At 46.9% G+C, this 142,795-nt stretch overlaps 3 protein-coding genes across 19 annotated transcripts; 1 reads left to right on the top strand and 2 right to left on the bottom strand.

The window, feature by feature from the left end:
• The first annotated feature begins 29,885 nt into the window (after nt 1–29,885).
• Nucleotides 29,886–67,090, top strand: MFSD4A (major facilitator superfamily domain containing 4A). 9 transcript variants are annotated; one of them, XM_082392389.1, is made up of 10 exons: nt 29,889–30,211; nt 39,864–40,062; nt 40,730–40,990; nt 44,041–44,203; nt 44,649–44,764; nt 45,835–46,008; nt 48,748–48,895; nt 52,286–52,356; nt 53,755–53,777; nt 54,925–67,090. In XM_082392389.1, exons 1-10 carry the CDS (start codon nt 29,982–29,984, stop codon nt 55,019–55,021), a joined length of 1,482 nt encoding a protein of 493 aa, XP_082248515.1. In that variant the 5' UTR covers nt 29,889–29,981; the 3' UTR covers nt 55,022–67,090. The 9 variants fall into 9 exon arrangements, 4 of the variants coding, with proteins under 4 accessions (XP_082248516.1, XP_082248517.1, XP_082248515.1 ...); XM_082392388.1 differs by having other exon boundaries at nt 29,893–30,211; nt 53,657–53,777; XR_014244762.1 differs by lacking the exon at nt 54,925–67,090 and having other exon boundaries at nt 29,886–30,211; nt 48,748–49,125; nt 53,755–53,773.
• On the bottom strand, nt 60,171–78,863 carry ELK4 (ETS transcription factor ELK4). Of its 2 annotated transcripts, none has more exons than XM_082392436.1 (5): nt 78,623–78,863; nt 72,792–73,064; nt 70,824–71,699; nt 69,942–70,058; nt 60,171–68,206 (listed from the first exon to the last, which is right to left on the bottom strand). In XM_082392436.1, the coding sequence occupies exons 2-5, from the start codon at nt 73,053–73,055 to the stop codon at nt 68,108–68,110; spliced, it is 1,356 nt and encodes a 451-aa protein (XP_082248562.1). In that variant the 5' UTR covers nt 73,056–73,064; nt 78,623–78,863; the 3' UTR covers nt 60,171–68,107. The 2 variants fall into 2 exon arrangements, with proteins under 2 accessions (XP_082248562.1, XP_082248563.1); XM_082392437.1 differs by having other exon boundaries at nt 72,849–73,064; nt 78,623–78,862.
• A 26,008-nt stretch (nt 78,864–104,871) lies between these two features.
• On the bottom strand, nt 104,872–124,295 carry SLC45A3 (solute carrier family 45 member 3). 8 transcript variants are annotated; one of them, XM_082396751.1, is made up of 7 exons: nt 123,864–123,978; nt 122,253–122,329; nt 120,954–121,015; nt 111,373–111,783; nt 109,771–110,556; nt 108,798–109,063; nt 104,872–106,653 (listed from the first exon to the last, which is right to left on the bottom strand). In XM_082396751.1, the coding sequence occupies exons 4-7, from the start codon at nt 111,542–111,544 to the stop codon at nt 106,216–106,218; spliced, it is 1,662 nt and encodes a 553-aa protein (XP_082252877.1). In that variant the 5' UTR covers nt 111,545–111,783; nt 120,954–121,015; nt 122,253–122,329; nt 123,864–123,978; the 3' UTR covers nt 104,872–106,215. The 8 variants fall into 8 exon arrangements, with proteins under 8 accessions (XP_082252877.1, XP_082252876.1, XP_082252881.1 ...); XM_082396750.1 differs by lacking the exon at nt 120,954–121,015; XM_082396755.1 differs by lacking the exons at nt 120,954–121,015; nt 122,253–122,329; nt 123,864–123,978 and adding an exon at nt 124,271–124,295.
• Nucleotides 124,296–142,795: the final 18,500 nt, after the last annotated feature.

Here is a 142,795-nt window from a genome sequence, read left to right as displayed (position 1 = left end):
AAATTATTTACAACATAATTATGTTATGACATAGGTGAAATACACTGGTTGTAAAAATACACAGTATGTAAAAGTATGTAAAATATATAGTCCTAATTTTGTAGTTATACAAATATTCATGACAAAACAACTAGAAGTATGTATACAGATGAGTGATTATCACTTTCTCCGTCATGAATTTCTCCATTTTCTCAATTTTTCACAATGAACATGGGTTATCTTTATGGTCAATGAAAAGGACAACAGAAGCCATTACTATGATTATATTGTCGCTATCAGTTGGGTTTCCATGGCTCTAGAGTTTTTACTCCCATTTCCCCTGATGTACATGTCTGGAGAGATGCTCACAGAGAGGATGGCTCTGTGTTCCCATGACCAGGGCTGGTCCCTCCTGGTCACTGCCCACTGCGAGGAGGATCCATGGGGACCACATTGGCTCTGGGCTTGGAGGGGCCCCTAACAGACATTTATTAAAAATCTCCTTGGTCCAAATCACTCTGTGAAGCACTAAAGATTCAGAATTAAGTAAACAGTTCTCTTTCCTCAAGGAACTCACCGGCTGGTCAGGGAGAGAGAAGCCGATTGCAGAAATGTTGACAGCAATGGGCTGTTATGTGCATCTGCATCTGGGAGATGCAGATAATCCCAGAGGGTGTGAGCGGCCTGCCCAGGGGGCTTGTCACTTGCCTGCCTCCCCTTCCCTTCCTCAACCTCTGCCTACCTATCAGTCCTGCAAGCCTCAGAAAGTGAGTTGGACCTCTAGGCCTCATAGTTCATAGTAGTGAATGAAAATGAATTAACATAGAAATGAAACCTCTGATACGTTAGGAACCTGCTGGAACCCACCTCTGCAAGTCCTTCCCTTCCTTGCCTGCATCAGTGAGCACCCCCAGGTGACACTCTACTTTGAGCTTAGACCTCTCTAGACACAGTGCCATTTAGTCACATGGTAAAGCCAGTCTTGTTTCTAGGTGTTTCCATGCTCCTCCAACCCCCATTCCCACCCCCAGAATACTCAAAAGAATGTGGCCCTGGGCTGCAGAGGAGCTCCTAGAGGCCTCAAGACATCCTGTTGACTGTCCCACTGTCATCTCTAAGGGGCTGTGCCCACCCCCAGCAAGTGCCCCAGCCCTCTGTGTCCCAGCCCTGACCCTCCTCTCTCTCCGGTCCCGTATCTGACCACCCGCTGCACACTCCTCGCTCCTGCTAGCAGACCAAGGACCACCTTTCCCCGAAGGTGCCTCTTCCTTCAAGCCTTCGTACCTCTGCCCGGACATCCCCTCCCACCTCCTGCAGCAGCTCAGTCAGACTCCGGGCCTCGGGCAGGTGGTGGGACTCACTGCTCCTGTCCCTACAGTGATGGGGTTGTGGAGTGCAGATGCCCTCAGAGTGTCCTCCCTGCTCCCAATTTTACATCAACCTGTCTGTTCTCACTTTAGAGTTTTTGTGGGAGCCATTTTCCTCTCTCCTCCTTTCAAGCATGCCTCAAACCCTCCTCCAGGAAGCCTTTCCTGATCAACTCCTGAGCACTATGTGCTCGGTTCTGTTGGCGCCAAATAGGCGTACACCAATGCTGATGCAAGGGCTTCATGGGGGCCTTAGCCCCTCATAACCTCCATTTCCCAAAAGGCTACCCAAATATGCACAACCTAAGGAAAAACAGAGAGCCTAGTATGGAAGTGTGACCTCCGGGTAAGTTTTCCAATAACCACCCCCCTTCCACCCCACGCCCCCTGCCGCACTCCACCCCATCCTAGCCACCTCCACCACCCCCAGCCCGACTACCTAGAAATTCTCACAGCCTGTGGTCTGCGCTCATGTATCCAGGTTCCCAACGTGTCAGGTCTCTTCCCTGGGTTCAGGTTGCAAGCTGAATGCGTTGAAGAGGGCCATGTCCTCTTGAGTGTGCCTCCCCCAGGCATGCCATCCCACTCCCCAATTGCTTTGTTAGGATAATGACACCAGTTGGTGACCAAGTAATGTATTTATAGTTATTGAGGTGCTTTCATGCATGGTAGCCCATTTTGCTCTGAAAACACCTTGTGTGGTAGACAGAGCATGTGGGATGACCCCATTCAATGGATGTGGAAACTGAGGCCCTGAGAGGTTGAATACCTTGCACATAGTTAATTAAGTGACAAAGCAAGGCCTCCCACCAGGTATACCTACCTGCCTCACTGCCCTCTGAACTGCTTTGTTTGCCAGCTCAGGTTTTAGACTTCTTTTCTTTTTTTTTAAAGAATTTCACTTATTTATTTATTTTGGGTGTGTTGGGTCTTCGTTTCTGTGCGAGGGCTTTTCTCTAGTTGTGGCAAGCGGGGGCCACTCTTCATCACGGTGCGCGGGCCTCTCACTATCGCGGCCTCTCTTGTTGCGGAGCACAGACTCCAGACGCGCAGGCTCAGTAGTTGTGGCACACGGGCTTAGTTGCTCCGCGGCATGTGGGATCCTCCCAGACCAGGGCTCGAACCCGTGTCCCCTGCATTGGCAGGCGGATTCTCAACCACTGCGCCACCAGGGAAGCCCTGCCAGCTCCGGTTTTAATCTGTTCCAGTGTCAGGGCTGTTGAGCAGGGGCCCCCAGGGCTGATAGGGGAGCCAGAATAAGCAGATTTGACTTCTAATCTGACTCACCCAGATGGTTCAGAATGCAGCCAAAATGGGGAAATTTGGTCCTGCTTCCACTCCCCTTCCCTCTTCCACAGCTGCTTTGGCATCCTCTTGCCTCCCTCTGCACCCCTCCCTCCTCCCCCCCGCCACTTTGGGAGCCGTGGGGTGGGGTCCCAGGAGGATGTGAGCCTATGGACAGGCGGGATGTTTTTCCTACTCTGCATTGTTCTGCCCATGCCCATTGTGTGGGCTGAGAGCAGGACGTCACCAAGTCGCCTGGCAAACTTTCAGCAGAGCTGGGGAACATTTCCGGAGGGAACTGACCCATTATGAATGGCTGAAGCTTTTTACAAGCTTTGGCACTTCTTTGGATCGGCGGACTGGGGCAGCCAGGGAAAGGAAGGACTTGAAGACTTCCGGTTCCTGGCAGCCAACTGCAAGGCTGAAGGTCCCAGGGACCTTGGCAGACCTGAGGTTTGCCAACACCTAACCCCAACTTGGGATGGCTCACACCTGAGGGTGGGAATGGACCTAGTCACCTTGAAAAGCTTCACTGTGCTCACCCAAGGGGAAATGCAAGGTCAGAATTGTTTTAAAGCTGCTCCATGTTTGCTGTGGGGTGAGTAATGCTCAGTGTTCTTAACTCACAGCTCTTCCTTCCCAGGGGAGGCATTTATTTATGCATCTCTCTTTACCACTAGACTGGGTGTGCCTTCAGAGAGGTTCCTGGATGCCAGGTGCTTTGCATCAGTTTTCTTATGGTTTGATTGAATCCTGGCAGCAAGAGGATTATAGGCAGGTATAGTACGCCGTTTCTTACAGATGCGGAAACTGAGTCTCACAAAGGTTAGGAATTAGTTCCAGCCCACACAGCTACTTCATGGCAGAGCTGGGATTTGAACCCAGGTCTGTGACACTCCGCAGTCCATGATCTGCAGCAGGATTTCTCAAACATTCACTTACTTGCATAAGAGTTGACTGGGGTGCTAGCTAAGAATGCAGATTTTGGGGCCCTGCATTCTCCCCAATTCTAATTCAATAAATCAGGTGGGGCAGGAAATCTGCATTTTTGCCAAATAACAGGGGATTCTGAAGCACTTGAGCCACAGGTTGAGAAACACTGCCTTGGGGGTTGGGCTCTGTTTTATGATTTTAGCCAAGAGAGCAGCATCCTGGACTAAAAACAGAGGCGCAGCCCCAGGCCCCTGCTGAGACCTCAAGAGGTGGCCCTGTCCCCTCACTTGTCCCTGCCTATGTGTGAAACCCAGGAGAAGCAGCCTGGAGCCTCAGAAGACAAGGGGAACCCGTCTGCAGCATAGAAAATTCTCCCATCACCCTTTATAGTATTTGAAACACACAAGATAGGAAAGTGAGCAACAAAGTCAGAATAAGGGGGCCCTCGTTCACCCCTCAGACGTTTATGGAGCCCTGCTATGGGAAAGGGCCTGGGACAGACTCCTCTGAAATTCTGAGATGGCAAGTACAGCTGGATGCATCAGGAACCTCCTGCTTCAGAGTTACCTGGGGGTTTGCTAAGATGCAGAGTCATGGGGCCCATTCCAGACTTCCATAGCCAGAATCCCTGGGGGGTAAACTCTAGGTGAACTCATTTTGTTTTAAATATGTTCCCCAGACAATTCTGAAGCAAATAGAGGTTTGAGAACTGGTGGCCAGAGGGCCTGGGAAGGAAAGGAACTCCCGAAGCTGAGGACCCCAGGAGGGCCCCAAAGCTACAGCCTGGGTGGGGATCCCTGGGGTGCAGCTGTGGACTAGTGAAAGGGGTGCCACATTTACTGTGTGGAATTCTGGGTTTGAGCCCTGGCTTGGCCACTCTGCACTCCTGGGCAAGTGACAACCTCCCTGAGCTCAACTCCTCACAGGTCAAATGAGGATAATCCGGTCCACCTCTGCGCATGGCTATGAAGACCCAGTGAGCACACAGTGGGCGCTGAATGGACAGCAGCAGGTGAGCGGTGGAAGAAGCTGATTCTAAGTTTTCAGGCAATGCTGACAGAGGGCTCCCAACAGCATCCAGCTGCCACAGACCCACTTCACTCTGTTGGAGAACCAAGGGCTGGGTTGGGCGATGGGGGTTAGAATTCAGAATCATGACTTGTGGACGCTGATGGAGTGGCCTGGGACACCCTCAGAGGGTCAGAAACCCTGAAGCCCTGAAGCCCTGAAGCCCTGTGGTCTGAAGGACCCTGAAGCCCAGGTCGTGTCTGGAGGGCTGTTTCCACCACTCCACTCCCCAGTCCGTCCACTCCCCAAACCCTCAATTTCACACCAAGTATCACACCATAAGCATGGGCTCTGAGAGGTCAGCCCAGGGGCCCTTGCCCGTATGACCCTCTCTGCTACTCAGTCTTGTTTCCCTGGAGTTGTCTCTGTTGAGCTGGGGGACCTAACTGTTCCTCTCCTCCTCCCCATCACCCTTGGGTGCCTCCAAGGACCCCTATCCCCTCTTCCTTGACCATTATGCCCTCTTTAGAGGCTCCTTTTCCCCCTCTCCCTCTCAGGAAGCCCAGGGCTCATCCTCAGGCCAACTGCTAACTCCCTGCGGGGAAAAGATCTGAGAAACCAATTCATACCCAGTGGGTGGACTAGGCAGGCCTGAGGCGCTCCCCTGGAATAGGTGCACTTTACAAGCAGCTGTAAGAAAGCAGTCCAGGGGGACTTGAAGAGGGCCTCTGCCCTGGCAGCACAGCCTTGAGGTTAAGAGTACAAGCTCTGGAGGCAGAGGGTTCTTCCTGGCTAGACCATTCGTTAGCTGAGTGACCTCGCGCCACCTGCTTCAGTTTCCTTATGTATCAAACAGAGAAATAACAAACGTATCCACTTCTTTTATGCAGGCACATATTAAGTCTCAACATGTCTGGCACGTATTAAGTACTCAATAAATGTTAGTCATTATTGCTCATTAATGGAAGGATTTGGGACATTTACTAGTCTGGATTTCATAGGTAAATGCCTGTGTCCATCCAGGGCTGTGTGCCCGCCAAGTCCAAGCTTAGCCCTAGCTGTCATCTAAAGGGAATGCTGCAAATGGGGCCAAGTGTCTGAGTTCTTGGGCTGGGATTCATCCTCTTGGTAAATCTCCTTGGGAATAAGGATAAGGATGAGAACAACAGCGGCTGGATTAGGAGAGAGTCTCTGTTAGTATCTCTCAAGCCAGGGCTTAAGGGAAAGCATAGGTGGATATGAAGGGAATTTGACATCTGCTTCTCTCTTAAGGTTCAGTTGCCTGTGAACTGGGGGTAAGGCTTGGTAAATCACTGGGTTTCTGCACTCTGAGATCCTGGGAAGGAGTGGGATTCTCTGACAGCTTTGTTCTTCTGTACCAGTCTGTGAGTCTGAGAAAAGGCAAATAGCAGGCTCAAATCCTCCAAGAAAGGGGATGGATGATGGGGCCTGTTCTTCCTGCTCCTATCATCTCCTTCCCTTCTGGCTAATTTCCCTCTGGATAGGAGCAGGCAAGAAGACTCAGAAGGCTTCTGGAAGAGATTGGAAGTCTTCAGGGCAAATGTCACCTCATCTCCCAGACCCACTTTTTCCAACAGACATGAGAAAATACCTCCTCTCCCTTGGGCAGACCAGCCACCCTGGGGAGAGCCCTTTCCCCTCAAACTGGACCACTGGAGACTGATCCTTGCCCACCATTGGTTTGGAAGATGCAGCTCTCTGTGAAGAATGCCGCTAGGTAGAGGGCCCCAACAGGATGGGAACAAAGACTGCGGCCAGGTCAGGCAGGACACCAAGATCACGCCCCAGAAACCCACAAACAGAAAGGAGACACCAAAGTGAAGTGAGCACTGCAGCCAACGGTAACTCTCTTAGCACCTCCATCTCACAGAAGGTGGAGGAAACCACAAGAGAGCCATTGGGCCCACACTCTCCCGACGTTCATCCTGAGTCAGCGCCTGGGCTGCTCCCGGAGGCTCAGTGACTCATAAGACAAGGGCCACACGCATGAGGAATCCAGTCCAGAGGGAGACAGGGGGTCACCTGGGCACGGAGGAGGGCGCCACTGATTCTCTCTAGGCGGGAGAATATTGAAGCTGGACACTGAAGGCTAGGTTGCTTTTCTACAGGACAGTGGGGAACAGCAAAGGGGACTTGTTCAGGGGTCACAAAGCCTCCTGTGGGGGCAGGGGGAGGGGTGATAGAGGATGGAAATGTAGGCAGGGCCTCGAAAGGCATATTGAAGGCACCGAGCTTTACCCTGTGGACTGAGGGGAGTGGGAACACACATGATTTTTTTCCTGATTATTAGGAGCAATATACCTTTGGCATAAAAACCAGAGAAACAGAAAAAGTATAAAGAAGAAAATTAAAACCACTCATATGTCAACTACCCAGAAATAACCACTGAGGTTTTCCTTTCAGACTGTTAGTTATAAAGAGACCTTTAAAAAGGGTATATGTAGGGTAGATACAACATGTAATATATAGTCATATTAATATAGCAAAATGCATATTTCGTATTAAAAGATTATGTTATGTTAGAACATAATCTGAATTCAGAGAATATATAAATTAACATACAAGTTATTATATAATAATTTAGTGTAATATAGTTCATTTAAAAAAAAAACTAAATTGAGATGATATAAAGAGGGAGTTTTAATTTGTATTTGTTTATTTTTAATAGACAACACATTCGTGTGCTCCATGATTGAAAAGGCACAAGAGGTTATATAGTGAAAATGTCCCTATTGCTCCATCCCTTACTATCTAGCTCTCCTCCTTGGACTCAATAAATGTTGTTGTAACCTTCCAGGAGTTTTATGCATAGACAAGAAGATAAACACATATTATTTTCTACCCCTTTATACAAATGTTACACAAGTGTTAGCCACTTATTCTGCATCCTTCAGTTTTTACTTAATATACCTTGGATACCATTTCCTATTAATATATAAAAACTCTTCTCATTTTTTATGGCTACATACTTTTCCATCATATGAATGTATTCTAATTTATTCAGCAAGTCTCTACTAATAGTCATTTGGGTTTTCTCTAATCTTTTGCATTTGTAAACAGTGCTGTCATAAATAACTCTACATATGTCGTTTTGCACAAGTAAAACTCCATATGCAGCATAACTTCCTAGAAGTGCAGTTACAGGTCAAGGGTCAGGTGCAGTTATAATTTTGATGCATATTGCTTAACAGCCCTCTGTAGAGGTGATACTAATTGCTTTAAAATGTCCCTCTTTTGATGTAAATGAGGGATAAAATCAGGTCTGAGATTAGAGTGTAAGGAGGCTGGATTAGAGGTGGGCAGGCAGGGACCAGTTTGGAGGCCACTGCAATAGTGCAGGAGAAACCCACCTAGAACTGAACTATGGGTCAGGACCATTGGACAGTGGAGCTGGAGCAGTGAATTCAAGAAACATTCTGGACTTAGAACTGACAGGATAGAGACACAAATTGGCATTTGGATGTGAGGGTGCAAAGGTCTCTAACAGAGTGACTGGGTGGGTCTGGAAATGGCGTCTGAAGTAAAAAGGTGAAACAAAAGCAGCCAAACAAAGAAGGAAGGAGCCCCCTGGAGCCTCGTTTCTCAAAGTGTAGAGACATTTATTATAATGATAATGCTCTTACTTTGTTTCATTCTCCTATATCAAGGAAAATGACCTTCACTCTGGAAAAGGTAAAACAGACACATTAAGAGGGAATTGAAGATTCCCCTTTAAAGACAGATTATTGGTCACATGTGTTCGACACTTCTCCTTCCTGATCCCACGGAAATGATTATAAAGCAATGAGGAAATGTTACCCTCCCAGCGATGAAGAGAACAGGAGGGAGGCCACTGCAGATAAACATTCTCAGCAAATATATAGGAGCTGAGAAATGGGGAAGAGAGTGGTTACTGATGAAGTGGGTGGAAGACAGTGAGCCCAGAGGAGCAGGCAGCGAGAGAGAGAGAGACGGCTGCACGTTACCCCAGCAGAACCAGAGTGGGGCTCAGGCCTCCGAGACGCTATGAGGGTGGACGGCATAGAGGAAGCAGGAGACATAGCCACCGCTGAAGTGAGGAGGACTGGCCAGCGGTGCATGGAACAGTCAATTCCCAAGCCACACACAGGGATCCACAGCCAGGGATCCGTCCCCAGTCGGAGGGTTCAGTTCAATGGTCCCAAAGCAGGGGCTTCCACCTCTAATACTGGAGTCCTCGTGTGATGCAGGCTCACTGCCGAAATGAAATGAAATCTGCCACCTGACCAGCCCAGCCTCCCTCTTAAATATGAAAAGACAAAGATCATCAGACATTTGAAAAAAAGCCTCTGGCATGAAAAAAAATAAAGATAAATGGGGGAGGGGGGACATAATGTCCATAATGGACATATTCCATTATTTCTCTTTAGAGAAATAATTTAGGAAACAGAAGACTAAAGAAATTTTCAATAACTAACAGGTAATCAGGGAGATTTGAGGAGGTGTTGCATCCCTAAGCAAGTATAGGATGCTATGAAAGGAGGACCAGAAAATAAGTGTGAGCTCCTGGAAATAAAAGATAGGATTATGGAAACTGAAATTTCAATAGAAAGTGTTGGGAGGTAAGAGAATTAGAGAAGTAGTTTCATGTCTGGATAAGAGAAACATCCAGAAAAAAAGTAAAGAGAAAAACAGAAGAGAAGAAATTCTCAAATAAGAAAACAAAATAATTCCCCAAAGCTGAAGGACAACTTGTAAAGGGGACACCAAGAATACAGCACAGGGCTTCCCTGGTGGCGCAGTGGTTAAGAATCCACCTGCCAATGCAGGGGACACAGGTTCGAGCCCTGGTCCGGGAAGATCCCACATGCCGCGGAGCGACTAAGCCCGTGCGCCACAACTACTGAGCCTGAGCTCTAGACCCTGTGAGCCCCAGCTACCGAAGCCTGTGTGCCACAACTATTGAAGCCCGCGCGCCTAGAGCCTGTGCTCTGTAACAAGAGAAGCCACCGCAATGAAAAGCCCGCACACTGCAACAAAGAGTAGCCCCCGCTCTCAGCAACTAGAGAAAACCTGCGTGCAAGCAAAGACACAATGCAGCCAAAAAAAAATTAAATAAAATAAATAAATAAATTTATATATAAAAAAAAGAATACAGCACAATGAGTGAATAAGGGACCTACATATGAGCACCATCATGGTGAAATTTTAGAATAGCAGTGATAAAGACAGGATCCTAAAAATTTCCCTAGAGGAGAAGAAAATTTACCTCTAAAAATATAAGAATCAGACTGGTCTCAGGGCTCTCATTAGCAAAGGTTAGACTGATGCCTTCAACATTCTGTGAAAAAAGCAATTTTCAACGAAGAAGTCTACATCCACCCAAATTATCATTCAAGTGTGAGGGTGGAGCTATAACACTTTGAGAAGCTAGGGACTCAGAAAATCTATGACATACCGCACACTCCTTTTTTTCTTTCTTTCTTTTTTAATAACAATTTTTTAAATTGAAGTATAGTAAATTTACAATGTTGTGTTAGCTTCAGGTGTACCGCAAATTGATTCAGTTACATGCATACATATATATATATATATATATACATATATATATATATATATATATACATATATATATATATATATATATATGTATATATATATTCTTTTTCAGATTCTTTTCCATTATAGGTTATTACAAGACACTGAGTATAGTTCCCTGTGCTATATGGTAGGTCTTTGTTGTTTATTTCACACATAGTAGTATATATACACTAATTCCAAACTCCTAATTTATCTCTCCCCACACACATACACTCCTTTTTAAGAAATTACCTGAGATGTGGTGCAGCAAAATTATAGCCTAAACAAAATCAAAAACAAAAACAAAAGGAGGGAGGGAGGAAGAGAGGAAGGAAGGAAGGAAAGAAGGAAAGAAGGGAGGGAGGGAGGGAGGAAGGGAGGGAAGGAGGGAGGGAGGGGAGAGAAAACAGTGGGACCAGTCAAGGGCATCAGTGCAAAGAAGTCCCCGACCAACAGCTATGTAAGAGAAAAGCAACATGCCCAAATTAGAGCATATAATGGAGAGGGCCCCGTGTGAAGTCCCTGGGAAAAAGAGGAACCTCAGAAATAGAATACTTGATAAGCTGAAAAGTAGGAAACAAACATGAAGAAATAATCATGGCAAGTAAAGAGAAGAAGAGAAGGGGGAAGGGGAAGGAGAAGAAAGGCAATCTGAAACTATGAAAAACTAAAACAAATAAAAGAAAGAAACGTAATTATAGGACATTGCTGTCTCTGTAATAAACAATATTTACATTGTTACAAATGTAAACATTATTTATTGGTTTTAAACTTTCAGAACCAACTTATAGGCAAAGCACAGAAGACTTAATTATGGTTAGAAAATTATATATACAGGTAATCAACTTTGAGCATTTAAAGTAAATGTTCAGAAGACAGAAGCTGCGAAGGGGAGCTAAAAGGGAAAGGTAGGAGTGATATCCTTATCCTTCAAAATAGTGAGTCAAAGTTACTATCAATAGCTGATGGTATGAGAAATAAAGATATAAATATGTTACTTAAAGCAACATAGGTAATCAACAGATTTTATTTTATTTAGAGGAACTAAATAAAAACAGCTATACAACCATGTTGTGAGTAGGGTGGGAGAGGGTTATTTGGATGATATATATGAACTAAATCCTTATTTTTCATAGTTATAAATCAAGAAAGGATATTTTAAACTGAGAAATCCAGAAACGGCCACATGAGCACATTATTTAGAGATATAGAAGTCATTCCCAGAATAAAGAGCTAAAAGACTGAGAAGCAGTTGCCTCTGGGAGCAGGACTAGAGGGGAAGGAATGAGGTGGGACTGTTCCTTGCAGGCTCTTCTGTTCTACTTTATTTTTAACCATGTACATGAATTACTTGGATATAAAAATTTAAGTACATCACAAGATAGATGAGAGCTTACGCGGCTGCAGATGAATTCTGGGGGCCAGATTCAGATGAATTAGACACAGGGTCATGAAATACCTTGCACGTAGGACTGAAAAACAACCTGGGTATATGATGAGGACATTGGAGATATGAAAATGTTCTGATTTTCACAAAGAGACAGAAGGTATTTCTGGAAACTATATACCAAATGGCTCAATATAGAATCCTGGCAAAATTCTAGCACAGATTATTAAACAGATGGCTTGGGAGTGCTTTGTGATTTATTTATTTATTTATACTCTGCCTCCTTCCCAAAAGAAGGATTTGTAGTGGCTTACAGAGAGAGACGTACAATACAATAAGATTAAAAAAAATTTTTAATGAGAAAAGAGTCTCAAAAAGTTAAACATAAAAGTACTATATGAGCCAACAAATCCACTTGTAGGTATATACCCACAAGAACTGAAACATGTTCACATAAAAACTTGTAAATGAATGTTTGTAGCAACATTATTCATGATAGCCAAAAAGTGGAAATCCAAATGTCCATGGAAAAACAAAATGTGGTACATCCATTCTGAACAATGGAATATTATTAGGCTATGAAAAGGAATAAAGTATTGATACATGCTACAATGTGAGTGAACCTTGAAAACATTATGCTAAATTAATGAAGCCAGACATAAAGGGCCACATAATTATATGACTCCGTTTATACAAAATTTCCAGAATACACAAATCCATAGACAGAAAGTAGATCATTGATTGCCAAAGGTTAAGGGGAAGAGGGACTGAGGATGGGTAATGCGGTGATGAAAATGTTCTGGAATTAGGTAGTGGTGATGTGAATATACTAAAAACCACGAACTGTACACTTTAAAAGAGTGAATTTTATAGTATGTGAATTATATCTCAGTTAAAAAGCATTATTATGGGGAAGATTGAGGAAAGGAGGATGAAGAGAAAAGGACAGAAAATAAAGAGGAATCAAGTCAGTATACAACACATCCGTAAAATTCCATATAGGTGATAAAGGTGGATCATGACTTTGACCATGAGCTTTCCAGCAGCTCCTACAAGCTCGGAAAATAGTGTTAATTAAATGATTCCCAGCATCCATAAGATAAATATGAAAAGGTTGCTCAGGAGAATCACAGCTTTTCCTGGTGCAGATGCCCAATAGAAATTTCTGTGTGTCTTTGTATAGTGGTCCATTGGCAACAACATCCCTACCATAACTCCAGTCACATATCCTCAAGTTGCTCAAACTAGGCATAAAGTCCAAGGATAATTCAGTAAAGGCACTTTAATGAGGGGCCTAAATGGTGCGGGATATGCAAGCAGCTCCTGTTGATAAAATGTGGATTCTCTGGACCAGTGGTTTCCAACCTTGGCTGTGCATTAGAAAGCCCTGGGGAGGGCTTCCCTGGTGGCGCAGTGGTTGAGAATCTGCCTGCTAATGCAGCGGACACGGGTTCGAGCCCTGGTCTGGGAAGATCCCACATGCCGCGGAGCAACTAGGCCCGTGAGCCACAACTACTGAGCCTGCGCGTCTGGAGCCTGTGCTCCGCAACAAGAGAGGCCGCGATAGTGAGAGGCCCGCGCACCGCAATGAAGAGTGGTCCCTGCTTGCCACAACTAGAGAAAGCCCTCGCACAGAAACGAAGACCCAACACAGCCAAAAATAAATAAATAAATTAATTAATTAAAAAAAAAAAAAAAAAAGAAAGCCCTGGGGAGCTTTGGCAAACTACCAACGCAAGACTCCATCAACCAGAAAGTCTGACTTTTTTGAGATTCCAAGTGATTCTAACATACATACTGTCCCCAACTTATGATGGTTTGACTCCTGATATTTTGACTTTACAATGATGTGAAAGTGATATGCACTCAGTAGGAGCCATACCTGGAATTTCGAATTTTGATTTCTGGGCTATCAATATGCAGTACAATATTCTCTCATGATCCTGGGCAGTGGCAGTGAACCAAAGCTCCCAGTCAGCCAGGGGATCATAGAAGTAAACAACCAATACAGTTACAACCATTCCTTACCTGTAAGACCTTTTTGTTTTTCACTTTCAGTACAACTTTCAATTAATTACATGAGATATTCAACACTTAATTATAAAATAGGCTTTCTGTTAGATGATTTTGCCTAATGGCTAATGTAAGTGTTCTGAACACGTTTATGGTAGGCTAACTTAAGCTATGATGTTTGGTAGGTTAAGTGTATTAAATATATTATTGGGGGGGGGCACTTGCAGGACATCAGTTCCCCGACCAGGGATTGAACCTGGGCCATGGCAGTGAAAGCCCAGAATCCTAACCGCTAGGCCTCCAGGGATCTCCCTATTAAATGCATTTTTGACTTAAAGATATTTTCAACTTACAATGGGCTTATGGGGACGTAACTCCATGGTAAGTCAAGAAGCCAAGTCTGAGAACTACTGACTAAATACAATAGATGAGTTGTACATCCCTCATGGAATCCTCTATGAATATTATTTCTTCCTCAGTTTTTCATAAGTTCAAGGTTATGACAGTTAAACATATATTTGCATGGCTAATATTTTCTGAATGCCTGCTATGTGCCAGGCAGGTGCTATATAGTGCCCCTGAGAATTAATGTGTGACTCAACCTCCATCCTCAAGGAGCTGACATTTGATCCACATTATGAACACCCCAGCTGGTGACCACAAGAAAGGGAGGTAAGTGAGGAGATGGGGGGAACACAAGGCAGGCAAAAGAGGCAGCCCTGAGTTGGTTGGGAGCTCCCGGTAGAACATATAGCTCATCTGAGCCCTGAAGGAAAGATTCATCAGGAGAGAGGAGGGTGGAGAATGGTGCAGTGCATTCAATATTTTTCTCAGTGATTTGGGTGAGTACAGTCATCCCGTGGTATCGCAGAGGACTGGTTCCAGGACCCACCATGGATACCCAAATCTGTGGATGCGCAAGCCCCATAGTCAGCCCTCCATATCCCAGGTTCTACATCTGAGGATTCAACCAACCTCAATACTGTATTTACTGAAAAAAATCTGCCTATAAGTGTACCCACGCAATTCAAACCCATGTTGTTCAAGGGTGAATTGTATTAGTAAATATACATTATGAATGTGAGGTGCCATCCTTCTCTGGAACAGCTGGAGGAGTAGCTCTTCTGCTGCATGGCTGAATTGGAACCCCAAGCGTGCTGGCAGGGAAGAGGAACCCAAAGAAAAACTAAATGAGACACGGGAGCAGGGGAAGGCAACAGAGAAGTGTGAGCAGCACCGAAGAGTGTCTACCAGCGGCTTTGCATATGCTCTAATTTCATCCCACCATAACACTGTAAGAATTTGACATTTTACAATTGAAGAAAATTAAGTTTATCATGTCAAGCCCCGAGTTGTTATGGCCAAGTGTGGGCCCAGAACATAGTCCAGGCCTGACCCACTCCCAGGTCCAGATTCTTTCCATTATTCAATGTATACCAAGGCTTATACTTGGATTCAATACATTGACTGCTCATAAATGAGATGGGAAGACTTGGTTCAACAGTAGTTCCTGTGGGGGAAAATGTTAATAGCTATAAGCTCAAGCACAAGTCTTAGGTGTGTAAGTAGGAGTGTGAGAGGCAGATGGTGTCATGGGAAGGATCCAGTCTTTGGAATCGGGATGCCTGGGCTCAAAATTCAGCTTCAATACTTATAAGTGTGTGATTTGGGGCAACATACTGTGCATTCCTGAGTCTCTGTTTCCTAATCTATAAAAAGGGGAGGGCTTCCCTGGTGGCACAGTGGTTGAGAATCTGCCTGCCAATGCAGAGGACACGGGTTCGAGCCCTGGTCTGGGAGGATCCCACATGCCACGGAGCAACCAGGCCCATGAGCCACAACTACTGAGCCTGCGCGTCTGGAGCCTGTGCTCCGCAACGGGAGAGGCCGCGACAGTGAGAGGCCCACGCACCGCGATGAAGAGTGGCCCCCACTTGCCACAACTGGAGAAAACCCTCGCAAAGAAACGAAGACCCAACACAGCCAAAAATAAATAAATAAATAAATAAATTTATTAAAAAAAAGAAGAAAAAGAAGGAAGCCAAAGAGAAAGGTACTTGGGTTCAACTGAAGCTCCAGCCTACTCCACCCAAAGAAGCACACTTCGTGAGAACCAATGGAAAGGAGCCTGAACTGTTGCAGCCCATTCCCTATGAATTCATGGCATGATGGGTGTAAAGAAAATAAAAGACCTGGACTGTAAAACAAACAAACAAACAAAAAAAACCCCACTGAGATACTGGTATACTACCAACACAATGATTAAATGAACATGGCTGGCAATGCCAAATGTTGGCAAGGAAGTGGAGCAACTGGAACTCTAGTAAGTTTGTACTCTGATACAATCACTTTGGGTAACTGGCAGCATCTACTAAAGTTAAACCAACCCCACAACCTAGCAATTTCACTTCTGGGCACTATCTCAATAGAATGAGAGCTTATGTCCACCAAAAGGCAAGTACATGAATGTCCACAGCAGCTTTATTTATAATAGCTCCAAACTGGACACAACCTGAATGTCCATCAATAGTAGACAGGATAAATAAATTGTGGTGTATGCATATAATGTTCTCCTATATAACAATGAAAAATAATGAACTACTACTCTCATAGACATAACATTGAGCAAGTACAGTACTGTTTCTGGGGTGGGTGCTGGAAGTGTTCTATATTTTAATCTGAGTGGCAGTCACCTGGCTATGTAAATACATATGTAAAAATTCAGTGTGTTCACTTAAGGCTCATGCACTTTAATGTATGTAAGTTTAACCTCAATAAAAAAAAGTAAACAAAAAGTTATTGTATGTCATGTGCTTGGCACAGAGTGGGCACTCAATAAATAGCTGTCAAAACTCTCTTTTTCTAGAGAAGAGGAGGCAGCAAACTCATTGCACTGTGTGCTGATTTGGCCATTTGGGAGCCCTGGGTGTGGTGCTGGGAGCCTCCCTTTTTAAGAGGGTCACTGACAATCAGAGCATGATATGATGGGGAGATAAGGATGGCAAAGGGTCTGGAACACATAGTAAATGAGGAATGGTTGAAGGAAGTGGAGAGAATGTTGGGGACAATAAAACTTAGGAAGAACATGAAGAATGTCTTCAAGTAGTCAATGGCACTCTGTAGAATGGGAATTTCCTTTGTGGTTCTAGGGCAGTGATTCTCAAACTGCAGCTGCATCTGAATCCCCTGGAGGGCTTATTAAAACAGATTACTGAGCTGCACCCCCAGAATTTCTGATTCAGCAGGACCAAGAATCTGCTTTTCTAGCAAGTTCCCAGGCCAAGCTGCTGCTGGTCCAGGGACACGCTTTGCTAGTGTAACTGAGCAGGGCAGAACTCTCACAGCAAGTGTTTGCAGCAAAGTAAGGGTTTGTTGCAGGGCACCAAGCAAGGAAGTGGAAGACAAGCCTCAGATCCACTCCCACTTGGTCCTTGAGTTAGGGGTTTTAAAAGGGAAAGACAAAGAAGCTGGGGTTAATCACCATCTTGTGACAGTTCTTACTCATAGTTTTGGGAGTCAGGATGCCTAAGGCTTATGAATCTCTTGTCTGGTGGTCCATGACCCAGGGGTCTTTTAGCTCATCTTGCCCAGGAGAAACAATCTGAGTCTGAACATTAATGATGTTATAGACAACAGCAATTTTAGTCATCTGACTCTGGGTGATCAGTGTTCAGTTAGGACACAACTGAGGTCAGAGGGGACAAGACAGGGAATAAAGTTTTGGATAGAGAGGTTAATCATAAACTCAGCAGGGGAACTTGGTTTGAGGGGACTCAGTTTCAATCCCTACTCCTGTTTTGACTTTCTCCAAATCTTTGAGGGAATGGGGCAATGACTGCTCTGGCTACTTTCTGCTGAAAAGGGGCATAGTCCTGCCTCAATTTGGGCAATGGAAATATTGTACACCGAGTTGGAAATATTACCAAGTTCCAGGTTTTGGATCTAAATCTTGCATAATTAAATTCTTAGTGCCTTGGTCTACCCATTTTGGTGCAATAGTTTATAGCACATTTTATACTCAGGTACCCAATTAGAAGTAGGAGGAAGAGTGACAACCTGAACTTTTTTTCCCTTTTTGTAACTTGAACTTTAAGAAACCTTGGAAAATAGATCCCCTTCCCTGAGAAATTCAAGAAAATAAGCCTGAAAACCAGTCTGGACCTGGCACTTCTGGAGAGACTTACAGTAAACAGTTGCCTAATTTTATCTAAGTAGGTTTTAACTTCAGTTGTAGTATTAATATACAAATAACAGGAGTTATTGGACACTACACATATGACTCCCTTTTCTACTAAAATCGAATCTAAAGCAATTTTATTGTCTAGTACTATTCTGGCTAAAGAATCTAGTGCCTTCTGCTGGGAGGCTATGACTTGAACTGTTTCATTTGTTACTATTCCCAAAGTTATAAGAGGAGACTTTGAGACCATAAGATTGCAGTTGCAGTTGCTAGAAGATATTGTTTTTGAGAATAGCGGGTGATGTCCTTGAGTATGATACAGTTCAGAAAATTCAAGTTCTCAGTAATACAGGAATGTGTCTGAAACCATATCCACAATGGCCATCCTGCTCTATTTTGGATGCCTGAACCAATGTTAGTCTATTTTTGATTTCAAAATGCATTCTTTTCCTTAATGGTTAAAGCAGATGTACAATGCATGTTTGATAGGCCACAAAACAGGTGGTTCTAATTAGCATAAAGTTTAAGTTAAATCATGTATAAGCCAGAATGACTTCCCTATTCTTCAATATGTGAAAATTTCTTCTATCATTTCCCCTTTTGTTTGCAAATCTTTCAATAGAAAGCATTGATGATCAAAAATACTTGTCCCCCAATGCCAGGGTGGTTGTTGCCTGCCCTAGGTTCCCCATGTCCCTTGGTGCCTCCTTTTGTTTATATATATTTGCCTAGTTATACACGTTGAGAGAAAACTAATCAGACACAGTGAACAAGCTCAGAGGTATGCTAATGGGGAAACATTTTATAGACTATACATTTTTATCAATTATACCAAATTGTTGCACAAACATCGTACATGTGCTTCTAGCAGTAGACTTAAAGCAAGCAGTGATATATGTCATGGGTAGTTATACTCTGTGACAGCTTCACTAGAGAATTTTCTTTCTATCCTGAACAGGGGTCTCCAACCCACAGGCTGTGGACTGGTACCGGTTGGTGGCCTGTTAGGAACTGGGCTGCACAGCAGGAGGTGAGCAGTGGGCGAGCAAGCAAAGCTTCATCTGCCACTCCCCATCTTTCCCCATCATTCACATTACTGCCTGAACCATCCCCCACCCATCCACGGAAAAATTGTCTTCCATGAAACCAGTCCCTGGTGCCAAAATGTTTGGAGATCACTGATCCTGAACATTGGAGGCAATAGTATGGTTACAAGTAAAATAATAACTTCCAATTTTGATAAGGAGACATACATTTGGTAAAAAGTTCAATTGAACTAGTAGGATGGGTCTTACGGGTCTGGTCTGGATTCTTGGGTCAGCTGTCTACTATTGCTGTCATCATCATTTTATGCTGATGTCCATTGGGGTCATCAGCCCTTTCTATAGACCTGATCAGGGCAGAGGCCCTTCTTAAAGGAAATATGAAGTCAAGAGTCAATTCCCTTCAGTTTTACTGAGATTGAGCTACTTAAGACTACTTATTACGGGGCCTTTCTTCTAAGTTGGAGCAGTCCTTTCCCATATGCATAATCTCTTGGTTGCAAGTTCTGGGGTATCTGATCTACATTCAAAGATAGATTGCTGTGATAAGCTTCAGAAACAAACAGAGTATCCTTTTAATAATTCAATTAAACTTTACAATAATGTAACATACCAAGAAGGAGCTGTCTGGGAAGTGAGTCTTAAGCAGTAAACACAGACCTCAATGAACAAAACTAGAATTTAATATCCACTGAAACATAATCTTTTTTTCTAAAATTACCCTCATTTCTACCAAATATAGCCAAATTAAGACCAAGTTTTTTGCAACATAAGTCTGGTTTCAAGCTTGGCCTGATTATTTTCATACATGTAATTGATCACAAAGGCTATTTTATTTTATTTTATTTTTTTGCCCACACCACACAACTTGCAGGATCTTAGTTCCCTGACCAGGGATCGAACCCGGGTCCCTGCAGTGAAAGCACTGAGTTCTAACCACTGGACTGCCAGGGAATTCACAAAGGCTCTTTTAAATTAGCTGTGTTGGAACTTTTCATAAGAAATCTCAGATTGAACATTTAAGAAACCTCTCAAGACTGGAAAAGCCATGCCAAGGACTTGCCATCAGATTCTGCCTGTGATATCTACAGATTTGGGTGAATTCCTCTCTTCTCAGTTTCCCTAACATATCTTGAGATTCCTGCACCAGTAAGGAGATGGCCTTTCTTGTTCACCTGTTAAGGCTATTGGGAACTTAAGAGTTTCCAATTTCTAGAGGGATCAGGTAGAGAGAAAAGGTAAATGTTTCAATTCTGCTTACAAATGTATAATTTACCAAGCTGCTGTAAGTCATAATTAGCTTAAGGGGAATGGTTTCCTCACATTTGGAAAACATAGATTAAAAGCCAGCAGTATTTCAGACCAAAAAAACATTAAAAATTATAACCATATTAATCAGATCACTCAGTCCTATGTAACTAATCCTTTTTGTTAACAGTTTTATGAAGCCATCAGGTTTTCCATTAGAATTCTTTAATTTCTTACTCAGTTCAGCAGTATGATCTGAAAGTTATCAGAAATCTGGACTTGTCAGAAAGTCCTTTCTATGAATCTGCTTGAAGATGAAGCATTTTTGCAAAAGCACTAGTGTAAAACAATAACTGTCCATGAATGACAAAAGAATTAAAAAGGCACAAAGATCTGATTACATTGCAATGACAAAGAAATCTGATTATTTTTGTGACATATGATATTAAAGGAATATAACATTATATCAGGACATGTTCGAATCCTAGAAATTTCATATAATTTCTAGAAAATTTATATTAATGCCATTTTACCTATACAATATAACCTAAGAATGTTTATTACCACTCATTTGACAATGTTTCTCATGTAATTTAACATTCCAAGTAATCCTAAATTAGTTTAATATCTCTCTCAGATGCCTCAGATGTCCTTGGAAACATCCCAAAGTTAGCTGGAGGTCAAAGGAACTTCAATTAGAATTTGATATTTGGGAAGTTTGTCAAAAATATTTTTAAAAAAATTTAAAACACTGGGTGAAATAGAATCATGGGTCACTGTGAAACAATACTTATTCACTTAACCAAAGTGATAGTAAAAGATTTCAAAGGCAAATACAGAAAGTTACAACGGATGACTTAAAAGGTGAAGTAACTTACAGTCTGTTATCAAAAGCAGCTCAATATTCCAAGAAAACTTTGTACTCTTAACACAGGGGAAACAAATTCTAGTTGTGCACCATTTTATCTTTAATATTAGAATTCACTTAATCAATTAAATGTATTCTAATTTTAGTCAGTCCTGACCATACATGGAATTCCCTTCTAAGACTCTTTTTTTCTTATAAACCTTGTACACTTTCTATATTCATATTAATTTGTCCCTTATTTTCTTTCCCATTTAGAAATAATGAGGAACCTCCCTGGTAGCCCAGTGGTTAAGACTCCACGCTTCCACCACAGGGGGCACAGTTTTGATCCCTGGTCAGGGAACTAAGATCCCACATGCTGTATGACGTGGCCAAAAAAAACAAAGTAAAATAAATTTTAAAAATTAAAAAAAAAAGAAATAATCAGCTTTAGGACAAAGTTATTTTCTTTTCCCTTAATAAAATGCATTTCCATTCCTTATACCTTCTTTTCCCTCACATACAAAGATGTTTTCCTTATTAATTTGCAGTAGTTTTAATTACATACATTAATTAGAATTCTTAACATTTAAAAACCTTATTTTCTAGTGAAAACTTAAAAGGAAACAGTTATGAACTGTCTTTTACATTAGCATTCTATCCATACTCATGTTTCTCTTCAGGTCATATAAATCTTTTGCCTTTTACATTAGCATTCTGTAGATTGGCAAACATAAATAGTACTTATGGTTTCAAAAAGCACATGCTTTCTTGTAGAAAATATCTTGGTGTGGCACCAAAAATATTTATTAATAGTCCTAAATATCTTTAGCTTTCTGTAAAAAGAAGCCTACATTCAGTAATTAATGTTCCAGTATCTTATTTTATTTGGAAGTGACCTAGATATTTAATAAACTTCCATCATTTAACTTAATTTAGCAAAACTCTAAAGCTTCAAGCTATCAAAAATCTGGAGAGACTTTTTTTTTTTAACAAACACTGGTGAAGAAGGATAATATTTCAAGTCAGAAATATTTTCTCAAGGATATTTTATATAGAGATTTTTTTTCTTCATAAGTTTTCATTTTCTCTTAGATAATTCTATCATTTCAAGACTTAACACTTATTTTTTTTTGAATTTTATTTATTTTTTATACAGCAGGTTATTAGTTATCTATTTTGGAGAAATTATTTTTAAGTAGACATTCCTAAAATATAATTATTCCTAAAGAGTTTACCTAAAAACTCTCATTTCATTTACATTTAATTTACTTATAAAAATTTCATTATATCAAGTTATTTTTCTTTTTTCTTTTTTTAAATTAATAGTTACTCTATTTATTTATTTATTTTTAGCTGTGTTGGGTCTTCGTTTCGTGCAAGGGCTTTCTCTAGCTGTGGCAAGCGGGGGCCACTTTTCATCGTGGTGCGGGGGCCACTCTTCATCGCGGTGCGCGGGCCTCTCACTATCGCGGCCCCTCCCGTTGCGGGGCACAGGCTCCAGATGCGCAGGCTCAGCAGTTGTGGCTCACGGGCCCAGTTGCTCCGCGGCATGTGGGATCTTCCCAGACCAGGGCTCGAACCCGTGTCCCCTGCATTAGCAGGCAGATTCTCAACCACTGCGCCACCAGGGAAGCCCAAGTTATTCTTCTTGATGACAAATTTTTGTAACAGAAATAATAAGATCCCTCACAGATATAGAAAACAAACTAGTGGTTACCAACGGAGAGCGGGAAGGGGGAGGGGCAAGATGGGGTAAAGGGTTAAGAAGTACAAACTACTATGTACAAAATAAATAAGCTACAAGGATATATTGCACAGCACAGGGAATATAGTAAATATTTTATAATAACTATAAATGGAGTATATCCTTTAAAAATTGTGATTCACTATATTGTACACCTGAAACTTACATTATATTATAAATCAACAATACCTCAATAAAAAAAGAAAAAACAGAAAAGAAGAAATAAGATCTTTTTTGACTTTCAGTAAACCTAGGTATAATAAAAGTATTAATGTTGATGACTCTAAAGATATGTCTATATTAATTAAACCAACAAGCTTAAACTAACTTTTTTTATTTTTTTTAACATAAATCTATTTATTTATTTATTTATTTTTGGCTGCGTTGGGTCATTGTTGCTGCGCGCAGGCTTTCTCTAGTTGCAGTGAGCAGGGGTTACTCTTCATTGTGGTGCGTGGGCTTCTCATTGTGGTAGCTCCTCTTGTTGCCGGGTGTGGACCCTAGGTGTGCAGATTTCAGTAGTTGTGGCACGTGGGCTCAGTAGCTGTGGCTCGCGGGCTCTAGAGCACAGGCTCAGTAGTTGTGGCGCACGGGCTTAGTTGCTCCTTGGCATGTGGGATCTTCCTGGACCAGGGATCAAACCCATGTCCCCTGCGTTGACAGGCAGATTCTTAACTACTGCGCCACCAAGGGAGTCCCTTAAACTAACTTTAATACCAGATAATAATTTAATACTGAATATTTTGCAGATCACATGAACCTGAAATTAATTTGGGTTAGTTTCTTTTCTATTTCTTTATTTCTTTCTTTCTTTTTTTGATTTTTTTCATATTAGTTTTTAATTGAATCATATTAATGACAAAATAAATATGTGCTTGTTCTTTTTATTAGTTTATTTTATATCTTTTCTATTTCTGAGAATTTAAATAAGTGCTTAATTTCCTTTCAGCCAATTAAACAGAGTTCACTTACAAATTAATTTTGATAATACCATCCAAAGGAAAAGACATATATTTGTAATGCACACATAGACATACAGACAGACACAATCTCATAGCTTCACTTTAAAGCTTAGTCATGAATCAGGTATTATAATATAAAACTCACTAGTTTATAAATAACAGTTGGAATAAGTTAAGTTTAAAACCATCTCTTTTCTCTTTTTTTCCCTCAGTCTGAGGAATTGGAAATGGTCTAGATAAGAGGAAGATAAAATTTCCTGAGAGCCGTGGTAGAATAGTTACATCTCAAAGGCACAGGTAGAGAAAAGCAAGTTTTTCCTAGAAGCACTTGTTCCCTTAGGGTCAGTATTCTGAAAAGATGTTTTATCAAGTCGACAACCAGTTTTGGGGAACTATAACTAAAGGTGGTCTAATTTTGTAGTATCCTAAAAGGCTATTTTTAGGAACTGAACTTTTGTTTGTCATGTCTGCCAATTAAAATACTGCATCTTCTTTGACAGAAATATACTCTCTCTCTCTCTCTCTCTCTCTCTCACACACACACACACACACACACACACACGAAAGATGTCAAACCAATTCCAAAAGGTTTAAAGCCAAACCAATTCCAAAAGCAACCTTTGGCTCATACTTTTATCAAACCTACTCCCTCCCCCAATACCCAGCAATGGGCCTAGGAGGGCATCAATATACAAACCTAAAAGTTTTTGGCCTACACCATTGTGCTGGTTGTTTACCGGTAGATGTCTTCTAATCCAAAAACCATTCCTTCACCGCAAGCCTGGAATATTGCCTAGGGTTGCTGATGCTTGGTCAAAAAAGGAATTCCCCAGTTGGAGCTCCTGGCCAAAAGAGCCTCAGCTTCTGGATCTGCTAAGGGAAGACTGCACTGGCAGAGGGCCACAGACCACAGGCACTAACTTAAGAGGAATCTGAGAGGTCCCTTCATGGTCGCCAAATTATAACCTAGCAAAAGGGCTCATGAGCCCACCACGTAGAAAGCCAAACTCTGAAAGCAGGTGTTGCAGCAAAATAAGAGTTTATTGCAGGGCACCAAGCAAGGGAGTGGGAGACAAGCCTCAGATCCACTCCCACTTGGTCTTTGAGTGAGGGGTTATTAAAGGGGAAGGAAAAGAAGCTGGGATTAGTCATCTTATGACATTTCTTAATCATAATTTTGGGAGTCAGGATGCCAAAGGTTTATGTGTCTCTGGTCTGGTGGTCCATGACCCAGGGGTCTGTTACCTCATCTTGCCTTGGAGAAACAACCTGAGTCTGTACATTAATGATGTTATCGACAACAGCAATTTTAGTCGTCTGACTCTGGGTGATAAGTGTTTAGTTTGCACAGGATAGAGGCCAGAGGGGATAAGATGGGGAATAGTTTTGGATAGAGAGGTTAATCATAAACTCAGAAGGGGGACTCAGTTTTAGGGGGATTCAGTTTCATTAGCCACTGTTCTGGCGTACAAGACCAGGAGATCAGTTTGAGTTATTGTTGATGATAATAAATATAATAATAATAATATTAACAATAATTTATTGAGAACCTAGTGTACTAGCTCCTGTGTTATACACTCTGTCTACATTTTCTCTCAGTAAGGGAGGAATTATTCTCCCCATTTTATTTATTTATTTATTTAAAATAAATTTATTTATTTATTTTTGGCTGCGTTGGGTCTTAGTTTCTGTGCAAGGGCTTTCTCTAGTTGCGGCGAGCGGGGGCCACTCTTCATTGCGGTGCGCGGGCCTCTCACTATCGTGGCCTCTCTTGTTGCGGAGCACAGGCTCCAGACGCGCAGGCTCAGTAGTTGTGACTCACGGGCCCAGTTGCTCTGCGGCATGTGGGATCTTCCCAGACCAGGGCTCGAACCTGTGTCCCCTGCATTGGCAGGCGGATTCTCAACCACTGCACCACCAGGGAAGCGCCCTCCCCATTTTAGAGAGGAGAAAACTGAGGCTCAGTTTTTCACAGGTCTTATAGCTTACACTAGATTCTTCTGACTTCAAGCCTGAGCATGCTGAAGCTGTGGCTACCTGCCGAGATGCTGTAAATGGAATTCCGTTTCTGAGTGGGAGGTTGCACTAGATAATTTCAGAGAGTCCTTCTAACTCTCAAATTTAGACTAGCTTCAACTAGCACTTTTAAGCACCAACTAAATGCCAGGTGCTATACAACATTCTCTCCAGGATGCGTGTGGCCACTGGTCTAACTCTTAAGATGCTTCTGCGCCATTTCACCTGCTCCTATCCCTCTTGGCATCTGCAGCGACCACCCCCCTCACCCTCCATGCGGATGAGAACTCAGTTCATCTGGATATTTGTACACACACCCATCTCTACTGTTTGAGTTCACGTGGGGTAGGGTGGCTGGGTCATCTGGGTGCAGTCCTTGGCACCAAGCTGTCTGCAACCTACTCCATGCCACCCCCAGACAGAGCCTGCCAATTCACTCTCCACAGTCTGGCCAGCCAGGCAATGATATGGAGGAGAACACAAAATCCGGAAGTAAGGGAGGGGCAGCCTCATGCCCTAGAGAGGCCAGAGGAACTGCAGGATATGCTTAATGATCTTGAACTGGAGACTTCACTCTACTGCTCCTGCCTGGCCTCCTGAGAGTCTGGGAAGCAGAGATCAGAGGGCCCTGGGGACGAGGGCAGGTCCATGGTCACTTAGAGGATCCTGCCAAGCATGAAATCAGGCCCTAGTCCAAGTGACTCCCCTGTAAGCTGCTATAATCAGATCTTTTCTCTTTGTACATTTTCTTAACATTTAAGGTTTTCAATCCTAACAGAAACAGTAACAAAAACAAAATGCACATCATGTGCATTTCTACACTAAGGAATCTGGGCAGCCGTGATGAATGTAAAAGAATCACGGTGAGGGTACCTACTTCTTATTTCACTTTGTGTTACATTATCTTGTTTGCTTTCTCCTTGAGTATTTCCAGGATGTCCATCACCTATCCATAGTCCAAGACATGCAGTTGATTTGTTGCTTGTAAACTTCCAGGTGTTAGCAGGAGTCAGTGTAGTGCAAACATCTCTCACCAAGGAGTCAATCCCCACACCCAGTGAAGAACAAACCCCATAGCCCCTGCCTTGAAAAAGCAGCAGTAAACAGGTCATTAGCAATGGTTTACGTTGGGAGCCCCAAGGAGGGACTCTAGGAAGGTCAGGGAAAGCTTCCTGGAGGAGATGATGCTTGAAGCAAAAGAACAGATTTCAGGCAAGAGCTTGAGAACACTTCACTCCTTCAGATTCTTTCTGTCAGTCTATTCAGTCTTCCATATTTTGGGGTCTCAAACTGCTTTCCAGAGCTTGTGAGAGGGAAGGGTAATTTCCTTCCAGTTTAGAAGGAGGTAAATTAGAGAATGGCTAAGGAACTACCCAAGGTTTTCTTTCAAATTTAAGAATGACCAAAGGGTGCCCAGCTAGGGCTAGACATTTGAATACACAGCACAAAGGCAATATAGGATAGACTCTGCCCTTGGGAAACTTGTTATTACTGGGAGATATGGTATGTAAATGAAAATCAAAAATAATTGTAAAGGTGTTATGCAAATAATTCAGTTCCCAGCTACTTATCCAGGACTTGCTATCTGCAAGGTGTTCTGTGAGGCATTGGGTAAAGGAGAGGAGTTAGAAATATAGGTAAATATAGTCCCAGCCTTTAAGAACCCACAGTTTAATTGGCTGCAGGAGAGACAGGGTGGCAGGAACAGGAAGCTAACACTTGGTTAAATGTAATAGCTGACACTATGAAGACTGCAGGGTGAAAGGAGTGGAGGGGGCTTGCTGGAATTTGGGGGCTGGATAGAACTTTGCTGAGAAAGCTTCCTGGAGGAGGTGGACAATGTGATTCTGGAAAACAGAGGAGATAGAGAAAGAGAAGAAGAAAGAGCACATAAGCAAAACCTTTTCACATACTTGCCTTTCAGATCCATTACAGTAATCACCTCTTCCATGAAGCCTTCCCAGGCATAATTAGACACTGCCCCCGCCCCCCAGACTCTCAAAGCATGCCTATTACAAAATGTACCTTATTGCTTTTTTCCTTATCTGTTTTTCTCCGATCAAGGGCCCCACACCACCAAAGGAAGGAAGGAAGGAAGGAAGGAAGGAAGGAAGGAAGGAAAGAAAGAAGGAAGGAAGGAAGGAAGGGAGGGAGGGAGGGAGGGAGGAAGGGAAGAAGGGAAGGCCTTTCACTATAAGGTGACTGGGTACTGCATTCACAGTGGGGTGTCTCACTTTGTTTTTGTTTACTTATTTTTACTTTTTACTATTTTATTGAAGTATAACTCACATACGGTGAAAGGCACAAATCATAAGCATACAGCCCAATGAATATTTACATGTTTACAGCTGTGTAACCACCACCCAGATCAAGTTATAGAATGCTTTTAGCATTCCAGACATGGTGGGCTTCCTCACTGACCTGAGTCACTGCTACTGTGGCCGGAGGATCTGAACCAGTAGGGTGATGTAACCGGGAAGCACCATCCAAGAAAATTATGAAAGAATTTCAGGAATTTGGGCTGGAAAAGCCAAGTGTGCAGGGGGGAGTGGTGGGGGGTGAGATCACTATGTGTGTGAAGGGCTAACACGCACAAAGCAATAGTCTTGTCCTGTGGGTGGCAGTGGGGAGCCACAGGGAGAAGCATTTCAGTTCCACATAAAACCTTTCCTACAACCAGAGCTGAACCACATTGGAGGCAGCCCCCCAGGAAATGATAAGTAAGCTCCCCATCAGTAAGAGGTATCAGTCAAGAACAATACTGACAAGCATTTATCAGCAGTGATGGGGTGGGGATACGGGACTCAACTGGAGATGGCTCCTTCCAGCTCTGAAGCTTCTATGGTTCTGGAATTCTTTGAGAGTGGCAGAGAGGACTCAAACATTTGCAGTTATTATTTAGTTTTGCTTTTTCCCTGCAGAGGATAACTTTTTACTTAATTGCAAGTACTGTGCAGGCCCATCATTATCACCACTGAATAAGTAACTGTCATCACTTATAGGCCAACTGAGCCAGAGGGACCCTGGGGCTCCCCTCCCTGGTGCTCACAGCCTAGGGGAATGGAGCAGATGCTAGGGTGCCACTGTGAGGGGGGAGGGTACCTGCAAGAGAAGCTGGTTGCCCCGCCACATGCCAAGCTGTCATGGGGACACCCACCTACCTATCTCCTCAGCCCTTTCAGCCCTGGTCCCCTTGGTGGGCAAGTGGTCATGATGTCATGGCTCCTGCCACTACTAGGACACTTGGGCAGAGTGACCCTGAAGGACCTTTCTGCTCTGCTTCCAGGTGTCAGCACAGGAAAGGTGTCTGGCAGCCTCATGAGCAGGACCACACGGGACCCAACAGCCCCGTGGCCACTTGGGGGGAGTAACAGCCTGTGTCAGCTGCAGGATCCTGGAAGGACTCCCAGTCTGGAGTCTAACATCCTCCCACTCCACCCTCCATCCAGCTTTTTCCCGCAGCAAAAAAAAACAAAAAACAAAAAAAGCAATTTTCCTCAGAACTCTTTTTTTTTTCTTTTCCTAGAGGATTATTTCAGAATTCCTTCAAGTCACTGCCCTGCTCCTCCCGCCCTCTCCTCACCCCTCCCCCAACTAGGAAGAAGGGAGAGAGATGGAGTCTGGAAGAACGTCTACATCTTCCTCCATCCGGCACCTGTACAGGGCGCCAATGTCATGTGGCAGGTGAAGACCGGCTCTCAGGCCCTTCTGTGGAGCTTAGAGTGATTACCTTCCTGGTGAAAGCCATGAATACTCTACCAAGAAAAAAACGTATGTATGAAATTTTGCCTTCTATTCCAGGGTAAGATGGGATGCTATCAGACCCCCGAAGTCCATCAGTGACGCCCCTAGGTTTAAGGGGGGAGGGCTCGGTGTTTCCTTCACCGCCAAAGCACAGGCCAGATGGGTGTCTGGGGAGGGTTTGCAGCTGCCCCGAGGGAGAAGCTCTGGAAGATCCTGCTCCCCAGCCTCTTGGTGTACCTACAGGACGTCTCAGGCTCTCAGTTTGCCCAGCTCTAAAATGGGCGTCCAGGCCCTCCAACCTTGGGGGGCTGGATAAGAAGGCTGGAGAGACGCGGAGCTGGGTGGGAGCGGGGGTGGCGGTGAAGAGCGGCTCCCGGTTGGTCTCCCGAAGCCGGGGGAGGGTGGAAACGTGAGTTCAGGAAGGAGGGGAGGCCGGCGCCTGGCACCGCACGAGGAAGGCGCTGGCCAGGACGCGGTGCCCACGGGCGGCCCAGGCGCCCCCGGTGCTCCCTGGGCCCGAGGGCGGGGCCCCTCGCCGGGCGGCCCCTCCCCGCCCCTCCCGCCCCTCCCCCGGCCCCGGCCTCCCCAGCCCCGCTGGCCCTCCCGCGGGCGAAGCGGCACTCGGCACCGCGCGCGCCCGGACCAGCAGCCGCGAGCCGGCACCATGGGCTGCGACGTCCGCGTGTCAGGGCTGCTCCGCCGCAACCTGCAGCCCACGCTCACCTACTGGAGCGTCTTCTTCAGCTTCGGCCTGTGCATCGCCTTCCTGGGGCCCACGCTGCTGGACCTGCGCTGCCAGACGCACAGCTCGCTGCCCCAGATCTCCTGGGTCTTCTTCTCGCAGCAGCTCTGCCTCCTGCTGGGCAGCGCCCTCGGGGGCGTCTTCAAGAGGACGTGAGTGCCCGGTCCGCGCGCCCGAGCGCCGCAGCCCCCCGACCCTTCCGACCCTTCCCGCCACCCTCGTCTCTGCCCCCGCGGGGCTCGGGCCGCCGGTTGTACCTGCCTTCTGGAAGGCAGCGACCACCCCTCCCCGCTCCGCTAGCCATGCCCAGCCTTAGCTGGAGGGCTGCGTCCCTCCCCCACCCCAGCTCTCCCCGCAAAACTCTCTCTGGAGACTGAAGGTGACTTCTGGATTGTTTATTTGCCTTCGCTCACCCCGGTGAGGGCATAGACTCAGCTCTCACCCCTCTCTCCCACCCACACCCCGAGGGAGAGGGGTGAGGGAGTTTGCAGAGGTGGGAGGGTCGCCCTCTTGCACAGCAGACCTGAGGTTTGTCTGCAGCCCCTGCTGCCGGGGGTGGGGGGCGGAATTGGAAGTGAGGTGGAAGGAGAGGGAGTGTCACCTCAGGGGCCGTGCCCAGTGCCAGAGCTGGCTGCGGCTGGACAGAGTGCCCTGGGGCGTGCTCCACTCAGATCCTCAGCTCCAGATCAGCTGACACGGGGTGTCCCTTCCCCTGGGCGGCCACGGGGCAGGTGGGTCCTGTGTGGTCCTGCTCCTGAGGGAGCCAGGGTTCCTGCATTGGCCCCTGGAGGTGGCACCCTTCTGCCTCTGAGACAAACAGGACCTTAGCACTTGGGTCCACGTAGGGGAGGCACAGGGTGACTCACCCATAGCTTAGTGAGGTGACACTCCAGCTCTGGTGCCAGGATCCCCCTCCGCTTTCCCCCACCCCATGTTACTCCTCCCTTGCCTCTGCCTGGCATGGCCCCCAGAGATGCCCCTTTGGATACCATTGCAGAGCCTCAATCCCCCGGCTCAAATTCGACAGGGCCACCTCCACGGAGCCCTTTGGAAAGGCAGTAGGATTCACTCTCTTAGTGCAACTGGGAGAGCAGACCCAAAGCAGGGGCTAGATGACTTGCAAGTCAGAGGCTGCTGGAGGTTTCCCTAGTCCTGGCTTCTGGCTGGGTGGTTTCCTGGACTGCATGGACTCAGGCAAGCAGATGCCTGGGAACAAAACCACAGCTGACGCCTCTGGGGAGCCATTCTGCGCCAAGGGCGCTGCCCTTTGGCTCTCTGCTAGAGGTATCTGTGAGGTGGGTTTCCCCCTCCACCTCACTTCTAGAGCTGATGGAGAGGAGCACAGGTGTCTATACATACAGACCCCACATTAAGCCACCCAACTGACAAAGCATCAATTAGGGAGTGATTATCCCCACTACCAAAATCCTCTTGTAAACCAAAGTGTCCTCTTGAGAAGCAAGTCTCCTTGTGTACAATAGTGTTTCTGTGGGTTTTGTACAGGATTGCATGCATGGGGGACTCCGAAAATCTTAAGAAAAAGCTCCAGATCCTTTCTAATTCTGCCTAGAGGTTTAATTAGAAATCAGTCAGGGTATTTTTCTGGTTTTGTTTTTAAGTATTTTGACTTACAAAAGCTCCCTTACCTGGAACTTTTTAGGAACCCGTGTAGTGCAAAGAACAGGAAAGGGAATGAGGATCATTCTAAATGGCAGGTTGGCATGCCAGGCTTTGTGAAAACAGCAGAGGTACACAACAAGCTGGGCCAGCTCTTCCTTACTTGCTTTGTGCCTCCCTCAGGGCTCCTTACTCAACGAGGGGCTCTGAACAGGCAGTGGAAAGGGTCTTGCCTCAGGAAACTGGCTCACAGAAAAGAATGATCATGGTGGCAATAATAACTAGCTTTATTGAGTGTTTAGGCAATGCCAGGCACTGTTCTTACTTACTGATACTCACTGTATCAATTCATTTAACCTTCACAACAACCCTGTAGAGTAGTGCTATTATCTCCATTTTGTGCATAAGGAAGCTGAAGCACAGGGAGGTTAAGAAACTTGCCCCAGATCACACAGCTATTAAGCTAGTGAGGATATGAACCCGCACATTTGTGTCTAGAACAAGATACTTTGGAAATCCCTCTTGCTTTTTCATAAAAAAAGCAAGCTGACTCATAGTAGTCAGCTTCAGCTCTGAAGGGTACAAGTTATACCCTATACTCACCAGGCAAAGGCATGGCATGAGTATCCCTGTGTATACTCATGGGCTGAGTACTCCTGAGCTGACACTCCTGGGAAGGAAACTATGGGCCTCTGGGGCTTCCTGCTGGGATCTGAGGGGTGGGGGTAGGGTGGAGTAGGGGGAGTAGTCCCATCAGTGGTTCAGGTTTAAATTCTGAACCTCAGTCCTCCCACCCCAAGACAGAATGTCTTTTTTTTTTTTTTAAAGTTTATTGTATTTGTAGTTGATTTTACACTTTTAGTCTTTTAACTTTTTTTTTTTTTTTTAACTTTTGGGTTTAATTTTATTTATTTATTTATTTATGGCTGTGTTGGGTCTTCGTTTCTGTGCGAGGGCTTTCTCTAGTTGCGGCAAGTGGGGGCCACTCTTCATCGCGGTGCGCGGACCTCTCATTATCGCGGCCTCTCTTGCTGTGGACCACAGGCTCCAGACGCGCAGGCTCAGTAATTGTGGCTCACAGGCCCAGTTGCTCTGCGGCACGTGGGATCTTCTCAGACCAGGGCTCGAACCCGTGTCCCCTGCATTGGCAGGCAGATTCTCAACCACTGCGCCACCAGGGAAGCCCCGACAGAATGTCTTAAAGAACCTTTTCCCTTGGTTAGGAGCAAAGTAGACTTCAGTGGAAATAGAGGGCCATCACAGGGGTGGCCTGTGTGTAGACAGGAGTCATCACACAGCTAGGGCTGGACAGCTGAGCGCAATCCTCCATCTCCCAAAACAAACAGAACCTCCACCAGCCCTGAAACCAGCCTCTAAAGCTTGATTCCTTGGGGCTTCACCACAAGTTAAAACGCTAATACCACTGCTAGTGCTTTCAGCTTACGTGATTACTGCTGGTGCAGCTCGTCTGGTACTGCGAGAGGAGGGTTGGTTTAACAAATTGGGACGGGAGGGCCAGCTGTTGTGCGAGAGTGGGGAAAATTGCAGGATGACACACACCAGGGAGAGGAGAGTCAGGGCAGCACTCTTTCTCTAGGGTTCCTGCTCAAGTCCTGCCTACTCCTTGGCCCAGACTGAGTTCCAAGGCTGAATAGAGTTTCTGGATGCCTCCAAAGGGACATGCATTGGAGGGACTGGGTGTGGAGAGCCTTGATGTTAGAGTGGGTGCAGAGGAGGGCAGGAGCCCTCCACTCAGGATGGGACCAGCTCTCTCTCTCTCTCTTCTGACATTGACAGAGATCTTGAAGGAGGCCACCAAATGCAGACCAAGAGGGAGAAGGGTGCAATTAGGGCCAGAAAAACCTGGACTAGACCTTCCTTAGAAAAATCTTGCTTATCAAGAGCAGGAAGCCTTTCAGAGAAGAGAAAAACCCAAAGCCACCTGGTTGGCAGGGTATATAGATATGTGCTTTGTCAGATAGGAAAGAGGAGGGGTATTTAGACAAAAGGTTAGGGTTTTGTTCCTGGTTCCATGGGGACCTGTTTAACCACCCTGGGCAGTTTGGGAGACCCCTTTATCTCAAAGGCATCAGGGCAGATAAATGGCTTTCAGAGTTTCCCCAACCTTTTCCCAGCCTCACCTGGGCCTCTCCTCTGCACACATGCTCTTAAAGGAAGGCTTGAGTTCTTCTCTTTGCTATATTAACTATCTCTTTCTCTACCTTTCTTTTTTCCTCAATTTCCTGCAGCCCTGCCTTCCCAATACCCACCTCTGACTCTCTCCTGCGCACTGCCTGAAACCCAATCTCCATGCAATGTTCCCCAGGCCACTATCTGACCTACTTCCCCAGGATGCTGGCCCCCTGTGGTTCTGGGATCACAATACAAAAGCCAGTTCCCTTCTCTGAGCCAGACCCTGGTTAGTCTCCCATCTAGAAAGCCTCTGCCTCTCCCTCCAGCAGCTTGTCCACCTTTCAGCATGTAGCAAACGTGGGCTGAAGGTCTCCTAGGGGTCTGGCACCAGACATGGTTCTTGCTTAAAAATCCATCTCTACATGGGAGGTAGCATCTGACCCAGCAATTTCACTCCTAGGTATACTCCTCAACGAACTGAAAACATGTCCACACAAAAACTTATACATAAATGTTCATAGCAGCATTATTCATAATAGCCAAAAAGTGGGAACAAACCAAATGTTCATCAACGGATGGATGGGCAAACAAAATGTGGTCTCTCCACACAATGGAATATTATTCAGCCATAAAAACGAATGAAGTACTGACTCATGCTATAACATGGGTAAACCTTGACAATGTTATGCTAAGTGAAAGAAGCCAGTCACAAAATACCACATACTGTTATGGTGTCATTTATGTGAAAGTTCAGAGTAGGAAAATCTATAGAGGTAGAAAGTAGATGAGTAGTTTCCTAGGGCTGAGGGTGGGATGCAGAGGGGAATGGGGAGTGACTGCTAATGGGGAAGGGATTTCTTTTGGGGGTGATGTAAATGCTCTAAACTCAGATTGTGGTGATGAGTTCATAACTCTGAATATACTTAAAAAAAAAACCATTGAATTGTACACTTTGAATAGATTAATTTTTTGGTATATAAATTATATTTCATTTTTTTTAATTAAAAAAATCTCAAAACTCATCCCACCCTTTAATTCACTCATTTAACAAATATCTCTTGAGCCAGACCCTGTTTTGGGGGTGAATATGACACAGGTCCCTACTCTAATGGAGCTTACATTCTGGAGGATCATTTTAGTGAAATGAAGGAAATAAGGCAGGGTAAGGATGGAGAGCTACAGAGTTGGGGGTTACTTTAGCTCAGTGGTCAGGGAAGGCCTCTCTGAGCTGACACCTGAATGACAGGAGAGAGCCATGCAAGCAAAGAACGTGGGGAGAGGTGTTCCAGGCAGACAGAGCTGCAAGTTTAACCAGTGTGTAAGGAGCACTCCCTGCGGGTCCAGCACCCATTGAGCCAGGGAACGTCGTCATGCAAGGGTGCTCCCCTGATCTGAGTCTAACAGGGATCCCCCCAAAGACAGGCTTCCTTGCTCCTCCTTCTGGGTCCCCCAAGCCTTAACAAAGGGCGTCAAACAAGCTGGGGTGTCAGTGTGGGGGGCCCCAGTTAGAGGGGGACCTGTCCCCCTGCCCCTGCCTCAGTCTGTCACCCCTTCCCTCTCGCCCTGGCTTGCAGTCTCCAGCCTGCCCTCACTCCCAGGGGTGTCCTGTCCCCTGGTTCCTGTCCCAGGCCCCGCTCCTCTCTTGGGAGACTGCCGGCCCCTTTTGGGGTGGAGGGGAGCTGGGGATGCCTCTGACCCCTCCTGGTTCTGCATTCTGCCCCTTTCCCTGGTCCTTCAGGGAAGGAGATTATCCAGGGTGGACAGGGGGAGTCCCTTGAGGTAAAAATGTGAGGAGAATGTGAGTGCCGCCCTGGGGTCGCTCACCCCGGTGGCACGGGGCTGGCCCTCAGCAGCATTCTTCCCCACCCCTGGGCAGTGGAGGGCTAGACAGCTGGCTGACATCTTACTGTTTTGCTCAAGCCCTTCCCCTGCGTTGGAGCCTAGCAGCCCCTCCTCTTACGACAGAACCAGGAAGGCCAGAGCAGGCACCCATGGCAGGACAAGGTGATCACATGTGCCCTCTGGGTAAGGCAGAGCACCGGGGCTGACAGGCCCGCAGTGTGCTCAAGGTCACACAGCCAGCTGGCGGGGCAGGCACCTGGCTCCCTGCTCTCCCTTGCCCGTTTGCACCTTCCGTGTGGAGCCGTTAATAAGTAACCTGGACGTTTCTCAGGCTTCTTGAGGAAGGGTTCCCTAGACTGTCTTGGGGGAGTGGGGCCCTTCCTCTCATTGGCCTGAATAAACATCAGAGCCCAGGGCCAGGGGAGGGACGTTCCACGACACCACGCTGGCCTTTTCCTGGATGGGAGTCAGAAACCAGGTCCCCACTCAGCATTACTCGCTCTCTTCCCTGTCTGGGCCGGCTTCCTGATCTGTAAAATGGGGGGTAGGACTCTTTGGTCCTCAGTACCACTCTGGCAGTCAGAGGGCCTGGCAGCAGAAATGGGTGGGGCGGGGGTGTCGGGCAGGAGCTGGCTCCAGTTCTCTGACCCTTTCTGCCCAGCGAGCCTGCTTCTCTGGGCCTGATGGTGCTCTTTGGGGGCGGCCCAGGGCCTGCAGGGAGGGGGTGAGCTGCAGGTGGCCGGGAGGCAGCTTCCAGTGAGTGAGCACAGGAGGACCGACTGTAACGTCTCACTCCCTCTGCGCGGCAGTGCTTCATATCCCTGATTTATAGCGGAGCACCTGAGGCTCAGAAGGGCTAAGTGTGAGTGGCTTGCCGTGAGCCGCCCGCTGGGAAGTGGCAGAGGTGGGCCTAGGACCAGTCTTCTGATTACAAATCCCACCACATCCGTGCTGCCAAAGCTGCGATGACATTATTATTCTATAATTTTCAATTACCCACTTTCCTGGAAGGGGCCATTGACCAAACCATTAAGTGACCAAGACAATTAGTGTATTTCAGTCTGGCTCTGAGATGTGTCTAGGACTCCTTTTTTCTTGGCAACAACATACCATTCTAAAGAAACTTGTTCAGGCTGATTTTTGGAAGGACCAGGCACAGCCCTGCTGAAACAACTGGGGAGGGTGGGCAGCCTGGGCTCCAAACCCAGGGTTCGTTGTGGTGCGGCTGTCCCCATTTACTGGGAACAGGTCTCCATCTCCCCCGCCCCCCCGCCCGCTCACCCCGCCCGATACCCCAGGAACGCAGCTGGAAGGCTGCAAGGTCAAACCACGGCCCTGGGGTTGGCAGGAGTCACAGGGAGGGGACTTCCCAAGCCAGCCTCCCTCCAGCCTCTCCTTCCTCCTGTTCTCTTTTTATCCCTCCCTCCTGCCTGTCACTGGACCTGGGAACGAAAGAGCCCCCTTTGGGCACCGAGTGTCCTTCTCTGGAATAACAAGGTGAGAGGGTACCAGTTGGAGAGAGGAGAGGCCTGGACAGGGCTGCCCACTGGCCACCAGCCCTTCCCAAACCCCATCCCCGCCTCCTGGGCCTCCTGCTGTTCCAGTCAGCACCTTCCTGGCAACTTGACCCACTAGATTCTTTATCTCGTTACCTCTGTCTCTGGCTCTGGCTCTCTCTCTCTGTCACCCCCATACTATCCCACATCAGCCTCCTAACGGTCTCTAGTCCCTTTCTCCAGGCCATGCTGTGTGGGGTGATGACACAAGCCTTTCTCAAGCATTCCCATTTCACTAGCAACATCCAGCAACCCTGGATCAAACACCTCAGGGGCAAACACAGTCCAGACATGGGGGTCCCACAATGAACAGGATACAGCAGATGCCTTGGGAAGCTTGCAACGGAGCCAGCAGTTATCCGGAAGCAGTTGGAGTTTCCATAACACCAGCAGAGGGTCCACTGGGGGCTCGTGTTCTAGTGGCTACAGCTGTTTGCCATTGCTTCCTAAGACCAAGACGCTGAAGAATCTGGCCTCACGCTCCCTGGCCGCTCCCCTCTCCAGCTTGGCTGCGTCCGTGGCCCAGCATCAGCCTTTTTACACATGCACGCACGTGCACACTCCTCCATGGGAAAGCAGCATGGCATAGGGAACAGCAAGTCAGAAGCCCTGGGTTTGGGTCAAGGATCTGTCTGCTACTTTCTTAGCCCTTCTCAGCCTCAGTTTCCTCGTGGGTCACACGAGGCACAATTGCAAGGTCTACCTCACAGCGTTGTCACGTACACCAAATGTCTTGGACCCTGTAAACAAGTGTTCGTTGTTTTCATGTACCCTGTAATGTTAGTTCTCCTTTCTTTTCCCACACCTTCCCACAGCTCCTGCCTATCTCAGTTCACTGATCCCAGGTCCCGTGCCCGCAGGACGGTGCTACAGGACTGGTTAACCACTCTCATCCAGGGTTTTCAGGGCAATAATGATAATGTATTAATTCTTCAAGAGAGCATTTTTGTACTTGGGGTGTCGGTGCTGTACCGCAAAGTGGTGAGTGAGATTGTGGCAGTGTCAGGCCCACGTAGCAGCTCAGTGGGGGAAACACTTGAGGGGGAGATGGGGACCCTCTTGCTATCCCTGAAGTCAGGCCACCCAGGAAGCTGCCTAGTTGATCTTGTACGGGGAAAGGAAGGGGAAAGAGCTATTCTGAGAGGCCTGTGGATTGTATCAGCCTGCAGAGGTGTGGGCATCGCCTCTGTGCCAGTACCAATGAGACAGGCCACCAGGCAGCAGGAAGCAGAAACGCATGAAGCTTGGTGAGTGGCCCAGGCTGTCAGTGCTGGAGGCCGGCAGAGCAGGGATGCTTGGGGAGCGGGAAGGGGGTGCTGGGAGGGACCTGAACAGGCCTCTCCACAACACGACCCTCTTGTTCTCCTTCTAGTGGCCGGGGTGAAGTGAGTCTCCCCTGCCCCCTCACACACAGCTTTGAGCTGGGAACAGACAGGGGTCATGATTGGCAATCTCCAATCAGCAGATCAGCCTGGAAACAAGAAAATGAGAAAATAAAGAACTGCTGCTACCAGCAGAGCCCTTCTGATAAAGGATTTCATCAAAGATGGGGCGAGATGAAAAGCTGAGAGCCAACAGGGTCAGAGGCAAGAACCTCTGGGAAAAGACAGTCTGAGGGGTCTCTTGGGGCCTCCCCCTTTTCCTCGGTGAGCTGGAAACTCAGGTCTTCTTGTCACAGAAATACCAACACTCCCACCTCCACCCCTCCAGGTCCGGCAGCCAGACGAAGGCACCTGGGGCTCTCCACCTTCTCATAATCTGAGACACTTTCCTCTACAACCTCTCCCTTCCAGAGCCTGCTTGCTGCCCACTCTCCTTCCCCCCACGTTAGCCTTTCAGACTGGCCCCAGAAAATACGAGGCTTCCTTCCTTTCTCCGAGAGTCTGCTTACTGGGCGGAGTGTACCCGAAAGACCGGACAGAGCCTCAGGCCTCCACCCATGTGTTCACTCATCCTTTCACTCACTCAGCCTGCTGCTGTGGGCTCCTCTGGGGGAAGGTCACCACTCAGACACCTCTCAGTGGGGCCTCCCTTCTGGACACTTGCCAGGCACAGAGTCCAACAGCTCTGCCCATAGAGGGGTCACCAATTTCCCCAAATACCTCGGCTGTGGGCTTTGGTTCAGGCAGCTCAGGCCTGGTGCCTGCAGAGGGCCTGGCGTGTTCCGGTCCTGTGCGGGGAGGGCACTGCAGCCGGGCTCAGCCACCGTCCCCGGCCCCCCTCCAGGCTCACGCGTGTGGCACGGCTCCCTGGAGACGCTCAAAGCCACTCCCCTCACACCTTCCGTGAGAGACATGGAGATATCTTTGCATATAATTGTCTATAAGCAAACAATTTAAAGTTTAAGTAAATGATACAAAATCACTTCTAAGTCCAATAATAGCAGTTACGCTTTGTGAAGTGTCCATTACATAGCTCTCACAACCTCCCTGCGTGGTAGGGATCGTTATCTGGGCAGACCCAGTCCTCTTGCCCATGACCCATAGCTAACACGTGACAGAGCTTCTGCCACAGCTCCCTTTGCTCTTGGACCAGAGGCAGGGGGAAGCGTCTCGGCTTCCCCGGGGGGCCACCCAGTGAGTGGAGGACGGGGTGGGGGGTCTTCCTTCGAAGGGCTCCGGCCCCCCTCCACTGACCGCACCCTCCGCTACTGCAGCCTGGCCCAGTCGTTATGGGCCCTCTTCACCTCTTCTCTGGCCATCTCCCTGGTGTTCGCCGCCATCCCCTTCTGCCGAGACGTGAAGGTGCTGGCCTCAGTCATGGCGCTGGCGGGCCTGGCCATGGGCTGCATCGACACCGTGGCCAACATGCAGCTGGTGAGGATCTACCAGAAGGACTCAGCGGTCTTCCTCCAGGTGAGCCCCCAGCAGGCGTGGGGCTGGGGGCAGGCAGGGCACAGGGGAGCTCCCTCAGCCCTCTCCCCCCAGCCAGGCATCTCCTCCCCGAGACCAGGACGGTGACCCAGAAAGAGGAGCAGGGTCAAGTTCAGTGTGACCGTTTCCAGCTGGACTATACTGGGCCGTTATCTCTGGACTCAGGTCTCTTCATCTCTAAAATGGAGTGATGATCCTGGCCTGCAGGTGGTCAGAGGAATCTAAGTGCTAATGAGCAAAGGTTCTTTGTAAGTTGGAAAGGGCGTGATGGAAGGGCTTGGTGTTTTCTCTCATCTCCTCCTCTCTCTGTGTTTCTTCTTCCTTCCTTCTCCTCCCAGTTACCCAGGATTCCAGTCCAGCCCTTCCCTTTACTAAGCCCCCTCCCCTTTGGGGTGTTAACTGGTGGATGCTAACCTGGGAACAGCCCCCAGCTGGTGGTTAAGCTTTGGGAAAGAAGAGAGAGGGAGGAGTTGGCCACTGTCACCAAGTTATCCCAGGCAGGAAGGTCGTGACAGGAGCTTCGCTCCTCACCTCTCTTGCCTCCCACCCTACTGCTCCCAGGCAGGGGCTCCCCAGATGGGACACAAGGTGGGGGGCAGGCAAAGCCTGAGGCATGCCTCCACCCACCCCAATTCTCTTCTCTTCCCAGGTTCTCCATTTCTTTGTGGGCTTTGGTGCACTGCTGAGCCCCCTTATCGCTGACCCCTTTCTGTCTGAGGCCAGCTGCTTGCCCACCAACAGAACAGCCAACGCCACCTCCGGTGGCCACCTGCTCCATGCCTCCAGGGTCCTGGCCCACCACCATACTGGGGCCCAGCGTTGGTCCAACCAGACGCTCCCTGGGCTGACCCCACAGGACGGGGCAGGGGCCCGTGTGTCCTACGCCTTCTGGATCATGGCCCTGATCAATGTGAGTGCCACTGGGGCAGGGCTGGGTGGGCACTAGTGGACAGTCACCCATACCAGTCCATACCAGCTCCCAGTACAGATTCTTCTGTTTCTGAGAAACGTACTGGGGCTGAGATGTGCCTTCAGGAAGGCAAGAAGAGGGGAGAACTGACCCCTGGGGATTCATCTGAACACAGGGGGCTGCAGGAGATCACCTCTAAGGTCCTTCAGTTGTGACATCCTGGGATTGCGATTGTCAAGGGAGGTGAAACAGTGAGCAGGTTTAGTGCAATGAGATCAGGGTCAACTTCCAAGTCATCAGAGGTTCCCTGGGGAACCAGCTCTTTTCCTCCAAGGCCAGATGATGTAGACCCTGGGACAGAGCACTGCAGGACATACCAGGCTCTTCTCCAGGGTCCTCAATCACTAGTGGGATTCTCCTGTGCCTGCTGTGAGGTGGGCCCCTGTGGAGGCTGGAGGATAGACAAGATGACCTCCAAGGGACCCTGCCTGCCAAGGCTGCCCTGGTGGGAGCAGAACAGGGAGACCACGTCACTGTGTCTGGGTCAGATACCAAGGCCCTCTGCACCCCAGCTCTCATCCTCCCCTGCTAAGTCAGGACTGACTGTGGTCTCTGGCTGGAAACTTCCTCTGGTGCCCTGCAGCCCGAGTTAGCCCAGGCTGGGGCCAGAGGGAGAGGTGGGACACCCTCGCCGCCAGCTCCTCTCCAGCTTGGGAAGAATGGTCGTGAACACCAGGAGCACGCACTGGGGGGGGGAGTATTCCAGGTGGCCATCCACCTGGCTATGGGATGGAGGTGCCACATGGTTTGTCACCCCAACTTGGAGTCTGTCTTTGCTCTAGGCAGACTTGTTACCTACCCCTCCTGAGGCAGGCAGGCTGGGCCTCAGAGTGATGCTATACACGTAGCATTGAAAGAAGCCTTTGCGGGCACCCAGTCCCACTTAAACAGCAGGGCAGGGGTGTTATACCATCACTGGCTCAAGGGCCTGATAAGGGGCTAGGAAGAGGCTTGGCCAGGCTGGAACCCTGACCCCCAGCACAAGCCCCTACCAGCTGCCCTATAGTCGCTGCTCATTTTCCCTTCTCTTTTGTAACTTTCCCTGTACCAGATTCTTCACTGGGGCCTCTGAAAAACATACATACCCCTCTCCCTCTGCTCCTTTTCCTTTCTGCCCATGCCCATCATTGTTTTGGAAACAATGCAGCTTTGGGCCTGTGCCCTCCGCAGGGGACCTACGAAGGCACAGAGCACTGTCAGTACAATGTCAAGGCTGAGACTCTGGGACCAGGAAGCCGGAAGGTCCAGCCAGCTTAAGCCTGAGGTCTGTTTTCTCTTGCCCCATGAGGTGCAGACTGGAGGCACTTTGTTTGCTGCAGGATTTCCGGACTTTTTCCATTGGTTTGTGTCTGAAGATAAACAGCCCACCCCAGAAGAGAATGGGCTGTGCATGCATGTGGGCAAACACATTCACACAGGCCAGCCCACCTGGCATTCTCTGACTTTTAAGGCAGAGCCTACCTTCCCTGAATGGGCTTCTTATAAAGATCCGGTGTGTTCCTGCCAGCACTGTCAGCCAATCCTCTGTGAAGTCCTTCCCACCACCCACCTCCCTGGAGAGCCCAACCTGCGTGAGCACACCTCTTTTACAGCTGTTTCCCCTTGGCCTTCCCCCAGGCATTCTGCTACCACAGGCCTCTGTGTGTGGGTTTCCTGTTTCTCCCATCAGACTGGACGGAGGGCTTCACCTCCCCCATTAGACCCAGGACTCCTGAGGGCAGGGGCTGTCTCACCCATTCAGGCCAGATTTATGGCTCTAATGCTGCTGGGGTGTGTCTGACTTATTTATAAGTGGAGGGAGGCTCCCAAGGTGCCCACAGGGAGGTGTCAGCACAGGGGTGGCATTCAGGTGACTTGGGAAAACGTCTATGTGAGCCAGCCTGCCTCCAGGCGACGGAGAGGCTTCCCCAGAGCAGCACTAGGCAGGGGCTGGCAGCCCCCTGACGTCCGTCTACCAGGCCAGCTTCGCCTGCGAGCCCAGAGGAGCCCATTAGCCCCTGGGACACTTCCGCAGTACCCTGGGCTTCCTCTCTTTCTGAAGCAAAAGGAGCTGGGATGAAGTTGCAGAGGTTAGACTTGATGAAGAGCTTCCTGGCAGCAAGGGTGGTTAGACACAGGCAAGGCACCTGCGGGAGGCGGTGAAGGCTTCTCCAGGCAACCTCAGGAGCAGGAGACGTTTCCCATTACTCTGGGGAGTTCATAAAACTGAAGCGGCTTAACATAAATATCAGTGAACATGACACTGGGCTCTGCATGTGTGTTGCTCACAGCATGCATTTTTCAATCCAAAGGAGTCCCTGTCTCTCCCTGTTTTCCCTGAGGATAGCCTCTGTACCTTCATAAGGTATAACATCACCCAGAACAGCCCCTGACATGGAGATGGCACTGGTCAGAATCAGGTTGCCCGGGCTCCAGTCTAGCGCTGTGTCTCAAGTCAGCTGTGTGACCGGCACTAACGCTCTCAGGTCTCTTCCAGTTGTAACAGGTTTTGACTAAGTAATAACTTTGAGCCTCAGTTGCCCCACCTGGAAAATGGGGTTAATGATTTCCCCCCAGCATGTTTTACAGAACTGTGATGAACAAAAGCCAAACTTCTTTGTAAAGCATCACATGCTCTACCAGCATGAATGAGTGTGAGGGGCCTTGCTCCAGCCCTGCTCAGGACAAGGCTGTTAGAAAGGAGTTTATCTCTAGCACCTCCTGTGCCAGCAGAGGCCCGGTGTGAGTCCAAGCTTTGCATGTGACAAGTACCTGTCTTTTCAGGGAAATGACTGTGGTTAAAGTCGGGCAGCAATTACACCAAGCCTGCCCAGGGGTCAAGGCACCTGGCTGCATTCCCCAGGTGGGCACCCTGGGAAAAGAGCTGTCTTCTCCCAGGACTGTGCAGACTTTTGCCACACAGCCACGTGGAGGTGTACGCGGCAGGCCAGGCATGGGAAATGGGGACCCTAATGGGAACAGGGCTCTCCTGACCCTCTGCCCACCCCCAGCTCCCGGTGCCCATGGCTGTGCTGTATCTGCTGTCCAAAGAGCGGCTGCTGACCTGCTGCCCTCAGAGGAGGCCCCTACTCCTGTCTGCAGATGAGCTCACCCTGGAGACGCAGCCTCCTGAGAAGGAAGACACTTCCTCGCTGCCCCCTAAGTTTCACCCAGGTGGGGGCTCTAATGAACTCTCAGGCTCATGGCCCCATACCGAGGCTTCCCTGGTAAGCCCTCCCACCCAGAGGGAGAACGTAGATCACAGGTGAGAATGGTTGGGGAAGAACCCTTGGCACTGCTGGTCTTGGGAGGCAGGAGATGGAACAAACTGGCCAAGAGAATGAGGAAGGCAGACTTCTGGCTCCAGCCTGCATTCTGCCTAACCCCTCCTGTGTGACCCTGGGCGAGTTACCTGACCTCTCTGAGCCTTGCTTCCAACAACACTGTGAGATGGACAGGGGCTGTTCCTAATAGACAGTTGGAAGCTGGAGAAGGTGGGAGGCAGTAAGTGGTCTCCCCTCTGCCAGGGCTCTCCTGACTGCCAGCCACTGTCCCTGGGTGCGCAGAGGAAGGGAGCAGGAGCTGAGACCTGTCCCTGCTCTTCTCATGTCTCATCCAGGGCATGAGGACCTGTTTAGCTGCTGCCAGAGGAAGAACTTCAAAGGAGTCCCTTCTTCTTTCTTCGCCATCCACATCACAGCCGCCCTGGTCCTGTTCATGACCGACGGCTTGACGGTGAGCCTGCCCTTGGACGGTGTCCCTTATTGGGCACCCCCCTGGGCTCCCTGAGCCTCAAATCTGGGGATGGTAAGAGAAAGGAGGAACGTCAAGGTTTCCTAGAGACCTCACCTGTACTACAGTGGGCCCAAAAATTTAAACCAAGCACAAGTCCCAGGGGAGAGTCTCTCCAGAATTGAATACAGCCCCTTGGAGCTGTGGTTTCCTGTCTCATTCAGTTGTTTTTATTTTCATGAACTCTGTGGATAGGGGCCTCTGGTTTGTTACTGAGTGTAGGCTCCCCACATTTTTTAAAGGGGCAGTGCCCTATTCCCCCAGGTAGAGGTCATGCCATATAAACTCTAGGGCACTCTGCTTCCTGGAATACATTCGAAGCCTGGGCTTCTCAAGCCACGTGGTAAACAAACTACAGGCAGGATCTGGGCCCAGCTATTCAGTCCACCAGTGACCTCTGTTACTCTGTTTAGTGCCTTTTTCCAGAAATCTCTAAGGATTAGGACATTTTTGAATGGCTGATTGATTAACTGGTTGCCATATGAGGGACTCTCCAAAGAAAAGGCCCTAAAAACCTAGATGACCTGGAGGAAAGTACTCGTGACAGTACTGGTTGACTTCCAACTCTCAGTGTGACCTTGGGCAAGTCACTTCCCTCTGCCCTCTCATCTGTAAAATGAGATGCCTATACACACCTTTTTTTCAGCTGCAGCACCCTTCCTTCAACAAAAAACCTTCTGTGGAATGCTCATAAATAAGGCATGTAGTGGAACTCTGCTCTGGTTGAAGGGGGGAGCAGAGCCTGCATGACCAGACCCTTCGGGACTCCCGTGGGGACCCAGAGACACGTTCCTGGATCCCCTAGCTCCTGCAGGCACGGTCCGGAAGCTGTGGTGCCCAGGTTCCACTCTCAGCTCAGGCCTGTGTATGCCACGTGGTCTCGGCTCCAAGCCCACCCCTAAGCCTCTAGCAGCAGGACCAGTCCCTGCCAGCCCACACCACACCTGCCCCAGCTAGGCCTCCTCTGCGAGGGGACGCTGCAGGTGTGCTCAGCAGGACCTGTCTCCCCACAGGGGGCATACTCCGCCTTTGTGTACAGCTATGCAGTAGAGAAACCGCTGTCTGTGGGACACAAGGTGGCCGGTTACCTCCCCAGCCTCTTCTGGGGCTTCATCACTCTGGGTCGGCTCATCTCCATTCCCATCTCCTCAAGAGTGAAGCCAGCTACCATGGTTTTCGTCAATGTGGTAAGTGGCCTCCTTTCACTTTTTGGAGACCCAGAAGAACCATTCACTCCTGGCCCTAGCACTGCCCCAGGACACTTGCTCGGAACTGGACTCTGCCAGCAGGTGAGGAATGTAGAAGTAGAGGGAGGAGAGGAGAGGAGAGAGATGCTGGTGGGGAAGGGATGGAAATCCAAGGGGTGGAGCCTATTCATGTGATCTTGGAAAAGTCCTTTCCCCTCTGTGGGCCTCTGATTTTGTACCCATTGAAGAAAGGGGCTGTAGGAGACGATTAGTGCTGCGTCTGGAGCAGATCCCAGCTGACAGCTTGCAAGGAGTAGAGAGAAGCAGGTGCTGGCCTTGATCCTCCCTTGTTCACCTTGGTGCCCAGCTGGTCAGAGCCCTATGGCCAGTGGAGGCCAGGGATCCCTTGGCCTTCAGAATCACCATCTCTGGGCTGGGGCCTGGGAATTTACATCTTGCAGCTCTCCCAGATGATTCTTAAGTAACCAGACTGGCATGTAGGATGGCCTTCAAGGAACTGGTCTGCTCCGGAGGCAGGAGGTCTGGGCCCGAGAAGTGGGTTAAGACTTTTGCCCTCATGTGTGTCCATGCCACCATCTATGACAAAGAGGTCCAGATTACAGATTCCTGTAAGGTTGTCTAGCCCAACCTCCGACCAGGGATTGAATCACCTCTATAATATCCCTTCCAAGGGGTCCACAGTCTGTCTAAACACCCCCGAGTGACTGGAAACTCACTACCTTTCCAGGAAGTCCAATCCACTGTTGGAAAGTACTTCCTTGAGTTGAGTTTCTAGTGGAGAGAAGGTTGGGAAATAATGTAGAGGCTACAGAGGTCAAAGATCATGAGCCCCAAGAAAGGCCCTTGGATTTGGCCTTGTGCTGGTTGATGACTTTCAAGAAAGAAATTTCTGTTCAATGTAGATTGGAGGTGGGGGGAGGGGGGTAGAAGCCAAACTCAAGAGGTTGAGGGTGGGAATTCCCTGGCAGTGCAGTGGTTAGGACTCCGTGATTCTACTGCAGGGGGCACAGGTTTGATCCCTGGTGGGTTTGATCCCTGGTGGCCTGGGAACTAGGATCCCGCAAGCCGCACAGTGCAAGCCAAAAAAAAAAAAAAAAGAGGTTGAGGATAAGAAGGAAGTGGAGGTGTGAGAATTGCAAATATGTCTGTGAAGGGAGTCTTGTTTGACAGGAGTCAGGTGGTACGAGTGTGTTTGTAGGCAGAGGAGAAAGGCAGGAAGCCCGTAAGGAGGAGGCCTGTGAGGATAGCACGTCAGAGAGTAAGTGAATGAAGAAGGCCAGGGGAGAAGGGATGGGGTCGAAGGACAGAGGCGAAGGAAGTGCTAAGCTTAGTAAGAAGACGGGCCCTGTTCTGTGGAGCTGGGGTGATGGTGACATGATGCAGGCAGAAAGACTCCTCAGGTCCGTGAGGTGGAGAAGAGTGAGGGTACAGGGGCTGCTGGTGGCCATACTCTCTAGCACACGAGGCCAGCTGCTTAGAAGACAGTGGGTATAACTCTGGGTTGGTGAGAAAAGGAAGTCTGAAGCCTCCACATGAGTTAGGCACTGATGATAAACTCACCCGGGGTGCTGGTTTTTAAAAAGGAAAATCAGATTTCTGGGTCCAGCTCAGACTTAGTGAATCAGAATGTCCAGGGGAGGGGGCTAGCAATCTGTGTATTCAACAAACACTCTAGGGGGTTCGTGTCATCAAGCAAGTTTAGGAAAACACTATCCTAGAGCAAGTGATTCCCAAATACACTAGACCCACTGGAGGTGCTTTTGGAATATACAGATTCCTGGGCCCCTACCCCAGAGATTCTGATTCGGGGAGCAGGGGGAAGTGTGGAGGGGAACCTGGGTGTCTGAATTGTTTTAAAGCTTTTCAGGTACTTTTCGTGGGCAGCCTGTTGGGACCACACCTGAACAACCCTGAGCAAGCTCCCAGATGCGGCAGCTGCCATGTCTCGAATTCACTGCAACTTCTTCACAGATTCCGCTCATTTTAAAATTAAGGGTCACTCTGCTCTTGATGTTCTCCTGGATCTCAACAACCACTTACTGGTTAATGAGTACACACGTCGGGGGGGCCCTGCGGGGAACTGCCGGGGTGCTGAGTTCTATAAGATGACGTCTCTGCCTTTAAGGAGCTTACAGTTGGCTAGGGAAGAAGATGGGCGGGGGAGAGGGAGCGTGTGTGTCCCGGTACAGAGGTGAGGATGAGGGGCTGGTAGGGAGGTGGGAAGCAGGCAGACAGCCAGTCTGCGCCACCGACTGAGGAGGGGGCCGCGCCGAGTGGGAGCAGAGCTTGTCGGCAGAGTTGCTAATTCGCCCTTGGCATCCTCAGTCTTCTGTCATGCAGGCTAACTTAAGAGAGTTAGGTGTTTTTAAAACTTCCCAAGTCTAGAGATTTTCCGGGTGACTCTTCAAGGCTTTGTTTGTAAGGTCGGAGAGGAGAAGGAGCTAAGCGTTTCTAAGGCATGCGCGGTAGGCTGTTTGCGAGATGTCCGGCTGGGCTCCCCTCCCCCCTTGCTCCTATTCTCAGGGTTTCCTTGGCCGACACCAACTGGGGAAGGTGCAGTTCCCACATATTCCACAGGGTAGCGCACGGGTCACACAGCGCTGCCCCTGCGGTCGGAGAGGAACTTTTCAAGCCTGGAGACGGACTGCTGGTTTTCCTTTCTCCATGACCACCCAGCTTTTCCCCAATTTCTCATCGCCTCCGTCTCCGCCATGACAGGTCGGCGTGGTGGTGACGTTCCTGGTGCTTCTTGTTTTCTCCTACAACGTCGTCTTCCTGTTCGTGGGGACAGCCAGTCTGGGCCTGTTTCTCAGCAGCACCTTTCCCAGCATGCTGGCCTACACTGAGGACATCCTGCAGTACAGAGGTGAGCCCGCCCGCCCAAGAGCGAAGAGGCACTCCCTCGGGCGGGGCGCTGCTTCCCCCGCGCAAGCCCCTCTTCCTGGGGTCTTCCAGCTACAAGGTCCCTGCCCCACCTCCTCACAGAAGTGAAGGCTCCCCTCCTGACTCTGGGGGCAACAGGCTTGTTCTGGCCCACGTGCCCCCCCCCCATTCAACGTTATACCGGATCATGTGATTTCAGACCACAGAGAAACAGTAAGCATCTCTTTCCCATTTTTTTTTTCCGTAGCGGTGTCTACAGACCCACAGCTGGCATCTTGTGTAACACCCATGTGCTGGAAATAACAAGTTCAAAGAAAAGCAAAGTTGCACAGGAAAAATTATAGCATAGGAAAGGGGTTTTATAACTTATCAGTAAAAGGACCTCTGTGTTTTGTTGTTCTTGTGGCTGTTGTTCGAAACAGAGGAGTAGAACAATGACTCCACACCTGATTCAGGGTTGTGCCCAGCTTCCTTGATGTCGGAAACCTCTGATTCCCTCAACTAGTCTCCTTCCCTTTCCGTAGCCTCCCAAGGGCGTATAGCAAAGATCTTTTTTTAAAAAAATAAGTTAATTAAAAGTAATTATGTTTTGAACATTTAACGTTACCCTCAGAAGTAATCAGAGGTGCCCTAGAGTGTTGGAAAACCAGCACTAAAGATGAGTGATTTCTCTAGAGCAGGAGTGGGGGCCGTTGGTGTGGGGGGTTGCGGGGGGCGCCAGGCAGGATCAGAGCAAGGAGAGCTACATTCCGCTCATCCTGAGACCTGGGTCCTTGAAATCAAAGGATAATCCCCAAACTTCAAACGAGTAAAGGAAGTAATGAAGTAATGTTGGTATCACCTGTCACATAGTATATCTCACAGAGGTTGAAGTGATTAACAAATGTTAGAGTTTAATAAGAAAAAGAATGTGATGTTGGTTGGTTCTGCTGCAAGTGGTCACTCAAATCCGTCCTCTTCTTTTCTCACCATCCCCGCCTTAGTTCAAGCACTTAACCTGTTTGGAATAGTTAAGGGTGCCCAGCTTTTCGTAATTTCTAATCACTCCCATCCCTGCCTTGGCAGGTCTTGGCTTGTCTCCTGGCCTTCAGATTTGCCTCCATCAGTGGTTCTCACTGCTGGTTCCACATTAAAATCACCTGGAGCCTTTGTAACAAAGCCCAATGCCTGGGCTTCATCTCCACGAAGTCTGATGTAACTGGTCCAGAGCTGCTGAGTGATGGTAACGTGTAGCCAGGGTGAGGAACATTTACTGGGCCGTCCTCTACACGGCTGCAGAGGGATTGCTTGGAAACACAGAGCTGCTCACAGCCTTCACATCTTCTGTGGAGCACTTTTCCCTTCTCCAGCCTTCTCCTTCCCTGCTTCCCCTCAGAGCCCGCATTCTAGCCATGTTGAATTACTTGCTATTCCCTGATGGCACAAAACCCATTCTGTATCGCCACACTTTGGCACAAAGTGAACCCTCTACCTGGAATGCCCTTTCTCTTCTGTCCCACCCTCTCATCTGCCTGCTCAAGTCCCTCCCCTTCCACCCCCTCTGGGAAGCTTCTCTGACCCCACTGGGAAGGTGTGCCCCCCTCCTTCGTACCTGCCTCTCGTGTTTGTCCCACCTCAAGGCTTTTCTACCTATGTTATCTGCGTCCTCTCCTTGACAACACGCTCCCTGAATGCACCAGCAAGGGACAAGGGCAAGAGCATGGGCTTTGAGGTCATCAGCAGATCTGAAGGTCAGTCCTGTCTCCACACCTTCTGGCTTTGTGACCTTGTGCAGTTCAATTTCCTTCCCCTTTCTGAGCCTCAGTTTTCTTATGTGCGAAATTGGGATGCAAATACCTTCCTGTGAGGACTGTTTTGTGCGCTAGAGGAAATGTAAAGCTCTTGACTTAGCAGCATAACTGGCTCACAGGTGCTCAGTATATATGTTAACTCTAATTATTCATCTGAGTACTCTCAGTGTTTAGCACAGTACCTGATGCACAGCAGGTACTGAAAGGTTTTTGAACGTATGAGTGGAATAGACAGTGGGTACTGCTGACCAGTGTTGAATCTAGAGATAGCTTCATGGAGAGGAGGGAACATGAACTGCCCCAGGGTTTGGAAAGTCGGAGGAAAAAGGAAAGGCATTCCGGGGAAGGATGGGGTGGGGGGCAGTGAACAGGGTGAGAGCAAAGGCACAGAGACAGGTATAAATGTAAGTGAGGAACTTGAAGGACAGAGGAGACAATGGCGATCTCTGATTCAAAAAACACTAAGTGTCTACCGTACGTTGGCCACTGTGCTAATATTAAGCGGTGGTATATGCCACTGAACTAAAATTCAAGGCACATCCTCTCTCATGGGCTTCCAGCCTGTAGAGGGAGGCTGCCTGGTAAACAGGTGGGAGGCGGGTGAGGCACATGAGAGTAGAGTGCAGGGGGCTGAGGGAGCACAGAGGAGGAGGAGCTAATCCAGGTTCAAGGACGGGGGCTGGGGGGAGAAGATTATGATGGTAATCTCAAAAGGTGAACAGGAGTTTTCCAGACAAAGAGGAAGAGGAGGAATGTTCAGGAGGGGGTGAAGGCATGTATGAGAAGCTGGCAGTGAGACTGTGTGCAGGGTCAGGAAACGGAAGAGAGTTTCTCATGACTGGAGGGTAGGTTGTGAGCAGATACTGTGACAGTCTGAGCTCTCAACCTGGGCAGATTATAGAGGGCCCTGCAAACCACATTAAAGCATTTGGACCTGATCCTGATGGCAGCGTTGAAGGGTTTAAGCGGAGAACTGGCCAGCGCTCTGCTGAGCACTCACGTGTCTTGCGTCAGAGTTATCCACACAGCAGCCCTGCGAAAGAGGTGTTGTCATGCCCCATTTTACCGAAGGAAACCAGGGCCTAGAGAAAGGGAAGGACTTGCCTAAGGTCCCATGGCTAGTAGGTGACGTAGCGGGCTTGGAACCCAAGTCTGACTCTGAAGCTTGGGCTCTGAAGGTCTGTGCCATGTTGCCGGATTGACCAGAGGTGTGGCTGGTCAGCACGATGCCAGGGCAGTGAGGACACTAGCCTGCCTGGCAGAGGAGATCAGGAAATCTTTCTGGAAAGGTAGTTGGCGTTCAGATTGGGAAGGGCCCTGAATGCCAGGCTAAGCCACTTGGAATTTATGCTGGAGACAATCGTGAGCAATTGAAGGTTTCAGAACAAGGAAGGGATATAATGACAAGCAGGACCTAAGCAAAGTTAAGAGCTAAAGTCTGAGAAATCTCAGGGATCCAAAGTAGTACTCTTAGGCAGCTGTACCACTTTGCAGAGGCTTCCCGGAAACAACCTGGATTATGCCAGCGGACTTCTGTCTCCTTAACTTGCTATTACTAAGCCAGATCCTTCTCTTTTGGTTAGGCTGTGCGACCACAGTGCTGGTAACAGGGGCAGGCGTTGGTGAGATGGCCCTCCAGATGCTGGTTGGTTCGGTATGTGGGGAAACTCGGGGTGGGGGGAGTAATCAGGGAGCGCTCCTCCAGGCAGGTGAGAAGATGTGGCCAGCCCCCGTCTGAACCTAGGCTGTCCCTTCCCTGAGCCTCCCACACAGCAAGCGGGAGCCCCACTCTGTCTCTGTCACCTGTTTCCGTTTCCAAGCCACCCTAGAAAGCTGAGCCTCCAAATGTGGGACCTGGAGATGTAAAGGGATGCTAGGTATTGTCCAAAGCAAACACAAGCCATGTCTGGGAGCAGGGCCAGAGGGCCCCGTGGGAATGTTTAGCTCTCAGAGCCTGGGATGGGTTTGGGCTGCAGGCGGAGTTCCTTTCCATCCCTCTCAATCCACCACTCCCTGCCCCACCTCTCCTCGCCTTTGGCCACCCTACAAAGGGCCCAGCTTTCCTGCCCGACTCCTGCCCTGATCAAGGGCCAACTCACCCAGTTCTCTTCAAACATACCCACGTTTCATTTGTTCATCAGGAAAAAAAAAAAAATCCACCTACTTTTTATGGAAGACTGTAATGAAGATATTGTTATGCTTCTTTTTACAAAGGAGGATACTGAAACTCAGAGAAATTAAGCAACTTGCCTTCAGTCACACCTGTAATAACCAACAGAGATGATGTCCATGCTTACGTCTTTCAGTCTCCAAAATCCCTCTAATCACTACTCAATTATCCTTCCCTTTTCTTTTGTCCTGCTGGACGGGAGGAAGAGCTATATCTTACGCTACCCTTTGCATTGAAATGACGTGATGTCATTCGCTTCAGTGTAATCTAGTGCAGGGAAGAAGGGGTACAGAGGGGTACAGAGGAAACATACTAATTGCTAAAGTTGGTGATGGGTCCATGGGAATTCCATATGCCACTTGAGTATATGTTTTAAATTTTCCATAATAAAAGGAGATATATATATATCATAATAAAAGGATATGTATATATATCTTTCTCCTCTGCAGAGTTCTGGTCAGGGATTGAGCGTATAGAAACATCTAATATGATTGGAGTTCTAAGGAAGATATGGAGATTTTCAAAGGTTCCAGGACACAGAGCTGAAAGGGACTGCAGGGGTCACTGGGTCCAACCTCTGCCGTACAGCAGGATTTCTGCCACCTCCAGAAACATAACCTTGAAACAAGGCCAAGATGTCCCTCCTACCAGTGTTTCTGTCTATTGGCATGATGGGCCAGAACTTGACTGAAAAACCTGCTGAGGCCCGAGAAGGCTGCTTCCTCCAATACATCTTTATGTGAAGTTTTGATGGCCTGTTTCTCTGTGTTTTCCCCTTTGGCAGATATTCCAGGCTCAGGGCAGCTATAGTTTCCTGGTCTGTGGCGTGATCTTTGGTGGCTTGGCTTTTACCTTCTATATCTTGCTCCTGTTTTTCCACAGGATGCACCCTGGACTCTCATCAGGTAAGGAAAGAATCTGTTTCTACACAAGAGGAGGAAAACAGAGCAGGGGGGGCGCGTGGGAGATGCTGTGGATCTTAGCACGCTACAAATGATGTTCTGTTCCAAGTAAAATGCAAGGAAATGTTTATTTTTCTACAGCTTCCTTTTCCCCTCTTCCTGCTTTGCCCTGCGATTGTCTGTGCTGGGCTCTCAGGGCAAGAGGGAACGGGATAGGCTGACTCATGGTTTCTCCATCAGGAGAGGGGCATGGTCTGTGAACTGGCTTCCTGCATCCCACCAGACCAGGGGACCATGGGCCAAGAATTGCATTCCAGCCTGTGCTGAGCACTGAAAGGCAGAGCCTGCCTCCTTGGCTGGAACTCGGCCCAGCAGCCTAATTGGCCATTTCTTTTCAGTTTGGGACTTGACTCGAGTCCAAATCTCTTTTTCAAAAAGAAGTCCTTCAGGCCAAGTGGCAAAGAAAAGCTCCTTCAGGGCAGAGACACCTCCTAAGAATAGTCTCGCTCCTGGAGACCCCAAGCAGGGGGGAGTCCCAAAGCTGTTTTCATAACCCTGAGCCCTCACCTGCCTTTCCGCCCAGAGCTCTCAAAGTCCCAGCAACTGAACCAGCTGTGCACATAGCCAGTTCTTAAGAGAAGGTGCCCAGGCAGAACCCTTATCCTCTTCATAGAAAGTAAAATACCAATCACAAAAAGACTGAAGGGTCAGGCATCCATGGTCCTGTCTCTCAGTAGGTGGACATACACTCCCTTTAAACATCATCATGGGCCCCCCAGTCAGCACACACTACAGCCTTGTGCCTGAGGTGGCAGGTACCAGAGTTGTTCAGTCCAGCGCTCGGCATAGGGCCTTCAGTTAGGCCACCGTTCAAGAAAGCTCTGATGAATATCCAATGAGTAAGACTTAATGAGTTCCCTGTTCACGGGGGACAAAAAAAAAAAAAAAAAAAAAATATTCCCCAAGCCCTAAGACACTAGTCTCAGCAAACTGCCTCCACCGACTAGTCTGCCAGAACTAGCAGGTCTGACTTTCCACTCGGCTCCCTAATGTGAGCCATTGAATGGCAGAGAAACAAAAAGTAAGCTCTCGGGATGAATAAGGGCTAATCAGAACTGCTGAAACGTGCTACCTGTTTTTTCTCTTGTAGTTCCTACCCAGGACAAAGCACTTGGAATGGAAAGCCTGGAGTGCTACCAGAGGTAAAACTAGATGAAGGAGGCTGGCGAAGACTTCTGGCCTCTTGAGCACCAGCTCAGGTCAAAGGGCTGAAGAAAGCTGGGGTGGCAGCGGAGGCAACCTCTCGACGCCTTGGTTCCGATCTTCACTAATACTTGGTTGGGTAGAAGAAATTAAATTGAGTTCTGGTACCTGGGTCCTCCCTGGGCAAATCATTAGATGTTTACCTGGCTATTCAAGTTACTCTCCTCTTCCCTGGCTCAGACTTTTGGTAAGAGCGGGCTAGGATACCCAGCTGGGAAGGAAGAAGACAGCTAGATGCTTCACTCCACTGGCCGCCGCCTTCATGGACCACGCCCTGGGTTTGAAGATCACTCTTGGTTGAAGTTTGAAAAAATAAGTTGAAATTATAAAGAGCGATGATCATTGCTACATGTAGACAGACTTTAAATTAATCAAAACAAACCCCAAGTTATTCCCTGGCATGCTCAAAGTATTTATGTGCTTTTACTTATTATAGTCCAAAGGCCCTCCAACTCCTGCTGCTGCTGTCAGTAGTTCGTCTGTAATCTAAAACATCGAAAGGAAAAGTTGAATCTTGCTACCTTTGGGGCACTTCAGTGGTATGCTGGGCTAGCTCATACCAGCTTATAAAAGCCAATTGTTAAGTTTTCATTTTGAGAGCTGGTTGTTAAACCCAGCCATTATTTAAAATTAAATTAGAGAAACTTATTACCTTTGTTTTTAATGTAATTTAACTATAACTACTCAAAACTCATCACTTCCTAACTTTTTTATACCTATGCTCTTGAAGTTATTTATTGTGCCTGCAGGGTAGAAATATTATATAAAGGTATGCTTCCATGTATGTCTTTCCAACTCCACTTTCAGTGATAACACGTTAGTGGCTTGAGATCAGCCATGGTGGGAGTATTTACACCACAGAAATTGGCAAAAGCTACAAATCATGGCTTTATTGTCCCCTTGGAGAGCCATCTGATAAACATTTACCAGCATACCACTGCTAATCATCAATGCTAATTGGTCCAGAAGTTGTCTGGGAGAATGGGATAGAGTTTCTGCTCTTCTTACTGACATTGAATGGCTTATAAAAGGTATAGAAAGAGCATTAAGAATTTCTCAAAAATATCTAATTTAAACTTTACATCTTCTATAGGGAAAAAAACTTTTTATATCACGTCAGAATTTTCTTTAACATAAAGCTGGACGACTGACCAATTCGAGCTGTGCAGTATACTGAAAGCAGTGTCTGTCAAGGAGTATCAGCTCCTGTCCAGATCAAATCCTGTAGTAATACAGAGACAGAATGCAAACTCAGCAACTTGGAGCGGGTAAGAGTGCTGAGACTTCTGTAAGTAGTGAAATGGCTATTACAGTGGCTGTTTGTGTGTTAGTTTACCAGCACTTTCTCTGTGTAAATACAAATGTACATGTATAAATATAAAATAAGTGGATCATGGTTCTCAATAACCTGTCCAAGTGGAGCAGTTCACATGCCCCACACCAAAGGCTTATCTTGGAACCGTCGGCATTGTCATGTTAGCCAGCTCCATCTGCCATCAACATGGTGTCACAGTGAGAATCTGGCTATAGAGAGAGACCTGGTTCAAGCCCTGGCCTCACCTTGTAGCTATGTGGCCCTGGGCAGATCACTGAGGCTCTTCCCAGGCTTGCTTTTTTGTATCTGTAAAGTGACATTTCTAAAAGAACCTCACCCTACCTCAAAGGAATTCTGAAAGAATTAAGTGAATTTGTGTAAAGCAGTTATCATATGCCTGACATAGAAATTTGCTTAATAACTGTTAGCAATTTTTATTTTTAAAACCTCCTCGTTAGCAGCTTAGAAACTGTTCATATGTTTGGTACATATTTATTGTAAGTCAAACAGATCTAAATTCTTTTGAAAGCTGGTGGTCTAGGGGTATAGTTTTAACTATGTCTGTAAATACTTAAAAGTATTAGATGGCAGCCAGACTTACTTGTGCAATCTAACCAGAGTGAGTGACTGACCTGGGGAAAAAGAAAGCAGTTATATTTTTCTTGTGGTTTTTTTCAAGAAAACATCCTTTTTATACAGATTTAGAAAGAAGAATCAATAGCTATATCTAAGGTGATCATGATTAATTTGTGAATATAGAAAACAAGATTGAAACAAATCTAAGAGTACCTTTCCTAAAATAAAATATTTTAAATTTAATAAGCGTGTTGTCCATTATGAAGGACAATTGATCCTTTTATAAAAGCTCAGAAACAAATGACCAAATGTTGCCCAAAGACAGGTTTCTCTCATACTGTAGGTTCCCATGGCTGATTATTTTAGAAGAAACAAAACTCTCAGAGGGAGGACTGAGAACCACTGTTCCCTCTTACATATGATCAGAATAAGGGGAAGCAGGTAGGTTTTATACCACACTTCAATATCAGTTACAGAGAAAGTAGGCTTTTTTCCTGATCTTCTTTGAAGGGTGTTGACATTTCAGAGTGCTGTGGAATCACCGTGTTCCCAGATTTCCTTCTGCCACTTGGATGTGGGAATCTAACCCATCAGTATACCAGAATCTGCAAGTATACCAGATTCACAGTGACATAAAAAGTCTTTTAGAGAATTCATTTATTCATTTAAAAAAGATTTATTGATCACCTTCTAGGTTTAAAGCACTGATCTAGGTGCAGATACAGCAGAGAATGGGACAGAAGTCCCTGCCTCACAAAGACAGTAAACAAGTAACATGCCACAGGGTGAGTGATCATTGAGTGCGTAAAGAAAAATAAAGCAGGGAAGGTGGATGGGAAGAGGGAATGTCAAGAGATGCTCCACTGGCCTTTCTAAAGGGGTGCCATTTATGCAGAAACCGAAATGAGAGGCAGGAGCAACCATCCAAAGACCTGAGGTATTCCCGTCAGGCAGGGGACACAGCAAGTGCAAGGGCCTTAGACTGAATATGCTTATAGCGTCTGAGGAACAGCAAGCAGGCCGGTGTGGCTAAGTGCAGTGAGGAAGCGGGAACAGTGGCAAATAAGTTGGGGTGGTAGCTGGGGGGTCAGATCATATAAGCCATGGTAGGAATGTGGATTATTATTATTATTTTTTTTTAGTTAGGTGAGGTTATTGGGAGAGTTGTGGGCAGCAAGGGACATGATCTGATTTACATGTTTAAAAGTAATACTCTGGTTGTCGTGTGAAAAAGAGAGAGACTGTGGAACAAGGATGAAACTGGGGACACCAGAAAGGGTATAATTGCAGTGAACTATGTAAGAGATGGTGGTGGCTTGGACAATGTTGGTAGCATCAGTAGTCAGAGTGATTGGGTTAAAGTATATTTTGAAAGTCAAACTGACAATTTGCTGATAAATCAGGTGTGGGGCATGAGAGCAAGATGGGAATCAAGGATAACCCCAAAGGCATTTGATTTGTGTTATGGGCATGGGATAAGGCCATTTAACACTGGAAGACAACGGGAGCGCTCAAGAGTTGTTTCAGGACATGTTCATTTTATGATGCTATCTTGGATGTCAAGAAGGCTGATAGATATAAAATCTAGAGGTTAAAAGTCAAGCCTGAAGATACAAACTTCGTGGTCACCTACATATAAAGAATGTTTAAAGCCACGGGACTGAATGAGGTCATCTAGGGAGTAAATGTAGAGAGAGATCGAAGATTGAGCCTTGGGATTCTGCAACACCGAGAGGTTTGAAAAGAACAGGATCCAGCAGAGTAAATGAGAGAAGCAACCAGAGAAGTAGGAGGAAGTTCAGGAGAGAATGTGGTTTCCTGGAAGGCATGTGAAGAATATCTTAAGAAGGAGGAAGTAATCAGTGCTGCTACAAGGTCCCATGTGGACTGAACATCAGCCACTGGATTTGGCAATACGGAAGGTGACCTTGACTAGAGAGGGGTTTCTATCAAATGATGTGTACTCCAAACATATGAGACCATAAAATCAACTCTGTTCCAGCAACCTCCTTGCCACCAATGCTTGCCACCTAACTTGCACAGCTATTAGAAATTATTGTCCCTGTTTCATTTTTCATTATATAATGCCCTCTTCTTGGAAATTATTCCAAATGAAGTCAACTTCATGGACTCCCTTCAGTTACAGGGTGTATTCCAGTAATTGCAGTGCTTTGTAGTGACAATCAATGTGAACTCTTACAACTGTTAATGATTATCTCTTACCTAATAATGCCAGCCCTGGAAAATTACCCAATATTAGGATATTCGTTTTATCATTAGATGCATCTATGAAACACAAAGTATTGATAATTGCAAAATAGACATTATGCCTCTCAAAAGAGGACGTGTCAGCAGTCAGAAAGGTTAGAAAATGGTGGATTAAACAGGTTATTTTTACTAAAAGATTTCTTAGAGCTTTTAATATTCTAATATGCACTTCGACTCTCCAAGAGGTGAAGACCCCATTTCCCAAACTTATTCGCCCTCGTGGGACTACTGTTCTAGGCAATGCATTTTGAGAACATTGGTTTAGGGGAATCCAGCAGTCCTCACAAGTGGTTACCACCCACTGTGCTGAGTGAACATTGCCCCATCATCTGAAGGGACATCTCACCAGGGCTAGTGAACTGTCGTCCCCTGCGGGACAGTTAGTTTGTTACTCTTATTTTCATCTAGAGATATGAAACAGAGCTCTGATGTGATTTTGCCACCTATTATAACCCCACTTGCCCCCATGTATATTTTATCAGACCAGTTCTAAAAAGGCCTAACTAACTTCATTTGCTGAACGAACTGAAGTCTCTAGTTTCTAACCTCAAAAACTACGTGAAAAAACAGTGCCTAGAGCAGAAATAAGCAAGAGCTGCTTCTTACAAAGGACTAAAACAAAAGAACCTGATTGATTGATTAAAATTTAAATACTTTTTAAAAATGTAAATAAATTTTAAAAGTAAAATAAAAAGATTTCACAAGGCAAATAATTTTTCTAGCCAGTCAGTACTCTTTTAATTCCTTTTTATATCAACAGTCATTTTACAGTTTCCCCTTTTCACTACCTATCTCAACACAGGCTTTAAATATTTTAATGTAGATACACATCAAATAGTTGAAGGCCAGGTTTTAATGATTGATAACCTTTGGGAAAGCTGAACTTTCCTTACCCACATTTAGCATAGATGGGAATATAATACACAAAGACTACCTCAATAGATGTGAGAGGAGGGAAATAATTCAGAAAGTCATTTTGTTAAAAATATTTATTTAAAAAAATACAATTGTCCATATCAAGTTGCACATACATCTATTAACATATCTATATAATTTTGGACTTCAGTAAATTTGATACAGTGCTTTCTTAAAGCCAGCTTGCCATTATACAAAGCAGATTCCTCTGACAGTTCTTATATAAAATAGTTTTTAAAAACGTATCATCTTTCTAAAAAGATGCATATCATCATTACAGAATTTAACAATATTTTTGCATAAAACTTGAAGCCATAGAAAAAAAAGATCACCTGATTGGTTATTCAGAGCAACCCCTTACTATGTCTGGAGGTGCACTGAGTATCAACTACACTTTTCCCTCCTAAAAGCAGCATATTATAAAGCCCTCAAAGTGCCAGCGCATATTCTTCCTCACCAACCTAAACTCTGTAAAGTTTTTTTGCCACACACACGTAGAGCTGAAGGCTCTGGCTACAGCCATACTAACTACTCTAAAACAACATCCCTTAGTTTCCCAACACGTTAAGTCAGACTGCTTAGCTAGAAAATGTGGCAGTTTCTCTCCAGCTGCATCAACAATTAATGTGATTTTAATAAATGTTAGCAGTTACCATCATTTGAATTGCTTTTTTAGGAAAAAGAAAAGAAAGTGATTTTAATATTTCGAAGGTCTCCCTCATGTAAATTACACTGAGATTAATCAAGACAAGTTATTAATGACAATTTAACAGTAATGCAGTCTTTTGGGTAGGTGTGCACTGGCATTATATGTAAGTATTCTGTTTATACAAAAGTAGTGGATACTAGATATTATGAGATAAATTTCAATAAAATAAACAAGGGGAAAAATAAACAATGAAGTAACTGTCTTCTCAGCTGAATGAATAGGAGTTTAAGAAAAGCACCCTGACAAGTTCTTATTACAGAGGCCAAACTAAGACGCTGAGGTAAAAGAATACATCTCTCTGTGTTAACACCACATCAGACACATGCTCTTTTTCTGACTTATAGATGGGGTGGACGAAAATCAAAAGTTTAACAGTATTTAATTTTCAAGTGATGTCCATACTTGAAGATCCAGTAGGGCTCACAGAAAACTATTAGTTTGTTCTTCAAAGGACAAAATTGTACACTTTTTTTTAAAGCCAACTTGATTATCTAGTGAAAAGGGCAGAATTCTAAAAAACTAAGACAAAAATTTTATTTGCCTCAAACCAAAGCCAACCAGTAGCAAAATGACTGGACTGAGTTTCATATTTAATCTTCCCTACCCACAAAGATAAATGAAACTGCTAGAAGGTAAAAGTGAAGAAATACATATGATTGTCACTAGAAAAGGTCAAATGGCCAAACCAAATAAATAGGCCTCAAGTAATCAAAAATTAATTGCATTCATTTCTATCTTTACATATATGCATCTTAGTTCATTTCACTAATACTGAACAGGGAAGTTCATACAATATGCTACTTTATCACATAAGCAATGAATGTAATGTACACTTAAAGGCCCTTGGTAATACTGCCATCAAAAACAAAAAGTATGAAATGTCTTAGGAGGGACTGTGTCCCCTACCTGACAGACAATAAGCAACAATGATTAAACAGAAAAGAAACTTAAAGTTGGCGAATTCACAAAGTTGAGTATAATCCACCAACTGCAAACCATTAAAAGTCATACATTTCTACAAAGCAGAATATTAAAAGCTTGTAAATTATTTTAAAGCATCCTAGCCAAAACACCATACCTTACAGAGCCTAGAATGGCTCATTGGGTAATCCATTTATCCCTTCTCCAAACAGTCTTAAGTTCCAGAAAACATAAGCAAGCAATAAACCTTAACTTCCCTGACCCTCAATATCCTCAAGGTGAAATTAAACAAAATAATCATTAAGTGCTTCCAGTTATTAAAAACAGAACAGTGCTAATAATGGTGTCCCAAAAAGTGCCAAGTGATTTCATACCAGTATATGGCATTCCCACCCCTGAACTCTAGGCAAGCTTGAATGATGGACTGGCTAGAACTCAGGCCCAGTCACAGGGCACCTCCCCACCCCCAACCCGTCCAGAAGATCCCAGGCCTGTCCTCGCAGGGCTCATAATCCTTGGAGGGGACAAGAACAAGAACGGGCCCTTATGGGAAACAAGGCAAAGTTGAGAAGACCATTCAGCCCAAGATACTCTGAGTTTTCTGCTAATGCTTTTTATGTACAGTTCAAAAGGATGAATAGGCTACAATGCCAGAATTCCTCCACCACTATATCAATCATGGTTAAATCTGTATTTTAGAAATACTACGTCTAGTATAAACCTCCTCTCTGAGAAACTTAGAACCCAACGTAACAAGGATTTAACACAAAAATGTAGAAATTTTTAGAAAGAACATTCTTACTTGCTCAATAATACATGAACATAAGAAAACAGTTTAAGATGACTTTGCTTAGAGTATGTCACATGTAGCACTGTACAGTATTTCTAAAGAGTAGACAAGCAATTAGTCTTTAAGGCCTATGATTCTATGCATTTAAAAAAACTGAAATGTGCAAGGCATTAATTTTTAAAAAGTGACAACTGCAAAGTGCAGCCAATTTTTGTGTTTAAGTTTTAGTATAAAATAGCCTAGGAACCATCCTAGACTAGGATGACCATATGTTCCCTCTGAAAAATAGATTTATTTATACACATACACACAAAGATATACTCAGTCAATACATCAGTATACATACACACACATATATGCACTCAGCCAATCACAATGACTTGGAAAGAAGTGCTCTAGTTTCCAAAAATATTTTAAAATAAAAACTTAAGCCTCATAAAACTTCTTGATGTATATTATACTCAAAAGATTAGAGTTCAAGAGACTTACTATGTTTGATTGTATCCCTCATAAATTTTCTTGTTAAAGGTTTCATTTAAAACGTTAACAACAGCCTGAATTTCCTGGTTTCTATAGAAAGCTTAGAGCCAACCTTTCCCCTCTTACACAAACCACTCTGATTTCCATTTTCAGAACAGCTAAGTGTGGATGGCAGCACCCTAGAAATTGCTATTTTCTGGCAGGCTGTCAATCTATCACAATTTTTTCTTTTTTCAGAAAAGTAGCTTAAAGAAACTGGCAGCTTCAAATGGAACATTTATACTACATTAATAACTCACCTTTTCAGATCTGCTCTGTTTACAGGTAAAAACATGACTTTCATCCAACAGGTTCCACCAAGTACGAGAAATGAAATCAAACCGCCTTCTTTTCTTGCTTAATACACCACCACCCACAAGAATTCTAGATTCTAAGATTAAAACTTCAACTTCAGTAAGCAGAGTTCTGATGACACAGAGAAATAACAGGGCACCTTGTTTCAGGCAATGCCAGCAGCATTAAAAACAGTAACAACCCATTTAATTGTTGACCCAAAACCAAGAAGATAATTAACCAAACACTTTCCATCGAACTAATTCTCTGGTCAGAGTACCTGCTCAAGATAATTATGGCTGGCCTCCACTTCACTACTATGAATTGAACAATTAACTTCTCAATTCCATCCTGTCACACCCTCAGATCACAGACTACGTACTTCATGAAGAGTCTAGTTTTCCTGTTGCTGTGGTCCTTCACTCAGAGCTCCAGGCTTCTGCACAGAGACCTGCACTTGTCGCCATACTTGTTTACACACCTAAGAATGGCACCTCAGCACAATGCTAGATTTCTGGCATGGGTAAATAAAATATATACAATAAATGAAGTGATAGATAGATAGAACAGACCCATCAAGAAAGTATTTATTTCTTCAGATGCCAAAATGTTACCAAAAAAATAATAATAATTAAAAAAAACTTACCAATGCAGCAAGAAAATGGAGGTTGTTATGTATTTTAACATAAAGCAACTTGAAATAAGTCTGAAATTGTTGGTAAAATGTAACATTAATAAGGCCAAAAGAAGTTTGAGAGCAGCTAGTAAAATAAAAGTAAATTATAAAGTCACACCTAATATGAAAAGGAAAGAGACAACAGGCTGTCAAAAATAATAAGCCTGAAGCTCTGGAAAACATTTGGTAATGGGCTATTTGGCAACATATGAAAAAGAAATTTCTTATGAAAAAGAAATAGGAAATTTCAGAAAGTTGACGACAAGCTCTGCTGAAACATTCCTAATCTCTACTGGAGATTTTACATAAAAATCAAATATGTAAAGGATTTCCCCATACATCAAAACCAAAGCTTCCACATTGTATTTTTCAAGATTAGACTGACAAACAATACCCTGAGTCAGGGGGCTTTAAAGTAGAGTACATGCCTCCAGGGGGGTGCACAAGACAATCTACTAGGTGCAGGAAAAAAATATTAGAATTTCTACTCAAGATTTATTTTTATGCCATCCTTAATTTCTGTTTTGTGTTATGTCTTATAGTGTACATAGGACTTTAGTATAGCAGTATATAACTTAACATATATACATATAAATTTGCAATAGGGTATTTGTGTTCAAAGCCTTTTATTGATCAAGGTGTGTGTTCAAAAAGGTTGGAGACTGCTTTTCTGAAATGCCAGTGAGTGGCTCTAATGTGCATAAATTCACTAGAAACATACAAAACTGCCCTTGAGAACTTCAGAATCATAACACAAGTTCTGAGATCAGGATGAAACAATGTCATTAGACTAGACATCACACAATGCCAAGTGTGAATGGAACTGAAGTGATAATATCAACAGCCTGCAGTTACAGCTCCAGAATTCCAAGCCTCTGATTTACTGTCTCCTCCAAGCCTAAGTGACGCATTGTATGGAGAAAACTAAAAATTGTGCCATGTAAATAGATTCAACAGTCAGTGCTGCCTTTTTTGATCTCTAATATAGTATGTAAATCTTCAAGGAATTGTAAAAAAAATCCAGTGTAAAAAAAAATCCAGTACCCTTTTACTATAGGCTCATGGGCTTATTTTCCCCATCAAAATGTAAAGAAAAAAATTACTCTAACCTGTATTTTAACCACCAAGATGTAGAAAAATTAAACCTATATTTTAACTCGAAGAAGCATAAGGTTGACCTTTTGAGGGTTTCTGGATTCTTCCATCATGTATAAATTTTTAAAAAAACAATGGAAGTTTCCACCTTTGTTTGAACACATAAAATATGCCATGAGGAATATTATATCACAAAAGCACTGTGACAAACCAAAAAGAAAAAATTATTTTAGAAATTATGTGAAAATCCACCCTAGGGTGAAATAAATGCAGTGGTTCGCTGGCTGAGTGTGTGGCTCTGAGCCAACTGTGCACCCCCCCTTCTCAACTCCAAGGTGGTGGCTTAAATTCAGCCACAGAGGGAGTAACTTACATCATGGGAATCAGCAAATGCTACAATGTAAGGGCCTTTTTTTCCCTTCAGAGAGCCTGGTGGTTAAACATCTCACAGCATACAACTGACTAGATATCGGCCAGAGCAAATGAAAAGTTAAGCTAATCACAGCAGAAGTCGCAAAAACTCACTAAACCTGCTCCCCTATCTTAACTTGGGCTACTTTTGCCCACCAGCATTCATCCTGGCAGAGTGACTAGTGATGGATACCAGCTACCGCTACCAAATATAAGTCTCTCCAGTGAATACTGATCTTAAGTGGTATGTCACCTTTTGATGCTAAGAAGAACTCTGTGGATGTTCAAAAAAATACAAAACAGAGACTTTTCCAAGAAGGAGGTAGTTTACAAATAAAACGATCTGCCTCATACACTTGCACTATGGTTGCAGTTTCATTTCACTTAAAAAAGTGAACACATACATACACACGAACAAACACACCAACTTCCCCAGAATAGTTGATCTCAAAGAGAAAGCAGATCATCATCAACCTCCTAAGGCCCACACCTCTCAGAGACTTCTGGGAGAGGTTTATAGGCAGAGGACTCACTCAAACTGGTTCCTAGGAAGTTGCTTTGACTGAGTTTTAATGGTGCCCTTGGTTCCAGGCACCCCTGTGCTGAGACGGTTAATTATCAAAGATACTATCTATGAAAACAAACCAATGGCTTTTCTCCTTTGACTCAAAATAAGATACTTTTGTGCTTTCAAAATTTAAAATATCTAGTTAAATCAAGCCATCAATATTTACTTATCTAATGTACAAAATGTGAATTAACCTAATAAAAACTAGTCCAAAGTGCTGCTGAGCAGTCTAATTTCAAAGAGGCATGCAAACGAAATGATTCAATGTGGAAAGAAAATCCAGTATGTCTGTTCCCCATCACTACTGAACACTACCTTTCAACACTGCTATTGCACATCTCAGGAACAGAACTTTTCAGCTGATAACCACAAATGAACCAGTAACAGGTCTCCAACACTACAAATATAAAGGCAGCTCCCTGAATACTATCCTTCTGCTACTAATGAACTAGCATAGACATCTTATGCTAGAGTTTCTCCATACTGTATAAAACAAAGTGGACTTTATATATCTGGAAAATGCTGGTTTATAGCAGTGTCACTTTGAGCCCTCAAGTCCTTACTACTCCCTTATTCCATTTACTTCAGGTGGTTAATTATAGGAACTATTTCTAGGGTTAAAAGACTAGTTTAATGGGCAGGGTGGTGGTGGTGGTAGCAGCATATCATCTGATCCTGGACTTTAAAGCCAAGTTTTTCAAAAGACTCAACTGTGATGTTGGTATCAAATCAGTTTAGGGGATCAACAAATCTGTCTGCACCTGGCACTGGTTACTATATGGTAATATTTTATAAATTTGGTAGAGATGAAGGCTTAAGTTTTTCATTACTAATATGAATAATCCAATCCCTGTGTATGAGCATTGCCAAATGAACTCTGCTCCTTCCTTATTAAAAAAAAAAAAAAACCTCAAAGAAATAAGCATATCTTTACTTCACTACAGATTTGGAGGCTTCACTTTGCTTTTCATCTTCCTAATTACATTGTTAAAACTATCACAACCTCTAACAACCTTAAATTTAAAAGACAAATATACAGTAGAAAATCGGATAAAATGAACAAAGAAAAGGGTCCTTCATGCCGGTACCTTCCAACTGAGAAAAGCCTTACATGTTGTTTCAAGTTATTCAATTGAATCTTTGACTCAGAGATGCCTCAAAATTTCAAACCCCAGGTTCATCTCCCTAAAAGCCATCATTTACCATACTGTATTCCGTGGGTGTGTAATCATACCACCTAGAGAGCAGATGACATTTCTGTGCCAGATATGGGGTCCCATATTCTCACTGGTTGTTCCAAATACTGTTTTAAGTCCCCGGTTTAAAAATCTCCCTATGTGGGAATAAACTAGCTCCATGCTCTGTTGACAGGTTCAGACAAGATCACACATATGGCTAAGAGATCCACCCTGAATAAATGTAAATAAGATGCCTTTTTGTGGAGTTGCTTACATATGTTATAGTTCATAGCAAAACAGAATCTACCCAACAGTCCTGCTCCAATCTTACTTTGTGTGAATAGGAATGATTCTTTTTCCTCCACTGCTTATGCACAACTCAATATTCAACAGAGCACATTAAGTCCTAAAGACATGGCCCATTTCATTTAACTAATATTTCTTTATATAACATGCTCAAAGCATAATTTTTTTCCTGGCCAAAGGGTCCCAATAAGGCAGGAGGAGTAACTTTGTTCTTAATTCTCTTGCAAAGCATAGCTAGCTGCTAAACCCCACCAAAAATTTCTTTAACACGAAGTTCAAAATATTTTTTAAAAAGAAAGAAAAAGAGGGAGGTGGAGTCTGGACTCCAATTAAGGCATTTTTATACACAGTCTAACTTGGGTCCTATTCAAAGGGAATCCTAAAAAAGCATTTTTAATGGGGAATGGCAGAAATCACAATAGTCTATTATCAGCATTGTGACATATCAATTGCTCACTTTAAATGTAATCATGTTGGGTGTCTTTCTGTTTCTTTATTCCTTGGTTCTCTCATCCCACAAGTGCATAGGTTATGTTTTCTGTAGATCTGGGGAAAATGGGCCAGGGGTGGAAGGTCCATCCAGGCCAGACAGAGTGAACGGCCCATGACTGTTCAGCACAGAAGGAAACTGAGAAAGAAAATAAAACACATTATCATCCTATTATGCAACCCTAAATTTCACTTTCTGTCCCTATTATATTCCCTGAGGCAGAACATGACATCCACCTGCAGTGGCTCACAAGACAAAGGCAGTAATTGTTTATCATGGAAGAATATGATGTCACAAACACTTTAAAAAAATTGTTTGTCTTACATGTTAAATATTAACACCCTCCAGCATACCTTGATGGAATGGAAAGAGCAAACCTATACTTTCCCTCAGATGCTAGGGTACACAGGTTCACACTTGACTTCAAATGAAGGTTTTAGAAAGTTCAGTAAATGACAGCATGCACTACAGAGTATAATTCAATTGTATAGCAAATCACAGACTGTCAAAAAGAGGTCCAGAAGGAGATGCCCATCTCTTAACTGCTGCAAATAGTTGTAGGGTGCTCATCCTAGAAAAGGGCTCCCCATCATGTATTCTGAGACCAAATTTATATGGAGATTCCAAGCTGAAGCTACATGAGCACTATGACTTTCTCTCTATAATTCAATTATCTGTTTGTGAGAGGCAAAGAAAAATGTAAAATGAAATATGGAAAATTCTCAACACTCTATTTAATAATTTATAAGTTTTTGCAAAAAATTGCAGAAGTAGTAAGATTTTTAATTTTCTTTCTTTTATTCCCCCTCACCATTCCATTTCCAAAAGAACAAATGAAAATTTAAATTACAAAATCTAAGAAAATCTCCCAGGGAGTCACCCTTCAATAAGTGAATGAATCAACTACAAGAAAGCCTACAAGTTATAAAGTCTAGATGTTCTGGGCAAAATAATGGTTTAAAGCTGTGAGACCGGGACTTCCCTGGTGGTCCAGTGGTTAAGAATCCACCTTCCAGTGCAGGGCACGACGGTTTGATCCCTGGTCGGGGAACTAAGATCCCACATGCCGCGGAGCAACTAAGCCCGTGCGCCACAGCTAGAGAGTCCAACTCGAGAGAAGCCCATGTGCTGCAACTACTAAGCCCGTGCGCTCTAGAGACCGCGCGCCACAACCAGAGAAGCCCGCACGCCACAACAAAGAGCCCACGTACTGTAACGAAGACCCAGCACAGACAAAATAAAATAAAAATAAATAAATAAATACCTTAAAAAAAAAAGATTAATAATACCTGCCTTGCAGGGTTTAAATAAATAAATAAATAAAGCAAGCTGTGAGACCTTTCCTAAGATCTTGGTTAAGAGGTAATACAATATTCTTTTTGAAAAATATATGTATTTAAAATGCTGATGAATATCAATTCTGAATGAGGGGGGAAATGGTAGTATTTGATATACTATTCTCAAGAGTTTTCTCTATTTTTTTAAAATCCTCAGTTAAAAGGGGAAACCCCTCTTAAAAAAAATATATATATATATATACACATTTTCTTTTTTTAGAAAAGAGGATTTCTAGCATTTAAAATGACCAAAAAAAAAATTGGATGGGCTCAAAATCTACTACAGTTTTAAACAATTCTTGGTCTAATTCAAATGTATGGGATAGTAAACAATGAAAAGGAAACTCTGCCATGAATATTTATCTGAGTTGTTTGCTGACCAGATAATTAACACTTAGAAATTCAAAAATAAATCTAAGCAATACTTATTAAGTAGAAGTTTTACAATGATTAACTGAAGAGTGGATACTGCCTTCTTGCCTCTTTCTTCATTTACCACACCCCAATTACAGAAGACAAGCTTTTATGTAATTTACCTGGAAAAGTGTGTTAGCACCTTGTAGCCTGGCTGGACTTAGGGGAGCAACAGGGCTGAGAGTACTCCAAAAGTGGATACTGGAGAGCAAGGGGCTCGGAGTCAGTAAGATGGGCGTCTGCAATACACAAACCAAAAATATAACTAAATGGCTTATCAGAATTATGTTTACCCTTGTAATACACAAATAGCTCTGAATCCAAATATTGTCCTATTCTCCACTCCAAGTATCTCCAAGTCGGAAATCTTATCATGAGGAAAAATTCAGAAATTACTTTTACAACCCAGGTAAGATAAAGGTCAAAATATTTTCTAACCCGTTTTTGGTAGAATCTTTTTCAAATAGAAAAACGAAACCAATCTGAATTTTGGTATGGAGAAATTATGGGTAACTGAGTCACAAACATATTTTCCCCTTAATAATGCGTAGGTCTGGGAGTAATCTAACTATTTAAATGTTATATGAGATGAGCAAGTTAAGAAATAGCTAATGAAAATAACTGCACAAACTTGTAAGGACCTCAGGATCTGTTGTCTTCTAACTTGAGATTATCACTGTTGTTTTATAAGACCCCCCCCCAAAAAAAAAGAGAGAGAGAGAGAGGGAATATACTTATTTTCTTTAGGAGAAAGTGGAAAAACCAAATACTTATTTACTGTAGAACAATGAATTTTTTAACACAATACTCCAAACCTTTTATTTTGACAATCCTAATTGAGGTGAGGAATTGGGTTACTTTCACAGGGTCATATAACCTTCTGTAAGGCAAGCCTACATAGCCAAATGAGAACTTGAGGTTATAAATTCTGGATTTGTTTTAAAAGGTGAGTAAAAACAAACAAAACAAAAAAAATGCGGCACTAATAAGAAAGAAAGTGTTACCTGTGAAAAAAGTGCTGGCGTAAGAGAAGCTGTAGGGAGAGATGGGCTTAATATTCCCAGTGGGCTTGGATCACTGCCCGTGATCACCAGGGTTGGTGCCAGTTCTAACCCCTTGGGTTTCTTGGACCTTGATGAATTATTTGTTTTGTCCTTTTCTGGCAAAGCCAAATCCTGGTCTTTAGGCTCCAGGGACAAGTCCTCTGGAAGTTCCATTGGCTGAGAAGCCACTGATTCCATGTCTGTGTCCATATCTGGGTTGGAACTCAGCGGTGGTGAAGGTGTTCTAGAAGGCTCCTGCAGAGGGGACACGGACGAAATAGGTGGTGTGGTGGTAAAAGCGGCAGTTACACTAGATGCAGAAGTTGGTGCTTCCAGAGAAGGCAGTCTGGGGGAAGCCAAATTCTCCAACGCTTGCATAGTTTCTTCTGAAGATGGAGAAATACTTGGCCCAGTTGAAATGGCAGCAGCAAGAGGTTCAACTGGTGGCTTTTTGGCAGGTGTGGTTACAAATTTGATAACAGATGGTGTTGGCTCCTGAGGAGATTTTTTCTCTGCCAATTTCTCAGCTGGATTCTCAACCTTTATAGATTTGAAAAGCTTCCTGTTGGAGGAGTTCAAAGAGTTGAGAGTAAATGAAGAATATAAGCCAGAGTGTATGTAGTCATTGCGGCTAGAGGTCTTGGCACCAGGCTGTGGTGGCTTCTCTTTCCCGCCATTCTCCACATCTTTGGAACTGTTGCTGCTGAGGTCACTGAAGCTTAAAGCTTCACAGTCTCCCTCAGCCCTGCCCACTGTCATCGGATCCATGTTCAAAATCTCTGGGTACGAGACAAACTTGTACACAAACTTCTGACCATTCACTTTTTTAATGATATTCTGTAGATAAATAAAATAAGCACTCTTAGACTTTCTTAAACTTTTCTTAAGCATTTCTTAAACTTTACCCACCCCCATGAAAAAGCTGACCTAATGGGGTTCTCTATTTGATAGGTAGTTTACTTGAAAACTTCAAAATCATCTAAATTTATCTAGCCATACCAAACACAGTTCCTACTATTATGGAGTACAAGTTAAAAACATTTAAATGTCTTATTAACAACTGAACTAATATGTTACATAAAAGCTGAAAGATTTTAATTGCTTAACACTGTCAGCCAAGTATCTGTATGAAGTCAAAAATCGCTGAACTGCAATCTCAAATAACTCCAAAGGTACAAGCCATTCACATCCTGAGGAAGCAAAAAGGAATTCAGAATATTACTTCTGCTAAGGTTCCTACTTCCTTCAGAAACTCCAGCTGTTTCTTACCTCATCTCTCCATACAGGAAAGCTGATAACATCAACTACTCAAAGGTGAAAGAAATTAAGATCCCAGCTTCTCACTTTAATTCTACCCATTTGAGCCATTTATTTTACTTCAGTGCCCAAGAATGTATTCAAAATAATAAGAAATTAAACAACAAAATTTTAACTAAGAAATCACATCTAGGTATTAACAGCTATTCTTTAAGGTATTAATTTGTGTTCCAGATTAAACTAAAAAGTAAAAATTAAGTAGAGCTAAAAAAATGAGTAAATATGAGACAATTTTTAAAGTAAATTATGATATAAACAAGAGTATTTATTGATCCTCAAGAATCTCAAATTTCCTTTTCCTTATTCCAACTCTATAATCATTTTTTCTTTAAAGACAACTGTAATTAGGAATAAAATATGAGCAATGGGAGTTGGGTACTGAATAAGAATTTGCAGAAATACACCTGGAACATTTACATCTGTCAGCCTAATTCCAAACTGCTGAAGCTGTAAAATAAATTGAATTAAAATAAACCAGAACAGTGATCATTTCACAATGTCTACGAATATCGCATCATTATGTTGTACACCCAAAACCAATATAACTTTGTCAATTATACCTCAGTTAAAAAAAATTTCTTTTAATAAATAAATAAACCAGGACATTAGTACCTCTAACCTCACCAGAAGAGAAGGATCAATTCTTGTTTTGAGGTGGATGTGTATTACCTTCACATAATAGTATCTGAGGGCTCGGCTGAGTTTGTCATAATTCATATTAGGCTTGTTCTTTCGAATCCCCCAGAGACGAGCCACCTCTTCTGCCTGCAAAAGCTTGAACTCTCCATTATTAGAGGTCCAGCAGATCATGTGATCGTTCTGAGGCTCCTTTAGGAGCTGAAGGAGGAACTGCCACAGGGTGATAGCACTGTCCATAGCAATGAGCTGAAAGAGGCATCGAATAAGATACACAGTTAACAGCCAACCGTATATGTCAGACGCTGTTTTAAGTACTCTAACTGTATTAGACTAATTCCTCATTTTATCCCAACAATCCTATAAGACAGATACTACTGCAGCCTCATTTTACATGTGAAAAAACTGATTCATTAAAGAGTTAAGTAACTTGTCTAAGGTCACACACGTAAATGGTGGAGCTGAGATTTAAACGCAGGCAATCTGGATCCAGAGTCCAAACTCTTAAGCATGCCACGCTGCTTAAGAAAAGTCTTGCTGTGAGATAAAGCTAGTTTCATAAATTGCAGGAGCAGACTGACGAATGCCAACCAGTAGAGTATCACTGTTATTAAATTTTATCTTAAAAACTCATTGTCATATTCTCCGAGGAGACCACCATTTCAGCATCTATCTAAATTAGCCCAGCTGGTTTATTTGCCAGGATATGTTGTGTGTCTCAGGGTGGCCCAGAGGTATAGGGAATAATCTACTTTTGCTCCACTGGTATTTCTCCTCCAAATAGTTTCCATTATCATAAATGTAATTTACACATAAATTGGCAACACTGAAAATTCAGCAAAATGTTCCCTAAGTTACAAGTCCTGTCACCATTCTGTCCACAGGGATTCCACCTGCATAGATCCTCCTTTTATTTGATTAGCAACCTTTATTTGATTATCAGGACTGTAACTGAAATATCTTTCAGTATCTCAAGTTTTAGGATCTTCCTATTTAGGCCAGAGTTTCCTAAATTCAGCACTACTGATATTTTGGGCCAGATTATTTTTTGTTCCTGGACGCTGTCCTGTGCATTGTAGTTTAACAACATCCCTGGCCTCTACCCACTAGGTGCCAGTAGCACCTCCTGCCCAATTTGGCAATCAAAATGTCTGCAGGCATTGCCAAATGTTCTCCTGGGGGGACCATATCATCTCAGTTAACAACCATTGGTTTAGGCAATGGAGCAGCAAGGAAATGTTCTCACAAAGTTATTTTCCTCACAAAAACTTCAAAACACCTTGTTTATAAGGAAGAATTTTTTTTAATATTTTTTAAACATCTTTATTGGAGTATAATTGCTTCACAATTGTGTGTTAGTTTCTGCTTTATAACAAAGTGAATCAGCTATACATATACATATATCCCGATATCTCCTCCCTCTTGCGTCTCCCTCCCACCCTCCCAGGAAGAATTCTTTAGGGCAGAAACTCTGGCCATATATAAGCACATTCTAAAAAGTCTATAATTGAACTTAACACACACACACACACACACACACACACAACAAAAAACCTTCCTTTTTAAATCTATGAATTAGATCTCACTGGATCAGAACAGGACTTAAATGAAATCAATTCTGTTAAAATACTGTAAAAACAGGTAAATTGACTACATCAAAATTTAAAACTTTGTGCTGCAAACAATACCATCAAGTGAGAAGACAATCCTTGGAATGGGTGAAAGTATTTTCAAATAATAAGGGACTTTCATCAAAAAAGTATAATGAATCCTTACAATTAAAAAACAAACTGAAAATAGGCCAAGGATTTGAAAAGACGTTTCTCCAAAAAGTAATACAAATGTCCAATAAGCGCATGAAAAGATGCTCCGTGTCATTAGTTATTAGGGAAATTAAAATCAAAACCACACAAGATACCACTTCACACCTACTAGAATGGCTATAATCAAAAAGACAGATGATAAGTGTTGGCTAGAATGTGGAGAAAAGTGAAACCCTCATACATTGCTGATGGGAGTGTAAAATGGTGCAGCCACTTTGGAAAACCGTTTGGCAGTTCCTCAAAATACTAAACATAGAATTACCATATGACCCAGTAATTCCACTCATAGGTATATGCCCAAGAGAAATGAAAATATATGTCCACACAGACACTTACACAGGAATGTTCACAGTGGTATTCATAATACCCAAAAAAGTAGAAACCACCCAAATGTCCAACAACTGACGAGTGGACAAGCAAAATGTAGTCTAACCACAGAGTGAAATATTAGCCAGAAAAAAGAATGAAGTACTGATATGGGCTACTTCAGTGGATGAACCTTGAAAACATTACCCGAAGTGAAAGAAGCCAGCCATTTACATGAAACGTCCAGAATAGGCAGAAAGTAGATCAGTGGTTGCTTAGGGCTGGGAATGGGGAATGGGTGGGGAGAAGAAAAGGGGAGTGACTGTTAATGGGGTGATGAAAATATTCTAAATTTAGATCGTGGTGGTGATTATAGAACTCTGAATATACGAAAACCACTGAACTGTACTAAGTAGGTGAATTTTATGGTATGTGAATTATATCTCAATAAAGATGTTAAAAACAAACAATACAAAAGTTAGGCCTGAGAAACCTAACTCTAACTATGTCCGACTCACAAAGGGTCAGCAATGTCTGCTTCCAAAAAGGGCAAAGATGAGGAACTATACTAGAAAATACCTGAGTTTCTGTAACTTTTCTGAGACTTTCAAAAAGTCCTCCAATTATCCTCAGTTATCACTTCGAAGCTGGTTATACAGAGATACTGTCATCCAAAAGTAGAGTTGGGAAAATAATAAAGAATAGAATAGGGGAGATGCCTCCCACATTTACAGAGTTAATGGAGAAACTGAGGCCATGAATCTAAGTCTCTTTCATCACAGTCATATACTCTGTTCATTAGGGAAACCACTTCCCTAGATGGATAAAAGCATTCACATCACCAGTGGCTTGTAAAGAAGTATTACATTATTAGATACTAAGTGATAATAATGTACAAATATGAAATGCTACTTTAATGCTAAATAACTATGCTCACTAGAAATCATAGTTTCCCATAGCCTCACTTAAGCTGGGTTAAAATAGAGGTTTTATATTATATCCATCAAGTATTGGGCGGAGAGGTGGGGGGTGGGGAGTCCCTGCCATTTCTCTGACTTTACTGCAGAGGCTTTTCTTCTGATAATGCCTGTTCATGGCAAGTTACTTTTTAACTACATGTTTCCCATTTAAACAATTATTTGTTAGTCTAAATCTGTTACAACTACTTCCCAGTAAATTTCAGCTTAACCAGAGAACCCAGTCTCGACATTTCCAGACATCATCTTCATTATCAACAATGCTTACAGCAGTGTGTGAATATGTGTGAGAGAATGATAATGGTGGTGATGCTGAAGCTAGAAAGGAGGGGAAGAGGAGAGAGGAGGAAAGAAGAAAGTGAACGGGGCAGAGAACTGGAATCTCAAGACTATTACAAATTTGGTGCCTGTAATTCCATTTATTTTTGGAAAAATTCCCCAAACCAAATCCTAGAGTCTTAATGCCTATCATGCAGATAGTGCTTGAGCCCTACAGGTTTATAATGGCTAAGCAATACATGCAAAAAGAAAGAAAGAACCATCAACATCTCCACAATGAGTACACAAGCGCCATCCTGAGCAAATGGGAGGTGTTCCCAAGGTGGTGTGGGTTTACCTTCCACCTCTCCCTTTGGTTATTAGGAGAGAGTGTGTACCGAGCCAAACGCTGGTGGGGCTGTTGCATACTGCAGGGCAGAACCCAACTGTGTGGAAAACGCTGCAGCTTCTTTAGTGTACTTCACAGTGCGTCGCGGATGGGAAATGGTTGTGAAAGAAAATGGGCACTGTGGTTTTGGACTTAAATACTGGAAAAAAAATTTCTTTTGCGAAAAACTAACAAAGACGTAAAATGGACATCCTCAGTGGGTACTTTAAAGGAATATTTTACTCATTCAATTTTGATATCAGTTTATTCTTTGACTGAAAAGGTGGTGAACCACTGGGCATATAGTAAAGCTGAACCTTTCATTTTAGTTCCTAAAAGTGTGCTTTAATATGAAATTCAACAATTTCTTCAGCCATAAAAGAGAATTAAAGGAAAAGAAGTTACAGAAGACAGTTATTTAAAATTACAGAGTGAAATAAAGTCAAAAATATTAAATACTTTTATTCTTATTATCAGTCAAAAAACCCCAAAACCCTTTCTTTTTCTTCTCACGAAAATCTCAATGTTTCTACAATTACAGTTTTTTCCAAAAGTTACAGTTTTAAAAGAGATTTTTAGTAGAAGTATAATGAGGGAGGGAAATACTTAACTGATCCAAGTGAAGGAATCTGATTTTTGAGGGATTAAATGTGGAAAACATAACTGATTCTAACTTAACACTTCAAAGATAGTAGATTAGTCCCTGTGCTAAAATGAAAGAAGGAGCATGTTGAAGTAACTCATTAGGGAAAGGAAGCCTCTATTAAGTGAAACCTTTCCCACCCTAAACGTGTTTACAATACACATAGTCCAGCTGCTGTGGTGACCCATGGCCCAACTATTTTTCAGAAACAGTAGCTAAGACCCCAAAAATAAATGTCTCCAAATTCAGAGTGCTGCTTAAGTAAAACAAAAGCAAATTATGAAATGTATCAAGACTAGTTTCGACTTAAAGTCATCGTAGTTGTCAAAAAGTAATCTGGTGTATCTGTACAGTATCCTATATTAACAGAATATTAAAAGTGTACTGTTACATTACCATAAAACTTAAAAACAACATTTCCCTAAATGTATTCCACTTACGCAGTTTTAACATTTAAACAAAATTAAAGAGGGGAGAGTTCCTGAGGGGGAAAACTGAATCACAATACATTTTAATGAAAACACCACTGACAGTCTTAAATACTGAAGCACCAAGTTTTCCACGCAGTGGGGCGGTGAGTGGGAGATGGCAAAGAGGGAGGGAGGCTCTGATCCACCAACCAAAGAGATGGGTGAACCGTTCTGATGAGGAATAAAATTCCAGAGTCTTTCTTTAAATGCCCTAAACTTCAAATAGCAATAGCTTGGGAAAAAGCCAACTGTGTATCGTTTGACTACTTCAGTCAACAATGCCCTTTATTTCCTGCCAAAGCCAGTTAATAGTCAGCCCCCAAAAGATGTTTCCAATTGATCTTCTTAGCAATGAAGAAGCCACCAGCCTCGCGGCAGCTGTACATTAAGCGGAAAGTAAAGAGGGGAGGGGGTTTGCGGGAGAGAAACAGAAAAAGAAATGAAACTTGACACCGGATGAATAGCGAGCTTGGGGAGAGGAAGAGACACGGATGACCGTGTGCCCCCGAGGAGATCAAAGTCCGGGGGAAGAGCCGCAACCTCACCGGGCCTGGGTAAGCACTGAATTACTGTACTTTCACTTTCCAACTTCCTGTCACTACATAAAGTCAGAATTGCTCCCCTCTTGCCCCCCCCAAAAAATACATCACTGCCACCTTTTGCCCCAGGGACCTCGCGGCACCAAATAAGGGGCGAAGAGAGCGGAGCGCGGCGCGCCGCATCTACCTGCGCGCCTCGGGGCTAGGGCCGCCTGAGCGGGCGGGGCGGGGCAGGGGCGGATCCCTAGGGGAGCGCGCGCCGCAGCCCCCGCGCCCGCCCCCGCGCGCTCGTTTCCTGTTGTGCAGCGAGCCCCTCGCCCCCGCCCGTGTTCCCCGCCGTTGGCGGGCCTCAAGACCCCGACGGGGCGCGGGGTGGACGGGGCGTGCGGGGCTGGCCGCTCACCGAGGCCACGCGCGGGGCTCCCTCTGGGTCTCCGCCTCGAACACGATGCTCCTCTCCGCCCGCCGCCTTCTCAAGCTGGGAACTCGAGGATGGCGCGGCAGCCGCTGCGACCCCCGCGGCGGAGCCGGAGAAGGCGCCGGCGGCCGAGCCAAGCCCGCGGGGTGCCCGCAGCCGCCCGCATCTCCCGCCGCCGCCGCACCCGCCGCGGCTCCTCGCGCCCCGCCCTCCCCGCCCTCCCCGCCCCCACACGCGGCGGCGGCGGCGCGGGTCTTCGGGGCCACTCCCCGCCGGGCGCGCGCTCGGGGCGTTCCTCGCCGCGGCCGAGCTTGCCAATCGCTCCGCGGCCGCCGCCACTCTCAAGCCCCCCGGCTGCGTTGGAACCCCTCCCCGACGCCGGAGCTGATGCGCGTCACTTCCGGGGGCGGGGAGGGAGGGGCCAGCAGCCGAGGGGCCCTGCTAGCTGCCGCCGTAGCATCCTTCGCCGCTGTCCCCTTCCCCGTCCCAGTTTTGGGGGGCCAGGGGTGCGGGCGCGGCGAGGGTGCCGCTTGGGTTTCTCCGCTTTGCACTCTCCGCTGGACTACTAGCCAGTTGCTGTTTACTGAGGCCCACGACCCGAAACCGCACACCAAAGCTGCCACATGGCTCGGGACCTCGGAGGGGCCTGGGGCCCCTCCGTGTCTCCCCCGCCCGAGGGAAGAGGTGGCGCTCGCCAAGCAGCCTCCAGGGGACCACTTCTGTTGTTGCGAAACTTAAATGTTGAGGGCTTCTCCCTCCAGGCCTCCCGTCCTGCCTTCTTGGCTGGGTGGACACAGAGGTCGGTATTGCCACAGCTTTCTCATCAAAGTGCCAGATCCCAGGGCACTGTGAACACTTGATAAACATTAAATCAGCACTATGGTTCTCTAGTGCCGGGACTGACAAATAGAAACACTGGTGTCCTGGGGAAAGCTCGTTCTGGCGTTGGAGTCGGAGACCTGGAATCCTTCCGTGGCTCTGCCTCTCACTAACTCGTCAGTCTTAAGCAATTTTCTTTACCTCCCAAAACAGTTTCAATATACGAAAAATGGAGAGAACCCAATCTCTTAGAGCTGTAATGATTAAAGGAGATAAGGTGCATAATCACCTCTCAGAGTGTCTAGCCCATAGGTTCTCATTAAATAATTTTTAAGGAACCAGGTCACACTTGGTACAAGAAACTACTTGAACAATTTAGCAGCAGAAGGTATAACCTTATGCTGAACAAAACCTCCAAGAAATATACTGTGTATCCCATTTAACAGGAAACCAAGGACAGGCCAGTGTCTCACTAGCTGTGTATCCTGCAATGAGTTGCTTCACCACTATGAACCTCAGTCCCCTCATGTAAAATGAAGATAATAATGTGCAGCATTGCTGCGAAGATAAAATGTGATAAAGGCTGTAATGTGCTTAGTGCATTACCTGCAGGGCACATAGTAGACACCCAGTAAATGGTGATGTCATTTATTTTTGCCTCCTCCTCGTCCCCACAGTTGAATTCATGGTTTTTAAAAAAAAAATTTTTTTTTTTGGCCGTGCTAAGTAGCTTTCAGGATCTTAGTTCCCCGACCAGGGATTGAACACTGGCCACAGCAGTGAAAGAGCGAGTCCTAACCACTGGACCTCCAGGGAGTTCCCCATGGCAAAATTAATTGAACTCACTGAGTGAAATGGGATCATCTCAGGGAGCTCTACTCAATACTCTGTAATGACCTATATGGGAAAAGGATAAAAAAGAGTGGATATATGTATATATATAACTGATTCACTTTGCTGTACAGCAGAAACTAACACAATATTTAAATCAACTATACTCCAATAAAAATTAATTTTAAAAAATAACCGATACCATAAATGAAAAAGGAGACATCACCATCCATCCTATAGATATTTAAACAGATGATAACAAAATACTATGAATAATTTTATGAAGATACATATGAAAACTTAGTTGAAGGGAAAATTCCTAGAAAAATAATAAAATGGACAAAAAAAAAAGAAATGTGATCCTATCATCCCTTTGAAGGCTTTTGGAAGAGAATCATCACTTTAATTTCCAACCTCCTCCATCATAATACAGAGTAATTATAACACATAGAGGTATTCGTGGAAAAGCAATGCCAGCTAAAGATGTTAGCTTTTCGAAAATAATTTTATGACATATTTTCATTAAGAAATATGTGTTTTATGAGACTGACACGCTGCCTACTGCGCTGAGGAGGCAACTAAGAAATAGGTGTTTTAAAAGGAACATGCAACATCTAAAAAGCAATAGTGCTCTTGGACCCTACTACAAGTTTTTTCCTTGAAAAACTTCCATTTTAGAAACCAAGAGGGGGACTTCCCTGGTGGTGCAGTGGTTAGGAATCCGCCTGCAAGGGACACGAGTTCGAGCCCTGGTCCGGGAAGATCCCACGTGCCGCGGAGCAACTAAGCCCGTGCGCCACAACTACTGAGCCCGCGTGCCTAGAGCCCGTGCTCCGCAACAAAGAGAAGCCACCGCAATGAGAAGCCTGCACACCGCAACAAAGAGTAGCCCTCGCTCCCTGCAACTAGAGAAAGCCCGCACACAGCAACGAAGACCCAACACAGCCAAAAAATTAATTAATTAATTAAAAAAAAAAAAAGAAATCAAGAGGAAAAATAAGAATTATTAAGGTAGGCTGCTTAAGGTACACGCATTGGAAACATTTGTTTATGGGAAGATTTCATTTTAAAGCCCCATACCAGGAACAGTTAAGGGTTGTAGAGTTCCTCTGCAAACTACCCTGCTGTGCCCAAACTAGCAGTAAACATCTGATTCAGCCTCAGGGTCTGTAGTTGTATCATAACCCCGAAGACTGAGCTGCCAGTATTGTCAATTGCAATGTATTTTTGGAAAAGAACCTACTTTGGGAGTTCTTAAATTAGTCATAGCAAGTCTGTCTGCTTTTAAATTGACTGGGTTTTTTGTTTGTTTGTTTTTAAACACGGTATATGTTGACAGCAGAGAAACCAGAAGAAAAGTGGATTTCAGATTAGTGAATTAAAAAAAAAGTTTATTAATGTGCCTGTTTTTCCCACTCAGGATTCTATAAATACAGAATCTCTCTCCATGGTTCCTTACACAACAGATGGTTCTGTTTTTGCAAACTCCATGGTGGTTATATTGGTCAACCAAAAAGATTGTGCTTTTTTGTTATCTTGTTTGTCATTTTCCCACCAGATAGATGGATTCTCATGCTTAGCCTTAGCTACTCAGGGCTATATCACATATAATTTGCAGATTTTTTCAGTGTTTAAACACATGTTTTCTGCCTGATCTGCCCTAGGTTGTATGTTTTAACCTTTACAGTTATCCCAGCCCTGCCACCCCAGTTCCCCCAATTTAATTACATTTCTAAGAAACAATAACAATAAGTTATGATCATTTCTTCTTAAGGCAACTTCCCCTTCCCTCGCTTCTATTTCACTGCCTCATCATTACACCAAGTTAGCACAGTCAGTCCTCTGTATCCAGGGGTTCCACATTCACGGATTCAACTAGCCTTCTGAAAAAAAATTCCAGAAGGTTCCAGAAAGCAAAACTTGAATTTGCTGCATGCCAACTATTTACATAGAGTTTACATTTCATTAGTATTACAAGTAATCTAGAGATGATTTAAAATATATGGGAGGATGTGCTTTATATTCAAATACTACTCCACTTTATATATGGGACTTGAGCATCCTCAGATTTTGGTATCCTCGGGGGTCCTGGAACCAGCCTTCCACAGATACTGAGGGATGACTGTATCCCTTTTTTCCTAAAGAAATATTTCATGGACTCTGACTCATTGAGCAAGCATGGAGCCATCCAGTTGCCTGGTGTGTCTTTCAGGCATGTCTCGCAGCACACGAAATAAAGAAGAGATAACCTTTAAGTCAAAAGGAGCACCAACAACCCCTAGGGATAGATGTGAGACAAAATTCACCACGTCTGAGATGAAAGAAGAAAAATCAGGGATCTCTGAGTTCTAGCCTTTCAGTCTCCCAAAGCTTGATCCTCCTGAGGAAATCCTAAGGAAATAATATCTTTCCTGGGCCTCACTTTCAACATCTTTGAAGATAAAAGAAAGTCATACCTTTCACTTCTAGTCTGTGGTGCATAGAGTAAAAGAAAAAGATGGTTGATCAAACTATGCCTGAACTCTTGTTAAATGATCCTATAGTTACTATATTTGTGAGAATTGAGATCTTGATAGAGGAAAAGTTATTTGAAAATAAAATACACGCTAGTTGTCTATAGAATTTGGCAGCATTTGCTAAGCCGCAATACCTATCAAGGGCCTAAAATTCACCAAAGACAAACAGTGAAATGATGGTTAGAAATGTCTTTTCACCAAGACTGTTATTCTGGGCAAATACATTTCATCCCCAATAATCAGAGAATATTCAAGGTCCAGAGAAAAATCCCTGAAAAGGTCCTTGAACAAGGTACTCGTGGCCTCTAGACTATGAGGCAAGCTCATAGCAACATCTTTCAGCCCCAGCTGTAATCTTCACACAACACATTGTTTTCCCAGAGAGGGAAACATGACGAGACATGAGTTATTGCAGTTACGTGCCTGGGGCATAGCAACTATCTAATACATTTAATGACCTGTCACAAACACACCTTCATATAATTTTCATTTTTAGAATCTACACCCGGGCTACTTCTTTCCTCCTCCACTAATATTTTCAACCTAAAATAATTTTATTGGTTTTGGGGGAATTCCCTGGTGCTCCAGTGGTTAAGAATCTGCCTTCCAATACAGGGGACGCGAGTCCAATCCCTGGTCAGGGAACTAAGATCCCACATGCCATGGGGCAACTAAGCCCATGTGCTGTATAGCACGCACGCCACAACTAGAGAGCCCGCATGCGGCAACTACTGAGCCTGTGCACTCTGGAGCCCTTGTGCCACAAAAAGAGAGAAGACTGTGTGCTTCAACGAAGACCCGACACAGCCAAATAAATAAATAATAAAAAATAAAATAAAATTTAAAAAATAATAATTTTATTGGTCTTTGATAAATGTGTTTTCTCTAGGCTTATGAAAATTGATATGGAGTATGTTCTAGAGAAAGAGGAGGGAACTTCATTCCTAACTGCCCTTTAGAAAAGATATAACTTAATTGACAAAAGCTCATGAAATCCACCTTGTGTGTAACTGTATGATTCTAGGTGGCTTATCCAGCTCCTTGTAGGATACATATTGCTCTGAATTTTAAATTAGAAGTTTTGTTTCCTCTCTTGTATATATTGTGATAACTGGCTGGAAATTTTTTTTTCAATTACAATTAATTCAGGAACCACCAATACTATTATTCAGCATAATACTAAGCTGTTTACTGTAGAGGAAACTCAAAGAGGCTTTGTTCTTTTTCCTAGGAACTTTCAGTCTTGGACCAGTGACACTGACACCCTCAGAGACCATCGTTACTATCTAAGACTTCCATTGTTTTTAGAGTTCTTTCACATTATCTATGTTGATCCTATTGACATAGACAAAGAATTCAGCAAAGGATCCAGAGATGATGGGAAAAGCAAAGTCAGGCTGACAAATGAAGGGGTAAGTGCAGCTCTCAACAGGGTTTCTTGTGGTGAGGAGGGATTGGGAGAGGGAGTGAAATTACCACCTCCCACTGCATTAAGGAACATTTCCTGAAAGAGGTGGAGTTTGAAAGACATGGTGCCAATTCAAAAATCTGTAATGACAGCTTTTTTCTTCCTTACTTTATCCAGCTGCAAAACAAAATTAGTTTTGCTGTGCTACAGAACTTAGCTTGTGAGTTGTGTACCCAATTTAGAAGTGTGACACAGCCACCAGCTCCCCTCTCTCAAGGGAAGGAAATTTGAATTCTGTCTGGGCTCACCCTGTGAAGTGGGAAAATTGTTGGGTCTGGAGGGCTTTTTTTTTTTTTTTTAATTCTTTTTTTTTTTTTTAATTTTTATTTATTTTTATTTTTATTTTATTTATGGCTGTGTTGGGTCTTCATTTCTGTGCGAGGGCTCTCTCCAGTTGTGGCAAGTGGGGGCCACTCTTCATCGCGGTGCGCGGACCTCTCACTATCACGGCCCCTCTTGTTGCGGAGCACAGGCTCCAGACGCGCAGGCTCAGCAATTGTGGCTCACTGGCCCAGTTGCTCCGCGGCATGTGGGATCTTCCCAGACCAGGGCTCAAACCCGTGTCCCCTGCATTGGCAGGCAGATTCTCAGCCACTGTGCCACCAGGGAAGCCCCTGGAGGGCTTTTTTTCCTCCCCTCTTTCTCTCAGCTTCTCCCCATTCCTGAGAAAATGCAGCTGTGTTGCATATAACTGATCAAATATGTCTAGAAGTCAGATTCCAATGGGAGAGCCCTAAAGTAGAGGGAGAATAGGGGGTTCTGCCCGTGACAGAAAAGAATCCAAAGGCAAGGTTCCATGGAGCAGAGAGTTCTGGTTAGATTTTGTTTGGAATTATATCCCTCGCCACCCTATGTACACTTGATCTTCGTTTCTTTGCTTTCTTCCCACCTCCCACCTCCCACCCCAGCCTTCTCTCTCAGCCTTATTCTTCTTCCTATGTCTACTTTTCCTTTCCCTTTATACCTCTGTTTATTAACCTTGCCAGGGGCCCCTTGAAAATATATTAACCATGATAGTGGTCCTTGGGCTTGAGAAGATTTCATGTAAAATTTTTTTTTAAGCATTAGCCATGTGCTGAACACTGCACTAGATGCTTCAGGAGACACACAGACGAGGGGGTAAAAACCACTATGACACAGGAAAGCACGTTAAATAGGGGTAAAAACGGCAGGAGGCTCCTCATGTTCTCCATGGGCATCCAGGGTGTCTAGGATTTACAGAAAATTGGGGACGGGATTTGCAGGAAAAACATTCTGCTTGGAATGCCTTTTCCCCTGCCCTGCCCTGCCCTGCCCTGCCCTGCCCTGCCCCACCTGGCTATCTTCTACTTTAGGTCTCAGCTCAGATGTCACCTGCTCCAGGGAGTCCCCCCAAACCCCAGGCTGGGTTTGTGACCTCCAGTGTCTCCCATTGTGTCCCATACTGACCCTGTCTGTGGCACTCACCGCACCGATCTGAAATTTCTTATTTGTCTCTTTAACCCTTTGGACCGGGTCCTTGAGAGGTCTTGTTCCCCATTGCAGCCCAGCACCCAACACAGTCCCTACCTCAATATACTCACGGAATGACTAGACCATCTAGGCGAAGGGCATGAACATACCTGACGCGGAGAAGTGCACTGGGGTTCAAGCCACCCATCCTAAGGGAACTTCCCCCTTCAACTCTCAGCCTATTTTTTCCTCTCTTTCCTTCCCTTTAGTATCAAGCTTCAAAAAATAATGGTTTATATTTGCCACCTATGCTTTCTCACCTTGCACTCACTCTTCAATCCACTGAATATGTCTATTGGTCCCACCATTGACTCTTCCCTAGTGGAGGCTACAGGCATCCTAATTGCCAGATCTGACCTCCCCTTTCCAGGCATCATCCTGTTCTCCATCTTTAAGACTAATTCACACATCACCTCCTTAGGTAAACATCCCCTGACTTCCAAAGCAGGCTTAGATGTCTCTTCCTGGCACCTTCCCTGAAACACAGTTCTCTCTTGGCTTGCATGATTCTCCTTCTATCTCTCTGGCCAGTTTTTGTCTCTTTGGGGGCTTCTGTTCCACCAGCTCTGAAGAATGGGCTGTATCCTTGCCTTAGAGTTCTGTCTTTGGGCTATTGTGCCTCAACACACTCCCCACAAGGGACCTCATTCTCTCCAACACTTTGTTCACCACCCAAATGCTAATGACCCCTAAACTTTATCTCTGACCCTTACTTCTGCCCTGAACTCTGGATCCATGTTTCCAATTTCCTACAGGATTTTTTCACCTGATGTCCTCATGACCTGCCCTCCATCTCAGAATATACAACTTGAATTCATTACCTGCACCTGCCACACCTCCCCAAATCCTCCTTCCCAATTTCAGTTGAAAGCATTACCCAGACATTTCAGTCATCTCTAATGATTCCTTCTTCTTCACCCTCCACAACTGTTCACCATGGTCTATTGTATCTCATCTTTGGAATATCTCACATCTGTCCCCTCCTCATGCCTGTCCCAAAGGCTCTCACCATCTCTTGCTAGGACTATTGCAGTAGCCTTCTAACTTCTCTCCTGGTGTCCAGGCATTCCAGCCCATCCTCCACATTACCACAAGGAAATTTACTGAAACCCACATTCAATTATGTCACTCATCCATTTTAGAGTGTCCAGTGATTGATTTCTCTGCTGCTTCCAGGATAAAGTCCAAACTCTGGCCTGACAGGCCTGTGAAGAGCAAGGTTTAAAAAGGCCATATCATCCTTCAATGTTTCCTATTTCGTTTAGTGACCCTTTACAGTCTAGCCCTTTTTCAACCTAATCTCCAGCCTCACACACTAAAGCCCCTCAAACACATCAGGCACTTCCAGGACTTTGTGTATATAGCTCCTCAGCCTGGAATGTCTCCTCCATCGCATGGAATTCCTTGAAAGCAAGTACTGTGTCAATCATCTCTATATACCCAGTGTCTCCTAGCCTAGTGCCTGGTACATAATAGGGACTTTAGTAAGTACTGAATGAGGAACTCGCACTTCAAGGAAGGCCCAGCTCTCAAATGTTACTTCTCTATTTCTCCTGACCACTGCCCACTTCCACCCCAATTAGATGTGATTGTTCCCTCCAGCCTTCATCACTTAACAAAAATTTAATGAATTCCTGCTAAGTACCCGGCCCTGGGCTAAGAGAGAGAGCCACAAGGAACCTCAGTCTAGGTAACAGACGGACCAGCAAAGGATTAAAACACTGAGATAAGTGCTGTGACGGGGTCCTTCTGTCATACACCTTTCCTGTAGAGAAATTAACATGAAAAGCCAAATCATGACCATCATGCTAATTGGTGAGCATGGTGTTTGGGCAGAGGGAGGTGGGCTAAATGAGTCAAATGTTCCATGATGTCTTAGTCCATTCAGGCTGCTATAACAAAATACCACAGACCACATGGTTTATAAACAACAGAAATTTATTTCTCACAGTTCTGAAGGCTGGGAAGCCCAAGAACAAGGCACAAGCGTGGTTGCATCCTAGTGAGAGCCTGCTTCCTGGGTCAGAACCAACACCTCTCTGTGTCCTCACAAGGTGGAAGGGGCGAGGGAGCTCTGTGAACTTTCTCTTGTAAGAGCACTAATCCCACTCACAAAGGCCCCATCCTCATGACTTAAGTACATCCCAAAGCCCCCACCTCCTAATACCATCATCTTTGGGGATTAGGATTCTCATATACGAATTTTGGGAGGACACCAACATTCAGACCATAGCACATGGTAACTAGATATGCCAGCTGCACAGCAGGGTACTGGCAAGGGAGCCCGTTCTGAACAGCATGGGACCGATCACCCCCAACCCCTTCCTCATCTGGTCCCCCCTTTCAGCCTCCACCTGGCCATCTCCCTTCTGCTGACACGTTCCCCTTAGCCATCTTAAAACAATCTCCTAGGTGCTAGCCTAACTCTGCCTGCTCATCCAGATTCAGATATCTAACAGAAGAGAAAGAGAAGTGTGTACCTCTTTATGGCCTATACAGCATTCCACTTTGTATTACAGCCATTTGTGCCCTTGGGACGGGGACTTTAGTTTCTCATGCTGAATAGAGTGCTTCATACACAACAGACCAATATGTTTGGTTGGATGAATGCTCATAACAAACTTCTTCAGACTCCTCTATCCGTGACAACTGACCATCATCCATAGCTTCATATCAGAATCTCAGGGTTAGAAAGTGCTTAAAAATAATGTAGACCAACCAACCCTTAATGCTTACCCTGCACCAAGCACTCGTCCAGCCCATGCTTCAGTGCCTCCAGTGCCGGGAGCTCCCTACCTCCTGAAGCAGCCCATTTACTCTTGACTATCAAAATCTGTATTCCTGTAACCTTCCTCCAGCCCCCTGGCCTCAGGAGAACACAGAACAACTCCATTCCTTCCTCCACAGAACAGCTCTTTAAATAGCTGAAGACTGCTCTCAAGTCCCCTGAGGAGTCTCTTCCCCAAACTAAATACATCCGCATTTCCTTCACCTTCATCGTGTAATGGGATTTCAAGTATTCTCACCATCTTGCCCGCTGCACTTGCTCTAAACAGGAAGGACAATTATGATACTGGCCAGATTGGCATAACACAGCTTTCTTTTTCAAGCTGTTGACCCAAAGAGAAAACTCAATCAGAAACTTTATACAAGCAAAAAGCAGAAAATTTACACATAAGGTTTGAAAATAGGCTTCTGGTCACCTCATGACTCCAAACAGCCTCTGCCCACTCTACCCACGACACATCCTAACATAGCCAGGAAGGCAGACGCATGCACACAAAATGTTATTTTTTTTTTAATTAATTTATTTAATTTATTTATTTTTGGCTGTGTTGGGTCTTTGCTGCTGCGCGGGCTTTCTCTAGCTGCAGCGAGTTGGGGCCACTCCTCACCGCGGTGCATGGGCCTCCCACCACGGCGGCCTCTCCTGTTGCAGAGCATGGGCTCAAGGTGCACGGGCTTCAGCATTTGTGGTGCACGGGCTCAGTAGTTGTGGCTCCAAGGCTCAGTAGTTGTGGCATGCGGACTCAGTAGTTGTGGCTCGTGGGCTCTAGGGCGCTGGCTCAGTAGTTGTGGCATGCGGACTCAGTAGTTGTGGCTCGTGGGCTCTAGGGCGCTGGCTCAGTAGTTGTGGCACACAGGCTTAGTTGCTCTGCGGCATGTGGGATCTTCCCGGACCAGGGCTTGAACCCGTGTCCCCTGCACTGGCAGGCAGACTCCCAGCCACTGCGCCACTAGGGAAGCCCCAAAATGTTACTTTTTTAAAAAGGCAAGCATTACTGCCAGAAGTCTGTATTTCCAGAAATTTCTTGCAAGCTCACTGAATTTAAGGATTGGGCCAGCTCCAGCCACTCATGCCCTCAGATGTGTAAAGTCTCAGCTTCCCAGCACAACATAGACGACAGTGGTCTGGACCAGCTCTCAAGGTCATAAGGAGGTGAAGTCTGTGGGCCTGCCCTGCCCTTCCCAGACCCCACCTCCCACTGTCCCAAATGCCTCCTCCTTTCACTTTTTATTTTTTTTATTTTTTTTTATTTTTGGCTGTGTTGGGTCTTCGTTTCTGTGCGAAGGCTTTCTCCAGTTGTGGCAAGCGGGGGCCACTCTTCATCGCGGTGCGCGGGCCTCTCACTATCGCGGCCTCTCTTGTTGCGGAGCACAGGCTCCAGACGCGCAGGCTCAGTAGTTGTGGCTCACGGGCCCAGTTGCTCCGCGGCATGTGGGATCTTCCCAGACCAGGGCTCGAACCCGTGTCCCCTGCATTAGCAGGCAGATTCTCAACCACTGCGCCACCAGGGAAGCCCTCCTTTCACTTTTAAAAACCAAACTATGCCCATCGTGCATGGCTTGCTTCTGTCCACCTCTGAAACTCTCATTCATCAAGGACGCCCTTTCTAAGAGGGTTGGAACTATGTCTATCTTTTCACCTTGTACTCTTGCCTTCCCCCACCAAAAATTGCTCTTCAGAAAACATTTCATCAAGTCATTTATATTCTCTTATGAATTCATATCAGTATATTATTCTCCCAGGGATATTTGCATTTTAAGTATTCTTTGTAAATATGGTTTCCAGTTAAGGAGATTCCAAGCATCAGCTAAGTAGTGAACATGGTAGGTGGAGTATGCCATGGGAAGACCCTTCCTTCTTGGGCTGCAGTTTCATCATCCATAAACTGAGGGAGGTGTTTGATGCCCAGCTCTGGCATCTGTGAGTTGATAATTTACCTGGTGTTAGTAAGACCTCATTCTGTTAGTCACATTTCTCCAGAGAAACAGAACCAGTAGGATTTATATACAGAGAAAGATTCATTATAAAAAATTGGCTCACACAATTATGGAGACTGACAAGTCCTAAGATCTGCAGGGTTAGTTGGCAAGCTGGAGACCCAGGAGAGCCAGTGGTGCAGTTCCAGCCCAAGTCTGAAGGCCTGAGAACCAGGAGAATGGTGGTATAGCTCCAATCTGAAGGCCAGCAGGCTCAAGTCCCAGGAAGAGCTGATGTTTCAGTTTGAGTCCAAAGGCAGGAAAAAAAGTTGATGTTTCAGTTTGAGTCCAAAGGCAGGAAAAAAAGTTGATGTCCCAGTTTGAGGGCAGTCAGGAAGAAGGAATTCCATTTAACTCAGAGGAAGCTTAGCCTTTTTTGTTCTATGCAGGCCTTCTACTGATTGGATGAGGCCCACCCACGTTTGCTTTACTCCACCTACCAATTTGTGTTAATCTCATCCCCAGACACCTTCACAAATACACCCATAATAATGTTTGACCAAATATCTGGGCACCCTGTGGCCAGCAAGTTGACACATAAAATTAACCATCACACTCGTAGAAGTAGAGTATGGTCACTCGAAAGGCCTGGCCCTGGTTGTGAACAAGAGAGACATCGGATGGGAAATGGCTTTGAAATACCGTACATAAAGGCAAGGTCATCCTTGGTATTTAACTCCACCCCTTCCCCCTACCACCTGCCCACCACCCCTACAATTTCTTTCCACTCCCACTTCACAACTTTAATTTTTCTTTTTCTATGTTAAGAAAATTTTACAAGCATTTTAAGGAAAATATTATCCATAAAATTCACAGACATTAATAAATTAAATTAACTACTTCCTTCTATAGCATACTGAAACAAAAGTCACAAACTCTCTCCAAAAAAATGTGAAACCACTCACACAGCATTACTAAACTGAATCTAAAGGTCGAAAAGAAGTACTACAATAAACCACACAAAATGCAAGGCAAAACACAGCCTTCATCTTCAGACGAACCACCTGATATTTGAAGCAGAGGTGTTAAACTGAGGTTGTCCACTTGCTTAAAAGTAAGATGGCTTTCATTTGCCCATCGATTTTGTTTGCTCAACAATTCATTGAATCAAGCAAGCAAATTTACTGAGCACCCATTGAATACTATGTGTAGCTACAGACCTAGATATGGGGCAACACAACAAAGAATAAGATGCAGCTTTAGCCCTGGAAAAACTTGCTGGGGGAACAGATTGCAAATGCCTGCTTGGGCCCACCTCATTTACCATTGCTTCTCCTGGGAAGCCCTCTCTGACCTGCTACCACCAAGCCTTATCCCAGACCGGGCAAGGGCCCCTCTATGCACTCCCCTAGCCCTGTGCCCCTTGTCATAGCACTGTCACACATTCTGTAATTGCTTCTGTGTATCTCCAAACTCCTCACTGGTTGGGGACCTCCAAGAGGGCAGGGACTGTTCCTATCTTTCCACCCTGCCACAACTCTGGCACATGGTAGCTACTTAAAAATTGTTTGTGAAACGAATTTGTAGATGAATAAGCCAAGTTTCTTTTTTTAATTTTTATTGGAATATAGTTGATTTACAATGTTCTGTTAGTTTCTGCTGTACAGCAAAGTGAATCAGTTATACATATACATATATCCACTCTTTTTTAGATTCTTTTCCCACATAGGTCATTACAGAGTATTGAGTAGAGTACCCTGTGCTATACAGTAGGTCCTTATTAGTTATCTATTTTATATATAGTAGTGTGTATATGTCAATCCCAGTCTCCCAATTTATCCCTTCCCCCTTCCCCCCGGTAACCATAACATTGTTTTCTACATCTGTGAGTCTATTTCTGTTTTGTAAATAGGTTTATTTGTACTATTTTTTTAGATCCCACATATAAGTGATATCATACAATATTTGTCCTTCTCTGTCTGACTTACTTCACTCAGTATGACAATCTCTAGGTCCATCCATGTTGCTGCAAATGGAATTATTTCGTTCTTTTTTATGGCTGAGTAATTTTCCATTGTATATATGTACCACATCTTCTTTATCCACTCCTCTGTCGATGGACATTTAGGTTGCTTCCATGTCCTGGTTATTGTAAAGAGTGCTGCATTGAACATTGGGGTGCATGAATCTTTTCAAATTATGGTTTTCTCCAGGTATACATGCCCAGGAGTGAGATTGCTAGATCATATGATGATAGCTCTATTTTTAGTTTTTTTAAGGAACCTCCATACTATTCTCCACAGTGGCTGTACCAATTTACATTCCCAGCAACAGTGTAGAAGGGTTCCCTTTTCTTCACACCCTCTCCAGCATTTATTATTTGTGGATTTTTTGATGATGGCCATTCTGACTGGTGTGAGGTGATACCTCATTGTAGTTTTGATTTGCATTTCTCTAATAATTAGTGATGTTGAGCAACTTTTCATGTGCCTCTTGGCCATCTGTATGTCTTCTTTGGAGAAATGTCTATTTAGGTCTTCTGCCCATTTTTGGATTGGGTTGTTGTTTTTTTAATATTGAGCTGCATGAGCTGTTTATATATTTTGGAGATTAATCCTTTGTCCGTTGATTTGTTGGCAAATATTTTCCCCCATTCTGAGGGTTGTCTTTTCGTCTTGTTTGTAGTTTCCTTTGGTTTGCAAAAGCTTTTAAATTTCATTAGGTCCCAGTTGTTTATTTTTATTTCCATTACTCTAGGAGGTGGATCAAAAAAGATCTTGCTGTGATTTATGTCAAAGAGTGTTCTTCCTATGTTTTCCTATAAGAGTTTATAGTGTCCAGTCTTACATTTAGGTCTCTAATCCATTTTGAGTTTATTTTTGTGTATGGTGTTAGGGAGTGTTCTAATTTCATTCTTTTACATGTAGCTGTCCAGTTTTCCCAGCACCACTTATTGAAGAGACTGTCTTTTCTCCATTGTATATCCTTGCCTCCTTTGTCATAGATTAGCTGACCATAGGTGCGTGGGTTTATCTCTGGGCTTCCTATCCTGTTCCATTGATCTATATTTCTGTTTTTGTGCCAGTACCATATTGTCTTGATTGCTGTAGCTTTGTAGTATAGTCTGAAGTCAGGGAGTCTGATTCATCCAGCTCCATTTATTTCCCTCAATACTGCTTTGTCTATTCGGGGTCTTCTGTGTCTCCATACAAATTTTAAGATTTTTTGTTCTAGTTCCATAAAAAATGGCATTGGTAATTTGGTAGGGATTGCATTGAATCTGTAGATTGCTTTGGGTAGTATAGTCATTTTCACAATATTGATTCTTCCAATCCAAGAACATGGTATATCTCTCCATCTGTTGGTATAATCTTTAATTTCTTTCATCAGTGTCTTATAGTTTTCTGCATACAGGTCTTTTGTCTCCCTAGGTAGGCTTATTCCTAGGTATTTTATTCTTCTTGTTGCAGTGGTGTAAATGGGAGTGTTTCCTTAATTTCTCTTTCAGATTTTTCATCATTAGTGTATAGGAATGCAAGAGATTTCTGTGCATTTGTATCCTGCAACTTTACCAAATCCATTGATTAGCTCTAGTAGTTTTCTGGTGGCATCTTTAGGATTCTCTATGTATCATGTATCATGTCATCTGCAAACAGTGACAGTTTTACTTCTTCTTTTCCAATTTGTATTATTTTATTTCTTTTTCCTCTCTGATTGCCGTGGCTAGGACTTCCAAACTATGTTGAATAATAGTGGTGAGAGTGGACATCCTTGTCTCGTTCCTGGTCTTAGAGGAAATGCTTTCAGTTTTTCACCGTTGAGAATGATGTTTGCTGTGGGTTTGTCGTATATGGCCTTTATTATGTTGAGGTAGGTTCCCTCTATGCCCACTTTCTGGAGAGTTTTTATCATAAATGGGTGTTGAATTTTGTCAAAAGCTTTTTCTGCATCTATTGAGTTGATCATATGGTTTTTATTCTTCAATTTGTTAATATGGTCTATCACATTGATTGATTTGCATATATTGAAGAATCCTTGCATCCCTGGGATAAATCCCACTTGATCATGGTGTATGATCCTTTTAATGTGTTGTTGGATTCTGTTTGCTAGTATTTTGTTGAGGATTTTTGCATCTATATTTATCAGTGATATTGGTCTATAATTTTCTTTTTTTGTAGTATCTTTGTCTGGTTTTGGTATCAGGGTGATGGTGGCCTCATAGCATGAGTTTGGGAGTATTCCTTCCTCTGCAATTTTTTGGAAGAGTTTGAGAAGGATGGGTTTTAGCTCTTCTCTACATGTTAGATAGAATTCACCTGTGAAGCCATCCAGTCCTGGACTTTTGTTTGTTGGAAAATTTTAAATCCCAGTTTCAATTTCATTACTTGTGATTGGTCTGTTCATATTTTCTATTTCTTCCTGGTTCAGTCTTGGAAGGTTATACCTTTCTAGGAATTTGTCCATTTCTTCCAGGTTGTCCATTTTATTGGCATAGAGTTGCTTGTAGTCGTCTCTTAGGATGCTTTGTATTTCTGCGGTGTCTGTTGTAACTTCTCCTTTTTCATTTCTAATTTTATTGATTTGAGTCCTCTCCCTCTTTTTCTTGATGAGTCTGGCTAATGGTTTATCAATTTTGTTTATCTTCTCAAAGAACCAGCTTTTAGTTTTATTGATCTTTGCTATTGTTTTCTTTGTTTCTATTTCAGTTTTTTCTGCTCTGAGCTTTATGATTTCTTTCCTTCTGCTAACTTTGGGTTTTGTTTGTTCTTCTTTCTCTAGTTCCTTTAGGTGTAAGGTTAGATTGTTTATCTGAGACTTTTCTTGTTTCTTGAGGTAGGCTTGTATTGCTACAAACTTCCCTCTTAGAACTGCTTTTGCTGCATCCCATAGGTTTTGGATCATCGTGTTTTCATTGTCATTTGTCTCTAGGTATTTTTTGATTTCCTCTTTGATTTCTTCAGTGTGCTCTTGGTTATTTAGTAACATATTGTTTAGCCTCCATGTGTTTGTGTTTTTTATGTTTTTTTCCCTGTAATTGATTTCTAATCTCATAGCATTGTGGTCCAAAAAGATGCTTGATATGATTTCAATTTTCTTAAATTTACTGAGGCTTGATTTGTGACCCAAGATGTGATCTATCCTGGAGAATGTTCCGTGTGCACTTGAGAAGAAAGTGTAATCTGCTGTCTTTGGATGGAATGTCCTATAAATACCAATTAAATCTATCTGGTCTATTGTGTCATTTAAGGCTTGTGTTTCCTTATTAATTTTCTGTTTGGATGATCTGTCCATTGGTGTAAGTGAGGTGTTAAAGTCCCCCACTATTATTGTGTTACTGTTGATTTCCTCTTTCAGAGCTGTTAGCAGTTGCCTTATGTATTGAGGTGCTCCTATGTTGGGTGCATATATATTTATAATTGTCATATCTTCTTCTTGGATTGATCCCTTGATCATTATGTAGTGTCCTTCCTTGTCTCTTGTACCATTCTTTATTTTAAAGTCTATTTTATCTAATGTGAGTATTGCTACTCCAGCTTTCTTTTGATTTCCATTTGCATGGAATATCTTTTCCCATCCCCTCACTTTCAGTCTGTATGTGTCCCTAGGTCTGAAGTGGGTCTCTTGTAGACAGCATATATATGGGTCTTGTTTTTGTATCCATTCAGCGAGCCTGTGTCTTTTGATTGGAGCATTTAATCCATTCACGTTTAAGGTAATTATCGATATGTATGTTCCTATGACCATTTTCTTAATTGTTTTGGGTTTGTTTTTGTAGGCCCTTTTCTTCTCTTGTGTTTTCCACTTAGAGAAGTTCCTTTAGCATTTGTTGTAGAGCTGGTTTGGTGGTGCTGAATTCTCTTAGCTTTTGCTTGTCTGTAAAGCTTTGAATTTTTCCATCGAATCTGAATGAGATCTTTGCCGGTACAGTAATCTTGGTTGTAGGTTCTTCCTTTTCATCACTTTAAGCATATCATGCCACTCCCGTCTGGCTTGTAGAGTTTCTGCTGAGAAATCAGCTGTTGACCTTATGGGAGTTCCCTTGTATGTTATTTGTCGTTTTTCCCTTGCTGCTTTCAATAATTTTTCTTTGTCTTTAATTTTTGCCAGTTTGATTACTATGTGTCTTGACGTGTTTCTCCTTGGGTTTATCCTGTATGGGACTGTCTGTGCTCATGGACTTGGGTGGCTATTTCCTTTCCCATGTTACGGAAGTTTTCAACTATAATCTCTTCAAATATTTTCTCGGGTCCTTTCTCTCTCTCTTCTCCTTCTGGGACCCCTATAATGTGAATGTTGCATTTAATGTTGTCCCAGAGGTCTCTTAGGCTGTCTTCATTTCTTTTCATTCTTTTTTCTTTATTCTGTTCTGCAGCAGTGAATTCCACCATTCTGTCTTTCAGGTCACTTATCCGTTCTTCTGCCTCAGTTATTCTGCTATTGATTCCTTCAGTGTAGTTTTCATTTCAGTTATTGTATTGTTCATCTCTGTTTGTTTGTTCTTTAATTCTTCTAGGTCTTTGTTAAACATTTCTTGCATCTTCTCAATCTTTGCCTCCATTCTTTTTCTGAGGTTCTGGATCATCTTCACTATCATTATTCTGAATTCTTTTTCTGGAAGGTTGCCTATCTCCACTTCATTTAGTTGTTTTTCTGGGGTTTTATCTTGTTCCTTCATCTGGTACATAGCCCTCTGCCTTTTCATCTTGTCTATCTTTCTGTGAATGTGGTTTTTGTTCCACAGGCTGCAGGATTGTAGTTCTTCTTGCTTCTGCTGTCTGCCCTCTGGTCCCAGTCATTTTTTGATTGGGTTGTTTTTTTGTTACTGAGCTGTTTGTATATTTTGGAGATTAATCCCTTGTCAGTTGCTTCGTTTGCAAATATTTTCCCCCATCCTGTGGATAAGCCAAGTTTTTGTCCAATGTACATGAGTTGCACAGTAGCAGTATGTTACGGGAAGACAGAGAAGGAAGTGATTAACTTCAGGGAACAAGAGAAGGGGATGTTTAAGCTGAGGGTTGGAGAATAACCACGATTCCCATAGGCAGAGAAGAGGCAGAGGGCTTTCCACGAAGAGAGAGCAGCAATGGCAAAGGCACTGAGGCTCATAAGAGCAAAGTTTGGTTGAGCAGTGGGAAGAAACTCACTATGGCCGAAGCAGGGTTTGAGGGGCTGGGGGAACGGGGAGGTGGCAATGAAGGGGATAAAGAGGTGGACGGAGCCACATGTGAAGGAGCCATGACAGCATGGGGCTGTCAGCTCAGTGCATGGGAAACTAACTCAGGCTGCAGTACAAGCATGGACCTAATGGCGGCGGGAGTCAGGGTGAGGGAGATTAGCCCAGATAAAGGGAGATGGTTACGGTTAATGAATTGGTCCAGGAGAGGGACAACATGACAGTGGCAGTGAGGTTAGCAGTGAGGCAATCAGTATGAGGGATATTTAGGATGTAGAATCAATATGACTTGGTGGTTTTCTTTATGACTAATGCAGGAAGCCTGAGAAAATGTATGTACTATCGATTGAAGTGCTCATGTATTTCAAAAGTGTTCATTAAGTCAAAAACACTGAACTTGTTTTGCAGAAGGAAATAATCTTTGTCCCTATTTAAAAAAACATCCTCCTAGCAGTGGTTTCTCTCCCCATCTCCCTTGTACTCCTATGTATTGTCGGCACTTATCAAACTGCCTTGTACCATTAGAAATAACTTTTCATTTGAACATGTCTTATTTTTCTATGGGGAAACCTGAGAACTCACAGAGAGCAAGGACCACGTGTGATACATATTCATTACCCCCTTGGTTATACGTACCATGGAGCCTTATACCTATCAGGTGTTCAATGAACAGTAATGGTTGACTAATTGATTTTGTTGGTGTATTTCAGAAGGTGGTGAGATGGGTCAAAAGACAAAAGAACCTTTTTATTTTGGAATAATATTAGACTTACAGAAGAGCTGCAAAGATAACGCAGAGGCTTCCTACATACCCCTCACCTCCACCATTTACAATTGGTGACGGTAGAACAAAAACAGCCCTGAGTCAGTGTGCCCTTGGACAAGTCACGTCATCTTAGCAAGCCTCAGTTTTGTCACTGGTGAAAGAAGGATAACAGGGTCCCCTGCCTACCTGCTCTCTCCACGTCACTGGGAGAAGTCACGCCAGACGGTGAGGTGGTCTCAGGGTGCGGGCGGCTGCTCACTGGCGGACCCACGCCTTGCTTCCCTGGAGCCCGCTTCCTCTCCAGGATGGAGGGCCCTACGCGGGCAGGAGGCTGCTCCCAGTCTGCTTCCTCACAGCCCCATCTGAGCTGCCGGTGATTGAGTCTTCAGTGCCACAGCCCCAGGGCACACATAGGGTCCAGCATATAGGAAGATAGACAAATATTATTTGATGAAAGGAGGGAAGGGGAGAGCATTAACTGGGGACTATAAAGTGCTAAACAGTGTCCTGGGGAGGGGAACACAGGGCAGGGAACTGTGGAGCATGGAAGTCTAGAGCTGTGTCTGTAGAGATGGTCCATTAACCCCCTCATTGTACACATAGTAGAATGACTTGTTTTTTTTTGTTTGTTTTTTGTTTTTTTTTAAATTTATTTATTTATTTAATTTATTTTTGGCTGCGTTGGGTCTTCCTTGCTGCATGCGGGCTTTCTCTAGTTGCAGCGAGCGGGGACTACTCTTCGTTGCAGTGCGTGGGCTTCTCACTGCGGTGGCTTCTCTTGTTGCAGAGCACAGACTCTAGGCACGCGGGCTTCAGTAGTTGTGGCTCGCGGGCTCTAGAGCACAGGCTCAGTAGTTGTGGCGCACGGGCTTCGTTGCTCTGCGGCATGCGGGATCTTCCCGGACCAGGGCTCGAACCCGTGTCCCCTGCATTGGCAGGCGGATTTTTAACCACTGAGCCACCAGGGAAGCCCTAGAATGACTTGTTGAAGGTCAAATGCTAGGAAGGGGCAGACTGAGGTCAAGTGACCTGGTCGCCAGGGCACACCAAGCTACCTCCTAACGTGTGTGGAGACCTAGTGACAGTGTTGGATGTCAGAAAGTTCCTACTCTGAACAGCCCTCCAGCCAACAGTGACAAAACTGTCAGGCTGCTGTAATCAAATCTGATCCTGGAAACCAAGGGCTTTTGCCCCAGCTGCACAAGAAGTAACCTGAGATCCAAGCTGCCCACCCATGGGATGTTCCCCACCCCCACTCTTCCTGCTCCCCTTTCTCACTGTAACTGGCTCTGCAGGGAGAGGCACCCAGGCCAGAAAGGAAGACCCATGAATGTACAAAAGATGGAGCACTGCCCATCTAACCCCACCCCAACCCCCCTTTCTCCAATTCCTGGGCTCAAACCACAAGCCAGGACCCAGGGCTCCATCCCCCTCTGGGAGATGGGCAGGATCCAGCACGATGAGGCCAGAGAGCCTTCCTCTCTCCACCACAAAAAAATCATTTTCCCTTCTCTAAACTCTGTTAGTATCTTTGGTTCATGTTCTGAATTTTCCACGTACATCCTACCTGATACATCTATGAACAATTGATTCATACATGCTTATTCCTTTCCACCTAAATTAAATTTTCCTTAAGGGCACTGGCCAGGTTGCACTCGTCTGAGACCCCACATGAAAAGGACTCAGTAAATGTTATTTATGATGTCTTTGAGGTTACTTGCAGTTTCCTCCTCCTTTCCAGAGTCCCGTTTCTTCCTGCTTCTTTCCTCCCTTTCTACACTCCTTAGCAAGTTGGTGTTTCTGTGAAGAATGTACTTTAAAGCTGAGGAATTACCATTGTAAATCAACTATACTCCAATATAAAAAAAAACAAAACAAAACTGAGGCACTACCAACACAAGGCCTCACAGCCTGTGAGCTGGCTTTGCTGGTCCCCAATATTGAAAACTTGTGCTAGAAAAGGCCCTCTGAAGTTAACTGCATCAAAGAGAGTGAAACACTTAGGAACAAACCTAACCACAGAGGTAAACGACTTGTACTTGGAAAACTATGACGAAAGAAACTGAAGACAACAAACAGATGAAAAGATAAACTGTGATCAGGATTGGAAGAATTAACATTGTTAAAATGACCATACTGGGTTTCCCTGGTGGCGCAGTGGTTAAGAATCCGCCTGCCAATGCAGGGGACACGGGTTCGAGCCCTGGTCCGGGAAGATCCCACATGCCGCAGAGCAACTAAGCCTGTGTCACAACTACTGGGCCTGCGCTCTAGAGCCCGTGCTCCACAACAGGAGAAGCCACTGCAACGAGACGCCCGTGCACCACAACAAAGAGTAGCCCCCGCTCGCCACAACTAGAGAAAGACCGCGTGCAGCAATGAAGACCCAATGCAGCCAAAAATTTTAAAAAATATTTAATTAGAAAAAAAAACACACAGTGAGATATCACCTTACACCAGTCAGAATGGCTATTATTAAAAAGACAACAGGGCTTCCCTGGTGGCGCAGTGGTTGAGAGTCTGCCTGCTAATGCAGGGGACACGGGTTCGAGCCCTGGTCTGAGAGGATCCCACATGCCGCAGAGCAACTGGGCCCGTGAGCCACAACTACTGAGCCTGCGCGTCTGGAGCCTGTGCTCCGCAACAAGAGAGGCCGCGATAGTAAAGAGGTCCTCGCACCACGATGAAGAGTGGCCCCCGCTTGCCGCAACTAGAGAAAGCCCTTGCACAGAAACGAAGACTCAACACAGTCAAAAATAAATATAAAAATAAATAAATAAAATATTTTTTTAAAAAAAGACAACAAACAACAAGTGTTGGTAAGAATGTGGAGAAAAGGGAATCCTAGTATACTGTTGGGGATGTAAATTGGTGCACCCACTATGGAAAACAGTATGGAGGTTCCTCAAAAAATTAAAAATAGAACTGCCATATGATCCAGCAATTTCACTTCTTGGTATTTACCTGAAGATGACAAAAACACTTGAATTACTGATTTTGAATTAAAAGATATATGCACTCCAAGGTGCATTGCAGCATTATTTATAGTAGCCAAGATATGGAAGCAACCTAAGTGTCCCATCAATAGAGGAATGGATAAAGAAGATGTGGTGGGAATTCCCTGGCAGTCCAGTGGTTAGGACTCCACGCTTTCACTGCCAAGGGCCCGGGTTTGATCCCTGGTCAGGGAACTAAAATCCTACAAGCCATGCAGTACAGCTCCACACACTCACAAAAAAAGAAGATATGGTATACATGTACATATGTGCATGCACTCACACACACACCCCCCACTGGAATATTACTCAGCCATAAAAAAAAAAGAAATCTTGTCATTTGTGACGACATGGATGGCTCTAGAGGGTATTATGCTAAGTGAAATATCAGACAGGGAAAGACAAACACTGCATGATCTCACTTATACGTGGAATCTAAAAAACAAAACAAAACAAAACCAGACTCACAGACCCAGAGAACGAATGGATGGTTACAAGAAGGGAAAAGGGGCCAGGGGACAGCTGAAATAGGTGAAGGGGATTAAGAGGTACAAATCTCCAGTTATATAATAAATAAGTCATGAGTATGTAACATACACCATAAGGAATATGGTCAATAATATTGTAATAGCTTTGTATGGGGACAGATGGTTACTAGACTTATTGTGGTGATCACTGCATAATGTATGCAAATATCAAAGCATTATGTAGTACACTGAAACTAACATAATATTGTATGTTAACTATGTTTCAATTTTTTAAAAAGAAAGAAAAGAAAAGCCTCTCTGAGCCCAAGTTTCCTGTTCCCCAATGATTCCCAGTCTCCTTTTGTGTATTCTGAAAGTTTGCCAAAGTGTTCATTCTTTCTCCTTTGGATAGGGAGAAAGAATGAACATGCCTTCTGGGCCAAGTTCTACGTTCTGGTGGCACAGACAAGCTGACATTAATGACTGACTGGTGGTTCTTTTTGCTTCTTCTCACACATACACACATACATGCTGAAAGCCTTGGGCCAGGCCTTCAGCTCTGTTTCAGTGTAGTAGAAATTAGAGAAGTAAAATACATATGTATGTAGATATATAAATATATATAATCTATAATCCTGAATTTGAATTGGAAATATCAGCAGAAACTCACCATGTATTTACATTAAAAATTTTTTTCCCTAGCTTTGTCCACTGAAAAGACCTAAAACCAATGATCAACCTAGTAACAAGTACTCCCAATGCCGGTATTATGGTCTCCGTGGGAAAAAAACTTTTTCCACAAAAAGCAATCAGAGACCCTTAGAGAAAATAGCTCATTCCAGGTCTATGGCAAGAAATATACAAGATGAGCCAGGACATCTAGTCATGCCAGAAAGCAAAGAAGCTTTCAAAGACCATTTAGAAGTTTGTCAAAAGGACTCAAAGAAATCAACTTGAAGAGGCTCCTACTGGCCAAAGATGGGAACAATTTGAACATGAATAGCAAATGCAAAGGATTGAAACATATCACATATGTTTAAACACATGAATACATAATGACATTAAAGGGAAAAACCTCTGTCATCACTAGGGGGTAACCAATTCATTATTTTGAAAACTGGTAAATATAAGGAAGGAGTCCAGCATTTGTTAAGGAAATAAAAGAATATCATAATTTTCCATTGCCTATGAAAAAATGGATCTAAGATATCAATGTTACTAACATCAAAAAAGGAAGACAAGCAGACAATACATATTCCCTTCTATGGAGGTACACAAACCTATTAAGTATTCTTGCAAAAACAAAAAAACCAAATCTGATCTGGTCTCTGACTATAATTACCAAAATAGAAGGGCAATTACAGAAAATAGAAGGGCAATAAAAACATGTGAAATATCACCACAGGGATGCAATCAGCAAAATCCAGATGATCTATAGGACAAACAATCTAGTTCCCTTAACAAATGAATTGCAAGGAAAAAAATTAAAATTGAGGAGGTACCTGTGGATTACAAGAGATTTAAGAGACACATCAACCAACTGCAACATAAGGAACTTATTTAGGTTTCACTTTGAACAAAAACTATACAAAAAAATTTATGAGACAGGGCAATGTGAACACTGACTGGATATTTGATTATACTAAGGAATTTTCTTTTTTTGGTCTGATAATAGCAAAGTGACTATGTGTTGTTGTTTTTTAATAAGTGCTTATCTTTTTGAAATACATCCTGAAATATTTAGAAATGGAATATGATACCTGAAATTTCTTCAAAATTATGTAGGTGTGTACAGAGATATTAAGTTAAACATTTAAAGGCCTGTGTCCCTCTGATGGGACAATCAAATCTGAATCTAACTAAGCCTCTAGATCTTATTACCAGATTATGGGGGAAAAGGGGGGAAGAAGGAACATTTTAAATAACACTGAGGATACAGTCAGCCAAACATAGAACGTGGACAATTTTGTAGGAAAAATGGCTGTTTCTTCACCAATGAATGGCATTAAAAAAAAAAAAAGAGGGAAACTGTTAGAGATTAAGAGAAACCTAAGAAGCATAACCACTAAATGCAAATTAATAGTTGTTTTTCTTAGATCTTGATTTAAACAAACCAACTGTAAAAAGACATTTTCAAGGCAATTGGGGAAAACTGTACATGGGCTGGGTAATTGATGATAAGGAATTACTGTTTGTTGAATATATTCATGGTATTGTGATCAAGTTGTTTAAAAGTCCTATTTCTTAAAGATACATTCTGAAGTATTTTCAGGTGAAGTGAAATTGTATCTGCCATATGCTTTAAAAATACCCGGGGGGGGGGGTGGTGGTGGGCGGGGAAGGGTGGGGAGGGAATATAGATGAAATAAAAATGGCAGAATGTTAATAAATGTTGAAGTTGGGTTCATTATCACCAGGCTCATTTCTTGCGTATGTTTGAAAACTAATAGAAAGTTAAATAAAACATAGAACATTTAAAAAATAAAGCTAGTCTTTGCCTAGGGTGTTAACTATACTGACCACTTGAATTTAAGGGACAGGAAGGCCAGTCAAGTTCGGAGGGGTGAGGAAGTGGCAAGGCTGAGAAGACTGAACTTGACCTGAGCCTGGCAGGAAGGGTGAAGGAGGTGGGAAAGGGTGGCAACCGAGGCACAGTGGTGTCGAATCCTCACCCATACATGCCAGGGGCTTCCTATTGCTCTGGTTGATAATGGGTGCTTGCTCCATCTCGTTGGCCACACCGCGAGCCATTTGAGAAGGAAAATGCCCCCACTCTCTATACTTCTTACTCTCCCGCCCTCTCCCTCACCCTCAAAGGGACTCCCCAATTCTAGGGAAGCACAGCCACACCCAATCGCCAAAGGACAAAAGAGTGTTGGTCTATGGCTCCACCTGCTGGTGGTGCTGGGAACTGAAGCTGCCAAAACGGTCCTGATGAGAAGGAAGCCGAGGATAATTTGAGAGATTTGGTCTTTTCCGCTCAGAAAAGACACAAAGACCAATTAAACATATAAGAAGGCTTTAATTTCATCACCATAAACATTATACTCTGATTGCTCACATACAGTATAAAATATTTACTCCACTAAATAAATAAGACATAACATTATTGCAAACGGCACTTAAAGCCCCCGGAGATAAGACCTCCTTAGCCCAGGCAGGGGGTGCTCCTGAGTTTCTGTGCTAGATTCCCCAAGCACAGATATGCCCTGGGGGCTGAGACGGATAAAGGCTCAAGGAGCCACACTCTGTGCTTCTGGTCCCGAAACAGCCCCAAGGAGAGGGCTGTGGAGCCAGTGGGGAAAGGTGGGGTTGGGCAGCTCCTTCATCAGCCCAGTCCTAGAGGGAGCAGAGGGGAGCTGGGGGGGGGGGCGCTGCGGCAGGGCCAAGAGGGGAGGGGAGGCTACGGAGGCTGCTGAGACCTGAAGCCCCACCCTTCACCTTTCCCCAGCCCTCCCCGCCTTGGGTAACAGGATTTGGGATATCAGTTGGGGTAAGCAGAGCTTCCAGGCTCAGGGTTAGGCAGTTCTGGGGCCAGACCAATCACTCCAGGAGGAGATTCTGACAATTCTCAGCCCAATAACCAATCGTCTCAGGGGACCTAGTCATTAGGGATCTCATCCTACCCAACCCCTAAACACCTTGATTCCCCTTCTACTTAAATAAATAAGTTAAATATTTAAAAACCCGTGTCCCTGTGATGGCAACACAGGGGCCAACAAGCCAAGTCCTAATAAAAGGCAGGGGAGGGGGAACAGGAGAGAGGTGGCGCTGTGGGGCTAGGCAGCTTCCTTTCTCCCCTCGGGACCGCATCCCCCAGTAACTTTCATACTTTCAAATCCTGTAGAGGAGCGTTTCACATTAGAAACTCCCATGCAAGAGCGACACTGGGAGAACCTGTGGGATAAGAGGCCTTGGTTGTAGGAGACCAGGTGGCTGAGTTTACTCAGCTCCCCAAATCCCTTCTCTGGGTATTTCTCGACCAGGACACTAGCTGTTAACCCTGAGCCTGGGTGATCCCCCGGCAGAGTCCTGCATTCCAGTGCACAGAGTTAATTAAATGCCCTGCCCTTCTCTCCTCGTGGAAGTCCAGACTGAAGCCTTCCGGAGAGCTTCCAGTCAGCCAGCCCTAAAGACTGAGGAGAGGTGGGAGGGAAGAAGCCCCAGTCCCCTACTTGTGCAGCTATGCACCTCACTGCCACAGGGAGGCAGCAGAGAGCCACACCACTTTGGCAGCAATAGAAACTGGAAGGCCAGCCCCCAGCCCTACCGGGCCAACGGGAGACTGGAATAGGGAGAGCTGGGACCCAGTGAGGCAGGTCCTCCCTCAGTGGGTTGGAAGTACTCTACACAGAGTATTTGGCCAAGTCGCTCTTGTCAAATACCACCTGTGTGACGAAGTAAATGGCAACCAGACCCAGACCTGCAGCCGACACCATATAGGCAGTGACAGACTGGCTGAGCTGAACAATGGAGCCCATAAACAGAGACGGGGCCACCTGGGACAGCAGGAAGGCACTGTCCAGGACGGCAAGGTCCAGGCAGATGCCCCGGCCCGGAACAACCCTGGCCTCCGGTGGCTCGCCCACCACTGCATGCATGGAGACATCGCAGGCAGAGGCCCCGCAGAGAGCAGGTGGAGGAGGGAGCAGGCCGCTGCCTCCAGCACCCGCGTGTCCACTGGGGAAGGGAGATCCGGCCTTAGGGCCCGGCGAGAAGCTGGTCATCAGGCTGTCCTCACTGGCACCACCTCCATCATCTCCGCGGTATTTGGGCAGGAAAACCTGGGGGGAGGGGAACACACAAGGACAGGTATGTACCCAAGCATGGGATCCCCCAACTAGGAGAACAGACCCTGGCCTTTATCCCAGGGGCTGGAAGAAACCAGGCACTAGGCCTTAATGAAAATCGGGCAACAGGTCAGAAAACTGAGCAGACCCTGCTTGGTCTGGGTCTAGTGAGGATTCTCCTCAGAAGGGGGGCAGGGGGGCAGGGGGGCAGGAGGGGACATCTGAAACCAGAAGTCTAGGTCTCCTCTAGCCTCTCCTAGAATCAGTAAGTGACAGACAAACTCAGTACTGCAGGTTAGGAAGAGAACAGAACCCCAAGGTAAAGGAAAGACACAGAAGAATGAGGACAGGTGGGCAGAGAGACATGTCAGAGCAGAGGAACAAAGTCCAAAAGTGGGGCCCCCAAGGCCCCAAAGCCCCACACAGATGCTCCTAACCCTCCTCCTGCCCCTCCCACCTCACCACTGGGAAATCCTTGTCAACCTCCACAGAGACACGCTCCCTTCCCACTGTGGGTCCCAGGCCCAGGCTACAGTTGCTGCCCTACTGTGGGTATGCGGCCCCAGCCTGGGGCAGGGAGGGTCCTCAGACTCAGCCTGGAGGAAGCGAGGAACAGAAAGAATCACCCTCTTCCCAACTCCCATGGTCCAGCTGTGCTGAGGCCGAAGCCTTCTCGTTCCTTCTCACTGTCTGCCTTGGATCAGTGTGACCTGCCCCTGCCCTGCCCGCAATGTCCCAGAGCCTCCCTCCTATCTAAGGACGAGGCCAGAACTCATCTGACCGCTTTCCCCAGGCCCACTAGTGCCTAACACAGAGCTCTCAGGGTCAGCTGCATTAGCGCTGGGAGCCACGGCAGAGCTCAAGCCCGGCACCAGGGAATCCCAAGGCTCATGGTGCAGCCAGAAGTGGACAAAGCAGACATAGATGGGATGCGGGGCCAACCATGCCTGGGACCTCACCTCCTGCCTGCCACCCCACAAAAGATCAGTGCGGCTGGAGCTTGGAGAGGCCCCTGGGGACAGACGTGTTCTCAGCCTGAAGGGAAGACCAGCTCAGCACATTCCCTGGCACGTGCCCAAGCCGGGCTTCTGGACACCAGCCCAAGCCCCCAACCAGGGCGGGAAAGCGTGGAGGATGATGAAGGTTATCAATGCGCTGACAGGGGCCTCGGGGACCAGCTTCCCCCAACCCAAATCCCCACCTCCACCCCCACCCCTGCAGCTACCTATTCAGTTAACCAGCCTCCCAGCTAGGTGTTTCTCTGCCACCCCACCCATGTACTACAAGGGGCAGACTATGTCTTTCCTACGGTCTAGAAGCCCTGTGAAGCCAGGCTGCATCTCTTTTTCCTCGGGATGCCCCAACTTCTTGCCCTCTGGGCAGAGCTCTGCACCCAGGCCTGTAGCTCAGTGAGGCCAGTGGAGACAACAAAGGTGACCACACAGCCTGGTCAGGAGGCTTCCCAGAGGAGAGGGCCCCTGGAGGGGCTGGGTAGTGTGGGGCTGAGCAGGAAGGAGGCCCCCCAACTTACACAGTGCCCAGGCGAGCGGTGTCAGGCGCATCAGGCTCAGAGATCCGCCATGGGGGCGGGGGGAGGGGACGAGGCAAAGGAGTGAGGCAGGAAAAGAAAAGAGAGAATTAAACAGAAAAGGAAGACAAACCAAAAGAGGGGAAGGGGCGGTAAGGTGCTTTCCCCATCTCCGAGACCAAAGCAAGGTTTGGGTCACTCACAAGGTCCCCCCCTGAATAAGGAGAGGCGTGGCCCACACCAGACCTTTCCCACTCACTGGCTGCTGAAGCCAGGGACCCAGAGGTCATCTGATCCAGCCCCCTGCCTCTGCACAGAACTCAGCCCTGACTGAGGGCTTCTGCTAGCCTGATTCTTCAGGATTTCCAGAGAAGGATTTCACATTTCCTGCAATCATCCACTTTAAGTGCTTTATAGTCCTGACACCAGGAAGTCATTCCCAGAATCTAATCTACACCGTCCTTCCGCAGCCCAAGTCTCTGGCCCTGGGGCTACAACAGGCTTCCTCTCTGATCAAAGAATTCCTTCTCCAGCTTCTCTTGCCAGACACCAGTTCTGGGCTAGTCAGCTGCCCCTCCACCCCACTCCACTCCGCGGCCAGGGCGAGTACCTGCTTCTCCCGGTGGTAGAGGGACGCTAGCGTGTACGGCAGGATCTGCAGGGCAGAGAAGGTGAACCCAGTGAGGGCAGCTGAAGCGGTCACCACCACCACGCTGCGGGACAGGCACGTGGCGCCGGCAGCCACAGGGAAAGCCACCATGCTGGCCAGATAGACGGCCCGGGTGCCGAATCGCTGCACCAGCCGGTCCATGACCAGAGAGAAGAGCAGGGAGACGGCACACTGCAGGAACAGCCCCAGGCTGCCCATCCGGACCCCTGGAGCAGGGAGGGGGAAGAGGCCATCAGACAGGCGGTGGGGAAAAAGGACCCAATACCATGGGGGAGGGGAGGGGTGCTCAGAATTAGGAGCCACAGGCACCTGCTGCCCAAGACCTGCTGTTTTCCGGACCTGGTCCCCAGCATCCCCTGCCCTACCCATAGCAACGGGAGTGGAGGTCCTTCCACTGACCTCAGGGAATGTGGCCAAAGCCACTGGCTAAGGGCAAAGGAAGATGTTCTAAGGGTTGGCTGTGCTCAGCTTGTCAGGACGGGTAGAGGGAACACGAAGACATTTCTGCTGTGGGCTCCAAGATAGAATTCCAGACGCCTGAGCTGGAAGGGGCTGGCAAGGCGATTTGGAAAGTCAGTAGGGGAGCAGAAGGCACACTGAAGTTCGGGCCAGGCAAATCCGAGGCCCAGTTTCTGGACCTTAAATAAGCTCAGCCTCTTCGTCCATCAAGTTGGGGCAATGACTGATCAAACTCTCCGATCAGCCCAAGGCTCTGCTGAGACTGCAGCAAAGCCACTCTGCTCCTTGAGCAGCTGCACACGCAGCCCGTACACTGGCCCATTTTCCTGATGGGGAAATCGGGGCCCAGATGCACAGCTTCCAGCCCAGGCACAGGCTGTGGGCATCTCCCTGCGCCCGAACATCCACAGGAGGGCAGCTCCCGCAACAGGGCCCCAGGCTGCCAAGGCCTTACCTTCATCATAGTGTCTCCGGGCCTCGGTGCCTGGCTCAGCCCTGGGCACACCCTGGTACAGCCCCTCGCCCACAAAGTCTGTGTAAAACAGTGTGAAGGTCATGAATGCCATCCAACTGCACAGCTCGGCCACGAAGAGTCGGCGTAGGGTGCGAGGCATGCGGCAACAGAGCTGGTGCAGCCGGGGAAAGAGGGTGCGCAGGTTCCAGAAAGCCAGGCGGGCGTGGCACGGGCAGCAGTGGGGTGGTATGGAGGGGACCGACAGCCCTTCCACTGGCTCGGCTGGGCCCAGGGCTGCCTCCTCAGCCACAAACAGTGTGGCTGCCACGCAAGTGAGGAAGATGAGAGTGAGCAGGCCAAAGAGGCACTCTTCCTGGGTGCCCAGGTAGGGGGCCAGGGCACTGGCATCCCAGTCGATAGCAGGCAGAAGGTAGCCCAGGCAGCCCCCCAGGCTGATCATGAAGGCGTAGACGGAGAACGCCTGGCGACAGTGGTCTGGGTCCAGGAAGAGGTCAGAGAGGAGGGCCTCCAGCGGAGTGAAGCACACCTGGCCGCAGAAGTCCAGCAGCCCCACGCCCAGGATCAGCAGTGCCAGCTCCAGGGGCCTGGTGTCCGGGCACAGCAGCCCCGCCAGCCGGCCGGCCCTCGGGATGAGGAAGAGGCTCAGTAGGACACCCAGGGACAGGGCCCAGATGAAGGGCCTCCGGCGACCATAGCGCCCACGCCAGTGGTCGCTGGCTGAGCCCACGAGTGGGACCGACACCAGACCCAGCACTGGACCGATGCCTGCAAGAAGGGCAAGTAGTATGAGCTGGAGGCTGGGGCCCAGAAGGGGCAGGGGGAAGGGTACCAACTGCCTCGAGAAGGATGGAAATGATGATGATATCACATGGAGGGCCAACTGTGTACTGGGGCTGTGCTGAGTACTTCACAGGACCCCAATTTACTCCTCACAACTAATATCACTAGTGCGCCAACTGACCAGTGATCGCCGTGCAGAGGCACGGTTTCAACAGGCAGTCTGACCCCAGAGCCTGTCATCCTGACAGAGCCCCCTCTTCTTGGGAGTCACATGATGATGACATTTGCCCTCCGTGGCTTTTACAGAATTCGTCCGCAGTTAGGAGCCCAGCCCCTGCCCTAGCGGCAAGAAAGAGCCCTGGCGGTGGGGGCTGAGGGTGGTCCCGACCCTACTAATCAGCAGCTAAGCTAGCCGTCCAGCGGCCTAAGTCACCTAACTGCTTATCAGCTTCCATCATCTTCTCTGTGAAATGGGTAACCTCAAAGCGCTGCTGCAGGAATTAAATGAGACCACAGGTATGAATTACAAAAGGCAGTTTCTCCAGTGTCTCCTGTGGGCCATGCATGGCGTAGGGACCAGGGATACAGAGGTCACCAGGGAACGTCCCTGTACCCTTTTCTTTCTCTCAGACCCCCTCAGCCCAGGGTCACCCCCTCCCCAGCCACGCTGACCCACCAGGCTCAGGGACAGCAGGCAGCCACCTCTGCCTCCAAGCAGCTCTTTGGGCAGAGGCCCTGTCGCCCTACTTCCCCAGGGGACATATATCTGGAGCAGGAGGCAAGGAGGATGTGGGGACTCACCCAGCACCATGGTCATGAACTTCTCCTCTACCCCCACTTCCAACAGCAGGGGTGGCACGTAGGTGATACCTGCAGCCAGGCACACCTCCAGGCCGAAGGTCAGCAGATTGACCAGCAGGAGCTGGGCTTTCCGATGCCGCAGCAGGCGGCTCACCCACAGCCTCTGGACCATGACGGGCCAGGTGGGTAGGGCTCCAGCCTGTTCACACACTCCAGAACTGCTCCGTCTCAGCCTTGCTCCAGACGCCTAGGCCTCTCCTCCTTGCTGCCACCGACCGCCTAGGACTCAGCCAGAAACCCATTTCTGCGGGCCCTCTGTGCAGGTCTAGTTTCTCAGCCATGCTAACCGCCTGTCTGTCGTCGTGGGGTGCCGCGGTGGGGACATATCTCAACACTCAGATCCTAAAAGAGCTGGGACAATCACACACACAGAGTATTAAAAGAGCTGGGACAATCACACACACAGAGTATTAAAAGAGCTGGGACAATCACACACACAGAGATTCCCGGGAATCTGATCTCCAGGATTTGCTCTGAATTCTGAATCTTGTTCACTCCCAGGCTGATGGTGTGGCCCTGCCACCCAGGTGTCACCCCCTACTGGCCAATCAGGAAGTGCATGTTAATACTAGCTTAAAGTTGACATATTAATAAGGTAATATGATTTTTAAACCTCAGTACACTCCAGAGCCAACTAGATGTCAGTAATTCTCTGTTTTGGAATATCTTTGCAATTGCCCTTGTTTCCTAGTATTGAAGGAAAAAAAAAAAAAAATCAAACCAGCTGAATTCCCAGTTCCCGAGGCACTGTTACCAAGGTGCCCCCTGGAGACCCTCTGCCAGGCCTGGTTTGTTCGCTTTTCTCTACTTCCCAAAGCTGGGCTGTTCAATTCCCCTTCGTTAAGAGTCACACTTCCTATTCCATACTACCTGGCCACAAGCCATGCTGCACCGTAACTCCACCCCAAGGACGAGGACAAGGAGGAAGACAAGAGAGGCTGTGGTTTGTCGGGTTGGGTTTTAAGCTGTCACTGAAACCATTTAAAAAGCGCTCCCCTGTGGGCTTCCCTGGTGGCGCAGTGGTTGAGAATCTGCCTGCCAATGCAGGGGGCACAGGTTCAAGCCCTGGTCTGGGAAGATCCCACATGCCGTGGAGCAACTAAGCCCATGTGCCACAACTACTGAGCCTGCGCATCTGGAGCCTGTGCTCCGCAACAAGAGAGGCTGCAATAGTGAGAGGCCCGCGCACCGCAATGAAGAGTGGCCCCCGCTCTCCGCAACTAGAGAAAGCCCTCGCACAGAAACGAAGACCCAACACAGCCAAAAATAAATAAATTAATTAATTAATTTAAAAAAAAGTAACAAATGTTCAAGTACAATTGGTGTCTTAAAAAAAAAAAAAAGAGAGGCTGTGGTTTGTCAGGTTGGGTTTTAACCTGTCACTGGAACCATTTAAAAAGCGCTCCCCTGGAAGAACCTAGGCCTGAAAACCTCTACCCTGAGTTTCTCTCCATGCTCAGCGTCCATGGGGAGGACATATTCCCACATGCGCTGCTCAACTGTCAGGGGACAGTGGGGCCGGTCCCAGGTTCCAGCCTCACAGGGGCATGAAACCGCACCACCTGGCAGCCACTGCGATGATGCCAGTGACCCCGGGCAGGCTTCCTCTCTCCCCACCTGGCTCCACTCTCAGCAGAGACGTCCCCACAGCCCTTCCTACTAGACCTCCTGTGCACAGACATCCCAACAGGGGAGCACCCACCCTGGGTCCTCCACCCACAGGCAGTGGGCCTCCAGGTCTTGCTTCCTGACTGTGGCACCCACTGCAGTCCGCTGTTTACAAGTGACCACAAAAGAGGGGAAATCAAGTCAGCTATGCAGAGAAGGTATAGAGGGTGGGCCCTAGTCCCCCAACCTGTCATCCATCCCATGGCGGCGTAGGCGGGTGGACAGAGCTTCACGCCACTTGTGGCTAGAGTCTGGAGTGCCTTCCCTAGCCTCACCGACTCAACCCCATCGATACTGTTGAAGAGCACCACTCCTGTGCAAGGTTTACTGCCAAGGGCCTGGGCCCACCCGAGAGCCTTCCTGGAGCACCCTCGGCCCTCATTCATGCCCTCTTCCAATCTCAGCATCTCATGACTTGGTGCTTCAACTTCTTTTATCGTTTCAAATATCACTAAGCCCCGCAGGGACTTTTGTGTTACGAAGCATGTTGTAGGTGCTCTCTGAGCTGTGCCACAAAGAAAACAGACGGCCATCAATCCTGGGTAAGATGCGTCCGTTCCGTAACTGCCCTCCAGGGCTTTGCAGCTTGTAGACCAAGGAAGGGACTTCAGACAAGGCTAGGCAGCTGCCTCCCCCACGTTCCACTAAGACCCAGACCATCCACTTGGGAAGAGGCACAGACTCCTATGGGGGTGGCACGGGGAGAAAACATTGACCCACACGGTCCCAAAAGTGGGTTGGGGGGCCAGACAACAGCCTTAGCTGGGCGGCTGTGGGTTCGGCTCAAGTTCTCCCCACTTGCTGCATTGCCATGGCACCCCCAGAAGGAAAGCAGGGGGCTGCAGAGACCAACGGGTGGCGCTATCCGACCTGGAGGGAAGGGTTCTGGGTCAAAAGGCTTCCAGCCCATTCCACTCCCCACCCTCAGTCTGGGAGGGCCCTGGAGACTCACCTGCCCCGGGTTTTTAAGGAACCAGGTCCTCCCTGAGCAAACAGACTTTATCAGACGCAGCCTCTCCCACAACATGCACCCAAGCCCTGGTTGCTCCCTGTGGTTTAAATAAATTGCAGCTCTCCAGCAACCATTAATCACCCCACCTGACTTACTCCCTCCCTTAATCCAGCTCCCCACTCCCAGGACCAAGCAGGACCTCCACAGCCCACGAGGGAGAAAGGCAAAATCCTCCTACAGCCCAGCGCCTCTCCCCGCCCAGCTGCTTCCCCCTCCCAGCGCCCCTCTCCACCCCCCAGAGGTGCTTTACCCAGCGACCAGGGGCTGGGCCAGGTAAAGAATTCTTTGAGTTGGGTAGGAAGTGGGCGGGCTCCAGCCCTGCTCGGCACCCCTCTCCTCTTAGGTTGCTGAGCCCGTCCTCCCTCTTTTGGGCACTCTCACCGCCACAGACTTGACTCTTCCCAGCCCAGAAGCGCCCGAGAAAAGTCCAAGCCCGTAAGAATACTCTCCCTTCCAAAGCCCCCCCTTCCTCCTCCTTACATCTTCCCCAGTGCCCCAGCCTCCCCCACTGCATCCCCACCCCAGCTCTCAGGTGGAAGAAACTACAGAGGACTCCCACAGCACAAGCTCAAGTCACCAGCGGCCCCTCCAGGGCCTTCTTCCCAGGGACACAAACAGAAAAGCCCAGGCCCCAGGGTCCCAGGTTCAGAGGGGAACAGGAAGCGGTTTGTCACACCCACTCCAATCCGCAGCCCCAGGGCACACTTCTTCCCAAAGCTTGAAAGTGACAGATCCCCGTTGGGTCCCTCTGTTTCAGGAGCTCCCCCGCCTCCTCAGGAATACAGGCGGGGAAACAGGATCCAAGGCTCCCCTCCAGCCTCAGAGATGCTTCTGACTCAGATCCTCCTGCCCCACTGCTCCTGGAGCGCCCTGTCCGGCAAACAGAAGATCAACCAGAAGAGCCAGCCCCCGAGTGCTCACCTGGTGGGGAGGGGGCGGGAGGAGGAGGGAAGTGGAGGTACATGAAAGGGGGAGTCTGGCCTAACCTTGTGAATAGCAGCCTTCTAAGGAGGACAAGTCCCTCTCAAGGTCCAAATATCTCCCCCCTTTTCTGGGTCCCCTGATAACGGGACAGCAAGAAAGCTGGAGGAAACCCGAGACTTCTGGGAACCTTTAGGGAGCTCTGCTCCAGGCCATCTTCCCTCACCCTTGGGGGAGCAGAGCTCAAGCCCTGGGAGACTGAGAGCCGTGGGCACGTTCGGTGAACCTGCATTTTACCTACCCAGCTCCAGATACAGGGAGACTTCGAGTGCACCCCCAGAGCAGGCTGTAGGCTCCACTGCAACTCTCCAGCACCCACCCTAGCATGAGAAGGAGCCTGGGAAATGCTTACCTGCAGAATAAATGGCTGAAAGCAGCCTGGGAGTGGGAGGTGGAAGAGTTAGGAAAGACCTAAGCGCCTACCCCCAGCCCCCCACGCACCAAGGAAATTCCAGCCCGACCCCCAGAGGGGGCAGCTCTCCTAAGGGTTCAAAGGTGGTGAGTGGATGGGACAGAGCCTCCCAGGCTGGAATGCCCCATCCCTGCCCACCCCGCCACCTCAGGTTAGGCCCCAGCAGGGAGCACAGGGAAATGAAACTGAGCAACAGGAACAAACTTGGCCTGAACTTTCTCCAAAATTCAAGAGTGGAGGAGGCAGGACGAAAGGCACCTCCTGGTAGCTCCTCTGGGAAGGGAGAGTCAGAGGGATATATAAAGAGGCCTTTGAGGGCTTTCAAAGGGGCTCCTGCCACCCCTCGCGGCTGAGGTGGAGCTGGGGGAGCAGATTCCCTCCCCTGAAGGACAGAGGTCAGAGGGAGCCGGGCTGGGGGCAGCCCCGCAGCGGGCCAGTGTCAGGCAGCAATTCTATGGCCTCTTTATGCGGGCCAGTGTCCCCACAGCCGGCCAGGCACATCAAACGGCCGCACCCTGACCCCGCGAGCCGGCGACCCTGCGTCCTCCCTCCACGCTCACAAAGACTGTGCTCTTTCTCACGCGGCCACTGGGAAGCCCCTCCCCGCAGAGAAGGAAACTGGGGATGGGGTAGGCCAGCCACGAGGAATAATGACTCAGCTGCAGAAAGGGGTGGGATCACTCCAGGCCAATCTCCCTAACTCACACCCCAGCCCAGGCCATCTGGCCCAGGCCAGGACTGCAGGTGGGGAGAAGCCCACAGGTAGAGGACGTGAGACTGCACGGTAGGGGGGACCCCTGTTCCTCCACACCGGGCTGGACGCCAGAATCTCATTCCAAGTTGCGCTCTCCCAGATCCTCTAGGTTGGGGGCACAGAAGTCCTAGGGGACCAGTGCCCTTGGCAGGTCCACAGGAGTCTTGGGACACCCCAGAAAGAGCCTGCGCTGGCCAGACAGCAGACGGGAAATGAACATCCTTGTGAGGCAGTGAGCTCTCCACCGTGACAGACCCCCTCGTCAGGGGTGCTGCGCTGTGGGAATTTCTGCCCGGGCAGCTAGGGAGAGGGGGACACAGGACCAGTCTAAGCACGGCTTCCATGCCTTCCAACACATATTTAGTCTTTGATTCTCTGAGCTCAAACGCGTACTTCCAAAGAAGCAAGGGTCTGCTCCCCCCAACCCTACCCTACCGAAGGCAACAGTGATTTGCACAAAGAGCCAAGACCCACAACCTCCCAGCGCTCCCACAGACACCTGAGAACCCCACTCAGAGTGCAACCTTCCCACCTCGAGGGAACTGTAAGACAGAAGAACAGGGGCTGGAGCATCTGCAGAGAGAAGACCCCACCCCCATCCAGACTTGCTCCCTAGCTCCTGCCTCCCCAGGGCCCAGAGGCCAGGGATTTAGAGTCCGCCCTGCTGCGCTGCCTTTTCTTCACTCGGACTGGAAGCCTTCTGCTTAGCAGCTTGTCAGAGAGAGTGAGGGGCCTGCAGGCCGGGACACAAAGGGGGATTAGGGAGAAACCTCTCGGCCTGCAGAGTAATCCATCAAACTCCCTCCCGGCTGCCAGCACCGGCCCCTTCCCGCTCAATTCCCCTTCCAGCTGCTGCGGGCCCCCACCCGCTCCAGCTCCTGAGCCCTGCCACATTGGGCAGCAAAGAGAATCCCAGTCCCTGGGGGCGCAGAGGGGGCACACTGCAGACACTGGGAAAAGGGCAACGGCTCCCTCCCCCCGCTCACCCCCAATGTATGAAAACCCAACAGGTGGCAGTGGCTTGGAGGAAAGTTGCTTTTGTTGCCGTCTGAGAGCCCCAGCCCAGCTTCTGAAAGGAAACAAATGCCGGAGGAGGTTGGGGGAAGGGGAGGGGAAAGGACAGCGGGCTGTCCCTGGAGCCTGCTCTGATCTCCCCTCCCCTCTCCAATCCAGCGACAGGAATTCTGGGGCTGGCCTGACCCTCACCTTGGCTAGTCTAGGCCAAGCACCCCTCCCTGAATCACGTGGCAACCCCATGCGGATGGTCAAAACAGACACACATCTGACTCCAGGCACCTGTGCCTCCCAATCAGACTTCCTTTCTGTGAACAGCTGCGACCCAAGGTCACTCGGGGTCACCTTGACCAAGTGCCTTCCAAACCAAGACAATCAGTATTCTTCAACCTGGAGCTCTCTTCCACCGCAGGTGTCACAGGCCTCTGAGCCCAGACATCCCCGAACCCAGTGCATTCTATAGGGTGACCGAGGTCTGGCATGGGTTTGCATGCCATCTCCATATGTCACTGTAACTATATGTGACCTTGTTAACTGACCTCCCTAAGCCTCAGTTTCCTCATCTGCAATTACTAACAGCAGCTAACACTGAGGTTTACTACATGCTAGGCACTCTTCCAAGCGTTTTAATCTTCCAAGTGCCTGATGAGGCGGGTACAATGAGTATACCCATTTGACAGGCGAGGAAACTTAGATTAATACCACCAACTTCATAGTCGTGTAGTGTGTTTGAAGGAAGTATGTGGAAGTTCCTGGCAGCCACTTCTTCAGTTGTCTGGGCTTCCTCAGCGGAGAAACTTGGGAGGGGGTTTCTCATTCCCAACAGGAGCAGCAGAGGTCGGAGGGGGACCAACACTGCTTCTCTTCTCAGCTTCCATCCCCCTCACCCACGTGCCTCCCACCCGGGCACTAGCGCCTCTTTCAGCCCCCAAAGGCAAGAGGAATGCCAAGAATGTAAATGCCTCCCCAGGTGCTGGCCCCGGCAGGTGAGCAGAGGTCACTCAGCAGACCTGCCTGGTGCTGGAGGCTGCAAAGGGAAAGGAAGGGTGGGATAAACAACCCCAGTTAGGAGACAGGGTGGTTCCCAGCCACAGGGAAAATAATCACAGCGGCTGACACCTGCCAACCGTCCAGGAGGTGTCTGCATGTACCTGCCAAACCTTCTCTAATTCATACCATTTGTACAATCCTACAAATTATTTAATATTCCTATTTCACAAGGATGAAAATGGAGTCTCAGAAATTCATTAACACACCCAAAGTTGCACAGGTAAAAAGGGCTGAATGGAAAATTCAAACCATTCAAAAATTCTACAAAGTGCACTGAACTAGGAGCCTGGACAGTGTAGTCCGGTTTCAGCAACTCTTATAACTGTGTAGCCTAGAATAAGCCACTCTACCTCTCTGGGACTCAGTTCCCGCACCCGTAAAATGAGAGCTAGTCTAGATGCTGTCTAAGGTTCTTTACAACTGTGCAGCTTTGTGATCTCACACCCGCGCCCCCGGCCCCAGGCAGCATGCTCACCAGGGACAGGTGCCCACTGAGTGCTCACTGACAAAGCCACGTGGCACTGGTGGGGAGAGGGGGGGGGTATAGCCTTCCACCAATGAGAGCCAAGGAGAACCAGGTGGAGAAGGGCTCCCCAGCTGCACTTACCCCATCCTTTACCTGCCTACACATTGCTCCAGTACAACAGAGTGCCAAGGGTCAGCGGTCACCTGAAACTGATCCGAGTAACCAAGACATCTGGGGGCAGAATTGCCCTCTTCCCTACTCCCTCCCAGAGCTGGACTCTGTTCCTGGCAGAAATCAGTAACTAAATTCTTCCTCTACTTGGGCCACAATAAACACTCTCCTACAAGGTGGGGGTAGTGGTACCAAGAAATCCCTTGGCCCAGGGTGGGGGCATTGGAACGCAGGAGGAGAATGGGGAGCTTGGCACGTTTAGGCCACTGGGAAGTTCCCTCCCCTTGCTCCCTACAGCCCCTGCAAAGTGAAACCTGAACAGCCTCCCTCCTAGTGAACTTGAACTTTGCCAGTCAGCCAGACCAGGCAGTTCTCCCCAGCCATGCACATCCTTGTCCCCTCCCTGCTGCCTGGGCTCCCTTAGAAGGTGATGGATACAGGAAGGAGGCCAGGCTCTCTCAGCGCTGCTATCCTAAGGTCTGTGACCAGCCCCATTTATCATCAGAGGGCTCTGGGCCGGACTCAGTCCTGGGGATGTGTTCTCCAAAACAGTCCACTCAGTGGTAAGCAGGGCGTGAGGGGGGTCCAAAAAAGATGTGATTTTTTTGTTGTTGTTAAAGAGCCCTACTTTGCCCACCCTTGAAGAGAGTGCACCTCAGTGCATTACAACCTCACCTTCCCCAGAGAAATGTCCAAGAGACTAAAGCCTACCCACCCACCACTACTGAGCTCCGGGCACGTGTGCAAGCCTGCTGTGAAGGGGCTGGGGATTCAGAAACAACTGACTTCAGCCCCTTCAGAAGAAGGGCCAAGGTGTAGCCAGAGCACAGTGAGGTGGTGCAGGGGCTGAGACCCAAGTCCTTACAGTAGGACATATTCAGTGCCTCCAGAACTTCCTAGAGGAGGCTGAGCCGTGAGAGACGAGTAGGTAGGAACTATGCAAAGGGTAGATGTCTGCAAAACACAGCTGCTGGAGCCTGGGATTTCTATATGCACCCACCTCTCCTTTTAGCCACTCCCCAGTCAGGGGTGGTGGAAAGAATACCAGACCCCAAATCATGAGACATGGGCCCAAGACGGGGCTATTCATCAGCACTGGGCCTATTTTTGCTTTCAAAGTAGTCATCGGTTCCAGTTACCTCCCCTGGGCCTCCTCTCCCTTTCACCTGAACCCTGTCCAGCTCAAGTCCTCCACCTCCTCCAGGGCTGCCTGGACCTCGAGCTGTCAAGGACCCCTTTCTCCCAAACCTTGACTAGTCGTCAACCTCCTTCTTGCTGGCTCATCCCAGCTTCCCAGAGACAGTGATCTCCAGAATTAACAAAGAAGGGGAAAGGAACAAACACGAACTGAGCACCTGGTCTATGCAGGCTCCTTGCTAAATATGGCGATCTCATTTAATCCTCACCATAACTTTGCAAGGTGAATATTATCATCTACATTTTACAGACACAGAAACCAAGGCCAACAGGTGAGGTAGGCCTGTCTCCAACATCGGAAGCAAGAAGCCCCACAAGTCGTTCAGGGTCAGTGACAAAACTGTGGACTTCTTCCCATGGAGGAGGAAACACAGACCACGTAGCAGAAAAAGGGATTAAACAGGAAGTTCTGGCCAGACATCAGGACCATCCCGTGATGGCTCTGTCACCAGCCCCTGCCCCCAAGCAGGGACACTTAATACACTGGACAAAGCTCCACACTCCAGCTCTATTGCTGGGAGTCAAGTGGCATCAGCCTTCAAGACACTGGGCCTGGTACCAACTGGTCCAGCCTCCACCCTTGCTATCCAACAAACAGGGCCACTGACTGTTCACAGAAAGCCAGGCTGGGTTTTTCTTCTTGACACCAGAAAGCAGTGCAAAGTATCCCAAGGGTTGGGGGGTGGGGGGAGGACAGAGCAGAACACTCCCTCCCTCTCACACAATTTCTCCAAAAATCAGAACAAATAACCTTTTCTGCATAGAAGGCACTTAACCTTTCAGGATATATATTCACCTCCATCACGTCATGGCACTTTCTTCCATCTTGAGGGAACAGGCAGGCCAGGGGTTTCTGGACTGATTAAAAAACAAACCACACACAGTATTGACAGGGGAGAGACCAGGACATGAAGTCCTGGTGTGTTCTTTGCACCAGACCACAAGTTCAACTGCAAATGTGTCATTCACAGTTTACGTATAGTTGTATATAGTATAATTCCCTTGCTAAGAAACTTTGGTTCCTGAGTGTAAACCACAATGATTGCCTCCATTGTTACCAAATAACAGCAGCTGACATTTATCAAGCTCTTTTTACTTGCAGCTGCTGGGCTCAGAGGTTTTATCAGCTCGTTTAATCCTCACAATACTGTGAGGTAGGTACTGTTATCCTCATTTTACAGAGGAGGAAGTTGAAGCACAGAGAGGTGAAGTAACTTGTGCAAGAGGAAATGGGATTCAAACCCAGGCATCTGAGTGCTAGAGCCCAGTTTCAACTAGTCATACCTACTCCCCGAAGTCCAGGAGGCCTTGGTCCCAAAGAAACAAAGGTCTACAGGAGAACCCAAGAACAGATGCCCAGGCTGGGTGCTGCTGTCCACTGGGTCACAGGTGTAGATATAGTAGATATAGTTAATACCAGCTAACATTTACTGAGCACTTGTTACCTATCAGGCACACAGTCCAGTGCTCTATATGTATGGTTTAATAAAGCTATAGTTTTTTTTTTTACATTTTAGATATATATAATTATATATTTACATATATATTTGTTCTATTTATTATTTAATAAATAACAAAGCTACAGAGTAGATATTATCATTATCACTATCATCCCCATTTTGCAGCCAGGGATACTGAGACTTAAAAGAGGTTAAGTAACTTGCCCTTCGTCCCACAGCCAGTTTGGAGCAGCCAGGATATAAATATCTGACAGTCTGGGTTGTTATCCATAATGCTGTGTTATCAGGCTCCAATGGTCCAAATGATAGAGCTTAATTTCACTTTTGGAGTCCTGAGACGATCCCTGCCTCTCTGCCTTTAATCTCCAGAGCCCTACCCAGGCTGAGAGAGGGGAATCCATGCCATCTTTCCACCACCCAGTGGCCTGGAGGTACCTCAGTGGGCCACCAAGGGTCACTGTCCAGCTCCTCCTCCTCCTCCTTCGGGACACCTCAGAGCCAGGAGGAACAGGCGAGTTCACCATACACTCCATGAGTACAAAGGAAAACTCCCCCCACCCCGCCCCCATCACATCTCCACTAAGGTGGGGCCTGAATGTCCACAGCTGTACATTCACCCACAACTGTATTTGTACCTTCAGATTCATCCTGCTGACTCGAGCTCCATTTTTCTGAGCACTTTTAGAACAACTGAGTCCCGGCTCCAGACAAGCTTGTGGGGAGGAGATAAGGGAGGAATGAGAGGATGAGACCCATCCAACAAAAAGGACTGTGACCTCAGATAACTTTGCAATCACACCCTAGAAGTTGCTCTATAGGGAAGCCTGAGGAAATCATCAGCCTACACTTCCTGGCCCTGCCCTCCCCACCCCCATATGCCAGCCTGTTCCCCAGGCCTTGGGCAGGTGAGTCCAACACCAAGGCTGTCCCGCTCTGAAGTGCTAAGTGCATCATGAAAGGCAGCCAGAAGCCCCCGGGGCCTCACCCCAACCCCTGAGCAACGCTTTCAGGAGCCCAGCAAGGGTCACTCTAGGCCCTGGTCCACAGGCTGTGCCCGGCTGCAGACTCCAGGGCAGCAAGACAGCAGCTGGGCTATTCTTAGTCCCTGCTCCACTGGGATCAGGTCCGTGTAACAGCTGAAGGGCAAGTCCTCAGCAGGTACCCACCATGCCAAACCCCTCCCTACACTCAACTCTGGCCCCTTGGGAAAAAAGAAAGGGGAAGGTGTGGCCCTGGGGACGGGGGGAAAGCTGAGCACATCAAGAGTGTCTGTCAGGAAGAGGAAACTGATTCAGAGGTCAAGGGCAAGATCAACTGACAGGGCTGCAGCGCCTGGGGAGAACAGGAGACTATGGGAAGGACTGACCCTCACTCAGGAGCAACCCTGAGGGTCCATGGGGCCTTCTCCAGCAGGCCTGCCATGCCTAAGCCCAGAGCCCTGAGAAGCTGTAGTGAATGCCCAGATATCACCTCATCGCACCTGTTTGCTGATCTCAGCATTCTCACCATCCCTACCTGAGCCCGGGAGGCAAGGATAAAGACGCCCTCTCTTTCTCCTCCTCCCATGAGGGATAACCGAGGCTCAGGACGGGGCACACACTCCAGCCCAACTCTCTGCCTAGAGCCAAGCCCCAAGACTAACGTCCGAAAGGGCTCAGCCACCCTTCCCTCCTTAATAACCCCTCACTCCTCCCCAAGCAAGTTGGCCCGCGCCCGAGCACCCCGCGTCGTCCCGACCGCCGACCCCTTGCCCGGCTCCCAGGTCCCGGACTGTGCGCGCCACGGTGACTCATCCTGCCCCTTTCCGGTGAAGCCGAGACAAGGGAAGAAAATAAATGCAACTTTCCAAAGAAAACTCTGACGCGGGAGGCGGCAACAGGAGCGAGCGGCCGGTGTGCCCGCCGTCTGCCCGGCCCGGGGCTCCGGGGAGGCGCCTCTCCCCGCCCACCCCGCCGCCCGGCCCGGGACGCGGGGGACCCGGCGCCTCCAGCCCGGCCCGCCTCCGCGGAGACCCGAGCACCCCGCAGCCGGCCCGGTGCAGGAAGAGGGGGCGCGCCCGGGCGCCCGCAACCCCGTCAGCTCCCCTGGGACTCAGGGGGCTGGGCGCGCGGGTCCGGGACAGCCACGGCGCGGCCCCCTCCTGCGGGGCGCAAAACACGCGACACCACGGAGCTCGGCCGCGCAGCGCTCCTCCCCTTCCCGCGCCGGGACCCCCTCCCCGCGGAGAAGGGCGGGCGCGCCCCTACCTGGCCGAGGCGCGCGGCTGTCACCCGGGGCCCGCGCGTGCGAACTCGTCCCCCCCGCCTCCCCCCACGCGCGCCAGCGGGCGGCTTTTAAATCTCCAGGTTACTCCGCGGGGGGAAAGAGCATGCGCGCTGGGGCGGCCAGGAGGGGGCGGGGCGAGGAGGGACGGAGGTGGGGGGTGCTGGGAGGGGGTACGAAGGGGTGGGGCTGGTACCCAAGGGAAGAAAGCGGGAGGTCTCGAAGCTGTCTTTGTAGCCGCGACCGCGACGGGCAGCCTCCGCGTGGCTCCCAGACTGCCCTATCATTACCTAGGGCAGTGCGCCGCCCCCTCGCCACCAAAACACTTAGGTGAAAGCTGCCCGGCTCCGCGGGGCGCCTCCCCTCCCCTGAGCCAGTCTGCGACCATTACCCCCACGCGCTATTCCGGCCATCCCCTTGTCCCCGGTCCGAGCAGCACCCCACCCATCCAGGACCAGCCTTGAAAGGAGATGTCACATTCTCCCGGAGTTACTCTTCCTACTGTTTGCTGTTCTCTGAGGCATAAAGAGCTTCCTGATAGCTAACTCACTCCTTCCTGAAGTTAAAAGCCAAATTTCAATTTTTTTTTCTCCTTAAGGGTGTGTATGGGGAAAGGGGGTGATACACTGACAGTAAAATGTTCCCTTTGTCAGCTGTTGAGCAAGGTCCCAAAAGATACCTGTTTCCAGAATGCCTTTGACAAGAGTGAACAATGCAGGTGGGAGATAACTGGGGGCCCAGGCTGGCCTTGGGGTTGGAGGCCCAGTTGTGTCTTTCTTCCTTCATGGAGTTTTATTAGAGTGGAGAGAACTCCAATTTGTGTGCATTGTTGACTCGAATGCTACAAAAATCGGAGGAAGATGGCTTTGAAGGGGAGGACCTAGTTGACTGTAGCCATGGACTGGGCACTGGGGCATTGAGCTCCAGTGCTGGCCCTGCCACCAACCGGCTGTGATGTTGGGCAAGTCCCTTCCATATTCTGAACCTTGGTAAGAAGGAGTTGGCCAGAGTGTCTCTAAGGGCACCTCCAACTGGAGGCAGAGAAGAATGGGAAATCTAGAAAGGAGTGGGGAACAGTGGAGCCCTGTTGGCTGTGGGGAAGAGAGCGTGGGTGCAGGAGAGAGCAGAGGGAGAAAAACCAAGAATCTACCTTCTGGGTCAATGAATAAGTTTAACTTGTAAACGGTCTCAGCATTGCGTCTCTGGGCGCACTCACCCCCCACCTCCCAGCAGGTGACCCTCCAGTGCCCCAGTGGCTTTCCAAAGCCTTTGGCACACCCATTTGTGGCCAGCAGAGAGACTTGGGTGGAGTCCTGGGTCCCTGAGCTGGTGTCTCCTTTGCCCCAAAAAAGGGGGCAGGCGTCAGAGGGAATTCCAGGTCAGCTGGAAAATTACTGAGCCAGGAGAGAGTGGATGGTGGTATTTTCCAGGCTTGGGGAAGGAGCACTGGGGGAGCAGGAGGGAGTTGTCCCACCTCAGAGGAATAGGAACCCTCCCTCCCACACGAGGAAGGGGGAGGAGGGCTCAGGAGAGTGAGCAGACAGCCTGCTGTGAGATACTGGACCCCACCCAGCGGGTCTGGCCACCTGAATAAGCGCCAGGGCTAAGCCACCTTTCCCTCCTTAATAACCCCTCACTCCTCCCCAAGCAAGTTGGCCTGCGCCAGAGCACCCTGCGTCTTCCCGGCCGCCGACCCCTTTCCTGGCTCACCCCTCCCCAATGCAGGTGACCCTTCTTTACCAAGCCAGTTGGATGTACTCTCCAGGCCCCACCCAGCACAGGGTGCTGTGGGGGCTTCTGCTGGGAAGATGCTCCCTCCCCTTTTTCTGCTGGTGTAGCCTCATGTAATAATAGTTAACTTTTACTGATTGTGCCAGGCACTGTTCTAAATGCATTTCATGTATTAACTCATTCAATCCTTGTGACAACTCAAGAGATGGGTATCATTTTCAGATAAAGAAACTGAAGCAATCCCTCAGTCCAGTTACTACTACTACCACTACTGCTACTACTAATACAGACACACACACACACACACACACACTCACACACACAGAGTCTCTGGGCCCCAGAAACAAGGCAGAGGCAGCAATCCCTCATCTATCCTGACCAGTAACTTCCAAGCCTTAATGAAAGTCCTAACACCCAAACTACTCCCCACAATGCTGGGTCGTTCTGGATTAGTAACAGCTTCTCTGGGTTTCAGTTCCCCACTAAGTCAGCTGTAGGAAGACCACCATGTCCCTTTCCCTTCATCCCCACTCCCTCCCCCACCACACAGGCACATGCACACACCCTACTCCCTAGCCACTTCCCATTTATAGGAAATGGGGGATGGCGTGAGGAGCAAGGCCATCCTTGGGGAACTGCTAATAGTCTGGCTGGATATTGGAGAAACCAAAGATGCTGGCAAAAATGCATTAGCAGCTTCTGCTCCACCCCCCACCCGTAGCCCCTTCCCATTATCCTTGGGCTCAGAGCGAGCATCGTCCTCTTTCTACCGAGATAAGATAGCCATCTGGGGCTGGGTAGCCTGGAAAATGCCTGAGAAGCCATGAAGAACCTGGAGTTGCCTTGATGTTTCCTCCTCCTCTTGCTATCTCTACCACCCAAAGGTGGTGGTCCCCTTTGAGAGGGTTCTTTGCTTCTTCCCCTGCCTGTCTCAGGATGAAGGGTCAACAGTCTCTTTAGGCATAAAGGCCATCAATAGGCCCAAATCCTCACCGTGGACTTAGAAGGGGGAAGGATGGGTCCTCTGGACACAGGAATTCCATTTCTGGGATTTCTCTTATGGCAAAATAACCAGAGATATGTATATCAGAAGTATGTACAAGATGTTCATCTCATCATTCTTTTTTTTACAAATAAATTTATTTATTTTTGGTTGCACTGGGTCTTCATTGCTGCATGCGGGCTTTCTCTAGTTGCGGCGAGTGGGGGCCACCCCTCCGTTGTGGTGTGTGAGCTTCTCATTGCAGTGGCTTCTCTTGTTGCAGAGCACGGGCTCTAGGCGTGCAGGCTTCAGTTGTGGCACATGGGCTCAGTAGTTGTGGCTTGCAGGCTCTAGAGCACAGGCTCATTAGTTGTGGCACACGGGCTTAGTTGCTCCGCGGCACGTGGGATCTTCCTGGACCAGGGCTCGAACTCGTGTCCCTTGCAGGCGGATTCTTAACCACTGTGCCACCAGGGAAGCCCTCATCATTCTTTATAATAGTGAAAAATTAGAAACAATTTAAATGTGGAATAATAAGCCATTGGCTAAGCAAATTACGGCAAATCCATGTAATGGAACATTATGCTGCCATTAAAAATGGTAATGACCGTAGAGAATGGACTTGAGGACACGGGGAGGGGGAAGGGTAAGCTGGGATGAAGTGAGAGAGTGGCATGGACTTATATATACTACCAAATGTAAAATAGATAGCTAGTGGGAAGCAGCCACATAGCACAGGGAGATCAGCTTGGTGCTTTGTAACCACCTAGAGAGTTGGGATAGGGAGGACGGGAGGGAGATGCAAGAGGGAGGAGATTTGGGGATATATGTATATGTATAGCTGATTCACTTTGTTATAAAGCAGAAACGGACACACCATTGTAAAGCAATTATACTCCAATAAAGATGTTTAAAAAAAATGGTAATGACATAGAAGAATTTTAACTGAATGGGGAAATGCTTATGATATATTACCAACAAAAATAGCTGGGTACAAAATAGTGCGCATAGTGGGATATACATTTTTTAAAAAATTATTTATATACTAATGCAATGTGATATCCTGGATTGGATCTTGGGACAGAAAAGGGACATAAGTGGAAAAACTGGTGGAATCCGAATAAAATCTGCAGTTTAGTGAATGTTACTCCACCAGTATTAATTCTCAGTTTTGATTATTGTACTATGATGTTAACATCAGGGAAAACTTGTTGAAGGGTATATGGGAACTCTATTGTCTTTGCAACTTTTCTGTAAATCTAAAAGTATTACAAACTAAAAAGTTTTAAAATTAGGTGTATATCTATAGAAAAGAAATGATTTTAAAAAGACATAACCAAAAGTTGAATACTGGTTTTCAATGAACAGGATGGATGATTTTGAGGGCAGGGGGCACTAGGGAAATTTTTCTGTATCTCCAAATCTATGTGGATCATAAATTGCTTTCGTAAATAGAAAAAAAAGAATCGATAAATAGTGTTTTTTAAAGGAAAAAAATAAATAAAATGAAGGAGGAAGAAAGAAGAATGAGAAATCACCCCTGGGCCGCTCCCCAGTGTGGACTCTCGCACCTCATTTCTGTTCAGAGGGTTAGGGGTTGGGGAGATCGGGGACCGGAGAAGGAAAACCACCCCCAGGGCCTCCTTAACTGAGAGGTTTAGAGCGGATTGGGTGAAGAAATAAGATAAAGCAGTTTGAGAAGGGTGGAGGGGGTCTATCCCCGCACTTGGACCATATTTCCACCATCACCAGCACTCCGTGAGCACAGAGAGGAGGATATTGAAACCACTGAAAGAACTGGACAGCTGCATCTTCCCTCTCAAACCTCAAGCTTGGGAATGACCATGGCCTCTAGGTCCTGAGGTCGCCCCGCCCGTGCTCCCCCCTGACTATCATTGCTAGAAGGCGGAGCCTTAAAATTGCTGACGAATGAGGTCTCCCACCTCGCAGCTGGGGACAGTCCAATCTGAGTGGTACCCCATGCAGGGAAGTTTTTAAAACAACAACAAACACCTTCAAGGGTACTTTCTTCAGGAAACTTCCCTCTGACCGTGAAAAAACAAATTCTTTTACGAAGAGAACTTTCCTCTGGATTTAAACCTCCTTCTGAGTCCTCCCCGAGCCCCACCCAGGCCCATGGGGAACTGGGGGGGAGACCAAAATTGCCTCCAAATCAGAGAAATCCAGCTGAGTGGGGAGCAGAGGGAGGGAAATGCTGAGCCCGTTCTTCCATGGAAAGGTGTTGGCTTTTCTGTAGGCAACGGCAAAGTCACTGTCAAAAGGGAATGGCTTCAGAGGGCCAGCCTAGACCAGCGGAGAGAGTCACGGGGAGTCAGATCATAGGTGAGTTCACAAAGGGGCAGGACCCAAGCCGCTTTCAACAGATTAAGCGTGGCGGGGACATTTGCAGGGCTCTCAGGCACCAGGTAAGGCGTGAGCCTGGATGAACACAATAGTCCTTCCCAGCTCTAAGAACCAATGAAACCCGTCCCACTTTCCTCTCAACTGAGTCCTTTAGCCTCTTAGATTTTCTCGGGGCATCAGCAGAAAGCTCCCAGTCAGGGAGCCTAGAACTGGAGCCGCGACGGCTTAGTTTTAGAAACCTAAGTAACACGAAGGATTGGAACTGGGGGTGGAACGCTTCATGGGACTTGCTCAGGGCAGTGAGGCAGAGGCAAAAAGGTAGTGCTGTCTCCTTCCCCTTAAGGGTTCAGGAGTGAAGCAGACAACTCCCCTATAAGTCTCTAGTGGGAAAGACACTTAGTTAACTGGGCTGGGTTCTAAAATGCCTGTAGCAAGGAGGTGATTATGTCACTGTGAATACCCGGGATTCTACTCTGGAGCTCAGAGCGCCTGAGGGGCTGACTACCAGGCTGGGTTTGGTTGGAGAATGGGGAGGGACAGCCAGATGTGACAGAGCTCTGCCTGCTCCACGCCCCCACGGAGATCTTGCACCAGCTAGTCCCTGAGAAGCTCTACGCTCCAGTGGAAAAAATGTGGGCTCTGGAATCAGACAGATCCAGTGCTATTTACTACTCATCCAGGCATTCATTTCTCATTCAACAAACATTTGTTAAATAACAATTACGAATCAGGCTCAGTGCTAAGGTATAGTAACTTTATGCCTGCAAGCAAGTCATTTAATCTCAGAGTCTTAATTTTTATGCAGGAAGCTTGTTGGGAAGAATGCAAGGCTACTGCTTAAATACTGTATTTAGAGGAGAATCTCAACCCATGTTTGTACATTCTGTCTTATGTACAGAGTCCTAAATGTGATTTAGGAGATGGGAAGAACATATGAGGTACCTCGTAGAGGTTACAGTCTTCTCTGGGAACTAGAAAGTGGTGTGACACATCAGCAAGTGCAAAAATGTCAAGGCCATAAACCAGTTCCAGAGGTCAAACATGATCGGAGTTCATTTATCCCATGTATCCCTGGGATAAATCCAGGGAAGCGGGGAAGTCCCGAGCTGGGTTTTTAAGGCCAGCAGGCTGGTGAAGGTGAGGGATAATTACTTGTTTCTGTGCTACACTTAAGGATTTACAAACACTTTCACTGATATCAGCAGGTTTGATTCTTACAAGTACCTCTAAGGTAGGCAGGTGCCACCTCCTTTTATGGATGGGGAAACTGAGGTCAAGTCACTTGCCCAAGGTGGCAGAGCTGAAGCAAGGGAGGGCCTAAGGCCCCTCATCTGGGTGGATCCAAGTCCTGGTTCCCTGCCCAGCAGCAGAGGGCAGAGCTCAGCGCTTACTCATTCAGCTGTGTTCCAGCAGCAGCAGGTGGACAGAGTCCAGATCAGGAGGCCAAGGAGCTCAAAGGGGATTTAGTTGCCAGCTGTGACTCCACAGTCTCCAGAGTGGGGAAGATAGAGGGGTCATGTGAGGGGCAGGAGGGCACAAGGGAAGAGGCCGCAAGGTCTTGTTCCCATTCTCCCTGTAGGGCTGACTTTTCCACTGCAAGGCAGGAATAAAAGGAGGAGACTGCTATCCCCACTGGTAGGTGCTCTCACAGTCTTTACTCAACCAGAGACAAGGAGGGCCAAACAAGAGGGAAAACACTAGAACTGCAGCAAGAGGGATGGGAGTCAGACTGGAGGAGGGACTTCCCCGGGCATCTGAGGTAAGGTGTGAAATCTCTAACCTCCTTGCCTTAAGTGACCCCACCCCCCCAAGCTCTCCGAGTTCAGTGCAGTGCACAGCCCACAGATCAGGGCGAGGTGACCTGCAGCTGGCCCCATCTCCGGGGGCTGCTGTTGGGGATCCTGCTGCCTAGGCAGCGTTTCCCATTCTGGCAGGGATGGCCTGAATGTGCCAGGAGTTGTGGGCAATAGCCTGAGGCTGGAGTGGCTTTTGGCAGGATTTACTGCTGTACCCGGATGTGTGTGTGTGTCTGGGGGGGAGAGGGGATCTGATACTAATGTAAGTGTCTATAAAGCCATTCTCACGGTCCTGATGCAATGCTCAAGATAATAAGCAAGTGCGTAATTAATAACTAGATTGTGAACTAACCTCTTGCCTCAGGCTATGGTGCCAGTTTTGCACAATCTATCCCCAGGCCTGTGGGGAAGAGAGGCACAGGCCTGGTTCAGGTGTCTGGGCAGGGCGACCAGCCCCCAGACTCTGGAGCTCCAGAGGAAAGAAGGAATTGGTGGGAGGGGCCCATCTGCTGGGCTCCCAGGCCAGGAAATGGAGGGGTAACAAGCCACAAAAGCTATATCCTGGATTTTGTTTGGTTTTTCTTTTCTTTAATTAATTTCAAAGTCCCTCCCAGGGCTGCAAGGTACAGTTGTATTGATACATGCTATTCACTTCACAAGCACAACTAGGCAAGGCTCATGGCTGCATCTACCTTTCCCTAATTTGCATGAAAGCACTTTATGGGCTGGCAGTAGCCCTGGCACCTATGGTGGACCAGGACCAGGACCAGGTACTTGGTGGGGTACACAGATCACGGACTCTGGAGTTAGGCTTGGGCTTGCTGGCCTCACTAGGGGTAAACTTGGGGCAAATGACTTTGCTGAGCCTAGGTCGCCCCCTATAAATGGGGATGTTGGTACCCATCCCACAGAGTTGTGTGAGAATCAGAGAGTGCTGAGTTTCATGCCCGTCACAGAGCAGTAAATAAACACTACCCTGGTCCATCCCCCCACCACAGTCCCCTGCCTCCAACCCCAGGCTCAGGGCCGTGGCCTGTCCCCGTCGCCCTGCCAGTCTTCCCTATCTTCCCCATCCCTCATTCCATGACAGTAGGAGTCCTGTTTTCAAAGCACTTGCACAGACACCTTCCACGTGCTCCTCACTACTCTGAGCAGCGGACAGGAAGGCGTCAATTCTGCACTTCATAGGACGAGGACACAGCCCTGGAGAGGTGGCTTACCAAGGGTGATGTGGCTACAGAGTGGCAGAACTGGACCACAACCCAAGGCCCACACCCTCGGTGCTGAGCTCCCCAGTGGTCACACAGGGTAGGGGGTGAGGGCTCTAGAATTTTACCAACACCTTCCCAGAATAAAGGAGGGGAAGGCCGGTGTCTCCTGAAATCCACACATTGACAACCTGTTCTCCACCCTCCCGGCCCTGAGCGGATGAGCAGCAGAGAGCGAAGGGCTAGGAGAAGCCGTTGCACTAGCCTTGGCGGGAAGCAGATCACCATCTCTGTCTAACTGCCGGGGCTGCCCCAGGAAGGCTGGGCCCAACCAGAGAGATGCCGAGATCAGACCACAAGCAGGGGCCTGACTGTGATGTGAGGCTGTGATAGCATCTCCAGGGCCTCCCAGCTCTGGGACAGGCCCTCCTCCCTCACTAATCAAGGCCTCCAGCCCCCCTAACTCTGCTCAGGGCATGTTATGTTTAGGTTATTTCCAAGTCACTCAACCGCTTGGGCCCTGTCTCACCGTTAGTGTAACGGCAGGCTCACCCTGTCCGTTGGGTGGTGCGGTCACAAAGACCACAGCTTGTTCCCATGAACATTCCTTCCTGGGCTTCATGGTTTTCAAAGTGGTTTCATGTGCAGCGTGTCATTTGGTTCTCATGATGACCTTGGGAGACAGGTAAAGGACTGAAACGTAAACTTGGAGAAATAGAAAGTGACTTGCTAGGGCCACACAGCCATACGAGCTGGAGCCAGGCCTGACCCCTGGCCCTCTGGCCATGACTGCTTCTAAGGAAGGTGAGCCACGGGCGCACAGGCTGCTGGGTGCTGGGACCGGAGCGCAGGGAGACAGACAGCGCTCTGCCTCTGCTCCCCGAGAAGTCTTTGGTAAAATGAACCTTTTCTTCCTTGGAAGGAGCAGGGCAGTGGTGGGGTCTGGCTCCGCCCTCCCAACCCCCCAGAGATGGTGGAGGAAGGACCAGGAGAGGGACGGGGGCATCGAGTGTCACCCTCTGCACGGAGCCCCCGCCTTGACCTTAGGACGGCAGCCCGACCTCTCCTGCTCTTGGTGTCCTGTTCACCACAGCACCCCAGCTTTTGCGAGGCCTGAGCCTTTGCATTTGCATTTTGACTCTTGCCACTTCTCTCCACAGCCCGCCCCCAAGGCCGCCTCGATCTTGAGGCTCCATCAACCCTGAGTCTCTGCCAAGAAGGGGGAGACTCCCAAGGTGATTATAAGCTCCCTGGAGAGAGAGGCCTGTCATTAAGAGCAGACTTTCCACATCCTCAAAGCAGCTAGCTCTGCTGTTTTTTTCTGAGAAGAATCTATCAGAGCTCTTGTAGGCTGCTCTACGGGGACCGGCAGTGCGGACGTGGAACAGCTTCTAGGAGGAAAGCGGGTGCCTAGGGCTCCTCCCTAGGGTAGGTTACCTTTGTCTTTGAGAGCTGATGTCCCAGAGGTTAAGCCATTTAACCTCCCCCCGCCAGATTCTAGAAGAAAAGCAAAGGGAGGTCCGAGGAGCTGCAGCAGGGCAAGGGGCTCCGTGGGGCACCCCCGTGGGGGGCCTTCTTCAGAGGCTTACAGATGTGCAGCTGCCCCCAGTGTCTCTCTGGACTCGGGGAGGATGGTGCTGCCTCCATGACCAGGGCTGAGACAGGGCTTTCCACAGCGAGCAACAGAGAGCCCTGAAAGAGGAGCGGTCCCCAGGGGCCACGCTGTCCCTCTCCTTGTCTCCAGGCAGCCTCTCAGACCTGCCCTTTCACTTTTTAAAATCAGCTAGGGGTCCGCGTACATTTTCTTTAAAGGGTCAAATAGTAAATATTTTAGGGACCGTCAGGTGGCCTCTGTCACAGCTCCACTCTGCCCTCGTAGCACAAAAACAGCCACAGACAACACATAAACAAGTGGGCATGGCTGTGTTCCGATAAGCTTTATTTATGGACCCTAAAATTTGAATCTTTCATACAATTTTCATGTGTCAGGAAATAGTCTTCTTTTGATTTTTTTTTAACCACTTAAGAATGCAAAAACCGTTCAGCATTCATGAGCCATACAAAAACTGGCAGTGCCCTGGACTTGGCCTGAGGGTGGTAGTTTTCTGTTTAGTCCCCCATTAGAGTTGTCCTGTGTGCCAGCCTCCTTAAATAAAAATGATAAAGCTGATTAAAGAAGTGAAGAGGTTAGTGTGAAAGAGCACCTAGGCTCTATTTTACTATCTTTGGATAACCATGTGGATTTATTTTTAAACCAGGACTTATTCCATATCTATTTTGTGCTTTCACATAATTCTCTCATCCTCACCACAATCTTATGAAGCCAAGTGGTAGCATTTCTATTTTACAGATGAGGAAAATTAAATGCAAAGAGGTAAAGCAACTTGTCTTGGGCTGCACAGGTAATACATGGCAAAGCTGAGCTGCAAACTTATACTCGGTTTCCTAGTCTCTGCAGCCAGCATTCTGCCCACACTATGGGCCTCTCTCAGCTCAACTACAACCTCAGAGGATCCATCTGTCATCCAACAAAATATTGGTTAAGCCCCTTCTAGATGCTGGAGACACACTATAGGTCCTTACATCTTGCAGTATACATTCCAGAGGGAAACCACACAGACTCGTGGCTAAATAACTTCAGGTGGCTATGAAGGAAGTAAAACAAGATGATGAGTTAGAGGGCCTGTGGGGAGGAGATGGGGAGGGAGGTCAAGGAAGAGAGGACCCTCTGAGGAGGTGACATAATGAGCTAGATCTGGAAAATTAAGGAGGCGCCCATCCCAGCAAGATCTGAGAGGAAAGGACTAGGAAAATGGAAGAGCAAATGCAAAGGCCCTGAGGCAGGACCAGCCTATGACGCAGATGAGCGCAGGAATGGAAAGAGAGCCAGGGGAAGAGAAGGAGGCAGAGATGGGGTTGGGTAAGTGAGCAGAAACCAGACTGTGTGGATTTCGTTCTTGGGCAACAGGAGGACACTAGAAGGAACCAAGCAGGGGAGTGAGGTGATCTCATTTATGTTTTTAAAGAACACTTTGGGAGGTCTGAGTTTGGCAGGGAGAAGTATCAATAACTCCAGCGAAAAGAGTGATGATGGTGCGAAGACATTTGGAACAGGACCGGACTTTTGCTGTGACCACGGGAGTGGCCTGGAGGGCCCTGAACGGGGTGGGAAGGGCTCCTTGGGACCGGCCACACTCAAGGGGAGCTCTGCCTCCATCTCCCCTCTCCTGTCTCCCCCACCACCCCCACATTTGAGGAGACCCAAAGGGTCAGGGGAGAGAGAACTGGCAGAGTGAGAAGACCAAGGCAATTGGAAGGGCCGTGGTCTGTTACCCCCTGCCCCCCAACTACCGGTTTCAAAGGCCGGGGGCTCTTCCCGGCGCACCTCTGGACCCAGCCTGGTCCTGGGCGGCGCCAAAGGCAGGATGGGAACAGGGAATGGGGTGTCAAGAGCCTGTGATCTCCTTCTCTTCCTTGTTCAAAAGAAACAAGAGTAGGAAAAAGGAAAGGAGGGTTCTGTTTCTCCCTTTCTGGTGGCCTAGGGCTGGGGATAGTCCCATGATGGGATCAAAAGGTTAAGCATCTTTGTCAGATCAAAGGCCGGGCTGGGAGGAGGGCTGTGCAGGGGCCAGGCAGTTTCTGGAAGGCGTTGGAGGCACCAAGGACTTTGGCTGCTTGGGGTTTGGAATTTGAAGGGAGGGGTAGGTTAGTGGACAGTTTGCAAGGGTTTGGCGGGGAAGGCATTCTATCCAGTAGCCATTCCAAAGAGGGATGCCCACTGTTCATCTCAGGCCTTTAATAAAGCAAGGATAAGCTCATCTTGAAAGTGGAAAAAACCAGCATGCTGTATCCAGCCAAGTGGTAGTGAAACTGGCGATCCCTTGGGCCAAGTACCATTTGCCGGGTCCTGCTCTACTTGGAGTCAACGCTGATGCTGAAGAGAGGCGCCTCATCTAAGGCAGTCCACTGCTGGGTCCAACGTCTCTACCTTTGCTCAGATCCTCCCTGTTACTCTTATGCCCCCCAACAGGCTTCCTTTAAGCCAGACTCCTGAGGTCTCTCCGATTAGCCCCGCTCCAATATCTATTTCCCCTTACCTCTCTTTAGGGAGTGGAGGCAGGAAGGAAACGAACATTTATTCCGGGGCTGCTGTGAGTCAAGAACTTTATATACCCTGTTTTTCTTTACTCCTATTACTCTTATGAGAAAGATACTTATCTTCATCTTACTGATTGGGAAGTGGAGTCTCAGACATTTAAGTACCTTGCCCAGAACTCCACAGCTAAAAAATGGTGAAGGCAGGATATGAATCAGATCTGCTTCCCAAGCCCCTCTTCTCTTCACTCTTAGAGCTGCCTCAGCATCCCCATGACTTCCTTGTGTATCTTTCACACTGTCATAGGCTGCTTGTCAATTGTTCTCATCCTCACCACAATCTTATGAAGCCTTTTGTTTCTATATAGAATCTTGCCCTCCTTGTCCCAACTGCTTAATGCCAATGATGACCATGTGTCTTTTGGTCAATTCTTTCTTCAGACGGTGCCTTGATTTTTGGTTCGTTGTTGAGGGTAACTCCTCTCATGCACCATAATCCTCCCGTCCTCCCTCACTCTCTCCTGGATGAAGTGCTATAGCAGATTGTCCTCAGTCTCCAAGGAGCATTGACTGAGGATCCACTGTGTGCCCACTCGATGCTGTCACTGGATAGAAAAACCACATGATGTTCACATAAAACCTGGTCACAAAAGTCCATAGCAGCCTTATTTGTAACAGCCCCAAACTGGAAACAACCCAAATGTCCTTCCAAAGGTGAATGGTTAAATAAACTCTAGTAACAACATACCATGGATTACTACTCACCAATAAAAAGGATAAAAAGGGATGAATTATTGATGCACACAACAACTTGGATGGATCTTCAGGGAATTGTGCTGAGAGAAAAGCAAATACCGAAAAGACACATGCTATGTGATTCCTTTTATATAACATTTTTTGAAATAAAACTTTAGAAATGGAGCACAGAATAGTGGCTGCCAGGAATGGTGGGGGAAGGATGGTTATAAAAGGGTGACACAAAGGATCCTTGTTCCCTGTCATGTTGTAACTTCAGAATCTGGATTGTGACAGCTCCAACATACACAGGCGATAAAATTGTATAAAACTAAACACACACACACACACACACACACACACACACACACACGCAAGCACAGGCACAAGTAAAATGGAAAATCTAGATAAGTTTGGTGGATTGTATCAGGGTCAATATCCTGGTTGTGATATTATACTATAGGTTTGCAAAACGTTACCTTTGGCAAAAACTGGGCAAAGTGTACAAGGAATCTTATTGTTGTAACTGCATGTGAATTTGCAATGATCTCAATAAAAATTTCAAATATGGGAGAGAGAGAGAGATCTCCTGCCTTCAAGGGGTTTACAATCTCTACCGTGTCCTCTGTGTCTTTTCTCTGCCTCTTTATCCCACTCTGCACTGAATGTAGTTGAGGCATAATGAATGAGTGGGCTGATCTTCTTCACGGAGGAGATTGCTGAATGGCCTTTGAAAGGCCACAAATTCAGGTTAATCTTCACTCCTCTTCCTGATTTCTCCATTCCCAATTTCCTCACACAACATCGCCGACCAGGGATCAAACCCGCGGCCCCTGCAATGGAAGTGTGGAGTCTTAACCACTGGACCACCAGGGAAGTCCAACTTTGACATTTTTAAAAAGGAGAATTGGGACTTCCCTGGTGGTGCAGTGGTTAAGAATCTGCCTGCCAAAGCAGGGGACACGGGTTCGAGCCCTGGTCCGGGAAGATCCCACATGCTGCGGAGCAACTAAGCTCGTGCTACTGAGCCTGCGCTCTAGAGCCCATGAGCCACAACTTCTGAGCCCGTGTGCCACAACTACTGAAGCCCACATGCCTAGAGCCCATGCTCTGCAACAAGAGAAGCCACCACAATGAGAAGCCCGTGTACCGCAATGAAGACCCAACGCAGCCAAAAATAAATAAATGAAATAATAAAATAATAAAAATAAAAGGAGAATTGGAGGGAGAGGCTCTTAGAACCTTGGGGTAGCCCTGAGATTAAAGGGTCAGAGAAAGGCGACAGAGAAGAGGTGGAGAGATGGTCTCTCGTGTGGCTCGGCACGGCCCAGCTCCCTCCCAGCTGAGCAGCTTCCTCCATCTCACTGCGGGTCTTGCAGAGACTGTGGCTCTTGGGATCTTTCCTCTCTGTGTCTCTCTGCGCCCGTCCGTCTGTCTGTCTGTCTCTCCAGTGGTGGAAAGAGGAAAGGTGCCCGTAACCCTCACATCCTGGAATCTGCCTCATGAGTAACCTTTGCAGGGAAGCAGCAGCCCAGCTGTTTCCCGCTCCCATAACTGCGCCTCTGCATCCCTCTCACAGAGAGTCCCACGAGGGGCTGTTTTCTAAAACCACCTCCCAGGGACTGTGCTGATGGCGGGAGGGCCTGGGGGAGAGGAAGATCTGGCAGCCCTGTCCTGGGACCTCAGCCAACCTCCCCCGCCCCCCCCCCCCCCCCCCCCCGGTTATCCTCCCTCCCTGCCCTCCCGCGCACCCCCTCCCCCAGCCAAGCTTGCAGCAGCCTCCCAGCAGCTGTACACAGCCGGGGTGGGGACAGCCACACTCCCTCTCACTCCCAGGCAGCAGCTGAGGGGCTGTGAATAAACAACTCAACTTCCTCAGGGTCCTTTCTACACACAGCCTGTATCCACCACCTAATCACATCCTTTGCTTGGGTTTCCTCAAAGCATCCATGTCACATCACAGCCAGGCCCAGTGGCAGTTGCAGGGGCTTCTGCCTGGAGAAGGAGACAGTCCGTGCCTCCGGGCTGGGCTGGGCGCTCCTGGAGAGGCCAGGGAAGGCAGAGAGGACTGCAAGCAGCTGCTTCCTTTCTTGTCCTTCCCATGATACCCATGAAGAGGGGGCACCAGAGACCTGGGTTTCCCAGCTCGGTGGAGAATCTATTTCCTTTCATAAAGAGGCATGTAATTAGCCCCGGGGAAATGGGAGGACCCCGCAGTCAACGCGTCCTTTGGCTACATTGACAAGAGAGGAGGGGCTCCAGAGGGATGAGAAGCCCCCACTTCCAGCCTCCCAGCCTCCAGAACACAGAAACACTTGAGGCTCTGCCTGTTTCTCTCTTATACATACACACACTCAAAAAAAGAAATACTAGGTGTCCTAGAATATATGGAATACCTCTGAAATCTAGTTGAATTAGGAGCACGCCGTGATGGGTTCGGGAGGCAGGCAGACGTGGGGCCTGCCAGCCAGAAACAACTTCCTAGAGGAAGGTGCTCCCTTGGGGTCTTTACCTCCCCACTCCCTGTTTCGTGTCGCTTTCCTCTCACCACCAGCTCTTCCCCCAAGCCTGAGACCCCACAGGCCTGCGCTAGGCTGGCAGTTGTAGCCTGTCCACCGAGGTGTGCCTGAAACTCCAGGCCTCCCCACCCCAGCCCTCCCTCCTCTATAGGAACTGCAGCATCGGAAGGGGAGGGCTGAGTGGGAACTCACACCCTTCCCAACCATCCCCCCTCCTCCCCAGCCCACATTGTTATTGCCCTCTTTCCTAGTCGGAGCCTCGATATTAGATGTTTCTCCATGTTTGCACCATGCACCACCCCCACTGCCTAACCAAGGAGATCTGACCAGCCAAGAGAATGTTGTTCCGAGGCAGGCCTGATCTGTGCCCTTCCTGGACGTTAGGGCATTCCAACAGAGACCCCTGTCTGGCTCCATCCACAAGTACCAAAATGTACATAAGAAGCCTGCTGTTTGCCAGCTATTTCACAGGACAAGTATAAATAAACAGACAGTGCCTGAAGCAAGGCACTTGGGAGGCACAGAGGATTGGCAGCCAGGAGCCTTGAGACAAGTTGGCTGGGTCGTTCCCAGCCCTTCCTCCCATCCCCTTATTCACCTGGACTGCACCATCATCCCACCTTCAAGAGAAAACACAGAGAAATGTAACGCCCCTCTGCAGCACGAATGAAGAGCTCTCCCGTTCGGCAACTGAGGCTGCTTCTTGTTCATCCTAGTGATGCATTATTAGCTTCTCAGCCCACACCCCTCCACAGCCCCGCCCCCCCCCCACCGGGGGAAATACCACCATGAGGCCTCTTGCTGGGCAGTTTCACTTATGGTCCTCATAATAACCCTGAGAAGTAGATGTTACTGACATAGTTAACAGTCTGAGAAAACTGAGACGCTGGGAAAGTTAAGTGTCTGGTGGTGGAGAACGAGAACTCAAACCCGGATCCCTGACTTTCTGTCTAAAGTTTTTATTTTTCTTCATTATATCACTCTTTTTCATCTATTTTTGGTCAATTCACTGCTCCCTGTTATTTGGGCTAGAGGCTGGGTATTCTGGGGAATAGCCTAATGCAATTGATCAACGTTGGCCTTAGTCAATAAAAAAGTAGCAGAAAAAAAAAAGTAGCAGAATGTTGTGTTTGTCAGGAGATGTGATCTGGAGCACATTGTTTAACCATCTCTAGACCTCAGTTTCTTCCTCTGTAAATTGAGGATAGTGATACTAACTGGACCTCATGGGACTGTTGTGAGGATTCAATGATAGCAGGGATGATAAACATTCAAGATGATTCCTTACACATAAGCACTTAAAAACAAGAGCTACTGGGACTTCCCCGGCGGTCCAGTGATTGATTGGGTAGGACTCCGCGCTTCGACTGCAGGGAGTGTGGGTTCGATACATGGTCCTGGAACTAAGATCCCGTATGCAGCACAGCAGCTCGGCCACAAAAAAAAAAAAGAAAAAGAAAAAGACTTAAGGCTGGAAGAAGAAGTACAGCCCAAATGAGTTTTCCAGGGTGAGATGTAGATTATTAAAGGATGTAACTATGTATGGTCTTCTCTTTGCTCTTTTCTTGAACATGAATATCTGTGATTTGTCAAAGACGTTTTCTTTTTTTTTTTAATTAATTAATTTATTTTTGGCTGCATTGGGTCTTCGTTGATGCGCATGGGCTTTCTCTAGTTGCGGAGAGTAGGGTTACTCTTCGTGGCGGTGCGCGGCCTTCTCATTGCGGTGGCTTCTCTTGTTGCGGAGCATGGGCTCTAAGCACGCGGGCTTCAGTAGTGGAACATGGGCTCAGTAGTTGTGGTTCATGGGCTCAGTAGTTGTGGCTTGTGGGCTCTAGAGCTCAGGCTCAAACGCAGCACGTGGGATCTTCCCGGACCAGGGCTCGAACCCGTGTCCCCTGCATTGCCAGGCAGATTCTTAACCGCTGCCCCACCAGGGAAGTCCTAGTTACTTGTCATTTAACTCTATTGCACTGATAAGAAAATGAATATGTGTATTCTCAATTAAGAATTTCATGTGGAAAACAGGAAAAGAAACAAACATCCCATAACAAAGAAATCTCTTTTGAAAGTCTGATTGACACACGCAAGAACTGACTTGGTCTGTCAAGTGATTAGAGAAATGGGGCTCAAGAAGGCGGGCTCCTTATTCTTCATGCTGGCCCTTCACCATTGGATGCTTTCCTATTGAGAACCTGCCTTGTTTGTCTGTCTGCCCCCAGCCCGCATTCTGACTCTACAAGAATGTTGTGAAAGCTAAGCCCGGTGCGGGGTGGGGGGGGGGGGTGTGTGGGAGAGAGCTATCCCAGTGTACAGCTAAGTTTTCTTAATACCATACTCTTAAGAGGGAACAAAATTCCAGTTCTCATGACCTTAGATGCTGACACTTATCCAAAACGCCTAATGAGGAGGAAGCATGTGTCATGCACATTAACAGAGCTCAGAGACGCTAACTGGGCTGAGAAAAGTGAAAATTTTACTCAAGCCCAGATAACCAGTTCTATCTCCTTAGGCAAGATAGCACGACAAGGGGGACTTTCAGCTTCTGGGAGTTATCTTATCTACACAAGAAGCACAAATGGTGTTCTTAAAAATCTGATGGAAGAGAGTATTACAAGATAACAGGCTGCTGACCAGAATTTCAGTATCTGTACAGTCCGACTGTTACTCAACTTATATAAATCAAACTTTTTAAAAAAGGCCTCTGGACTTCCCTGGTGGCGCAGTGGTTAAGAATCCCCCTGCCAATGCAGGAGACACGGGTTCGATCCCTGGTCCGGGAAGATCCCACATGCCGCAAAGCAACTAAGCCCGTGTGCCACAACTACTGAGCCTGTGTTCTAGAGCCCCCGAGCCATGACTACTGAGCCCGCATGCCACAACTACTGAAGTCCTCGCGCCTAGAGCCTGTGCTCCACAACAAGAGAAGCCACCGCGATGAGAAGCCCGCGCACCGCCACGAAGAGTAGCCCCCGCTCACCTCAACCAGAGAAAACCCACGCACAGCAACAAAGACCCAATGCAGCTAAATAAATAAATAAATACATTAAAAAAAATAAAATATAAAAAAAAAAAAAAGGCCTCTTCCCTATCTGTTGAAATTGGGTCTTTTTCCCCCACAGACTGAAGAGAATTTGTGGGGGAAGAGGGAGGCATCCATCTTGCAGCTCATCCCTGGGGTTCGGTTGCAAGATGCTCTTCATCTGTAAAGATGAAACAGAAAAAGAAACAAACATCAGGGTCTCCTGATACGGGTCCTCCACAGAAAGCATCCTAGTGAGGCTCCAGGATCATGAGAACACAGGCTATCACACTGCAACAGTAAAACAGTTCAGTTGAGCCCCAGGGTTCTGTCCCTGCTAATGGCTCCTATAGACAGTGTTGTGGCTTCCTTTCTGGTATTAAACTTGAAAAACCAAAGATACAAAAATATAGTGATTTCATACACCAGAAATATGCTCTTGACAAGTATTTCTAATCAGTTTT

The sequence above is a fragment of the Balaenoptera borealis genome, assembly GCF_965194805.1.
Source record: "Balaenoptera borealis genome assembly, chromosome: 1".
Classification (NCBI taxonomy): domain Eukaryota; kingdom Metazoa; phylum Chordata; class Mammalia; order Artiodactyla; family Balaenopteridae; genus Balaenoptera; species Balaenoptera borealis.
The sequence above is the reverse complement of the archived record's forward strand: the minus strand, read 5'-3'. Positions and strand labels throughout refer to the sequence as shown.

Excerpts from the sequence above, each read along its gene's own strand:
- MFSD4A (XM_082392388.1), top strand. The coding sequence starts at position 29,982 with ATGGGCTGCGACGTCCGCGTGTCAGGGCTGCTCCGCCGCAACCTGCAG. Across the intron at positions 44,204-44,648 it reads GCCCCCTAAGTTTCACCCAG|GGCATGAGGACCTGTTTAGC; the intron begins GTGGGGGCTCTA and ends TGTCTCATCCAG. Across the intron at positions 44,765-45,834 it reads TCATGACCGACGGCTTGACG|GGGGCATACTCCGCCTTTGT; the intron begins GTGAGCCTGCCC and ends GTCTCCCCACAG.
- ELK4 (XM_082392436.1), bottom strand. The coding sequence starts at position 73,055 with ATGGACAGTGCTATCACCCTGTGGCAGTTCCTCCTTCAGCTCCTAAAG. Across the intron at positions 71,700-72,791 it reads CTCTTCTGGTGAGGTTAGAG|AATATCATTAAAAAAGTGAA; the intron begins GTACTAATGTCC and ends ATTTATCTACAG. Across the intron at positions 70,059-70,823 it reads CGCCAGCACTTTTTTCACAG|ACGCCCATCTTACTGACTCC; the intron begins GTAACACTTTCT and ends TGTGTATTGCAG.
- SLC45A3 (XM_082396755.1), bottom strand. The coding sequence starts at position 111,544 with ATGGTCCAGAGGCTGTGGGTGAGCCGCCTGCTGCGGCATCGGAAAGCC. Across the intron at positions 110,557-111,372 it reads GTTCATGACCATGGTGCTGG|GCATCGGTCCAGTGCTGGGT; the intron begins GTGAGTCCCCAC and ends CCCTTCTTGCAG. Across the intron at positions 109,064-109,770 it reads CCGGAGACACTATGATGAAG|GGGTCCGGATGGGCAGCCTG; the intron begins GTAAGGCCTTGG and ends TCCCTGCTCCAG.